At 37.9% G+C, this 121,896-nt stretch overlaps 2 protein-coding genes across 2 annotated transcripts in view; one reads left to right on the top strand and one right to left on the bottom strand.

Annotated features, from left to right (window-relative positions):
* Positions 1–316: 316 nt before the first annotated feature.
* LOC150077215 (tyrosyl-DNA phosphodiesterase 2-like) lies at positions 317–115,647 on the top strand. The gene is made up of 6 exons (XM_090386908.1): positions 317–557; positions 47,499–47,593; positions 59,910–60,161; positions 74,206–74,416; positions 82,204–82,374; positions 115,257–115,647. The coding sequence occupies exons 1-6, from the start codon at positions 420–422 to the stop codon at positions 115,539–115,541; spliced, it is 1,152 nt and encodes a 383-aa protein (XP_090243034.1). The 5' UTR covers positions 317–419; the 3' UTR covers positions 115,542–115,647.
* A 5,317-nt stretch (positions 115,648–120,964) lies between these two features.
* Positions 120,965–121,896, bottom strand: part of LOC150077214 (beta-alanine transporter-like) — a 94,973-nt gene continuing 94,041 nt past the window's right edge. Inside the window, exon 10 of the mRNA XM_090386274.1 lies at positions 120,965–121,285. Within this exon, the coding sequence (XP_090242400.1) occupies positions 121,162–121,285 (124 nt within the window). The 3' untranslated portion in view covers positions 120,965–121,161. The remainder of the gene's footprint in view (positions 121,286–121,896) is intronic.

Below are 121,896 nucleotides of genomic sequence, written 5' to 3'. Positions count from 1 at the left end.
TTATTTAATGATTCTAGTATTCATACTGGTTTCCTTTTTGTTGTGAAAGCTTCTTTCCCCGTCTGTGTAATCCTACATATGAAGCTGGGCTCTAATACTCTTAACATTTAGTTAAGTGGATTAGAGTTCAGTTCATTTGCTCTTGATGAGGTTTCTCATAATCTGGATTCTCAAAATACCATTCAGATCATTAAATGCGATATTCTTGCGATGAGCTGTCTATGAGGGAAGATTTTTTTTAAATAGTGTGAAATGCGCGGGAAAGATGGAGGGAATATTAATTTCACAGTACATGGGATGTAGGGATACTGTGCAGTTGTCAACATCATTGTCGAGTTTGTAAGAATAATCTGTGCAGTTGAGTGGTTAGTGACGATTAATGGTGAATTTACTTACAGTTGAATAAAGTGAGATAAAATATGAGCTGCTCTGATGAAGAGGACAATATTCCTAGCGCAGAAGTTTGTCAAAATTTGTGTGAATCATTTGCGAGTATTACTAGTACAGACACAGCTTGTGCGCAGTTTTATTTACAGGACAGAGAGTGGAACCTCGAGGTATTTTATATCACGTTTTATATTTAATGTTTGGATTTAACGATGCACGGGCAGGATGCTGACATTATTAATGTTGACATCCTGCTGATAGAAGAATCTCCAACCTACTTTGTATGGATAAATAATATCGTTATCAGGTCCGTGGTTCAGTGTGTAAGAAGTGTACACGTTATTGATACTTTAATCATTTCTGATAATATTAAAATGCGGATGATATTGTAAATTAGTGTGGACAGGATGATCTCTTCCTCCTATGTTTAAAAATATATTTTGTTTAGCCTATTTTGCACGAAATGTCAATGAGGGACGGATTTCAAATCCCAAAAACAGCAAACCAACTTTTAAAGAATATGCACTATTTACTGGCAAAAATCCCCATACGGGCCACGGTATTTTTTACCCCAGGGGCCACAGCTGCCAATGCGCCATAAAAAACCAAACCAAACAAACAAACAAACCCCAGGGGCTCACATCTGGTGAGTATAGAATTGGCACAACCAGGGTCCTGAGCTGGATATCATCATTCTTCTCTTTCTTGGTGATTCCATTCTACTTCTGACTCTTGTCCCTCTTTCTCTCTCAGGGTAACCCAAGATTTTTTTTTTTTTTTTGGCTCGGGCAGCAAAAGCCTCAGACTTCCTTGTATGGCTAAATATAATAATAATAATAATATATGTGGCACAATAAGCCATCTTTTGTGCAGAATTAATCAGCCAACCAACTACATAATTTATGCCAGAAATCTTGAACGCTGTAGCGAAATGGTAACTGCTTGAATGTTTTTGAAATCGCTGTACATTTAAAATTAATAAAATTAAACACTACATTTTCACTCTTTGACCATTAGGTTATATTTTATTAAAATATAAATTAATTATTAAATAAATTGTGGTTGAATTTTTCCACTCAAAATACTTAAAATACTCCTCACTTAGTTATAGATTATAACCCATTTTTTGCTTCACTCTTACAATCCCTCTCTAGACATTTTAATGTAGCATAATATCTGTTATAGGGTGTGTGTATATAATAACTGAATGGTAGGCTATTTTGCCAGAAAGTATTGAACTGAAAAGTCAGAATATTCCTTTGAACATATATACAACATTCTGGTGCAGCATATTTAACTCTGGGTTATATATTATTTACACTCTATTATATTCTCCTTTTTGTATTGTTTTTAAAATGAGCCCAAAGCAAAAGAAGTATTCATAGGAACCTCATGTAGAGTTTTGTTCTGCACATTCTTTGGTTTCATCCTTCAGCATATGCCACAAAAAACTGTAATAAGCATGCATATAACACATGTGGTGTGTGCACACAAGCTATTCATATAGTTGAAAAAGATATGCTAGCCCTAAAGATTACGTCCAGTACTTATGTTTTCTTGTTTATATGTTGGCATAAGAGGTTTTTACAATGTCATGAATACAATCATTAATCGTGTTTAGCAGTCACAGGCTTGAACCACAGTCCACTCAAACAGTGTGTGCTACTGCACTCTTACTCCTGGCCATGTCAGGCTTAAATCATGTAATATTTAAACATATATTTAGCACTTGCATATATTTAAGCCTGACATTGGCCATGTCAGGCTTAAATATATGCAAGTGTGCATGCGGCACATTGTATACCAGAGCACAGTGCCTTAGGCCTACAAAAAAGTTTTAGGCCCAAAAAATTTCAGATGACTCAAAAAATGAGAAATGAAGACAAGGAGAATGAAAAATCAAACTTAATAGCTTATTGTAATTGAATTATTTAAAAAAATACCCTTCTCTAATAATAATCCATCTGCTTGTTTGTTTGTTATTTGGAGGATTAGCAACTAAGGCCATATTGCTCCAGGATATACGGTGGTCATTCCCTGACCTTTCCGCATCCTCCATATTTGGTGGTGACGGGTTCGAACCCTAGTCTAATCAAGAAGCGTGTGCTACGCACTGGTGCTGCTCCTTCCCACCTGGCTACGGAGGCGCCTATTATAATCCATCTGCAAACATTGAATAATCATGTGACTATATTGTGGGACCTATACATTTTATATGGTTTTTTTATTCATCATACTATATATATATTTTTTTCCCTTTGCAGCTTGTAAAATTCTTGCACATTGACAAAACCCCATGAGTCTAATATTGAAGTTCTCTTAAATATGAAGGTGGGCTGCCAAGAATTTATATTTAACTACAAAATTACTCCCAGACCTTATAATATTCCATTACTCTGAGTGTAGTACCACACAGTTTGGTACATTAATCTGGGATATTACTGCTACCCATATGCAGTATCTTACATTTGTCAATGTTTAAATCTGCAAACTTAGACATTAATCCTGATATACTTTCAATATCATTAATAAATACAGAAAACAACAATGGGACCAGCACCAAACCCTGGGGAACTCCACCAATAACATTAGTCCAAGAAGAGCAGTGTTCATTGATAACCATCCTGTCTTTTCCCACTCACCTATCCCTTTATCCATTGTAGTAACATACCCTTAATGCTGCACTAATTTGAATGGCAGTCATTTTTATGTGCAAAAGAATTAAAGGATATCCAGAAATTCAAGTATATGATATCAAAATAATTTTGCATCACAGTATCCAATCAGATTGATCACACAAGATCACTCCAAGATCGAATGTAGTTATACTGTGAATGCAGTATAACTACATTCTTGTCTACATGATCCTGCATTACTTCTTTAACCAGTGACTCCATTATTTTCCCTAGAACAAGAGTTAAGCTAACAACAATGTAATTACTCGTGTTACCTTTTGATCCCTGCCTCCCCTTTTTTTGAATTGGGGATACTTTTTCATATATCCAGTCAGTCCATAGGGACCACCCCTGAATCTAGAGATGCTCTCATAATTATAGACAAAAGTTTGCTTACCTTCTTTGCTGCCACTCTTAATATAGTTCAATGAATCCCATTCACCTAAGGTGCCTTTTTTATGTTTAGCTTCAATTTGTCTTCCACTTTCCTCTCAGACATCCAACGCTATGATGGTCCTTTGTTTAGACAGGGTAGCTCGTGGTGCATGGTGTATCCAACACCAAATATGGTTTCAGCAAATGATGCCATGAGTGGCTCATCCAGGTGATCTACTCCAGGATTTAATCCCAAACTGTGACAGTGTCCACAATCAGAATTGGGTGAATATTAGAATTGGGTCTTCCAGTTAAGGTAGTTATTTAGACAGGAGTACTTAAGTTGGGACCCCTCCAAGGTCTCAGACTCTTTGGAACCCATTCATGTTTATTCAGTGAGTTGTGAATACACTTTGTGCATAAGTGCACATTATCAGCTGTACAGAAAGGATATAGTGTAATTTGACTAGTGGACAGAGTTGTGGTTCCCCGAACTCCGTCCTCTCGACGTGGGCACCTGTACGTGGTGAGGGGACCTCCCAGTGATGCTGCTGCTGGCTTTCCAGATTAGCATCACTGGGATCTAATGCCCGTACCTTGGTTCCAGGAGTAAATCATTGGAATCCAAAGTCTGCAGCCATGCGCTGCAACACGTGGAAATGCAGAAAGGGAGATCCTGGTGTGTCAGGTGGCCCTAATATACCACTTTGGCCACTGCTTTGACAAGACGGGTGGTTCTTACTGCCAGGGTCAACTGTGTTCCAATAAGTCTCCCTCCCTTTGGTCCTGGAACAGGATCAAGGCTTATTGGAAATGTGGGTATGAAGCTCCAAAGCGAAATTGGTGTCCCATTCGTGAACTAGCAGTATCTGCTATTTCACGAGTGGGGGTCCCCTTGTTGGGTGCCGACCGGGCTAGCCGAGCGGGTAAAGTACCTGCCCGGCAACCCAAAGGTCGCGGGTTTGATTCCCGCCTCGGGCTTGGATCAAAGTACTGAAAAAACCTTGGGAGGTGCAATATGGCCACAGAAGCCGATGCGCCAACAACTACCAAATCAAAAAAAAAAAAAAAAACCCTTGTTGGGCTCCGTGATGGTTATTTGTTATTTTGTTTTTAGGAGCATTAGCAACTAAGGCCATATTGCTCCGGGAATATGCGGTGGTCATTCCCTGACCTTTCCGCATCCTCCGTATTTGGTGGTGACGGGCTCGAACCCCGGTTTAACCAAGAAGCGTGTGCTACGCACTGCCGCTCCTTCCCACCTGGCTACGGAGGCGCCCTCCGTGATGGGTGAGGTACTTAGGGCATCAGAAACTTTCTCTTTACTCTTATGAGTAATTTAAATCTTTTAGACCCCTACCTAAAATTGATGAAGAGAATATAACATCAAAAAAGAAACACTGAACAGAAGCTGCACCACCTCCTGTATCTCAATTTCTTATCATACATTCTACTGGTGAAAAGGAAATAGGTAAAATGTCACCCTTCTTCATTCAGAAGGGTCTTGAAGGGCTGGCAGGGTTCCCGAAGTCGGTAAAACGACTTAGATCAGTGACCTTTTAGTAGAAACTTCCTCAGTGCGACATTCAGAATTGCTTCTGCAAGCAACATCTCTTGGGGCATTCCAATTAAGATATCACCACACAGGACATTGAATACATCGCTTGGTGTAATTGCTGAGTGGGATCTCCTTGAAACATCCGAAGAGGAGATATGCACCAAACTGAGAGATCAAGGAGTGACAGCCGTTAAGAAGATATTTATGTGTAAGGAGGGAAAACTAGTCCCAACTAGGGTTCTTATCCTTACATTTAACCGCCTATTTCCATCAAGGCTGTTTATCTGAACTGTCCTGTAAGGCTGTGCATTCCGAACCCGTTGCGATGTTGCAGATGTCAAAAATATGGCCACTCTCAGATGGCATGACGTGGATCACCTGCTTGTGCCCACTGTGGAGCTAAGGAACATGACAAAAAGGAATGTTCTACCTCGAAACCAGCATGCTTGAATTGTGGCGGTGAACACCCTGCATATTCAAGAGCATGCCAAAGATGGAAAGATGAAAAACAAATTAAAAGAATAAAGATGGAACAGAACATCCCATATGCGGAAGCAGAGGTAACATCAGTAATAAGTGGAAAATCTTATGCACAAGCGGTTTTGAGGAAGGTTTCTATGAGAGAGAGAGATAATCTTTATTGACCTTCATGGCCAAAAAGCCAGGGGTTTACAGCCTCCCAAAACTTCCGGGAAAATTGAACAATTATTTACAAAAAAAGGTAATTTTACAAATAAAAATATATTTTAATACAAAGGAGAGAACTCCTTATGAGAGTTAAGTCTGATTGAGCTGGCTTAACGTCGAGATAAGAGCACCAGCTCAATCAGATAGGAACAGATGCAAGGTACATATCAGTCATTGCTGATTACTCCTACTAGTCATAATTTTTTTCCGGTAAGTTCGATCAACAGCGAATTTGTTCAAGTCGGCGTCAAGTGCCTGGGTTTGCTTGAGCATCTGCTGAGGGAGGAACCTGTCCGAGAGATGGAGTCGTGCTGAATGCGAGTAGAGCTCGGGATTGGCCCTAAGGGTAGCAGGGGGAATCCTCCAGCCACAGGTATCCCAGAATGAAGGTGTTGCAATCATGCCTGTTATCATCTTGACTGTTGCTAGGAGGCGTTGGTTGTTGACTAAGGTGGGAAGCCGTGGAATCCTGATAGAGTCGGCAAGCTGCGTGGTGTGAATCAGAGCTGGAGCCAGAATTCTGTGGCAAAGAGTGGTTTCTTTATTGACGGTGCCGCTGACACCGAAATTTCGGCAGCATAGAGTAAAGGTGGAAAGACAACCGTGAGGTTCTTATGTACCTCACGGTTGTCTTTTTATCTGTGATATGAAGAAGATGCTGTTTTGCTATCCACCAGAGTCTTGAAGCATGTGTGAGTAGCATGTCTATGTGGGCGTTGAATCGAAGTTTGGAGTCGAATACAACGCCCAAATCACGATGGCTGGACACAATTGGGATGACGGTGTTGCTGACCGAAGGCCAGAGAGAAGGAGTTTGCTTCAATGAATACACCATGAATTCGGACTTACCAGGATTGATCTTGAGCCAAAACTGGCAGAGGTAAGATGTGACTGCAGTGAGAGTGTTGTTAATTTCTGCTTTTACGAGATCAAGGTCTTGACCAGGGATAATGGGAGTGAATATCTTGATATCATCCGCATAGCTCAGTAGACATCGAGAATGTGCAACCAGTGGGAAGATAACAGATGAAAACAGAAGGCCCGAAAGGACCCCTCCTTGTGGGTCTCCTGCGGTGACGGATCTAGTAAGGGTGCGATCTTCTGTATGAAGCATTATAACTCTGTTATGCAGAAGAGAGGAGAGAAAGCATAATATGTTCCCTGTGATCTGGAAGTGGCATTCCAGGAGAGTGAGTAGTTAGTTTACTTGGATGGCATCAAATGCAGCCTCAATGTCTAAGTAATTACATAACAGCTAGTTCGTGCCTTTTTCTCGAATGCTGACAAGATAGTATTCGTGGTCCCTAGCAGATTGGTGATCGTTGATCTGTTTGGAAGGGAGTAGTGAATTTGGGCTGAATTACTGGGCAAGATCTGCTTGGTGAGGATGGGGCCACAATTCAGGATCAAGCCACAATTCAGGATCAGGACGAAATCGAGCCACAATTCAGGATCAAGTTGCAAAGGAAAATGAAGGTTCACTTTCTTGTATGGAATTTTTCCTTTAGCCAGATCACGGTTAACGTATAATTTGATTGCCTCAGATTTCAGGCGATTAAATTGAGCCCGTGCCCTTGAATAAACGATGCGATCATTGCTATTTTGCGACTGTTTCCATGTGCAATGGAGCTGTTGCTTCAGCTGGAAACTCATTTTGAGTTGAGAATTCCACCAAAGTCTTATATATGGACTGGTTGTGATTTTTTTAGAGGCAGCATATTTGGCAACCGTGTTGATCCAGTTTTTGAGAATGTTCACAGCTAGTTCTGGGTCACAAGTCTCTAAGGCTACCCAGGGAATGAGAGACACAGCTTTGATGCACTTATCTACATCAAGTAAGTTGGGGCTAGTGGTGTCAACCTTTTTTGTTGTCCTTCTGGCTTCTAATTTGGGGGCTGGCAGATATGCAGTCACATGTATTGGGACATGATCAGAGTCAAATGATGTTTCTGCAATGTAATCAAGGGTGCAAGGGATAGAGGCTAGAACTAGATCTAAGAGGTTATTCCCCCTGGTTGGAGCTTCATTAATAAGTTGTAGGTCAGCACATCTCAAGTGTGCCAGAAGATCCTTTTTCAGATTAGATAGCTGAGGAGGTAAATTGAAATCACCACAAACTAAGTGAGAAGCTGTGGGATGCAGCTGATTGATTAACCAGTTGGAAATTTCAAGGATGATTTGCTGGGAAAGCGTTGGGGGTATATACACCACACAGACGTCAAACGTCACGAAGTTGTATCCTAACGTAACGAGGATTGCTTCATAATTAGGGGAGTTACTAAATTTATTATCGAATAGCTTGAAAGCGGATTTCTTGTAAAATATTGCGAAGCCTCCACCCTTGCATGCAATCCGAGATGTGAATACGACCCCATAATCAGCTGGGGCAGCTGCCGCTAGGAATTCTTGATCATCGAGCCAGGTTTTGGTGATGGCAAGCAGGTCAAAATATCCAGGGAGCAGAATTTGCACCATAGTGTCAAGCTCGTTCCTAAGACTACGCACATTCTGATAAAAGATGGTGCAGGCAGGTACTGTAGGTACTTTGATGCAGACGGGTGGTTCTGACATGGGACTACTCGATTCTGTGAGGTGTGTCTAGGACTGACGAGCACAGGGATCGGCATATTGGTGTTCTGTGTCTGTGGTTCTGGTTGCAGTAATGCTGTGTATGTGGTTCCGGTTGCTATTTCAACACAAACTGATATTTCAGTCTTGCCACGTGATAACTTAGAAACAGTAGCCATTCGCTTAGCAATGGGGTCTTTTCTCACAATATGTTCTATATATTTGCCCCCTGGGACACACATTTCCCAGGCAGATCTCGACGATCTTATTACGCAATTGCCCTCCCTTTTTTTTACTTCTTGGAGACTTTAATGGACATAGTACCCTGTGGGATAGTGCAGAAACTAATGAACAAGATCGTATTGTTGAACGTGTGCTTGACTATAACAGCCTTTCGTTACTAAATATGGGAATCAACACATTTCCATATGCCTACCCGTACTTTCTCTGCCAGCGATCTCTCCACCTGCTCACCTTCTCTACTACCGATGCTTTCCTGGGAAGTGGAACAGAATCCTTATGGAAGCGATCACTTTCCCGTAATATCTACCATAGTGGATGGACAACCTTGTCATCCATTTAGAATTCCACGGTGGAAGTATGATCAAGCAGACTGGAGTACATTTTCACGGCTTACGGAATTTGATCCTGTGCAAATTCAACAGAAATCAATTGATGAACCAGTGAAGTTTATCACAAAGTATGTTATCCATCTCTCTCCACCTGCTCACCTTCTCTACTACCGATGCTTTCCTGGGAAGTGGAACAGAATCCTTATGGAAGCGATCACTTTCCCGTAATATCTACCATAGTGGATGGACAACCTTGTCATCCATTTAGAATTCCACGGTGGAAGTATGATCAAGCAGACTGGAGTACATTTTCACGGCTTACGGAATTTGATCCTGTGCAAATTCAACAGAAATCAATTGATGAACCAGTGAAGTTTATCACAAAGTATGTTATCCATGCAGCAGCAATTGCAATTCCAAAAACATTCTCCTGATGTCCACGTTTTCCAAAGCCATGGTGGAACCAAGCATGTAAAGAAGCAAGAAAGTTACAAAATCGGGCATGGGAGAAAATTCCGACGTTACGCCACCACCGAAAATCTTATAGCCTTTAAACGTGTCCATGCCAAAGCACGATTTATATGCCGACAGAGCCAAAAGGAATGCTAGGTCAAGTTTACATCCTCATTTAACGAGATGACTAGTGCCAAAGTTGTCTCGGATAAAATTCGGAAAACGAAGGGTAAATACACATCAGTTCCCTCATCTATGTTACAACATAATGGTTGTACATTAGCAGACCGAACTGCTATTGCCAGTGCTCTAAGAGAAGTATTCTCCAGCATATCTGCTGAAACCTCATACTCTGCAGAGGTCCCAGTTTTAAAGAAGAAAGTCGAGTAACAAAAACAACTTCTCTTCAAGCAAAGCCAAGTCTTATAACCTGCCCTTTAGTCAAGTGGAATTAATCATTGCACTTGCTTCCTCAAAAGTGAGTGTCGTAGGACCAGATGATATTCAGTATGAGATGATAAAACACTTTCCATCTCACTCTCTAGAGCTGTTGCTATATCTCTACAACCGAATTTACTTAGAGGATCAGTTTCCCGATTCTTTGCATAGGGCAATCGTTCTCGCATTCCCAAAGCCAGGAAAGGACCCAAAATTCCCAACAACTATTGACCCATTGCTCTGACCAGTTGCTTGTGTAAGGTTTTGGAAAAAATGGTGAATGCTCGCCTTATATATTACCTTGAGGCAAATGACCATTTGAACAAGATTCAGTGTGGCGGCTTCTGAAGGAATCGGTCCACTCTGGACCATTTAATTCAATTGGAAACAGTGATTCGCGATGCGTTTATAAAGCGTGAGCACTTGGTATCAGTTTTCTTTGACATGGAAAAAGCTTGTGACACAACCTGTAAGTATGGTGTTTTAAAAGATCTTTATTCTTTTGGTGTTAGAGGTCACCTTTCTACTTTTGTTAGAAATTTTTTATCAAAACAACTCTTCCAGGTTCGTGTTAAATACAGTGTCTCCCACTTTTTCTGTCAAGAGGAAGGAGTTCCCCAAAGCTCTGTCCTCAGTGTTATGCTGTTTGCAGTCAAAGTTAACTCCATTACATTACAAAACAGCTTTCTCCTTTAGTAAATAGTGCCTTGTATGTAGATGATTTTAGTATTTTTTGTCACTCCTATAGCATGAGAGTTATTGAGTGACAATTGCAACAAGCAGTCAACCACCTTAGTTCCTGGGCTTTAGCCAATGGGTTTCGGTTTTCTGCTCAAAAAGACCGTTTGTTTGCATTTCTGCCACAAACGGAATCTGCTGCATCCTGACCCGGAACTCAGACTTGGACAGAATCCAGTTCCTGTGGTAGCAGAAACAAAATTTTTGGGACTCATCTCTGATCAAAAGCTGACATTCCTACACCATATCCGTCAGCCCAGAGCAAAATGCATGAGAGGTTTAAACATGCTCAGTGCGATCTCCTCCAACTTTTGTTGAGCAGATAGAAGCACGTTTTTGCGTCTATACCGAGCACTTGTTTACTCTAAACTTGACTATGGTTCCCAAGCTTATTCCTCTGCTACAAATTCTGTACTCCGATGGCTTTACCCAGATCCACCATAGAGCCATCCAGATTGCCACAGGGGCATTTTGTACTTCTCCTGTCCAAAGTCTATACGTTGAAGCCATTGAACCACCATTGATGTTTTGACATTAGCAATTGTCGTTACAATATGCCATAAAAATAAAATCCATCCTATGTGGGCATCTGTTTATATGCTACAGTGGAAAATCTATATAATACACACAAAAATGCCAGTTGGCCTTTTGGTATCAGGATTCAAGAGCTGGTTCATGATATTAACTTCACGTTGGATAATATATCCATGTCAGCCAAGCAAGTCCTTCCTCCTTGGAATATACACTCTCCATCTTGTGATTTCAATCTTAGGAGCTGGCTGAAAGCTAACACATCGGCATGTATATATTGGCAACTCTTTGCAGCACAGCATGCCAAATACCCCAACTTGCCTTTATACAGATGGCTCAAAGTCTGAAGAGTTCATGGGATCTGCTTGTGATTTTTCCAAGCAAAACAATCTGCAGTCGTATAATATGAATGTAGCACATACACTGCAGAGCTACAAGCAGTAGAACTAGCCTTGGATCATATAAAAACCCACCAGTACCAAAGGTGCATGTTATATGCTGACTCCCTAAGCGCATTACAGGCCTTATCCAACGTGAGAAGCACTCACCCAGTACTATGTCGGGTGCAGCAAATATACTCCCTTTCAGAGTTAAATTTTGATATTTGCTTTTGCTGGATCCCTAGCCATGTTGGTATCAGAGGGAATGACTTTGCAGATGCAGCAGCCAAATCAGCAGTGCCACAAAGTCTCATCAGGCCGCTTGTCAGGCCCTTATATAGATTGTAGGCAACTAATCCACAAAAAATTACGCGCACATTAGCAAGAATCTTGGAATGGGTGCCCTACCAGCAAACTAAACGAAATCAAGCCTGTAATAATGCATCAGTATTCCAGTCAGCGTTTGGGTCCCATGGATCCCTAGCCATGTTGGTATCAGAGGGAATGACTTTGCAGATGCAGCAGCCAAATCAGCAGCGCCACCAAGTCTCATCAGGCCGCTTGTCAGGCCCTCATACAGATTGTAGGCAACTAATCCACAAAAAATTATGCACACGTTAGCAAGAATCTTGGAATGGGTGTCCTACCAGCAAACTAAACGAAATCAAGCCTGTAATAATGCATCAGTATTCCAGTCAGCGTTGGATTTGCCAGGAGGAAGTAGTTCTTGCTCAGCTACGCATAGGACATTGTCACCTTATGCATTCCTATTTGCTGAGGGCTGATGATTGTCCTGTGTGTAGACATTGTAAAGCAAGTTTAACTATTCGTCATATTTTAGTAGAATGTACGTCTTGGTAATGAACGGCGTTTATGTTTTGCCCATCTGTCTGAGCCTTATATACTCAGGCAGATTTTATCGGACGATGACAATGTGTCAGATGTATTCAGGTTTTTACAACTGATTAATCTATATAGTGTTATTTAGACTACTTTAACATTTAATATGTTTTAATTGTTTTTATGTCATACATTTGTTTATAATATATTAATCAGATATATTATTTTTATATCTTTATATTTTATATATCTTTAGACTTTGCGCATAATAGCCTTAGATGCTGATGCACCATAAAACTCCTAACAACCAACCAACCCCAACTCTGTGACATGTACAGAACTCTGCAAAGGCCAGATGGTGTGAGTTAGTAAGTGTTTGTGAAGTGTTAATATAGAGCTGTGTTATGGTTTCATCCAATCTCTTAGCCTAGGAATCTGTGGAGGCCACAAACCTCTAGTTACCGTCCTTCACCATGGGGAGGCAGGCTGAGTCAGTAGGAAGAGTACTCTGGCAGGGCAAACCATGGGGTTGCTTGAGCTTCTCGGGGAGGGCCCAGAAAAAAAAAAAAAAGAGAAGAGGGATAAAAATGGAGGTGGAAAAGGGGTGATAGTTGGGGACCCCTGAAACTGGATGCCCATCCTTCTTAAGGGGAGTATTTGTCCATCAGATGAGAAGGGGGATGGGAGGGGAGGGTTCCAGCTATGGAGAGGAGGGGAGGAAAAGGGATCCCTAGAGTAGTGAAGGGGAGGGCAGAAGGAGGGAATAATAGGTGGTGGATGCAGTTGGAAACATCCACCCAGAGAGAAATGGGAGTAGAGTGGAGAGGGGGTGTACTTGGGAGGTTATCTTCCCCAGGGAAAGGGGAGTAAAAGGTCATGGGTAAAACCCACGAGGTTGCCACATGGACGCAGAGATCTCATGTCAAGGTGGAAGATGTTTACAGCATTCCAGACAGGGAAAACTAACATCCTGTTCATAGAAATGCATGGCCAACAGGGGGAGTGAAACTCCTAGCCATGTGTTGCAGAATATACTGCTGGACCCCCATCATCATTGATGTATATCCAGCATAGCCCTGGAGGCTATTAAGATTTACCCCAGGCTGATGCAAGCAGCTGATCTCCACTACTCCTCCCCCAGATAACCAGTGGGACTTGCTATTTGCAATTGTCAGGTGGGGGGCACAGTAACCTGAAACAGATGGCGTTGATTAGTCCTTTATTTATATAGGGTTCCTCTAGATATGACTTCCCCTGTAGTCACGCGCCGCTTAGGCGACAGTTTGGTGCCTGAGAGTCCAGGCAGTTATCCCACGCTGTGATAGCGTCAGCATCCCACACCTAATGGTGTCAGCAATTCATACCTTTAGAATTGAAGTCCTTTGTTGAAGTCAGGGTTGCTCTGGCAGCAAAGTTGCCCCGAATTCATCCCACACCATGCTAGGTGTTAAGCATTGTTGGCACACTGAGGCACCATCCAGGAGATCTACTCCAGGATCATCCCACACTGTAGCAGCGTCAGCATCCTGCACCATTAGGTGTTTTGCAGTCAAATCAGGTAGTGTCAGATCTGGTGGTCAAATTTGTATGTTTAGACAGGAGCATTTAAGTTGGGACCCCAGCAGAGCCTCAGACTCTGAGTCCCATTTATATTCAGTCGGTGAGTCATGAACGCTGCCTGTGCATACTCAGTCAGTGCTTTGTAGTAGTGCTCCTGTGTAACAAAGAGATGATTTTGACCATTTGGTAGGTTGTGGATTTTAGAAATTAGATGACACCTGTGATCCTCATAGTCTGGGTAGTGACACATGACGTCCTCCCACGTTTCAATTTTGCCATAGTTACAAATAGGATCATCAGTAATTCCCTGGGAGGTCAGTTTATCCTTGAAGGATCCATGCCCTGTAAGAAAGAGGGAAAGGATAGGAGGGGGAGAGGAGTTATGCTGTTAATTAGGAAGCATATTAAATCTAAGGCAGTGCATCCAGTAGACATGGGTGGCCTGTACAGTGTTGAGTCAGTTTGGTGTGACATAAGAACTGGGAAAACAAAAATGAGAGTAGGAGAAAGTTATGGGCCTAATAGCTGTGATGAGTATAACAAATAGAAACAGTGGGCCATTAAATCAGAATATCTAATAATTGGGGATTTTAACTTGCCACACATTCACTGAAACTTCTGTGTTGGTCACATACATTAGCAAGACATTTGTGTATTTATTGAATGAATGTTTTCTACTGAAGCATTTTAGAGAGGCAACAAGAGGAGGCAATACTCTTGATCTGGTTATCGGCAGTGATTCTTCATGCATTAAGAATCTGCAGGTAAAAGACACTGGATGGCATGGATCACAGTGTACTAATGTGGAATTAAATTAAAGACATAACTACTGTCAAGGATAAAGGGAAAGGCTTATGTTTTCACAAGGGTGACAACAGAGGTCTCAGACAGATTTTAAAGTATGCAGTGTGACCAACTGATGATGTTTACAACAGCAAATTCTAAATGGGAAACATTCAGGGAAGAAATTGTAGAAGCTGCTAGGCTTTTCACACCAAATAAGAAATACTGTTCAAGGTTTAATTCAAAATGGATGTCACATGTACTGATGATACTTGGGGAAGAGAAGAAAAATGCATGGAATGCATATAAATTGTCAGCTGATACAGAAGCCTATGGCAGATATAAACTAGTCTTCAATCAAGTTACAAAGAGAGTCAAGAAGGCTAAGACAGATTACAAGAAATCTCTAGCAAAGAATGCAAAGAAAAGCAGCAAAGACTTCTTTAGTTATTAAACGTTAGAAGGAAGGGGATGAATCACATTGGTCTATCAGCGGTTCCCAACCAGGGGGGTTCGCACTAAAAATTCTGTAATGACATCTGCTTAGGTTTACATAGGTATATTATTCTAAACTACAAAATGTAACTAATAATAAAGTAAAATAAAAGTAAAGAATTGCCAAAGAAAGAAACCACATCTCCCACAATTCTTTATAATTAGTTTACTATCTTACAGTATATCATGTTAAAGAAATCTGTTTTCCATACTAGATTTTTTTTTTTCATTCTCAAGGATCATTATTTTGTATAGGTACTTTTTTTTTTTTTTTTTTTAGAACCTGTAGTACTTAGTACTGTGCATGGGTTGAATGAAGATTGAAAAGATGAAAGAAGATACTTGTTGACATTGGACTTGAACTTCTGCAGATTGTAATTTTCAGGAAATACTTATGAAGGAAGGTTGTTCCAGAAAACTGAAGATAAATGAGGAAGAAGAAAATTGGTTCTGTGAGTTTGAACTTGGACAGTAAAAGGATGTGGACTGGTTGCGGCACATGTTCGGACTGCTTTGAAAGAAAGAGCAGGAATTATAGAAGCCAATTCAGAAGACCAGTGCCCATGCAAGTATCTATAGAAAAGGCATGCAACAGAAACAGAAAGTCTATGAATACAGAGAGTGGAGAGACTGTTAGAGACGAGACATTAATTGACCTAACTGCCCTCTTTTGAATGGAATCTAGAAGCCTGAAAGAGAGAGAGGGGGGGCACTGCCCCAGATGTGGGAACAATATTCCATGGTACAGCAGATTTGCAATTTATACAGAGTGAACAGCTGTTTGGAAGAAAAGTAATGCCGAGAGCGAAAGAGAAAACCCAGTTTTTAGATGCAGAGGAAGCAGTGTAATGTACTTTACGCCAAGAGAGATTGGGTCAGGGTATTCCCCAAGATCCTGCCTAAAAATCAGCGTGTCATTGAAGATAAGCACAAGAGCAGAAGAATCCTTTTTGCAATATACAAGACACGACTGAGTTTTAGAAGGATTAAAATTAAGTTATCTTTGCCCCACTGGAAAATTACCTGAAGGTCAGCATTTAAGGATTTCACAGTGGATACTCGAGAAGTTGAAGCTTTGAGCAAGGCAAAGTTTCTCAAACTGGAAGGTGGAATGCAATTGCAATGTGCTATCATCAGCAGAACTGTGGATAGAATTTGCAGTCAATGGAAGAAGGTCATTAATATACAAGAGGAAAAGAGTGGGAGAAAGAACTGAACCTTGGGGGGCACCAGCATTCATGAAGAAGTTAGAAGACAGAGAGCCGTCTACCATCACCTGCAGTGAGCGGTCAGAGAAAAAAACTGGATATTCAATTACAAAGAACAGCTAGCAAACTGTAGAATTGAAACTTTTTTAGAAGACTTAAATGCCAAGCACGATCAAAAGCCTTTGAAATGAAAAGAGCAATGGACTTGAGTTTCACCAAACTTTTCCATTGAATTTGTCCATGATGGGTAGCATAAGTCAGAATATCTCCAGTAGAACGACACTGACGGAATCCATACTGGCAATCATTGATCAGATGAAAGATTTCCAGATACTGTTTGAGTTGGCGATTAATTGATTTCTCCATTACTTTGGAAAGGGTAGAAGTAATTGCAATGGGACGATAATTGGATGGAAGGGATTTTTCACCCTGTTTAGGGACTGGCTGGATATGAGCAAATTTCCAAGCAGAAGGGGAAAAAACCTTTAGAATAAGAAAGTGAAAAAAAAATGACACAAAACAGGAGTAAGTTCAGGGGCACAGGTTTTGAGTACAAGTGGAGAAATACCACCAGGACTTGGAGCTTTCTTAGCATCAGATTTGTCAAAATCCTTGACACCTTCTTGACCAAAAACCACAGGAGGGATTGAATGGAGTGTACTGCGAATGGTTTGAGATGATTTACCAAGGTCATCAATACATGAGTTGGAATAAAAATAGAATGCTAGCAGGTCAGCTTTATCCTTGGTTGAAGTGGCAATAGAATCATCTGGATTAGGCAGAGATGGGCAAAAATTGCGGCCAAAGTGCTCAGTTACTATTTGGATAAGAAGCAAGTTTTTTACTCTTAGCCTGTTCGAAACCTGTTTGGACTGATTCATAACTACTTTACAAAGTATATAAATAATAATAATAATTTTTATTATTATGCAATTTCACTTATAAAAACATAGTACAGTAATACCCCGAAGTTACGTGATAGGTGGGTCCGACGAAAATCGCGTAAGTTGAATTCGCGTAAGTCGGGGTACAACTTTGCATATAAATACATATAAATTTTGCTTAATTGGGACCAAGGACTAACAAAAACACTAGTTTAGAAGAAAAATATTAATAAAATTGCAGTTCTTTATACATATTAATACAAAATATGTATTAAAAAACAAATGACTTACGTTAAAAAGTTATTTCGATGTCGATGGCTTCATAAAATCTAACAAATTCGTCTGACGACACAGCGCGTTCTTTTTTTCACGCAGAATTTCTTCGTAGCAAGCTAATAATTTTTTTTATTCCTTGCTTTGTAGCTATAACGCGTTCTTCATTGGAGTCTATGTTTTCTAAAATTTTTAAGCCCTTTTCAATTTTCAACCTGTCAAGTTTGCAATTGTCATGTGCTTTTCGCCGTTGCTTCATTTAGGCCTGTAGCACGTGCAATATCACATGGTCTTTCATTTCGCTCAAAGCGTTTCACAATTTCATATTTTTTCTCTATCGACAGAGGCGGACTGGCCATAAGCCTTACCGGGGAAACCCCGGTGGGCCAGTGTGATTTTGGCCATAAACCATAGTATGAGGCCACTATAAATTTTCCCGGGTAAGAATTTTTGACCCAGTCCGCCTCTGTTTATCGATAATTGCTTTTCTTTTTCTCTCTGAATCTGCAGTGTCTTCACCAGGACGCTTCCTTTTCACACCTTTTAATTAAGTATTTTACTCATTTTTAGGGAATAAAGCACAATTACAAAACGAGGAGGCATGCTTGATACGCATAAACAAAGCTGCGCGCATGTAGCAACTGAATAAACAACACCATAAAGGCAGAGATACGCTATTAACACCTCACATTTCTAGGGGTTACTACCATAAAACAATAAAAATCCAGTTGCGTTTCTGCTAGTGAAATCTGTTATAAACTGGTAGTAAACTCGATCTAATTGCATTTGCGATTATACCAATAGCTGGAATTGTGTTGGTTTTTACGTTATTATGGTGAAATGTGTTTCCCCTTCACTGATATAAAAAACATAAAAGCAGCAAAGTTGAATTTTGTTCATCTTTCGCTCTCATTCTCCGCCGTCGCACCGTATATCGATAACATATGAAAAATGACCTTGAAGATAGTGGGCGGCAGCGTTGCCAAACGAAAAAATCAAGAACCGCGTAACTCCGAGTTCGCGTAAGTCGGGGTATTACTGTAATAGAAATATTTTATAATAAAAATTCAGAAATATTATACGATTTCAGAGAATATAGGCTTAATGGTTCGCATTAAAAATATTACGTTGAAAGGGGTTCGCAATAAAAAATATTACGTTGAAATTGCTTCTCGAGTCAAAAAAGGTTGGAAACTTCATGATATGACTAGTTTAATTGTAGATGATCCTTCTCAGGTTGCTAACAAACTGAATAGCTATTCTGCAGCTACACTCACACATGAGGAATTCTTTAGGGAAGGAGATGCAAGAAGTGTATCAAACTCTAAAATTTTAATGATTTTGTGGTAAGCACTGATTTGATGGGAACACAGGAGGACTCAGAGATAGATGAATCCTGTATAAATAAAGGGCAGTAATGACTATTTCAGGAGGCAAACAACTCCCACTTGGCTGGCAAGAATGGTAAGTACCACTGGCCATCTAGAATGAATTGTTTAGTAATTCTAAGCATCTTACTGGCATGGCCCTGCCTTATTATCATATATGACAGTGGCGTCCAGCCTATGGCCTGCAAATAATTTTTATACAGTAGATGGACTAAAACAGCATTTTAGAGAGTTGCTCCACTGCATGTACATGCATGCAAGCGTTGAGCTCGACTGTATTAAACGTGCACCTGCAGCTCAGTGCAGTCATATCAGCATGTATGCTAAATGCAGTTATGTATGTATCAATCTTTTTTTATATCATGAAATTCTACTAACACAAAATCAAGGAAATTCATCTATTGGAAGCCACACTGGAAATAAAAAAAAATAAAAATAAACTGGTGTAAAACTGATAACACTACAATGCACATTTGTTTAAAAAAAAAGTTTGTTTATTGTAATTGTTTTTAGGAAACAATATCGGTACATCACATTTTCTGGGTGTATATTTGATCTTCTAACGAAATTTCAAGAAAATGTAATTATTAGTTCTGTTATAAACTTCGAAAAATGGCGTGCGAAAGAATAAAAAAATCATCCACTGTGAATAATGGATTATTTTTTGTAATGTATATTGTTACAAAATTACAATATTTTGTAACAATACAGAGAACACTATGACTAACGATTATTCACAAAATATTGTTATTATTTGTATTGTTACAAAATATTTCAGTATATCCTTGGAGTGCATTTGATGTTATCACAAAGGGAGAAATTCATTTTTAGTACAAGCCAAAAAATAATTCACCATCCAGGGTCACATACTGTTCGAAGTCTGCATTTTCTGTTTTGAGCTGCAATAAAAAGATGTATCCTATTGAAAAATTGATTTACATTCTCTCTCTCTCTCTCTCTCTCTCTCTCTCTCTCTCTCTCTCTCTCTCTCTCTCTCTCTCTCTCTCTCTCTCTCTTTTGGTTTTACTAACTTGAGAAGAGGTTGTTTCCCCACAATGAATACTGTCCAGATTGCAAGCCATTACTGCTCCACTCTGTCTTCTAAATTGCATTTTCTTGAGATTATCCCCTTTGGGAATATTGGAAAATACTTGAAGAAGGGGGATTATAATTTCACCAACATATTTATCAGATTTGACCAACTTCCATGCCACATAATTCTTCTCTCTCTCTCTCTCTCTCTCTCTCTCTCTCTCTCTCTCTCTCTCTCTCTCTCTCTCTCTCTCTCTCTAATATGTCTATTAGAAGCAGAAAACAGTTTGTTCCCCTACTATAACGAATTATCTTTGGTAACATAAAGGGTAACTTCCTGTTTGATTCTTAACTCCTGGGCCACGGCCAATGGTTTCAGGTTCTCACCGGAGAAGACCGTTTGCGTACATTTTTGTCGCAAACGTAACCTCCACCCTGAGCCTGAATTACGACTTGGACAAAGCACCATTCCAGTTGTATCAGAGGCGAAATTCCTGGGACTCATTTTTGACAAAAAGCTGACATTTGTCCAACATATTCGTCAGCTTCGCACAAAGTGCACGAGAGGGCTTAACATCCTCCGCTCTCTCTCTTCTACCTCTTGGAGTGCAGACCGATGCCCTCTCTTACGTCTATACCGTGCACTTGTACGCTCAAAATTAGATTATGGGTCTCAGGTATATGCATCTGCCAGAAATAGCGCTGTTCGTTGGCTTGACCCCATCCATCATCAAGCCATTCGTATTGCTACTGGTGCATTCAGAACATCACCTGTCCAAAGTCTGTATGTTGAAGCAAATGAACCATCCTTGTCGCTTCGACGAATGCAGTTGTCTCTACAATATGCCTTCAAGCTGAAGTCCCTGCCAGACCATCCCACGTGGACATCTGTTTTCGAGCCACGATGGGAAAATCTCTACAACACACGACGGACCGCCAATCGTCCATTTGGCATTCGTGTTCAAGAGCTATTCAATGAGCTTAACATCTCGGTAGACAAGGTCGCTCGATCACCAAAGGAGCCCCTTCCACCCTGGCATGCAGGGTGGAAGGGGTGGAGCGAGAAGTCGAATACTCCAATTTCTGTCTACCTTCAGCTCTATTCACAACACCGTGCAGAACATTCTGACTTCTTGCCAGTTTACACAGACGGTTCGAAGTCAGAATCGTATGTGGGATCTGCTGCTGTCTTTCCAGATAATACCATATCAGAGCAGATACCCCTTGACTGCAGCATTTACACTGCAGAGCTGCATGCCATAGAGTTAGCTCTAGATCACATAAGAAAACACCGTTACCAACGGTGTATTATATATGCCGACTCAATGAATGCACTACAGGCTTTATCAGCAATGTCACACACTAATCATCCAACCCTGTCCCGAATTCAGCAGATAATATACAGCCTCTATGTAAGTGGATTCGATATCCGCTTCTGCTGGATCCCCAGTCACATCGGGATTAGAGGAAATGATTTGGCTGACACTGCAGCCAAATCGGCAGCCCTGACGGATAATCTTGACCTGTTAGTCCCCTATACAGACTACAGGCAAGTGATCCGTAGTAACCTACTATCTCAGTGGCAAGATTCGTGGCATCGACTGATTACTACAAACAAACTATGTCAAATTAAGCCTGTGATCCATCCTTGGCGGTCCAGCTTACGCAAGGATCGCAAAGAGGAAGTTGTTCTTGCTCGGCTCCGCATTTTTTTTTTTTTTTTTTTTTTTGGTATTGTTGGTGCATCAGCTTCTGTGGCCATATTGCACCTCCCAAGGTTTTTGCAGTACTTTGATCCAAGCCCGAGGCGGGAATCGAACCCGCGACCTTTGGGTTGCCAGGCAGGCACTTTACCCACCTGGCTAGCCCGGTCGTCCACTCGGCTCCGCATAGGACACTGTCATGTTACACACTCCTTTTTGCTGAGGGCTGATGACCCTCCTATGTGCGAGCAGTGCGACACCATTTTATCCGTTAAACATATTTTATGTGACTGTACCAATTTTAGAAATGCTCGTTTTACCGCTTTTAACCATCTGACTGAGCCGTATACACTCAGTCAGATTTTATCCGACAATGACCATGTGTCTGCTATTTTTAATTTCCTAAAAACAGTGTAAACCTTTTTACTCATATTTAAAAAAAAAAAAAAATCTTATTTTTTTAAAGATTTATTATTGTTATTTGTTTACTGATATTTGTCTTTTACAGTTTATAGTTGTTTTTATACCCTGACTTAGTGACCTAATTCATTAGGTCACTGAAAGTTTTACCTTTTTATGACAAGGTTTTGGCTCATTATAGCCTTAGTTGCTGATGCGCCAATAAAACTCGACCAACCAACCAACCATCCTGTTTGATTTTACCGCAAGGGACTTCTCAGAATAAAACATCTATTGTTACTGTCTTCACTGCAGTTGATTTTATTTCCAGGTGGAATATTGACAAGTACTTGTCAATACTCCACCTGGAAATATTCCAAGTTGCTTCGACACCAGTTTTTGAAGTTTATTACACAGCTATCTATTGATAGCTACTTTATAAATTTTGCAGTCATGTTTGACTGTACCAAACATGTACCTGTAGCCCAGTGCAGCCATATGAGTATGTACGCTAAATGCAGTTATGTATGTATCAATATTTTCATGTTGTGAAATTCTATTGTTTTGATATTACTTGTTCATTTTATTGAATTATCTTTAATTTATGCTGAATTCAAAAATCCTCCTTAAAAATGTCCCGAAAGAGGAAAGTCGATTTGGAGTGTCGTGTTTTTAATCAAAGGTGGACCGAAGACTATTTCTTCATTGAGTACAACAAAAAAGCAGTGTATTTGGTGTGTAAGGAGACCATGTCAGTTTTTAAAGAACATAATTTAAAACGAAACTATGATTCCAAACATAAATCTTATGATAAATATAAAGGAGTTTTGCAAAAAGAAAAGTGTTCAAAGTTGCAAAACAAATTAAGAAAACAACAAAACACACTGAAAACGTATCAGTCAAAATATTTATCTGTTGTAAGTGCCAGTTATCAAGTTGCACATTTGATCCCTTTTGAAAGCAAACCGTTCAGTGATGGTGAATTTGTTAAACAGTGTTTGTTAAAAGTCATGGAAGAAATTTGTCTGGAAAAACGAACAGCAATACAAGACATTAGTTTGTCTCAGCAAACAATTATGCGAAGAGTAGAAGATATTGGAAAGAATTTGTTCGAACAACTTTTGGAAACCATAAAACAAATGAAATAGTTTAGTGTGGCACTGGATGACAGTACTGATGTAAATGACACAGCCCAACTCCTTATCGTTATACGTGGAATGAATGCTAATTTTGTAGCATTTGGCGATTTGGCTGAACTACAGAGTATGCACAGAACAACTACAGGTGAAAATATTTTTGAAAATTTTTGCCAATCTATTGAAAACTTAGAATTAAATATTAAAAATCTGGTAGGAGTTACAACTGATGGTGCAAAAAATATGACTGGTAAAAATATTGGGCTTATGGGTAGAATAACCAAGAAAATGATAGATATCAGAGCCGAACTTCCAATTGGAATTCATTGCGTTGTGCATTAAGAAGTTCTCTGTGGGAAAGTATTGGATCTCCAACATGTTATGTATGTGGTTATTTCAACTGTAAATTTTATGAGATCACATGGCTTTAATCACCATATGATTCAACAGTTTCTTTCAGAAATTGAAGCTGAATACGAAGTTGTAATTTTACATAGTTAAGTGAGATGGCTTAGTTGTGGCAAAGCATTATATCATTTCTTTAAACTGCACCATGAAATCGATATTTTTATGACAGAAAAAGGAAAACCAAGAAAACAACTATCAAATATGGATTTTGTTATTTGATTTTTTTTAGGAGCATTAGCAACTAAGGCCATATTGCTCTGGGGATATGCGGTGGTCATTCCCTGACCTTTCCGCACCCTCCGTATTTGGTGGTCACGGGCTCGAACCCCGGTCTAATCAAGAAGCGTGTGGTACTCACTGCTGCTCCTACCCACCTGGCTACGGAAGTGCCTTCAAGTATGGAGTGGCTATTTGATCTTGCAATTCTTACAGACATTTCAAGTCATTTAAATGCTCTTAATTTAAAACTACAAGGGAAAGGAAAATTGGTCTTTGATTTGTATGGTGACAAATAATTTCAGAATAAGTTATTATTTGAATCCCAAATTGAGCACGACAATTTAGTTCACTTTGAATGTTGTACCGAACTAAAAGAGAAACATACATTTCCAAAGAATCATTGCCTCTCATTATTAAAATTACTTTTTGATGAGTTTGAAAGTCGATTTGCTGATATAAGATCCCATGAAAAAGACATAAGCTTTTTTGAGAATCCATTTACTTCTGTGGCTGAAAACTACAATCCCAGCTTGCAGCTTGAAATTATCAATCTTCAAGCCAAAACATTGTTCAAAAATAAGTATATAGACTGCGAAAATAAACTACTTGAATTCTATAAAGCTCTCTTCCATCTGAAGATTTTCCACTAATTAAAGAAATTGCCATGAAAATGGCTACTTTGTTCGGATCAACGTATGTTTTTTTCACGTGAGCAGTTTTTTTCACACATGAAATCAAATAAATTTTTTAAAAGAAACAGAATAACAGATAAGCATCTTCATTCCATATTGAGAATTGGCATCACAAATTTTCAACCAAATTTTGAACAGTTATCTAAAAATATCCAGCCTCAATCATCTCATTAAACGTTAAGTTTTGTTCAGTAAATGTTCAATGTATTGTGTGTTGTACTTAATAAAATTTTCGAATATTTTCGATTTTAGGTATGTTGTTATATTTATTTATTCACCTTAATAAAGAAGAACAGTGATCCTTTTCAGTTTTCAAATTTTCTAAAGTAAGCATATACAGGAACACTCCAACTTAAGTAATACTTGGCGCCTCCATAGCCAGGTGGGAAGGAGCAGCAGTGCGTAGCACACGCTTCTTGATTAGACTGGGGTTCGAGCCCGTCACCACCAAATACAGAGGATGCGGAAAGGTCAGGGAATGACCACCGCATATTCCCGGAGCAATATGGCCTTAGTTGCTAATGCTCCTAAAAAAAAAAAAAACCAAATAACAACAAATACGTAATACTCGACTTACAGAAATTCGACTTTACATAAGTTTTTGCTACAGTGGAAACTTAAAAAAATTGTGGAAACGTATTTTGCATCCCGTAGGAATAAATGGAGGTATTGTGAAAATATCGTAATGTGAACCCAGTAACACATTGTTTTTTTTGTTTTTTTTTTTGTAATTCGTTTCAAATCGTTGTAAGTTGAAAATTTTGCTATACTACTAAGCTATTTATCTCTCTAAAAGGCCATATTTATAATGGAAATTGCACTACCCTTTCATTGTTATCATATGTTCCCGTTATAAGAATCAATTTTAAATGCCTTTGTGATATTTTCCTAAAGCACGTCTCTGGAGGTCAAGACCATAAAATAAAAACAATTTGCACTTTCCGGTTTATTGGGCTTTTCTGTTAGCACATCTAATTATAAACGGGTAGTAAACTCGATCTTATTGCATTTGCGATAATCCCGATAATTGCAATTGTGTAGGTTTTTACTTTATGATGGTGAAATGTATTCCCCTTTACTGAAATCTTCAATCATGTAAAAAACAAATTTTCAGAATCTTCTCTTCATTCCTATTTACTTATTACAATGGTGAAGGGAATGCGACCAACAGAAAGTGCAAGTGCTGGCACTACTAGTAAACAAAACAAAATTGATTTAGAAATGAAGATGATTAATTGAGAAGTACGAAGCAGGACAAAGTTTGTCATCTATTGAATGGAATTAGGTCTCGCTACTTCAACAGTGAATACTATTTTAAGGGACAGTGTGCGTATAAAAGAACATGTTCAAGGATTAAAGCACTTAAGATCAACAGTGATCACAAAACAGCATTCAGGTGCTATATTGAAGATGGAACAGCTGTTAATAATATGAATGGAAAATCAGATTCAGAAGCAAGTGCCCCTGAGCCCAATGGCCATTCAAGCAAAAGTAACAAGTATTTATAAAGATATTAAGGATAAGTACGGTGAACGCCAAGCCAATTTCGTGGCAAGCAATGGGTGGTTTAATAGGTTCAAGCATCACGCTGGTTTCCACAATGTTTTTTAAGTATGCGGTCAAGTCGCCAGCCCTGAATCTGCAGCCACAGAGAAATTTTGTGATGTGTTGGAAAAAATTATTCAATGCAGCAAATTTTTAACGTTTGACCAAACTGCTCTGTATTGGGAAAAAATGCCAGATCGAACATACATTGCCAAAGAGGAAAATACAATGCCAGGTTTCAAGGCATCAAAAGATAGGACCACGCTCTTGCTTGGGGCTAATGCAGAGGGAGATTACAGATTAAAACCACTGCTTGTGTACCATTCTGGAAATCCTTGTGCATTTAAGGGCATCAATAAAGCCACCCTGCCCGTGCACTTCCGATCATACCAGAGAGCATGGATAACAATATCTCTCTTTGAGGATTGGTTTAAATGCTGCTTCATTCCAGAGGTTGAAAAATATTGTAAAGACAATGACGTTCCTTTCAAGATTTTGCTTCTATTTTGCTTCATTGTCATCGTGACTCTCCTCACTTGCCTATTTCTTTCAAGGTACTTTTCTGGTCCACTCCATTTAAATTTAAGTTCAACCTCCACAAGGATAGATGAGAATTTATTCCAACAGTCAATTACTCGTAGACTAACAAAAAATTTTCAAACATGTATAATACGTTAACCCCTCTATGTTCTGGTGTTAACAAAAAATTTTCAAACATGTATGATACATTATCCCCTCTGTGTTCTGGTGTAAATATTAGAATTAATGGTGGAAAAATGATGCAAGGAAGCAAGCTTATACAGCATCATCAAAAAAACTACACACTTCATTTGCCTATCACTTCTAATAATTCATCCAGTTCTTCTTTAGTATTGGCAAAAAGATTCAAGTAAGCAAATTATTGAAGTTTAAATTTATTCAAACTATTCTTTGCATAACTCCAAGGGCGTCTCCATAGCCATGTGGGAAGGAGCAGCAGTGCATAACACACACTTCTTGATTAAACTGGGGTTCGATCCCGTCACCACCAGATACGGAGGATGTGGAAAGGTCAGGGAATGACCACCACATATTCCCTGAGCAATATGGCCTTAGTTGCTAATGCTCCTAAAAACAAAACAACAACAACAACAACATAACTCTAGGCAGAAGTTTATTCTAACAATTAGTTAATCTCTCTGGATGAAAGCATATTTCCACAGGCGCCTCCTTAGCCAGGTGGGAAGGAGCAGCAGTGTGTAGCACACGCTTCTTGATTGGACCAGGGTTTGAGCCCATCAGCACCAAATACGGAGGATGCAGAAAAGTCAGGGAATGACCACCGCATATCCCGGAGCAATATGGCCTTAGTTGCTAATGCTCCTAAAAACCAAAATAATAATAACAAGCATATTTCCACGTGTCACTTGACTAAGTGTAAAGATCCCTCAGTATTTTATTCAACCCTTTAAAACCTTAAATACCTTGATCACATCACCCAAGAGATCTGGTTTCCGAACAACTCACAGAACTTAGAGTAGCTTCTGTAACTTGCAAAACTTAAGTCCCTTAATTAATCTTGTTCTTCTCTATCCCTTTTCCAACAGGTCTACATCTTTTCTAAAATGGATTTTTCATGCCTCGCAATATTCAAGATGGTCTAACCATTGCTTTATATCATAAAAAAATTAACCTCCTCTGTATCTTTACTTGCAGAAGTTCTCTGCATCATTGACAAAACTCTGAACTGCTATAGCAGTTTGTCTTTATAGGTCAGAGAACTTTATATCAGACTATATAGTTATTCCCAAGTTCTTTTTATTATCAACTTTGTTGAGTTTAGTGCTGTCTAAGTTGTATTTTAATCTGTGATTCCTGATATTCAGATATAAGACTGCATTTTCCATTGTTACATCTCAGTTTCCATTTTTTTCAGCCCGTCCAAGTAATTTATTCAAAAGTCCTGTTGAAGTAGCATAGCCAAATCTTTGGCCTTCACTTCAGCTGGGTCAGATGGACAAGCAGGTTATCATATTATCTTTTTTGTGCAAAACGGAATGTGAAAAAGAGCTAAGGAATCATAGGTTGCTAACTGACTGTTTTCATTGTTTATCATGTTTTTAATTTTCTGGGTGTTTTTTTTTTTTTTTTGTGGTTTCTCACATAGTTGTGTAAAAATGTTAGCAAACTTACGTTAAACTTGAACTATATAATATTGGTGTAAATACACTATAGTTTACCTATAAGTTTAACTACATAAGTAGTGTGAAGGCATTGTTTGATTTTATCTCATATTGTGGCTACCTTCACAACGAGATACCAGGTATTGCACTACTTCGAATAAACAACACTTTTCTAATACAGTAAACCCCCGCTATTCGCAGTATCTGTATTCACGGTCGCTGATTTAACATAAATGCAATGTTAGGTGGGTCGGAAAACTGCTAGATTGGGGGGATACAAGGACTAATAGATTAACAGTAGCCACTGGCAGAGGTGAAAGTGATTCTTGCACTGCTTCTATTGGAATGAGCCGCAGCCTGGAAAATAAGATGCAGGATATTTCAGAGACTGCTGGGAATCATTGGGGTACAAGTAAACACATGGGTTGTGTTAGGGTAGCTAAGAAAAAGAACAGGTGCATGTATACTTGTGTGTACACCAATGCTAGGAGTTTAGTAAATAAATTTGATGAATTTGAGGTATTGCTCAAAACATCAAAGGCAGATATTGTGGGGATTTCAGAGACGTGGTGTCACACAGATATAAGAAATGCAGAACTGGAATTTGGGGAGTACAATGTCTACAGAAAGGATAGACAGGATAGGAAGGGAGGAGGGGTTATGCTATTAGTTAAAAAACACATAAAATCCAAGGAAGTGAAGCCAGTCGACATCGCTGGACAGTGCAGTGTCGAGTCAGTTTGGTGTGACATAAGCATTGGGAGATCAAAATTGAGAGTAGGAGTGTGCTATAGGCCTAATGACTCTGATGAGTATAATAAGAAACTGTTCGGAGAAATAGAGTGGGCCAGTAAATCAGAGAGTCTTATAATGGGGGATTTTAATTTCCCAGATATTGACTGGAATTTGGGGGCTGGTCACTCACACAGTAGCAAGGCTTTTGTGGATTTATTGGATGATTGTTTTCTACATCAGCATGTTCGGGAGGCAACTAGAGGGAGTAATACTCTTGATTTGATTATCAGTAGTGATTCTTCATGCATTAAGAATCTGCAGATAAATGAACCACTTGGTGGCAGTGATCACAGTGTGCTGAAGTGGGAGTTACTCAAAGAGGTAACTACCATTAGGGGTAAAGGGAAGGGGTATTGCTTTCGTAAAGGCGACTACAATGGACTGAGACAGTATTTAAATTCTATACAGTGGGATCAACTGATGATATTGCCAACAGCAAATTCAAAATGGGAAGCATTCAAAGAACTTATCGTGGAAGCTACTAGGCTTTACATACCAACTAAGAAATATTGTTCAAGGTTTAGGCCTAAATGGTTGTCAGATGAACTAATGAGGCATATGGCAGAGAAGAAAAATGCATGGGATACATACAAATTAACACGTGACACGGACGCCTATGATAGATACAAGTTGATCTGTAACCAAGTTACAAAGGAGGTTAGGCAGGCGAAGGCAGATTACGAGAGATCCTTGGCAAGGGATGCGAAGAAAAACAGCAAAGAGTTCTTTACTTATGTAAACTCTAGAAGGAAGGGGATGAATCAGATTGGTCCACTTGAGATCGATGGGTCAACTGTTGATGACCCTGCTCGGGTAGCTAACAAACTAAATGAATATTTTGCATCGACATTCACACATGAGGAGTTATTCAGCGAGGGGAATGCCAGAGGTGTATTCAACTCTAGCAGTAAGCTAGAGAATCTTGTAATAACTGAGAGCAAAGTGGAGGAGAAATTGTTGAAGATAAACACAAGAAAGGCACCTGGGGTGGATGGGATCTATCCAGTTATATTAAAGGAGGCAGCAAAGGAGGTAAGCAAACCCTTAGCCATAATTATGAGAGCTTCCTTGGACTCAGGGGAGGTACCCATTGACTGGAGATGTGCAAATGTGACCCCAATTCACAAAGGGGGATCAAAGGCTGACACAAGTAATTATAGACCTGTGAGTTTAACTTCTGTTCCCGGAAAATTAATGGAGGCACTGGTGAAAGAAGCACTGCAGGATCATCTAGACAAGACTTCAGTTATAGCTAGGACACAGCATGGTTTTGTTAAGGGGAAGTCTTGCCTGACCAATTTGATTGGATACTATGATGCAGTCACAAAAGAACTGGATGCAGGGAATAACTTTGATATTATATACTTGGATCTTAGAAAGGCTTTTGATACTGTTGCACATGGAAGACTGCTGCACAAATTGGAGCAGTGTGGCATTGGAGGCAAGTTGCTGCTATGGATAAAGGGGTGGTTGAGGGGGAGAAGACAGAGAGTGGTAATCAATGGACACTGCTCATCGTGGACTAATGTTATTAGTGGAGTCCCTCAGGGTTCAGTATTGGGGCCTTTATTGTTTTCTGTATTTATAAATGATATTGATGATGGTATATCAGGCTTAATGTCCAAGTTTGCAGACGATACGAAGGTTGGCAGGGTTGTCAAGGACACTACTGACACTATGCTGCTGCAACAGGATTTGGAAAGGTTGAGCAGATGGGCTTCGAGGTGGCAAATGAAGTTTAACATTGACAAATGTAAAGTACTACATATGGGAAACAGCAACCCCAGAGCAACGTATCAACTCTGTGGTACTACACTGACAGTGGTAGAGAATGAAAGGGACCTGGGGGTGGTGGTGCAGGCAGATATGAAGTTCTCTGAGCAGTGCAGACGAGCTGCAAGAGTAGCTCATGGTGTATTGTCAATGATATATAGGAATTTTTCTAGCAGGGATAAGGAGGTGATTATTCCCTTGTATAAGGCAATGGTCAGGCCACACCTAGAGTACTGTATACAGGCCTGGAGGCCTCATTTCAGGAAGGATGTAGAGCTGCTGGAACGAGTACAGAGAAGGGCAACTAGATTGGTGAATGGGACAAAGGGGTTCTCTTACGAAGAAAGGCTTAAGTTTTGCAAATTACAGTGTCTGGAAACTAGGCACCAGCGGGGTGATCTGATAGAGGTGTACAAAGCCTTGAATGGTTTGAGCATGCTCAATGCTGATGGGATTCTTCCTCTAGCTCAGAAAAATCACCTGAGAGGGCATAAATTCAAATTGAGGAAAGACAGATGTAGGATAGATGTGCGGAAATTTGCCTTTAGCCAGCGGGTGGTTGGTGGGTGGAACAGACTTCCATCCCTTGTCGTGGAAGTTGATAGCCTAAATAAGTTTAAGGCTCAGCTGGACAGGTATTTCGAACGAACAGAGGGGTGAAGTGGAAGTGGTTATTTTTATTTATTTATGTTACTTTTCTTTTTTTTTTTTTTTTTTTGGCTGATGCTGCATAAGCTTGCTTTCTTGCATCAAATGCCTCTACTAATGCTAATGCTAATGCTAATGCTAAAATGAAACCTAAAAAAATGTGAATTTTAAAGCACCGTGAACATTTTCCGCCATAAAAAAACATGGGCGTGGCTAAAATTATCTTTCCTGGTCGAAACAGCGCTGTGGGTGGGGAGAGAGGGGTGACAAAATTGCGAGCGTGAATGTTTCTCGTTAATCCTTGTTCAGTATGTGTTATGCGCTTGTCATGGAAGATTTCGTCGTTTGCTTTTAATTTATATGCTTATAAATTGATATGCTTACAAAAGCGATAAATCTACCGTTTTTCAGTGTAAAACAGTCTTTTTCGAGCGTGTTAACAGAAGAAAGTGACTTTATTACGGACAAGTTCTTTCTAACCCGTACAAAAATATGGCTACGAATAACAAGGGAAATGGGAAAAGATCAAAGAAGGTGATGACATTAGCGAATAAAATTGAGTTATTAGATAAAATTTCTAATGGTGAAAGTGTCTCCTCAGTGGCAAAACATTATAAAATCAATGAGTCAACGGTATGATCAATCAAGAAATCGGAAGAAAAAATCTGCCGTAATGTCCGTGAAAACGTGCTAATTGCTTCAAAAATTTGCTCTGTAACTCGTGATGTTAAATTAGAAAAAATGGAAAAAGCTTTAAATCTGTGGATAGAAGACCGAACTCAAAATAAAATTCCGTTAAGTTCACTCATCATTCGTGAAAAAGCAAAACTTCTTTATCAACACTTTAGCGAAACTGGCGATAGCACTGGCGGGATAAGTTTTTTAGCTAGCAAAGGCGCTGGTTTGAAAAATTTGTTTGAAATTTCTAATAAATATTACATTTAATATTAAATTGTTTCTTATTTTCATTTTGATGCCTTATGCTTGCATTTCACTATGTACTGTCTATGTAAATAGTCATATTATGAAGGTACATATAATACATACATAGACAAAATTTTAGACTAGTTTTTCTTATATATTTCATACTTTGGAACAGAACCCCTTTATTACTATGGGAACCATAACTCAGTATTCGCGGCATTTCTCAGGAACGTAACCCCTGCTATTCGCGGGGGTTTACTGTAGAGGAGACTACTGTTATTTATTCTCAGTGTACACCACCACCCAGATGGCACTGTTTCAGAGCTTATTGGCTCACTCATCGAACTAAAGTAGTGCAATACCTGGTATTTCGTTGTGAAGGTCGCCACAATATGAGATAAAATCAAACAATGCCTTCACACTACTTATATAGTTAAACTTATGGGTAAACTATGGTGTATTTACACCAATATTATACAGTTAATTTCAACCCATAACATGTTATGCCTTGCACATTTAGTCTTCAAAATATTATTATTACCTACACCATTTAGCATGTTTGTATTACCAGGTACCTGCCTGCCCACTGGTGAGTGAGCCAACAAGCTCCGAAACGGTGCCGTCTGGGTGGTGGTGCCCACTGAGATTAAATAACAGTAGTCTCCTCTATTAGAGATATATTATGGTGTATTTACACCAATATTATATACTGTAGTTAATTTCAACCCATAACATTTATGACTTGTGCATTTAGTCTTCAAAATATTAAACTTGAAATACCTGCACTAATATCATTTAGTAGATCTAGGAGACTATATCCCCTACTCAGTTTACTTACCAACTTCTATCTGTATGAAAGATTTATGGTAAATTTTGTATTCAGTAGAGCCCAAAAGATAAAAAGTAAAAATGTATGATAATGTTCCCTATTTCTAACTCTTTGGGTACAATGCTGAAAATTTTCTTTACACAACATTACAAATTTTATCGGTATCTGCAAGATGTTTGACAACTATAATGTGAAATTTTGTAGCCATAAGTCTAAGTTGAGACTGAACCATATACAGCTGACTGTGTCCAAAGACTAACACAATTTGAATGTTCCTCCTGGCATTTGTATTAGCAAACCAACCATAGGAGAAACTTTTCTATTGATAATTAAAAATAAATCTTGGCCATCCTTCGTATTTAGTATTAGATGGGGTAACAATTTGTTTGTTGACTTTCCAAACAATCAACTAGGTCCTGTTTCTGGACAATTCATCTGATATTAACCCTTGTTTATGATTAGCTGCCATAGAATTTCTAGTTTGTTCATCCAATATCACTTCTGTCAGCCATGAATAGTTTTTTTTTTTTTTTGTCCATTACAAATTTTTTACATAATGTGAGAAACCACAAAAAAAAAAAAAAAAAAAAAAGGCACGTGTGGTAGATGGTTTTATGTGAACCATCCTTGGCTTAGAAGAGGTTAGTAAAATCCAAGCCAATAGCCTAATTACTCATTTGATTGTAGCCATTTGTTGAATAGTATGATTGCAATAATACAAGGATTTGATTACAAATACTTGTGTTGTTGCAATGTTTGATTACAAATACTTGTGTTGTTGCAATGTCCTGGATTTAAGTGGCAGCTGCATTGCTGTGGACTATTATTAGTAGTAGTAGTGGCATATGATGCAAGGAAGCAAGCTTATGAAGCATCAGCCAGGAAGGATGGACCCTCCCACTTCACTTGTCCACCCCTCCAATAATATGCAATAATATTATTGGAGGGGTAAATAAATTCTTTCTTGAATTTATTCAAATTGCAAACTTCCTGATGGAAGTTTGTTCCAACAGTCAACCACCTGCTAGCCGAAGCCAAACAGTGTTTGCTTCGGCTAGCAGGTGGTTGACTGTTGCTTGACTACGCGCGCGCGCGTGCACGCACACACACACACGTTTGAACAAGAGGAAGAATGCCATCAGCATTGAGCTTGCTCAATCTGTTCAAAGCCTTAAACACCTTAATCAGCTCACCTTGCAGGTGTCTGGCCTCCAGATGCTGCAATTTGCAGAACTGAAGCCTATCTTGGTAAGACCACCCTTTCATTCACTTCAATCTCATTGCCCTTCTCTGCACCTATTCCAGCAGATCTACATCCTTCCTAAAATGAGGCCTCCAGACCTGCCTACAGTACTCAAAATGCAACGGGATGATCACTTCCCTGCTAGCAAAGTTCCTGTATATCATAGATAAAAAAAAACCCATGAGCTGTCCTGAGGGTTTGTCTCAGAGAACTTCCTGAATGTACAGTTACATCCAGGTCTTCTTCATTTTCCAACACCCTGAGTATCACATAATTGGTATGTTAATTTAGGAATACTGCTACCCATATGCAGTAGCTTGCATTTGCCAATATTAAACTTCAACTGCCATTTCTCGGCCCATCTTCCTAATTTGTTTAGATTTTGTTGCAGCAGCTTACTCCTGATTACAGTCATTAACCACCATGCCAACCTTTGTATCATCTGCAAACTTTAGACATTAAGCGTGATATACCTTCAGCAATATTGTTAATAAATATTGAAAACAACAATAGGCTTAGCGCTGAACCATGGGGGAATCCACTAATAACAGTTCACAAAGAGCAGTGCCCATTGGTAACCAGTCTCTGTCTTCTCCCACTCAACCATCCCTTTTATCCATAGAAGTAGATTTCCCTTAATGCCACATTGCTCCAGTTTGTACAGTGGTCTTTTATGTGCAATGGTATTAAAAGCCTATCCTGAAATCCAAGTACTGTATATAATATCAGAATTATTTTTTGCATCAAGTTCCTTTGTTTCTGCATTGTAATATCCAATCAGATAGGTCAGACAAGATCACTCTTTAACAAATCCATGCTGTGACGCCAGTATAAGTTAATTCCTGTCTAGAATGGTTGTATCTGATTGGGTGTCAGCTATAAATAAGTTTCCTGAGATATTATTAACTCATGTTGCTTAAACCATGCCCATACCTCAAGCACTAAGAAAATAATAATATAGAGATTAGAAACAGTAAGGGGACCAAGCACCAAATATTGTTACCCCACTTGACAAAACTATGAAGAACAGTGGCCATTTATAAATACTCTCTTTTACTCTTTACCCTTTATTCATGTTAATAATTTGTCCTTAATTAAGCAGTGTTTTCCAACTTGTGAGTCAACACCCAAACTCAGGTCACTGTGATACATTCATAGTGGATTTCTTTGAATTCTGTACAAAGTTAAAAACATAAAAATAATAATAATGAAATTGGATGCCTATTAAATGAAATAATTCAAAACTTATATGATAAATGAAGTCACAATGTTAGTTACAGAAGTCATAAAAGCATTTTTTTTTGATAAATATTTTAAGGATGTTGGTATTTCTGTAATGTTATGAGACATCATATTGAGTTGTGAAAAATGAATATGAGTTGTATCCTCAAAAAGGTTTGGGAATCTCACATGAATACAATAATCATTCATGTAAGACTGCATAAAAAGCTTTATTGAATTTGAAATGAATCACATAAAATTACCTTTGGCATTCATTTTTTTTTTTTATTGTGATAACATTATAGTAGCTACACTGCTTGACAAAATTAACAGAACACATAGAACACATGGTGTAACTTGTGCAGCTTACAATGATGCAGGACAAAATTTAATATGGTGGTGCACCATAGAATAACAATAAAGTAAGGAAACAGCGAGAAACTTCAGACAGGTATAAGGGACATTTATAGGTGTTGTATAAGAATTATCAAAAAGGTCACGTTATCGAAGTCGATACAAGATGCTTGAAAATATGGTCACATGACATCAATATGGCATAGATCCCCTCCAATGGTTAAGCACGCCTGATAGCAGTGAACCATGCTCGATATAAGTGTGCCAATAAATCCCATTCTTCCACCAGCAGACCTTAGCTCACTGAGTGACTGATTTGGCTGTCGGCATGCAATGCAATGCCCAAGGGAATCCCACATGTTTGTTTGGATTTAAGTCTGATTGTGCTGGCCAAGGCAGTTGTCGTTCATGAAAAAAAGAAAATCTGGGCCAACTGCACCCCTAAAATGTTGCACATAGAGTTTGAGGATCTGTTCTCAGTACGGTTACGGTACCCCTATTAAAAACACGAAGAGTGGTGCAGCCATTGATCATTATTCTGCCCCACTTGAGAACACTGTCTCCAATGTAAGTGTCCCTTTCACTGATGTTGGAGGGATGGTACTGCATTCTTCATTGTCTGCAGATGAAATAATGTCTAGAATCTGTTTTTAGGTTAAAATGATACTCAGAGAACAGAACTGTACCCCATTTGTCAGGGCTCCAAGCCATATGTTTATTGCGCCAGTTTTGATGAGTTCTGCGGTGTTTTGAGGTTAATGAGATACAAACCACTGGCTTCCTTGCATAGAATGCACTTAAATTGATCCTTTTTAACGTAGCCGTTTGGAAATTTTTTCACCTGTGGCTACAGCAACCTCAAGAGACAGCTGATGGCAGGACATCATGGGTTCTGTCTTGCTGTTAGAGCCAGATAGTGGTCTGTTCTGGTTGATGTAGCCCACAGGCAACCTTGGTAAGCCCTTCTTGTAATGGTTCATGTCTCCTGAAACTGCTTCCATAGTGCCAAGACGATACTGCATGACACTTTAAGCCAACATACCACCTCCACCTGCGATTGCCTCGGCTTCAAGTCGTCCAGTGGCTCACCATCTCAAAGAATCATCTAAACGACGATGACCTGCCATCCTCTGTACTGTATGTGGCTATCCCACTGAGCAAGCCAAAAAATGAGAATGAAGTGATGTCTTCACAACAATGCTTTTTAGGCATGAATAATGTGTGACTCTGTAAGGTGGCCTATTATATCAAATATTCGCCTTTGGCGACAACGTTCTCAATTAAATATTCATGAGAAACATTTTGTTCTGTTAATTTTACCAAGCAGTGTAATTAGATTAGTCAGACTTGATTTTATTTTGTATTTGTGTTCCTCTCCAGATGATCCTTTATTGCATAGTTAACTGAAGGTTCTGTAATCTTTTCTGGCATTAAAACAATTTTGTATTTTACTCACTTCATCTGTTCTGCCACCTTTGTGAATAAAAGACATTTTGTGTATCTCCAATTTGTAGTGACTTGGTCTGAATCCATGGATGCCCTCATTATAATAACTAAACATTTGTTGATCTGTTTGCTGTTACCTTCAGTATAATTGGATAAATTCCATCTCGTTCACTTATATTTGTAATAATTTATTTTTCATCTAAATTTCATTTTTTTTTTTTTTTTTTAATGAAAACACCAAACTCGAGCGGTATTAGAGCCTATAGCATTTAGTACTTTGCATGGGTTGGAGTTTTAAAAGACGAAAGAAGATATTTGTTGACATTAGACTTGAATTTCTGTAGACTATAATTTTCAGGAAATACATATGAATGAAGATTGTTCCAGAAAACGGCAGTTGAAAGAATAAACAGGGAAGATGAAAAGTTGGTTCTGTGAGTTTGAAATTAAACAGTATATGGATGTTGGCTGGTGGCGGCATGTGTTTGGACTGTTTTGAAAGAGAGAGCGGTAATTATAGAAGCCAATTTAGAAGAACAGTGCCCGTGGAAGTATATGTAAAAAAGGCATGCAGCAGAAACAGTACATCTATAAGACAGAGAATGGAAAGACTCTGTTAGAGATGAGCCATTAATTAACCTAACTGCTCTCTTCTGAATGGAATCTAGAAGCCGGAGGGAGGTTTTGGGAGCACCGCTCCAGATGTGGGAACAATATTCCATGGTAGGGTGGATTTACGATTTGTACAGAGTGAATGGCTGTTTGGAAGAAAAGTAATGCCGAAAGCAAAAGAGAAAACCAAGTTTTTTAGATGCAAAGGAAGCAATATTTGTAATGTGCTTGTGCTAAGAGAGATTAGAAGTCAGGGTAATCCCCAAAAGAGATATACCATCTTGCCTAGAAATCAGAGTGTCACCAAAGATAAGCATAGGAGCAGAAGAATCCTTTTTGTGAGATATAAGACAGGACTGAATTTTAGAAAGATTGAAATCAACTAAGTTGTCTTTGCCCCACTGGAGAATTACTTGGAGATGGGCATTTAAGGAATTGGTAGCAGATGTTTGGGAAGTTGAAGCTGATTGAGTAGGGCAAGGTTTCTCAAACCGGAAAGTGGAATGCAATGTGCTACCATCAGCAAAACTATGGATAGGTTTTCAGGTCAATGGAAGGAGGTCATTAATATACAAGAGGAAAAGAGTAGGGGAAAGAATTGAACCTTAGGGGACACCAGCATTAGTGGAGAGTTAGAAGACAGAGAGCCATCTACCATCACCCTCAGTGAGCGATCAGAGAAAAAACCTGGATAACCAATTGCAAAAAACAGTTGGCAAACCATAAGATGGAAGCTTGTTTAGAAGACCTTTATGCCAAACACAATCGAAATCCTTTGAGATGCTAAGAGCAACTGCTTGTGTTTCACTGAACTTTTCCATTGAATTTGTCCATAAATGGGCAAAACTGAATATTTTCATTAGATTCTTTTAATTGCGTTAATTTGATTTTTAATTGTTTTAAATTGATTTGAATTGTGTTAAATTGATTTGAATTGTGTTAAATTGATTATTTAATTATTTATATTTTACTCTAATGTACCGGTAAGTTATCGATTTTTTTCGTTTTTTCCGTTTTAATTTCTGGAGGGTATCATACGGAAGTGTTCTACGTACTATATTGAGGTAAACTCCTCTTATTATTTTACTAATATTATTATCAACGTAGAACATATTGAGTATTACAGCTCTGATTCATACTATAAATGGGTTACATAAGCTAAAATATCACCAGTGGATCGACATTGATGGAATCCATACTGCCGATCACTGATCAGACGGAATGTTTCTAGATAGTTTAAGAATTGGTGGTTAATTGATTTTTCCAGTACTTTAGAAAGAGTAGAAGTAATTGCAGTGGGAATTGCAGTGATAATTGGATGGGAGGGATTTGTCACCCTTTTCAGGAACTGGCTGGATATGAGCAAGTTTCCAAGCAGAAGGAAAAACACCTTTGGAATAACAAAGTGAAAAAAGGCAGCAGAGAACAGGAGTAAGTTCAGGAGCACAGGTTTTGAGAACAAGCAGAGAAATACCATCATGACCAGGAGCTTTCTTAGCATTGAATGGAGCGTGTTGGGAATGGTGGGAGGTGTTTTACCAAGATCATTAATACATGAGTTGGAAGAAAAATGGGATGCTAAGCCTTCACCCTGCAGTGGATTGATAATGGCTACAGATTTATTTATTTTTTAAATATGTATATATTAATAAGAGGTTGCATAACCTCAAACATTTGAGATACTATAACATATCTTGAAGTTAAGTTATTTAACTACATAATTAAACCAAGGAGGTTCTTAATTAGGGTTTCCTGCCTTCCACAGTGACAAAGCTGCCATGGAAAGCCCTCGGTGTGAACACTGGCAGGATAGTTTACCCGAGGGATAACTGAGAATAGTGATTTGTGGAAGTAGTTTAGTGAGTGATTTCAAAGTACTATCTGTTACCTGTACTTGACTTCCTAACATTCTCTAGTGGTGAATTCTCTCATTCTCTGGTGTCTGGCAGTGGTGCCATTTAGTGTCCAAGGTGAGTTATTTGATAAAATCTCCTTCATTATATACTTATAGAGAAATCTCATAGGGAAATTTTCTAATGTCAGTAAAATAATAGGTGATAATGAAGCATGACGATTATTTGTAACCATTATTTTCTTAGGGCAAGCAGATCATTTTCCTTAAATGGGAACATAAGACAGTTTATGTTAATTTAGCTTATTTTATGACATACAGGGGTTTGCTTATGTAGGTTCATATGCAGAGAGAGGTATTTTGTTGCACTACAACAGTAAACATTGTAAAGAACTCAGGGGCAGTCTTCAGACTCTAAATCAAATAGGTTACGCCTTTTATCTTGCTATTTTACTTGAAGGTCGGTCAAGTAACCTCGAATATTGTGATACTAACCAATAATATTTGTGGAAACATAATTTTTTAATTTTATGTTACTCATCTACTGATCTGTCTGTATTAAAATGTGAAGAGATAAAAGACTAAAGAAACAATAAAATTGAAATCTCCAAAAGAAAACTTATGGAAATGTTATTATCACCATGAAATAAAGTTATTAAAGGATACTGAGAAGATGAAATCAACTTTCAACCAAAGTTTTCTACTAAATGTTTTGGATTATTCATCACGATAATCACAGCACAATGATTATTCATGACTATCTACAATGTTGGGCAGTCCAAAAACTAGTAGAAAATTTTGGTTGAAACTTCACTTCAAGTTCCCACTGCTTTAATTATTTTATTTCATGATGAACCATAAAATCTGTGCATATTTCTTTTTGAGAATTTGTGTCTTGCTAATATTTTAATTCTTCATAAATTAACATATGCAGATCATCATGTTTGAATTTATGATACCACATTCCTTAGATTCCATGCAGCCATCCCAAAATATAAACACATAAAAGAAAAAAAAAAAAAATATATATATATATACAGTGAAACTTCCCTTTAACGGACAGCCATGGGGAACGAAAATGTGTCCGTTAGAGAGAAGTGTCCGCTAACAAGAAGTCTGAGGGAGAAAAAAAAAAAGAATGAAAGAAAAATCGTTAAACGTTTAATGTAAAATTAAATTAAATTATATACAGATTTTGCACAATATTTTTGTAAATAATATACATACAATTGTGCTATGCATATTATGACTTTATCTTAAGAAAAATACATACAGTAATCACTTATTTTCTTCTGCACCTTCTTCCAGCTGATAATTTTGTTTTCAACATTTGTTTAGAGTGAAGAAACCATCAAGATAACCATACTGAGAAGATGAAATCAACTTTCAACCAAAGTTTTCTACTAAATGTTTTGGATTATTCATCACGATAATCACAGCACAATGATTATTCATGACTATCTACAATGTTGGGCAGTCCAAAAACTAGTAGAAAATTTTGGTTGAAACTTCACTTCAAGTTCCCACTGCTTTAATTATTTTATTTCATGATGAACCATAAAATCTGTGCATATTTCTTTTTGAGAATTTGTGTCTTGCTAATATTTTAATTCTTCATAAATTAACATATGCAGATCATCATGTTTGAATTTATGATACCACATTCCTTAGATTCCATGCAGCCATCCCAAAATATAAACACATAAAAGAAAAAAAAAAAAATATATATATATATATACAGTGAAACTTCCCTTTAACGGACAGCCATGGGGAACGAAAATGTGTCCGTTAGAGAGAAGTGTCCGCTAACAAGAAGTCTGAGGGAGAAAAAAAAAAAAGAATGAAAGAAAAATCGTTAAACGTTTAATGTAAAATTAAATTAAATTATATACAGATTTTGCACAATATTTTTGTAAATAATATACATACAATTGTGCTATGCATATTATGACTTTATCTTAAGAAAAATACATACAGTAATCACTTATTTTCTTCTGCACCTTCTTCCAGCTGATAATTTTGTTTTCAACATTTGTTTAGAGTGAAGAAACCATCAAAAGTCCTTCAGTAAGATATTTCAGCGGCGAAAAACATTTTTAAACGATTGATTTGTATGAGCGCTTCTTCTATTTTCATCGGTGGTTCGTCGTTAATATGTTCTTCGACAGAATGACCTCCTTCCATTTCTTCATCCTCATGAGGAACTTCTTGAAAAATATTGATGATAATGTCGTTGATATCTAGAGCACCATCTTCTGTAGTGAGGTTTGAGTCTATATCTTTGTAGCCAGGGTTACTTGCAGCGGAAGTGTCGTACATTATCAATAGATGTTGAAGTTCTTGTTCTTCTTGGTGCTCCACATTGCTGTTCACAACTTCAATTTTTACGTTTGAGAAACCAGACTTTACAAAACAGTTCACGACAGTTTGTTTTCTAATTGCGTTTACTGAAGAGGAAATCCATTGAATCGCATCTAGGATGCTGATTTTCTTTGCAAGGTCACTCGCACATGTTACATCGTTCATGTTTGCAATGAGATGTCTTAAAACACGTTTTCTGTAGTGAAGTTTAAAATTTTTTATTATCCCTTGATCCAAGGGCTGCACTCTGCAGATGTGTTTGGTGGCAGAAAAATGATTTGAATATTGGACAATTCAATGTGCCGGTGAGATGCAGCATTATCCATGAAAAGAATAATTTCTCTGTTTTGACGAATCATGTTTTGGTTAAAGTGACTTATCCATTCGTTCATGATATCTCGTGTCATCCACGCTTTTTTATTAGACTTCCAGTCAACATCCAAAAGATTCAACTTTATGCCCTTGAAACAACGAGGATTTTGTGGTTTTCCTATAACAAGAGGTTGTTCAAAGTCTCCCAGCATATTTGTACACAATAGTACAGTCAAGCGTTCTTAGAAATTTTTCCGCCTTGGCACTTTTCGTTTTTAAGACTCATTGTTTTTTCAGGAAGAGCTTTAAAAAAACACCCTGTTTCGTCACAGTTGTAAATATCCTTAGCTTCAAAATCACGACATAAATCTTCCAATTTGACGGTCCACTCTGTTACAACCCCAGTATCAAACAGATTCACCTTCACTACTTACGGTTTTCCAAGAAATTTTATGCCGAGTTTTGAACTTGCCTAGCCATCCCACAGAAGCTTTGAACTCATTTACTCCCATAGATTTCGCAACCTCCAAAGCCTTTTCCCTAATAATAGGCCCATTAATGGGAATTTTTTTAGCATGTGCGCGAGAAATTTGAAGTCCAACAATTTTCAGGAATGATTTTTGAACCTGATCATTTCCATGTTGCCAAAATTGTTTGAGCAGTTCATTTTTTTTTTCTTTAGGATGTCGCTTACCTGCGTCTTCCCGATTTTGAATTTTGCAGCGAGAGTGCGAACACTATTTTTTTGCCGATCATACGCATTAATGAGTTCGACTTTATCTTTTAAAGTTAAATGTTTACGAGAAGACATTGTGCACTTCACACGACACTGAACAAAACTGAAAACTGAAACTGAAAAGACGAAAGGCCGAACATATCCCTCCCCCTGCACACACCGAATTCATCAGAAGTTTTACACGTGCCTTAAAATTCTTGAAAAAGGGTTTAGAACCGCGACGTAAACCTTGATAAAATTCAGAGAATCGGAAATAGAAAATAAACACACGATTGAGGCAATACGTGGAAGAAAAGTTCCTAGAAAAAGGGCCGTGAGCTCGCCCGCTGTCCGTTATGAGGAGATCAAATTAAGTGTTAATCTAAACGAAACAGTGCAGATTGCCTGTCCGCGTCCGTTACAGAGAATGTCCGCTAGACAGAAGCTGCAAACACGTTAAAACCAATGGAGGTGAGTTGGGGAATTTTAAAATGTCCGTTGTAGAGAGATGTCCGTTAACGAGAGGTGTCCGTTAGGAGAAGTTTCACTGTATATATATTTTTTAGCAAATAATGTGTGTGTGTGTGTGTGTGCGTGTATATATTTTTATATCTATATATACACACTAGTGTTCAAAGAAAGTGCCTCACCCCTTAAAATTGTAATTGTCATCCAAATAACATAAGTATATGGCAATATTTCTTACAGATTGCATCAGATAAGATTGACACGCATAAGTGATGATGTAATATTGCATCAGATGTTACTTTCAGCTATATAAGCATGCTCTGCAAGAGTTTCAGTCATTCTTTTCTTGTGTCAGGATGGCTAGTTACGTGCAGTTGACACAACGAAGAAAGAGTGCTATTGTTGCTTTACGCGAGGAAGGATGTTCCTCCCCGTCATATTGCTTATAGAGTGTCTTGTAATCAACTGACAGTAAGTAGATTTCTTTCCAAACTCAAGAATACTGGTTCTGCTGATAGGAAAAAAACGAACTGGACGCAAATGAGTCTACGCCAAAACAGGACCGTGTTTTGAAGTGCTTATGCCTTAAAAACCATAAAGCTTCTTCTTCTGAGTTGAAAAGAGAATATGAAGAACATAAAGGAGTGGTAGCAAATGCAGTAACAGTCAGAAGATGCCTAATCAAAAATGGACTTGTAGCCTATCATCCTAAGAAGAAGCCCCTCTTTGCACAAAAAATTAAAAAAAGGCCCGATTAATTTGGTGTAAGGAGCATGTCAAATGGACCCCCGAGCAGTGAAAGTCAGTTATTTTCTTGGATGAGAAGAAATTCAATCTTCATGGCTCTGATGGGAGACAAACAATTTGCAGTAGACGTGGTGAAGAATATCATGTAGATTGTATGGTGTCTACAGTGAAATTCCCTACCTAAGAGAATTCCCCCTAGGGGGGGGGTGCATTTCGTATTGTGGAGTAGGTCACCTGCAGTTTATAAAAGGTTCCGTCTGCTGCCAATGGATACCTGGCTATATTGGAAGGCAAATTGCTGTCAACCATTAGAGACCATTTCAACCTGCCAAGTAACTGCATCTTTCAGGACAGCTCTGCCCCTTGTCATTGGGCGAAAAGTGTAAGTAGGCACTTCTGTAATTACTTCAGCTTCATTTCTGCATTATAGGTTCGACAGTAATGTGTTTACATTTGTTACAGGTGAAAAAATGGTTGGAAGAATGGTTCATTACAACTGTTAGCTGGCCAGGAAACAGCCCAGAACTGAATCCTATAGAGCAGGGGTGGCCAACGAGTCGATCGCGGATTTAATTTCGGTCGTTCACGACGAATTTTAAATATACAGTCATCCCTCGATTTGTGCACCTTGTGCAATGAAGTTTTTTAGATGGTAGATCGCAGCACATTTTGAGGGAAAAAAGTAGATCGCATCACAAATTAAGTTGGCTGCTCCTGCTATAGAGAACTGTTGGTATTGTGTGGAATCTGCAGTTGCCAGAAAGAAACCAAAGACCATTCGTGAACTTCAGGAAGCCATAATTCATGTTTGGAAACTCGAACTGTCAGTTGATTATCTTCAGAAATTGATCTTGTCAATGCCTCGATGTTGTGATGCTGTCATCAGGACCAGAGGCAGTTCAACTAAATATTGGTTTGCACCTGGTGAACTTTTCATTTTGTTTTCCATTTGAAATGATAAAATTAATGCCTTATTGGCCTGACCATAAGGCAATGGTCAGGCCACACCTACAGTACTGTATACAGGTCTGGAGGCCTCATTTCAAGAATAATGTAGACCTGCTGGAACGAGTACAGAGAAGGGCAACAAGATTAGTGAATGGAACAAAGGGGTGCTCTTACGAAGAAAGGCTTAAGTTTTGCAAATTACAGTGTCTGGAGACTAGGCACCAGTGAGGTGATCTGATAGAGGTGTATAAAGCCTTGAATGGTTTGAGCATGCTCAATGCTGATGTGATTCTTCCTCTCACTCAGAATAATCACCTGAGAGGGCATAAATTCAAATTGAGGAAAGACAGATGTAGATAGACGTGCGGAAATTTGCCTTTAGCCAGCGGGTGGTTGGTTGGTGGAACAGACTTCCATCCCTTGCCGTGGAAGTTGATAGCTTAAATAAGTTTAAGGCTCAGCTGGACAGGTATTTTGAACGAACAGAGGGGTGAAGTGGAAGTGGTTTTTTTTTTTTTTTTTTTTGGCTGATGCTGCATAAGCTTGCTTTCTTGCATCAAATGCCTCTGCTAATGCTAATGCTAAATGCTAATTAAGCGAATTGAGGGCTTCCTGCCACAAGCAAGGAATGACTGAAACTCTTGCAGAACATGTTTCTATAGCTGAAAGTAACAGCTGGTGCAATATTACATCATCACCTATGCGTGTTAATCTTATCTGATGCAATCTGTAAGAAATATTGCCATGTACTTACATTATTTGAACAACGATTACAATTTTAAGGTGTGATACACTTTCTTTTGAACACCAGTGTATATACAAGGGATCCTCGTTATCAGAGGATAATTGGTTCCAGAAAACTCCCCTTAAAACGGGGACCAAATTTTCATGTGTATTATTTAAATAAAACTAAATGCAACTAGACGTAATATTTTAAGAGTTTAAGACTCTTATATTATATAGTGTATCTATATAATATCGGTGTAGATATACCATAGACAACTCTTAAAGAAAAACTACAGTAGAAGTGTGAAAGGCATCATTTCATCTGTATCTCATATTGTGCTCATCCTTCATAACGATTTTCCCGTGTATTGCACTACCTCGAATAAGTAATGCTTCACTAATAGGGTATATTATTGTTACTTATTCTCTTTGAAATGATGCCGTCTAGATGGTGGTGCCCACCGAGAATAATTAACAGTAATCTTCTCTATTAGTGAAGCGTTACTTATTCGAGGTAGTGCAATACATGGTAACTTGCTGTGAAGGATGGAGAAGTGTTGCCTATTCTGGGGGGGGGGGGGTTGTAAGTGGTTTAGTTCAGTGAGTGAGTGGGAGTAACTGTCCCTTTCTTCTTTTGATGGCATTTCTTCCTCTCTTACTATCAGTTTCTTACACCTTTTTGCTTTCCTAAGTCTAATTGGGATAGTATGTGGATAACACAGTTTCTTATCCCATACCATTTTGCAAGCTCTGCCATCTGAGTGGTTGTGCCCAATGAGAATAAGTAACAATAGTCTTCTCTATTAGTGAAGCAGTACTTATTCGAGATAGTGCAATACATGCTAACTCGTTGTGAAGGATGAGCACAATGAGATACAGATGAAATGATGCCTTTCACACTACTACTACCGTAGTTTTTCTTTAAGAGTTGTCTAAGGTGTATCTACACCGATATTATATAGTAATGTTTATTATGTACTTAAACATAATAAAATGGATGAAGGAACTGAAAAATGACAAAATTATTTTATTAGGCATTTTTTATCATAATATGTTGCATAATGTAAGGTTAAGTAAAGTTTATTGAAGTTACACTATTTTTCAGTTCTACGAATAAAGAATGAATCCAGAGTTGTTTTTTTTTTTTTTTTTTTTGATAAAATTGTGTTGTAGCATTTAGTTATGTCTTTAACTTCACGCTTAGCTTTTGTTGCATGATCATGAAGAAGATCATTCTCACAAAAAATATTCAAGCTTGGTCAATTTTCTCAAGAGAAAAAGCTTTAATTCTTTAATTTTCAAATCCTCGTAACTGCAGGGACTCGAATAATGAATGCTCGGATACCGGGGATCCCCAGTATATTATTTGCTAACACTTCTGTATCTTATATAAAAATGGCTTGATTTAACACTTAATCTGTTCATTTTATTATAGAGATCTCTCAATGCTTTTTTTGAGGATCGTTCCAACAAAGGTGCTGTGAGACTAACAGGAGATGGCTCTGAATCCGAAGTTGTTCTTGTTCTTGAGTAAGAGTACTTTTTCTCATATATTCTGTATTTTAAAATTATATTATACTATACAAATTTAAAAAATTTGTATAGATAATTGCACTTACTCATAGTAGAATTTTAACTATTATGAATGTAATCCTTTTTTGCACACTAGAAGATATTTTTTTCAGTTTTAATTTTCAGATCCAAGGTCTATGACTCCTGAAGTAGAGGAGAAGATTTTGGATGTTGTGCATGCCACTCCTAGAATCAGCACACACAGAATAGCAGCTCGACATTTGGAGAGTGTTGCAAGAACACGAACTGTATCCTTACCATCTGCAACGGGTACAAGCCTTGTCACCAGCAGATTACCCTGCACGAGTAATGTTCTGCCAGTGGTTCTTGCAACAGTGTGTACAACTCCTCACTTTCCTGCCTTAGTGATATTCACAGATGAAGCACAGTTCACGCGAGACGGAATCCAAAACTTTCACAATCAGCATGCATGGGCTGAGGAAAACCCACATGCAATTCTTCCATCACATCACCAACAGCGGTTCAGCCTCAACATCTGGCCGGACGTTTTTGGTGATAAATTATTTGGGCCCCATGTACTTCCAAACAAACTCACAGGGCAGGCATACAGAAACTTTCTGGGAAACAACATGCCTGATTTCTTGCACGACATGCCACTGATAATTTGTCAACAAGCACACTTCATGCACGATGGCATTCCTGCACATTTCAGCCACCTAGCCCGCAATTACCTGAATCGAAGGTTTCCTGGTCGGTGGATAGGTAGAGGTGGACTGACTGCCTGGCCTCCTCACTTACTAATTTAAACCCACTAGATTTCTTCTTGTGGGGCCATTTAAAGTCATTGGTGTATTCGACTCCGGTAGCTGATGTGGAAACTCTCCGCCATTGAATTGTGGCAGGTTGTGAGACAATACGAAACATGCCAGGAATTTGCCATCATCTTCGCGAGTCCTTGAGACATCGATATGAGGCCTGTATTCAGGCAGAAGGTGGACATTTTGAACAATTACTATAAGGTGATGTGAACAGTTAAGTGTCATAGACAGACCTTCAAAACTCGGAAACCAAGCATTTCCGGAACTATGTTGATATAAAATATTTTTATTGTCTATATATGAGGAACTCATTCCTGAAGTTATGCCATGTATTTTTGAGACACCCTGTATAATTGGTTAGTTCCCTCCATCCTGGGTGCTTTTTTATGTCCATCCTCAACAATTTCTTCTCCACTTTCCTTTTAGTTATCACAAAGTCATTTAGCTCCCCGTTAAGAGTTTGATAAACTTCTGGCATCTCCTTCCCTAAAGAATTTCTGATTTGTAGATGCAAAATACCTATTCAGTGTGTCCACAACCTGAGCTGGGTCATCAACAGTTAACTCATAGACATCAACTGGTCCAATGTGATTCAACCCCTTCCTTCTACTGTTAATATAAAACATAGAAGTCTTTGCTGTTTTTCTTTGCATTCTTTGCCAGAGACTTCCCATAATTGCCTTAGTTTGCCTAACCTCCTTTGTGATTTGATTACAGACTAATTTATATCTACCTTAGGCTTCTGTATCACCTGTTAATTTATATGCATCCCACACACTCTTCTCTGCCACGTGTCTCAGTAGTTCATCTGACATCCATTTATGTCTAAGCTTTGAACAGCATTTCTTTGTTTGTATGAAAAGCCTAGTAGCTTTGATTACCCCTAAATACTTACCATTTAGAATTTGCTATTGGTAACATCATCAGTTGGTTCCACTGCACACAATTTAAAAACTGTCTGAGATCTTTTCAGTCACCCATATAGAAGCAAAAGCCTTTCCCTTTACCCTTGACAATAGTTCTGTCTGTAATTAAATTCCACATTAGTACACTGTGATCACTGCCACCCAGTAGGTCTTTTACCTGCAGATTCTTAATGCACGAAGAATCACTACTGATAACTAGAGTATCGCTTTCTTTTGTTGCCTCTCTAAGGTGCTGCTCTAGAAATCATCCAGTAAAACCACAACAGTCTTGCTAACGCATAAGTGACCAACTCACTAATTCCAGTCAATGTTAGAAAGTTAAAATCCCCCATTATGAGGCATTCTGATTTGCTAGTGCAGTCTCTTTCCATTTATAGCTGGTTGGTATACTCGTCACAGTCATTAGGCATATAACACACTCCTACTCTCAATTTTGTTTTCCCAGTGCTTATATAACACCAAACTAAATCAACATTGCACTTGTCACCCAAGTCAACTGGATGTACTGCCTTAGATTTAATATTCTTCTTAACTAAGAGCATATCTCCTACACCTCTCCTGTCCTTCCTGTATACATTGTACTCCCCATATTCAAATTCATCATCACTTATGTCTGGACGACACTGTCTCCACTATTCCTACAATGTCTGCATTTGATGACTTAATCAGTACTTCAAATTCATCAAATTTATTTACAATGCTCCTAGCAGTGGTGTACATGCAATTGTTCTTACTCTTAGTTACCCTAACATAGCCTATGTATTAATTTGTGCCATGATGATTATCCACAGCAGAACCTGAAACCCCAGACACCTTGTATTCCAGCTGCTACATGTACCAAAAGTAGCAGTACAAGAATCACTTTCACCTCTGCCTGTGGCTCTAGTTAAACTATTAGTCTGTGTATTTCTCTAAGCTAGCAGTTTTCCAACCCATCTATCGTTATCTTGATGGCATCAGCAAATATTCTTGCGCCCCGTCTATTCGAGGGTATCCCATCCGTGTAAAAATAGTCTCTTCTGTTAAGAAGCACAGACCATGCTGAAAGAAATTCTACCATAAACCTTGCACATTCTCTCCAGGGCCGAATTGATTGACAAAGCTCTCGACATATACTCCCTCCTATCATGTCTAGCAACATTGCAAACCATTTCAAATTCAGTCGTAACTTGTGACTTTTTCCAACATTGCCTTGTACTTGTTAAGTAAGTCCTCAGATCTCATACTCTTAATATCATTAGTGCGAAAGTGTTCAACAGTATTACCTTTTGTGCCCTTAAAAGATGATATCTGATATACAACCACATATACTTTTACCCCTGACAGACATACCCTGGTCCTATTCCACCTATCCTTCTTGCACAACATATTTTCCATTCTATGATTTTTAGTGTTTCTCACCAACCATGGAATAAAACGGAAGACGAAAAACCCATTTTAAATTTTTAAAATATTTAATATTTAAAATAAATTTATTTTATTTTAAATATTAAATATTTTAAAAATTTGGATTTTTCGTCTTTTGTTTTATTCCATGGTTGGTGAGAAACACTAAAAATCATAGTATGAGTATACCCAACCCCAGAGGCCTATTTGAAGATATTTTCCATTTCCCTGATAGTCACCAACAATAACTAGCTCCTGTGGGACCAGCGTATTCTGCCTTGAAGATTGCCGCTGTGTTGTCTATTGCACAAGAGTGAGCTCTGGCATTAAGTTGGGCAAGCTGAGGGCTTGATGGGGGTGCCCCCATTTTAATTCCTTTGAGAGCATCTACCCTAGTCCTCAAACTCTCCTAAAAGTCCATCAGAACTCTGAGTTGGCACCTAATTTCTTCATATTCTCTGCACCTAGCATGCGCGCACGCACGCGCACACACACACACACACACACACACACACACACACACGCACGCACGCACGCACACACACACAAAGACATCTTCCTTGGTTGGATCATGTCCTATTTCAGAAAGTCTGCAAACGTTTCACAAGTTGCACATTTTTTTTAGGCTGTGATGCATTAGAGAATCGTTCCCTTTGGTTCTTGTCCACAGCACTCATGCTGCTTTGCACTCATTGCTTTGCTGCTCTAGTCCGGAGCATGATTTCCGTTTAAATAAAATTTAATTGATTAATTCACAGTACTACACTAAGCTAATAGATTCCTAAATGCAGTGATACATATTATGCTATCTAGTATTACATCTATACCTTACACTATCAAGTTCAAGATATACGTTACACTATCTGTAATGATTGCAATTTAAATTAGTTATATCCTTGCTAAAAAGTAAAAATTCCTTAGCTAAACACAAAGTTATATGCCTAACAAGTAATTAGTACCTTTGAGCTACTTATTTATCACAATTAAAACCCTACTATTCCTGTGCACTGCTCATTATGCTGTGATATTTGCACCAAAACACTGATACAATAGCTGTACGAATTGTAAGTCATTACATACAAAATCACTAGCTAAATTTAAAAATAAGCTAACAAATGTGACTAAACTATTTGTAAAAGACAATTTAATATTTTAATTAATCAAAAAGATGGTAAAAATTTCCAAAAAAACTTATCTGCTTCCACGGTGACAAAATTCTGCATCCTGGCACTTTTTTTAGGGGGTAGACCACTCAGCACTAGAACTGGTAGTCTGGAGGAGTGGCTCCTCAGTTGTGTGGAGGAAAATCCTACTGAAATGTGCTATCACCAAGACTGCTGTAACCAAAAGCTTACACATTTCCTTATCTTCCTATTGTTCATGTTGGGGAAAACTGCTCCTGACTTAATTTCTTGAGACCATATTGAGGTTCGTAAATTGGGAGATTACTGTACCACCTTTCAGAAAAAAATATTTCCTCCTGGGAGCAGGGAATATATATACAGGGTGTCCAAAAAAAAATGTATACACACTTTATCAGCCCATAACTCAATAACCTTTTTTCTTTTTCAGTTGAAAGTTGGTGGTAATAATGGAGAAGACCAGATTACATTTGAACAGTGTTAGTTGTCTGACGGCACCAGGGGTTCCCCCTATCTCTGCTTACATTTGAACAGTGGAAATTTGTGTCGAATTGGTATTGGAAGTCAGAAAATATCAACGAAGTCCAGAGACAGTTTAGGAGTGAACAATGCCACACTGAACCACCAACACGTCCCACAATTTCGTGAATTCGTGATAAGTTTGACGCAGATGGTGCAAAATCTACACAGACAACGATCAGGAAGACTTACACATCCACGAGATCACAAGAGGTGCTGGAACTTTTCTGAATCATATCAAGGAAATTTGTTTTACAAGCTGCTCATGAAACGGCAATCCCCAAATTCAGTGTGCATAACATTTTAAAGTGTGCAAAAAGGAAAAGGTACATTCCAAGGCCCTGAACGAAGATCATTGTGATGATAGGGTTGAATTTTCTGAGTGGTTTTAAGAAAATCTGCAGAGGATGCTCTTTTTGCCATTAAGATTGTTTGGAGTGATGAGGCAACATTCAGTTTGAATGGTACAATTCATCGCCACAATTGTTCATACTGGGCAACCAAGAATCCACACGTTAGTGAGAAACAACATTTGAATTTACCAGGCATTACAGTGTGGTGTGCATTATCATCCTCTGGTTTGATTGGACCATTCTTTTTTGATGCAACTATTACTGCTGCTGTTTACCTCAACTTGCTTCAGGAATCAAACATCCCACACATTCGTGAGCTATTTGAGGATGATGATGAATTTTATTTTCCACATGATGGGGCATCTCCCCATTTTCATCACGATGTTAGGGCTTATCTGGATGAAACTTTCCAAAAACAGATGGATTGGACAAAGACAGTGTTGAGTGCCCTCCACATTCTTCAGATCTAACGGCATTGGATTTTTATTTATAGGAATACCTCAAAGATAAAGTTTATGCCACAAAACCAGCAACAATCGCTGAATTATGGCAAGCTATTGTAGCAGAATGTGCAGCAATATCAAGAGATATCTTAGGTGATGTATGCAATTCAGTTTCTTGACAATGCTAACAATGCCTGGATGAGAATGGAGGACAATTTGAACATTTGCATTAATGCATATTTTTTTCACATTTTTTCTTCATTATGAAATTATGAAATTGAATTTATGAAAATAAACATAGAAGTTATTAACAATCAAAGTGTGTACACATTTTTTTCTGGACACCCCTATATACAGTGTGTCCAAAAAAAATGTCCCGACTGCCGCGTCGGCTGTATATGTGTGACATCATTAGGTTTTTCAGCCGCCGCTCGGATATATATTGCCGACACCCACTGTTTCTGTGGGAGCTGTATAGTACTGACGATTGTTGAAAATTTACATTATTTTTGAAAAGCATGGCCTCCGGTAATGCATGTGATGAAATTTTCATGGCACTATGAGAAAAAATAAGCGAGTAACTGGTCATTATTTAAAAATTCTTTATTATTACGAATTTTATAATTACAAAATTATGAAGATTTATGGTGTTGTCCAAAACACTCCAAACACATGAAAGGCTGACGAATACAGTCTGGGCAAAATGTCGAAACTCTTTTTCCCTTTCTGCTAGCAACTGATTTTCCTTCCGACTTTCAATTTTGCGTAACAAAATATACACATTCTTCTAACTTTTCTGTTGTCTGTGTTGAATTTTGTTGTTATTATATGAGCGTTACCAGATTTTGGCATTTCACTTTTCTCTTTCCGTTCTATATTTAGCAAATCCGTAACTACCTCTTCCCGAAAGCTTTTTATTTGTTTTCGCTTGGCACTCTTGTATACCCCGTAGGCATTGACAACTGATATACCAAGTATATATTCTATTACTAATTTCCAGTACCACTTTACCCCCTTTCTTAGCATTGTGGCATACGAACCCATTTGATCCAACAAATCAATGCCTGCTTTACCCTTGTTATACACTAGAATAGGAAGTGGTTTTTGTTTGGCTTCTTTTCATCTTCCTTTACTGGTGGAGGGTCCATCAACCATTTCTGGGGCATACTTTGTTGTTAGTAGTCTCACATCTTGAGCATCTCTCCACTTCAGAACAATAATTCCATTTTTTTTTTTTTTTTTTGTTCCTTGGCAATCATCTCCCCTTTATTTAGCTTTGAGTACATGACTTCTTTAGGCATAAATTTTTTACTAGCTTGTAACATACCAACAACGTGAGTTTTTTGATGAAGAAACTATAACTCCAGATGGTAGCGTGTATAAAAATTGTTTACATACAAGGTACAACCTTCATTTAGAAGTCCTTGCGATGATTCTTCACAGACCTTTGCAGCTAACCCTACAGATTTTATATAATTTTTAGATTTACCTGAATAGATCTTGCTCGACCAGGTATATCCTTCAGTGGAACATAACTTGAACATCTTGATTCCATATCTGTGCGCCTTATTTGGTATATGTTGTCAGAATATCAGCCTACCCCTCCAAGGAATAAGAGTTTCGTCAATGACGTAATCTTGGCTGGGGGAAAATATTTTCTGATATTTCAACTACAAAACATCTATCAGGTGTATCTTACTGAGCCTGTCCCCTGGTATAGCGGTTTCATTGTCTGAAAAGTGAATGGGGAGCGACAACAATTCAAATCTTTTGCAAGACAATTTTTGTTACTGAGTTATTTTTATAGATAAGTCTGGTTGACCAGTAAGATGTAATACTCCCCAATCTTACTAGTCCCATCCACATAAGAAGCCCGAAAAACTTTATCTCATGAGCAGTTGTTGTAACCTACTTTTTTAGACTACTCTGCTGCGAAGCTCGGGTACTATGAATTTTCTGTTTGACATATCTGTTTGTTTCTGTTACAATAAGATTTATTACTTCTTCATTAAAAAATAACGAAAATGCCTGAAGATGAGTAATGTTTCTTGATACTTCTATTTGTAGTCTCAATTTTGGCGTCCTTCGTATTCAGTCCATTCAATAACTTCATTTGTTTCAGTCGCTTCAATCTCAGGTTCTTCAGTCTTTTCAAATTGCTCTTCGGTGTTTTCTTTTGCCATCCAGCCTTGAAGCACTTCTTCAGTATTTTCCGGTTTTTCAGTATTTCCTTCTTCATTTGAACAGATAGACAGTATAACAGAAGAAAATTTAAAGAAGCCTTTCTTATCAAATTATTTGGATCCTCAGCAATTAATAGAAAATAGGGGGTTGATTTCAACCCACAATATATTCATCTCTTTAAAGAAAAAATAAGCGAAGAAATAAGGTTCCAGGAAAGAAAAAGAAACAAATCAACCAGAGGAGCACACAGCATACACCCTATTCCAGACCCCACAAATAGCCTACATATCTGATTAGCAAAGGTCACTGCACAAGCGCCCTGGATTCAGAATAGGCAACCGGCACTATTCTTATTGGCTAACTATATGAATACCTTACCTATAAAAATGTATTGCTGACTGTGCCTCTTGCCCATTTAAGTCTGAGTGTCCGGCAGGAGGAATCGGTCAGCCAGCAAGATGTTTATTTATTTATTTAATTAAAAATAGGTTAACTGTAATTGCAACTGAAAATAGCTCATTGTAACGTAACTGTAACATAGAATTGTTCTTTTAGATCGTAATCATAACACGTGTTCCTTGAGTGGACCGGGGTTCAAGCCCGTGTCTACTAAATACGATAAATATTTGTATTGACAATTTATTATAAACTCTACTGACTTGGTTGTCGTGCTGGAGTATAAACAGAAAATTTAAACTAGAACTTTTTATCTATTTTCTGTAAATTAGAAATGATCGTATGTAAATACACCTTATTTGATTGTTATTTAGATTTGCTCAATGTAAAATATAAGTTTTCTGTCTCCCGACAGCAAGGTCTGATGATGGGTATTGGCAAGATACTTGAAACATTACTCAATGTATATTAGTTTAGGTAACACCTAAATAAAATATATTAAAACCCCATGTGGTATAAGAGTGGTAATTTAGATATATTATAATTTAAACATTGCTTTTTAGATTTTTTTTTTTTTTTTTTTTAACAACACACTTGTACAAACTTGCGGAGAAACATAACACAAAAATAATGGGGATAATACAGTGCGCTAACGAACTTGTTTTCACAAAATCTCTAACAATACTGACAAACTTATTGCGAAGATTGAGAGTTTATTTTATCGCGATTAGTTTTATTGCAGCGTGTACAATAAACTACTCACAAACGACCTTCATATGTATGCCGTAATAGCGTCACACATGTGGCCGACACAGCTTCTCAAGAAATAAAGTAACCTGCTGGGCCACGTCAGCCACATATATGTGACATAAAAAATGGCTCTTTTTTTTGATATTTTAAGCGAAAAGATGACATAACACTGACATTACAATATTTATTTTAGAATTACTAATCAAATTATTTACTAAATATTTTTTGGCCCTTGGGGGATTTTTTCTTGAACTAGCTTGGCAGTCAACTTGTTAAAATTTATGCACACTGGATTTGAGGATTGCCATTTCACGAGCAGCTTGTTGGACAGATTTCCTTAGTGTCGGAAAAGTTCCAGCACCTCTTGTGATCTCGTGGATGTGCTAGGTCTTCCTGATCGTTGCCTGTGTACATTTTGCACAGTGCCATCCACTTCGAACTTATCACGAATACTTGAAATTGTGAGACGCATTGGTGGTTCACTGTGGTATTCGCTCCTAAACTGTCTCTGGACTTTGTTGATATTCTCTGACTTCCAATACCACTTCAACACAAATTTCTGCTGTTCAAATGTAAGTCTGGTCTTCTCTATTATTGCAACCAACTTGCAACTGAAAAATAAAAAAGGTTACTGAGTTATGGGCTGATAAAGCGTGTATACATATTTTTATATTAAATTTTATATATGTTGTCAATAGTTTGGAAAAATTCTTTTACTACAGGAAGTCACAAAATAGTTTTCAACATAATTTGCAAGGTGTCTGTAATGATAGTAATAGCCATATAGTGCAGGGAAGCCACAGGCCTTTGCTGTATTGGCCAATAAAAAAAAACTAGTAGATAAGAAAATACAAATTATTTGCTTCCCTCCTCACATAGGTAACTATCCATTGACCTTTGAATATACTCTAACTGCCAGCCTCAGCTACCTGCAAAGGCAACTTGTTCCAGCAATCAGCGACTCACTGGCTAAAAGAAAACTCCCTACAATCTAATCTAAACCTCTCCCCCTATAATTTGAATTTATGCCCCTGAGTTCTGGAATTCTCTATAACAGTGAAAAGTCTGCTTTCATGCATTATACTAACCCCTTTCAAAGCCATATAAACCTCAATCAGGTCACCTCTGAGATACCTGGTTGTCATGCTCTGATGATATCTCCCTTACAGGCTCATATACTTCGCACATCAAAAGTAACTGATTACTATGTTTGTACACTATGTGTACCTTTTCCAGTTCATTAAAATTTTTATAGAATAAATGTTAGTAATTATTACAGTAGAACCTCATAAATCCAATAAATTAGGACCGAGTCTTTGCTGAATTTTTGATGTCTAACACTGTACAGAATGCTGAACAGAACAGTTTGTTTGTATTGAGGTTTAATTAATGGCGTATGGACTATGTTGGTCATAATGCGCCAGTAACAGAACAGTAAAACAACATTACAACTGTGGCAATTTTATGGCATATATCTCACATCAGACTTTCTGCCACTGCAAAAACATTATAGCTACTCGTGTCATTCATACTCATATTGTGATTGGATGGTTTGCTTATAATGTCTCATTGATTGCTGATTACTACCATTATTCAACCTGCATGTCATGTAAATTTAAGTTTACAGACATGCAGACTCAGAATGTAAATGTAATGTCAGCAATTGCTTCAAAGTCATTTTCCATTGTGCTTTTCATTTCCACTGTATTCCACGTCAGTTTAGACCAGTGGTATTCTCTGAGTTTAAGATTGAAAATTAAAGGTTATTTATAGAAAGAAGAATGTTATGTGGTTATTCATTATGAATGACTTAAGTTGAAGAAAGGCTATTAAATCACATATAAATGTTGACTAATATTTTATTGAAATGGTTATTTGAGGAAATGGTATAGAAACACCCTGGTTTAGATATAGAGATGAAAACAAGAAATTGAACTAATTCTTGGATATTGTACATATAATTATGGACATTATTATTAAGCCTAATGCAGCACAGATATGCTAGTGAGCTAACTTTGTAAAAGAAGAATATAATTTTAATGATATCCAGGAATTTAATTTGGATGTCCAGCAGAATTAACATTATTATATTTATTTTTTTTTAAATGATGAGAATTTTGTTCTTTACATCTATATATATGGTTGGCATAATACACACATTATGAACACAATATAGAAGATTGCACATATGAATTATGAGATATTTTCTGCTATAGCTATATAGTATTGCAGTAGTTTGAGAAGTAAGTACTGAGAGAGAGAGAGAGAGAGAGAGAGAGAGAGAGAGAGAGAGAGAGAGAGAGAGAGAGAGAGAGAGAGAGAAGCAGGAGAAAACAAGGTAACAAGCTTTTACACTGTTAGTAATTAATATAGGTTCAATGAAAAAGTAAAATTAAAATCGTCAGTTGTTTTTAAGCTGTTTGCATTGCATCCTTGTTATTGTCATTCTAGTATTGATTGAAACATTGTTATGTAAAGAATAAAGTTGATAATAGATGTACTGTATAAAGCTACTATACAAAATAGACATATGTACCATAATTAATATTTAAAAACTTTTAGTGTTTTATGTTGCATACAGTTCTGATATTTTAAACATCACTGTAAGTGTAGCATGTTGGCATTCTTTCAAGTAGTGGCTAAAGTGAAACTAATGATAAGCTGATTATGAAGTAACGTGATTTTATCAGAAATTTTCTAAACTTATGTGTTAAAGTAATGATAGCCCCTTCCTTTTGGATTTGAAGATCAGTAATATATTAAGTGACCACCTTGGCTTTGAGATAACACAAACTTAGGACCTGACTGTTCTGAGATGAATCTCAACCACCTTAAGAGCCACTAGGAGGTAAGGTGATTGAGTAGAGAATGTATAGGAAGGTGACAAGTTCAGCATTAAGGTATTGGGGTGGAGCATCTTCTTTTTGATACATTTGCTCTAATATAGATTTTATTATGGGTATATAAACTGTGTTGTAAGAGACCAAAGGAGAGTGGTAGGAGAATTCTAGGGAAGAGACAGGTTAAATTTTCCCGTAATGACAATTTATTATGCATTTAAACATGATAGAATTGATCAGAATCAATCATAAAAGTTCATCATTGAACACTGGCACTTATTGCAGGTGGAAAATAAATGATTGCCTTTGGTTTCAGGTTAATACATATTGGTAAAAATTCTTATAACCATTAAGATTTAATTAATATTTAATATTAATATTTATTCACAAGTTTTATAGACTGGCGTGATAATTTTGATAGTGAATAGAATTTAATTAAAGTTAGTTTCACATTTCACTTGGTTATCATATCTCGGATTCCTGTTGTAATTTACTTGTTTTAACTTTTTATATTTAACTTTGATCTTAATATTTCATCCTGTTTCATTATTAATAGTGGAAGTCCAAAAGGATTAGCAGCTGCTGCAACTGCAGTATTGGCAGAGGCAGTTACTAGTAGAGGATTAACCAATAAACGTCACAGTAGAAATGCAACAAAACAAAATGATATAACACAGTTTTTCAAAAAACAAAAACTAGATGATGGACTTTTGAATTCAGACTTTAAATTTATCACTTGGAATATTGATGGACTAAGTGACAGTAACTTAAAAATAAGAACAAAAGCTGTATGCAGAATAATTAGAAGGTAAGAAAACTTTTTTATGCATTAAGAATTTCATAATAGATTTATATGTCAATGGCTTTGTTTTGCTCAGTTCTGTATATGTAAGCAAATGAGTGAAAGTAATGAAAGCTTTAATTCTTAGGTTGTAATTCACTTTAATTCTCTTGTTCTAATTCTATTTTTTTTGTACAGTTGAAGCTTTTAAATCCAGAAACATCAAGACCTGATCTTTGCTGAATCTTGGAACACTCTGGATTTCACTAGTCATATTATAGTCATAAAAAGGCAACCTATTGTATTTCTGTGCTGCAAAATTTTATACATTTGGTACTTTTCTTTTGGGAAAAAAAAAAAAAAAAAAAAATGTACAATAAATGGAAAGTGCAGTAAAAATAAAATTATTTCCTCTTCCAAAATGCACCATGGATAATACAGATTATTTCGGAAGGAGAAATAACTGTTTTTTCCTTCATCTACATGCTGTAATATTAACTGGGATTTTTGGTGCCTATGGCCAAATGTTAGAAATTCACCTTTGCTTTTCAATAGTATGATAAAGATTTTGACTTCACCGAAGCTCAAGCATCAAGCATATTTAATAAGATGTTTTCACTGTAGATAATAACCTACATAATGCATTTTGAACAGTCATGGTCCTCTGTGCAACTTTTTTTGCAGTGTTAGCACATGTATAATGCATCTATTGGTCTCACTATGTTTGTCCATTCATCTGACTGCATGTAATAATTTGACTCTTAATACCTGAATTTTCATAAAGTTTTATATTTGGTTCTTTTATAAAAATTGTCAAGCCATCCCAAATTTCATTAAAATCGGACTAATAGAGATCCTATAATTATTATTTCTTTGTCCATCTGAATGTAATAACTTGACTTCTAGTGAATACCTTTTTATGAAATTTTATACTTACCTGTTATAGAGATGTATAGAGTAATCCCAAATTTCTTTACATGCAGACCAGCAGAAATCTGGCAATTATTATTTATTTATTTTTTATTTATTTATTTTTTTTTTTCATATCATATAGGCTATCTGTATCCCACATATTGTAGCTGAAGCTCTGGATGTTATGATTGCCGTACACTGATTGGAGTACATCGATAGGGAATATGGTGGGTGCGCAGAAACAAAATAATTTTGGAAAACAGGCGTTGGGTTGCATTATATCATCAAAGTTTCTTGCGACGACCAACTAACTGGTTAAAATAAATTAATTAAAATAAAAATGATATATACATAAGATAAAACAGAAATAAAATAAGATAAAGGCGTTAAATACAACAAGATAAAAGAGTTAAAATATATATATTAAAATACATAGATAGCAGCTTTCGAAGCGAAGTGCCTCTTCATCAGCTAGTGTGTGAATGGTGTACTTCAGTATATATTGATAGTTACAATCAATCAAAATAATTTACAGTCAATCAAAATAATTTTGGTCCATACATTAAAAGTCATCAGGGGTTTTTTTTTTTTTTTTTGTAAATCATGAATTATCACTATTTGTTAATGTTCTTGAAATGTTAATGCACTGTATACCTTAACTGACTTATTTTTTAGCTGTCTTATAGATGAATAACAATAATATAAATACAATGAAACAGCGAATACAAATTGATGAAATTTCGTTTGTCAATGTTGTTTAGAAGCGAATCTGAAAAGTTCTTAAAAAACATTCAGTAAACACATTTAGTATTAGTAGAGGCATATGATGCAAAAAAGCAAGCTTATACAGCATCAAACCCTTCTCATTTCACCCATCCGGTCACTCCAAATGTTTCTCTAGTTCAGCCTTAAATTTATTTAACCTATTAACTTCCACAACAACAGATGGAAGTCTGTTCCAACAATCAACTACCTGCTGGCTAAAGGCAAACTTCCACACATCTATTCTACAACTGTCTTTTCTCAATTTGAATCTATGCCCCCTCAGGTTCTTAGTCTGAGCAAGCAGAAGAATCCCACCAGCATTGAGCTTGCTCAATCCATTCAAGGCCTTTTTTTTTTTTTTTTTTTACACACCTTATACACCCTCAGTCAGATCACCTCACAGGTGCCTAGTCTCCAGATTCTGCAATTTGCAGAACTTAATTAAACAATTTTATGACTTAACAAGTTTTTTGATAGTGCTGTTAACAATTTATGGCTCAGAGCTGAAATCTCTACCCTACACAATGAGCTCTAAAGCACTCTTTTAACAATTGGCTAATCCAAGAATTAAGAATGCTGACAGTATTGTGGTTTCACTATTTATCACTTGTTTAGAGAAGTTAGGGTTTGAATCCCATCAGTTATTGGAGCAATTTCCTAGACTTTCTCAGTCAGAACTGTGGCTAGCCAATCTCAGATAAAGTTAGCAGTTTTTTCCCTTTAAGTTTCTTGTTTTTTTTTTTTTTTCCATTACACACACACACACACACACACACACACACACACACACACACACACACACACACACACACACACACACTTTGTACAGACATAGTGCATATATGGCCTAAAATGCTGATTTGCTATAAAAGCAACTGAGAAGAACTAAATTTTCTATTTGTCAGATCTTTTGCTAAATTTGGATAGTATGACTATAAAATGAAATTATGATAGTAGAAGCATTTCCTTTTGTTCTTAGTAGCAAGTTGCTGATTATGGTTCAAAGTATATATGGAGAGTATTTTTGGGTATGCTTCCTTTTCAAGAAGTATATGATTTTGTGTTTGTTATGATTTTATTTACTCTACTTTTAGGCTAATTTTGTTTGATGTTATTCTCTGTGCCATTTGTTGTATTAATATGACTGTAGATATTAATTAAAAACTTTTAACCTATAAAATCTAAGCAGTGGAAATTTAATCACTATTTACTCTTTCTTTGCGCAAAATGGTGTAAAGGAGGGACTGATTTTGGTCTGCAATTCTCCAGTCATACCATGTTTGAAAAGTTGAAAACAAAGTGATTCTAACTGGAATGATTTGGTTGACAACTGCAGTGAGGTTGCAAAACCTCAATGCAATTTCTATTGATAGACCATGAATTTTTATGTTTCATACTGTAGTTTATACGGGAAATAAAATGAAACACAAAAAAAGTGATCTTATGTACTTGTACTATATGCTGGAAATGTCAGTGATTGATGAAGTTAGCATTATCATTAGCAGAGGCATATGATGCAAGAAAGAAAGCTTATAGTACAAGTACATAAGATCACTTATGTACTTGTACTATAAAAAGAAAAAAAAAAAGACATACCCATTTCACACATCCATATACTCTAAGAGTTTCTCCAGTTCTTCCCTGAATTTATTTAAGATATCAACTTATCAACTATCTGCTGGCTAAAGGCAAAATTTTGCGTGTATATTCTACACCTGTCTTTCCTCAATTTGAATTTGTGTCACCTCAGGTGACTAATCTGGGCAAGAGGAAGAATCCCATCAGCATTGAGCTTGCTCAAACAATTCAAGGCCTTATACACCTCAATCAGATCACCTTGCAGGTGCCTAGTCTCTAACACTGCAATTTGCAGAACTTGAGTCTTTCTTGGTAAGAGAAACCCTTTGTTCCATTCACCAATCTCGTTGCCGTTCTCTATACTCGTTCGAGCAGCTCTGCATTCTTCCTGAAATCAACTGCCTGACCATTGCCTTACACAAGGTCATAATTACTTCCTGTATATCATTGACAAGGCACCATGAGCTATTCTTGCAGACGGTCTGCACTGCTCAGAAAACTTCATATCTGACTGCACAATCACCCCAGGTCTTTTTCATTCTCTACCACCCTGAGTGTAGTATCACACTCTAGGATTAATACTACCAACATGCAGTACTTTACATTTGTCAATGTTAAACTTTAGTACCTCCACTCTCATCCCATCTGTTCAACCTTTCTGATCTTGTTGCAGTAGTGTACTGTCAATAACAACCCTGCCAACCTTCACATCGTCTGCAAACTTGGACATTAACCCTGATATACCTTCATCAATATCATTGATAAATATCGAAAGCAATGGGCCCAACACTGAACCCTTAGGGACTAATAATATTATTAGTCCCTCAGGGTTATACTAATAATATTAGTCCACAAAGAGCAGTGTCCATTGTTTACCACTCTCTGTCTTCTCCCACTCAACCATCCTTTTATCCATTGTAGCAGTTTATCCTTTAATCCCATTTTATCCTTTAATGCCATTTCAAACTTTTACAGTAGGTTTCCATGTGCAACAGTATCAAAAGCTTTTCTGAAATCCAAGTATATGATATCAATATTATTTTTTACATCCAGTTCCTTTGTGACCATTTTAGTATCCAATCAAATTGGTCAGATAAGACTTCCCCTTAACAAACCCATGCTGTGTCTGCACTATAACTACAGTTTTGACTAGATAATCCTGTAGTGTTTCTTTAACTAGTGCCTCCATTAATTTCCCCAGAATAGAAGTTAAACTAACATGTCTGTAATTACTTGTCACCCGTTGTGAATTGGAGTCACATTTGCACATCTCCAGTCCATGGGGAACTCCCCTGAGTCCAGGGAAGCTCTCATAATTATGGTTAATGGTTTGCTTACTTCCTTTGCTGCCTCCTTTAATATAACTGGATAGATCTCACCACCCCAGGTGCCTTTCTTGTGTGTAACTTCAACAATTTCTCCTCCACTTTGCTCTCAGTTATTACAAAATCATTTCCTCCCTGCCAGAGCTCGATAAACGTCTGGCATTTCCCTCCCTGAATTACTCCAGGTGTGAGTGTAGATGCAAAATGCTCATTGAAATTTTTTCAGCTACCTTAGCAGGGTCCTCAACTGTCAAACTATCGATATCAAGTGGATATCGATGGTTCTACATGTTAAGATCTACTTGTAGATCTCCTACTCTTAATGTTATTAGTGCCAATGTGTACAACAATATCACCCTTTGTGCCCTTAGGCGCCTCCGTAGCCAGGTGGGAAGGAGCAGCAGTGCATAGCACACGCTTCTTGATTAGACTGGGGTTCGAGCCCGTCACACCAAATACGGAGGATGCAGAAAGGTCAGGGAATGACCACCGCATATCCCCGAGCAATATGGCCTTAGTTGCTAATGCTCCTAAAAACCAAATAACAAAATAAATAAATAACTTTGTGCCCTTAGATGGTATCTGCTTTACAACGCATCAACTTTTGCCCCTGGCAGATGGAATAGGACAGGCATACCCTGGTCCTTTTCCATCTATCGTTTTAGCAAAATATTTTACCCATCTTCCTGACAATTGAGTCACCGACAATAACTGGTTCCTGTGGAACCAGCTCATTCTGCTTTGAAATTTGCTGCTATGTTTCCTGATACACAGGGGTGAGTTCCAGCATTGAGTTGGGCAGCTGAGAGCGTGATGGGTCCCCCACTTTAATACCTTCGAGGGCATCTACCTGATTCTTCAAACTCTCATAGATGCCCATCAGAATGCTGAGTTGCACCTAATTTCTTGGCATTCTCACACCTTGGCACTCGCACACACAAATACATCCTCCTTTGCTAGATCATTCCTGTTCCAGAAAGGTCCACAAACATTTTGCAAGTTGCACATTTTTTTAGGCTGTGATGCATTGGAGAATAGTCCTCTTCAGTTCTCTCCTGAGCCGCAGCAGTCCTGCTACTTTGTACCCGTTGCTTAGCTGCTCTAGTCTGGGGCATGATTTTCATTTGAATACAATTGGTTAACAATGAAAATTAATAAATTTAATTAATTAATTGCCAATACTACAGTAATCTAATAGATTCCTAAATGCAGTGATACGTATTACCCTATCTAGTTTTACGTTATGCCTTGCAGTAATAAGTTTGGAATATACATTATGATATACCTTAATGACAACAATGTTAAATTAGTTATATCCCTAGTTAAACACAAAGATATATGCCCAACAAGCAAATTGGAGTTAAGTTAATTATAATATATAACAAAATTATCCAACTAACACCAACCTAATTGATTCAAACTTCAGAGCTACCTGTTTACGACAATTAAAAATTTCAATTTCCCCACCACCACTTACGCTATACTATAACAATGGCGACAAGGTTTGAATGAAACAACGGTTCTGCATATATTAAGTGGTAACCTACAAATTTTATAGCTAAATTAAAAATAAAAACAATGACTAGGACAATAAAGCTACTTACAGAGTACAAAATAATATGATAGTTAAGTAAATAAAACAGCAAAAGTCTTAAAAAACCTTATGATTTCTTGGAGTAGGAAATTCACTGCTGTCCTACATAATCTCTTCCACCAACTTCCATGTTATTATTATACAGCCAGGTAGTGTAATCCAATAGCACCACAGAGACTGAAGTGGGGCAATTTATAGGATTTCTGGTTTCAGAGCCCTGCCATTGTATATAAAGTTATCATATGTTGTATATCTGCTTCTATTAATTATAAAATAACTTTTCAAGACCTCATTCTAACCAGATCATTTCCACTCTCCAAGAGCAACTGGAAAAGTTGCTCTTGCAGAATGGTGCTTATTTTGATGCTTAAGTAAACTTTATTTTGATTTTGATATTTTCAAATTTTAAAAAAAAAAATTTGATAACACAGGAGAAATGCTTCAATTATTTTTTCTCTAATGTAAGCTCTCTCTCTCTCTCTCTCTCTCTCTCTCTCTCTCTCTCTCTCTCTCTCTCTGTCACACACACACACACACACACACACAATTGTCTGCAGTCCAAATGGTAGGGTTATTTTGCAACAGATGCTATGAAGACTGTATATGTGAAGCCTTACTACAGTATATAAAAATTATATTGAAGATTCAAGATAGAACTATTCACCTGATTGGAAGTGAACAGGTACAGAAGATAATTCCAGTAATAATAAATAAATCCAGTGGTGACAGAGATGGTCCAATAGTGAAATCCAGCCGTAGCCGAGTGGTCAGGTGTGTGGGTGCATAAGTACATATGCCTTGAGAGACTGGGGTTTAAGCCCGTGACTGCTGAATACGGTGCTGTTTCTTGTATTCTGTCTATTTTGTGAACTCCTGTGACCGTTTGATTGTCCCAGAGTATAAACAGAAAATTTATTTATTTATAAAATATTGGGTAGTAGCAAGTCACTAACACCATGAAATTCTTAGGCTACAATGCTGGCAAGAGCAGACTGGTATTCAAAAGGAAGAGTAGTAAATGCTATGTAGGAGACAAAGATGAAAATATAAGCATAAGAGAAAAATAGATAGATTCAAGATGAAAAGGTGACAGTAGTAACTTTAGAGAAGTATGCAGTGGAATTCAGTATAAAAGTACTTGAAAATCCAAGATAGATACAAATTGTAAATAGCCAAATTATATTTGCATCAGTATCTGAAAACATAATATGAATTGTCAGTAACTCTCCAAAAGGACAGTAAATTATAATATGTGATTTCATGAAGGATTTTATTAATTATGTATGTGATTTTAAAAAGATCTTTTAAACATATAAAGTAAACATAAATGTTTATAAAAAGAGTGAGAAACTTAGTGAGTAAAGAAGCAGAGAGAGAGAGAGAGAGAGAGAGAGAGAGAGAGATCATTCCATAGGAAATCATGTGAAGTAGTGGATACCATATAATATTACATCTGTACAAATACTCATTAGAACTGACCTGATCAAAGTAAATTATAACCAAATATATGCTTGATAAAAAGAAACTAAACTGGAATTGTGAGAACCCATGGTTACTCCAATGGTCTGCTTATATGTACGTTTGCCATCGAAAATAAAATTATTAAGTAAATAGAGATTGACATAATTGTTCCATATATTTTCACTGATATTTAATTTGTCTTTGTATTTGTGATAAAGCTGCTTTAGCACAAATACAAGAAGTTGCCAGGTATTGAAGTGAAAATATTTGGGAAATTATAATTTTCTGTGCTGGATATGGTGATATCAGATCTGAAGGTGTTATTGACAGCTTGGTTATTGTTTATAATCCATGTGGATGAAAGATTATTGAAAATAGTGTTGAGTAATTTAAACAGTTGCTTACATGGGAGGTAACAGGAACTGTTTTTAGTACTGGTGATGAATCTCGAAAGCCAATGGGATGTTTATGAAATTTGGCTAAAGAGTAGAGTGGAGTTTTGTAATTTAGTATGCAGTTTTTTGTGCAGAGATATTTTCTATTTCATTTTTAAGTTTAGTGTACTAAAACTGTTTGCAAAAAATGGCAAAGTTGTTAGAAGCTTTATCCACTGGAGTTATGTTGAATTTTATCCTGTAATTCTCTGATGTATTTTTTAAGATTGAAATGATCATCAACAGTCGATGGTTCGACTGTTGATGATCCTGCTCAGATAGCTAACAAATTAAATGAATATTTTGCATCGACATTCACACATGAGGAGTTATTCAGGGAGGGGAATGCCAGAGGTGTAGTAGTAGTAGTAGTGCCATGTGATGCAAGAAAGCAAGTGTATGAGCTTATGCAGCATCAGCTAAAAAAAAAAAAAAAAAAAAACACACCATTCCCTCCAAATGCCTGTCCAGTGCCTCCTTAAATTTATTCAACCTATCAACTTCCACAATGACAGATGGAAGTTTGTTCCAGCAATAAACCACCCGCTGGCTAAAGGCAAATTTCTGCACATCTATTCTACAGCTGTCCTTTCTTAAATTGAATTTATGCCCCCTTAGGTTTGTAATCTGAACAAGTGGAAGGATCCCATCAGAATTCAGCGTGCTCAACCCATTCATGGCCTTATACACCTCAATCAGATCACCAAGCAGGTGCCTAGTCTCCAGCCACTGCAATTTGCAGAACTTAAGCCTCTCTTGGTAAGAGGATCCCTTCATTCCCCTCACCAATCTTGTTGCCCTTCTCTGTACACGCTCAAGTAAATCTACATCCTTCCTAAAATGAGGCCTCCAGACCTGTACGCAGTACTCAAGGCGTGGCCTGACCATTGCCTTATACAGTGGGACAATCACCTCCTTCTCCCTGCTAGCAAAATTCCTATATATCATTGACAAAATGCCATGACCTGCCCTGGCAGCCTGTCTGCATTGTTCAGAAAACTTCATATCTGACTGCACAATTACTCCCAGGTCTTTTTCATTTTCTACCACCTTAAGTGTAGTACCACACAGTTGGTACGTTTCTCTGGGGTTACTTCTACCCATATGCAGTACTTTGCATTTGTCAAGGTTAAACTTCAGTTGCCACTTCTTAGCCTATCTGCCCAAATTATCTAGATCCTGTTGCAGTAGCACACTGCCATTACTGTCATTAACAACCCTGCCAACCTTTGTATCATCTGCAAACTTCAACATTAAGCCTGATCAATATCATTGATAAATATACAAAACAACAATGGACCGAACGCCAAACCCTGTGGGACTCCACTAATAACATTAGTCCACGAAGAGTAGCACCCATTGATTACCACCCTCTGTCTTTTCCCACTTAACCATCCTTTTATTCATTGTAGCAACTTACCCTTAATACCATTCTGCTCCAATTTATACAATAGTCTTCCATGTGCAACAGTGTCAAAAACTTTCCTGAAATCCAAATATATGACATCAGAATTATTTTTTGCATCCAGTTCCTTTGTAACCACATCATTATATCCTATCAAATTTGTCAGACAAGACTTTCCTTTAACAAACCCATGCTGTGTCTGAATTATTGCTGCAGTCTTGTCTAGATGATCCTGCAATGCATCTTTAACCAGTGACTCTATTATTTTACCTGGAACAGAAGTTAAACTAACTGGTCTGTAATTACTCGTGTCACCCTTCGATCCCCCTTTGTGAATTGGGGATACATTTGCACATCTCCAGTCCGTGGGAACCTCCCCTGAGTCCAAGGATGCTCTCATAATTATGGCTAAGGGTTTGCTTAGTTGCTTTGCTGCCTCCTTTACTATAACTGGATAGATCCCTTCCACTCCAGGTGCGTGCTTTTCTTCAACAATTTGTTTAACTTCAACAATTTCTCCTCCACTTGGCTTTCAGTTATTACAAAATCATTAAGTATCCTGCTACAATTTGATAACCTTCTGCCATTTTCATGTGTGAATGTAGATGCAAAATACTCATTCAGTTTGTTTGCTACCTGAGCAGGATCATCAACAGTCGAACCATCGATGTCAAGTGGACCAATCAGATTCATCCCCTTCCTTTTAGAGTTTATATAAATAAAGAAATCCTTGCTGTTTTTCTTAGCATCTTTTGCCAAGGATTTCTCGTAATCTGCCTTCGCCTGCCTAACCTCCTTTGTGACCTGATTACAGACTAGCTTATATCTGCCATAGGCTACTGAGTCGCTTGAAAATTTATATGCATCCCATGCATTTTTCTTCCCTGTTACGAGTCTCATTAGTTCATTAGATAACCATTTAGGCCTAAACCTTGAACAATGTTTCTTAATAGGTATGAAACTTTTAGTAGCATCCACGATTAATTCCTTGAATGCTACCCACTTAGAATTTACTGTTGGTAACATCATCAGTTGATCTCATTGTACAGAATTTAAAAACTGTCGGAGACCACTGTATTCACCTTTACGGAAGCAAAAACCCTTTCCTTTACCCCTGATGGTAATTATATCTTTAAGTAAATCCCAAATCAGTACACTGTGATCACTGCCACCTAGTGGTTCCTTTATCTGCAAATTCTTAATACACGAATGATCACTGCTGATAACCAGATCAAGAGTATTACTTTCTCTGGTTGCCTCTCGAACATGCTGCTGCAGAAAACAATCATCCAGTAAATCCACAAAAGTCTGACTAGTGTGTGAGTGACCAACCCACAAGTTCCAGTCAATATCTGGGAAGTTAAAATCCCCCATTATAAGACATTCTGATTTACTAGCCTACTCTATTTCTCTGTACAATTGTTCATTGTACTCATTTCAGTCATTAGGCCTATAACATACTCCTACTCTTATTTTTGGTTTCGCAGTGCTTATGTCACACCAAACTGACTCAACAGTGCACTGTTCATCTATATCAACTGGATGCACTTCTTTTGATTTTATGTTTTTCTTAATTAACAGCATAACACCTCCTCCCTTTCTATCCTGTCTATCCTTTCTGTACACATTGTACTCCCCAAATTCCAGTTCAGCATTCTTGTGTATTCAACTCTGGCAGTAAGCTAGATAATCTTGTAATAACTGAGTCTGAGAGTAAAGTGGAGGAGAAATTGTTGAAGATAAACACAAGAAAGGCACCTGGGGTGGATGGAATCTATCCAGTTATATTAAAGGAGGCGGCAAAGGAAGTAAGCAAACCCTTAGCCATAATTATGAGAGCTTCCCTGTATGCAGGGGAGGTACCCGTGGACTGGAGATGTGCAAATGTGATCCCAATCCACAAAGGAGGATCAAAGGGAGACAGAGGTAATTACAGACCTGTTAGTTTAACTTCTGTTCCAGGGAAATTAATGGAGGCACTGGTTAAAGAAGCATTGCAGGATCATCTAGACAAGACTTCAGTTATAGCTCGGACACAGCATGGGTTTGTTAAGGGGGAGTCTTGTCTGACTAATTTAATTGGATACTATGATGTAGTCACAAAGGAACTGGATGCAAAGAATAACTATCATATATTTGGATCTTAGAAAGGCTTTTGATACTGTTGCGCAATGAAGACTGCTGCACAAATTGGCGCAGTGCGGCATTGGAGGCAAATTGCTGCTATGGATAAAGGGATGGTTGAGTGGGAGAAGGAAGACAGAGAGTGGTAATCAGTGGACACTGCTCTTCATGGACTAATGTTATTAGTGGAGTCCCTCAGGGTTCAGTGTTGGGTCCATTTTTGTTTTCTGTATTTATAAATGAAATTGATGATGGTATATCAGGCTTAATGTCCAGGTTCGCACACAATATTGGCAGGGTTGTTAATGGCACTAACGACAGTACACTGCTGCAACAGGATCTAGAAAAGTTGAGCAGATGGGCTGAGAGGTGGCAAATGAAGTTTAACATTTACAAATGTAAAGTACTACATATGGGAAGCAGTAATCGCAGAGTAACGTATCTACTCTGTGGTACCACACTGACAGTGGTAGAAAATGAAAAGGACCTGGGGTAATTGTGCAGGCTGATATGAAGTTTTCTGAGCAGTGCAGACAGTCTGCAAGAGTAGCTCATGGTGTCTTGTCAATGATATACAGGAATTTTTCTAGCAGGGATAAAGATGTGATTATCCTCTTGTATAAGGAAATGGTCAGGCCACACCTTGAGTTATTTATACAGGTCTGGAGGCCTCATTTTAAGAAGGATGTAGAGCTGTTGGAACGAGTACAGAGAAGGGCAACAAGATTAGTGAATGGAACAAAGGGGTGCTCTTACGAATAAAGGCTTAAGTTTTGCAAATTACAATTTCTGGAGACTAGGCACCTGTGAGGTGATCTGATTGAGGTGTATAAAGCCCTGAATGGTTTGATCATGCTCAGTGCTGATGGGATGCAGAAGTTTGTCTTTAGCCAGCCTGTGGTTGATTGGTGGAACAAACTTCCATCTGTCGTTTTAGAAGTTGATAGCTTAAATAGATTCAAGGGGAACTTGACAAACATTTGGATGTTGTTGTTATGTTGTTATTTGGTTTTTAGGAGCATTAGCAACTAAGGCCATATTGCTCCGGGATATGCGGTGATCATTCCCTGACCTTTCCGCATCCTCCGTATTTGGTGGTCACGGGCTGGAACCCCGGTCTAATCAAGAAGCGTGTGCTACGCACTGCTGCTCCTTCCCACCTGGCTACAGAGGTGCACAAACATTTGGAATGAGTGGATGGGTATAATAAGGGGTTTTTTTGGTTTTTTTTTGGCTGATGCTATATAAGCTTGCTTTCTTGCATCATGTGCCTTTGCTAATGCTAAAACGTTTGACTGTATTATGTACGTATTACCAATTTGGAAATTTTTTTTTTTTTTTTTTTTTTCCTTGCCTTTTCCCATTTTTATATACGAGATAAATGTTTTTAGTGTTTTGGCATGAAATTTTTATGGCCTGGTGCCCTTCCTGATGCCAATCCTCACCCTTTACCCGGTCTGGGGATATGCGGTGGTCATTCTCTGACCTTCCGCATCCCTCGTATTGGTGGTCACGGGCTCTAACCCCGGTCTAATCCAGAAGCACGTGCTACACACTGCTGTTTCTGGTTACGGAGGTGCCATTTCCAATTTGAAAATAAACATAATAATTCCAACATAGGTTTTGAATTCTGTATTGTCTTCAAACAACACAGTTTACTTATGCATCATGTTGCTCAAGGAATGTCTTATAAATTAACACTTGTTTGCTTATTTTTGCCAGTGAACAAAGATAATAAGTCACTATCTTATAAAGATTGGAGTTACAATACCCGTCTTTGTGGGGTACACAAGAGTGTTGTAACAGCTGCTTGAGTAATTTTTTAATTAATTTTTTTTATTTATATTTTTTGTTTTTAGTTACTTCAACTTTTATAGTCAGTACTGGATATACAGGGTTTATATATTACAATACTTTATAATATTATAAATATGATATTATATAATTATATTATAATATATATATATATATATGTCTGAAATTTAAAAAAAAAATCATATTTAAACATTGTTTGACTTGCACAGTTTTTAGTTTACATATTAACCTTCAAAACAAATTAACTATATAAGTTGAGAACTCACTGTATGTTGCTTAAAGGACATACAAGGGATTGTTAACATAATTGCCTTTTGGATTTTTTTAATCTATATTATGAAATAAATTTGGTATTTTGCTGTCACCAGCTGAAGACCACTTATGCTCCCACTACCACCACCAAACTTTAGACCTGAGAATAGGATTTGGCAGAATTCAGAAATGTAATTGCTATGCCAATCGTAGAGTTTTGAGCTAATGTTGTTGCACTTCAATAAGAAATAAACTAATATTATTTGAAACTTCATGGTATAGTATATTCTCTTGTTCACATATCATATAATCAAAGTTCATATACAATACAATAGATATATCATATACAAAACAGTTTTAGCTTGTAAAATTTTTACAGATATAAAGAAATTTTTCTCAATTCCAGTGAGCATGCAGATGTTGTTTTCCTTCAAGAAGTTGTTCCTTGGGCAGCTGAGTATATACAGGGAAAACTACCTGAATATGAAAGTATACATGGTAATACAGAAGAATACTTCACTTCAACACTTTTAAGAAAAGATACTGTGAAATATGAAGGGCACAGTATTATTCCATACCCTTGGACAAAAATGGGCAGAAATTTACTCAAAGTTGAGGCAAGTAATTTTTGTTGTTTCTCCTTATTTGAAAGATATGATTTATTTTCTTATATATAGCTTTGTTCTAATAAAACTATAAATTAAGAATGAGGCACTGATATGGTTTTCCTAGTTTTTTTATACAAACTATTATATAAAGAAAAAACATGTTTGAATACTTTATAAAAATAAAGATAATGCTTGTCATAAAATGTGCATGTGACATCCAGTTTGTAAACTATGAAAAACTTGTATATATAAAACTGAATTGCTGATCCTTTAAAATTCACAGATACAAATAAACAGATTACTGATGATTTCCTAATATGGAGACACATATTAGGAAACCTAATATCTCTCTCTCTCTCTCTCTCTCTCTCTCTCTCTCTCTCTCTCTCTCTCTCTCTCTCTCTCTCCCTCCCTCCCCCCTTATGGACTTTAGTAGGGTTCCATCAAAGGTGGGTGTTTCTGTAACCACATAATGTCTTTCCTCATGTGGTCATGCTTTTGCAGATTGCCCATCTTTCATCCTTTTCAAGAAGCTCAATGTCTATTTTTAGATGAAGTTTCTATAATTGGACACTGTATTCCAAATGTATTACTACATTTGGAATTGTGACAACCCATGTTTAGTCTCTGAGAGAATGTCTGTGACAACCTCAAGGTTGTCACAGACATTCTCTCAGATTTGCCATACAACCTGTACTTGCTACCTGGGAGTCTAAAACGCTGATGGAACTGATATTCAGGTGATACTCAAGTCAAGTGTACCCAATTTCAGCGAAGTCCAAACGGTCTGTGACAGCCAAATCCTTTGCTTGCACCTTCACGATGGTGGGACTGTAAGTAATCCTGGGTATAACCTCCATGCACAAGTACATGGTGGGTGACCACCCAGGTGTGAACCAATGTAAGCAGGGGTCGAGGTGTGGCGCCCACACCACATGGAGGAATGCCGCCCCTCTATGTTACCAGGCAGTATTAGGTGGTAGATGACTCTCATCAACCGGTACAAAACCACCACTTTGCTTATTGGAGGCTTGAAGTGGTGGAACCCATGTTTAGTCTCTAGAGCTAAGTTCCAGTCAACCCTTCCCTATCTCTTCCATCACGCAGTATGATTGATGACTTTTGAGGTTATGATGAACATCATGGCGAGATCCAATATTCCTTACATTTTGAGGATACAGCTCTAAAACGGTGTTCACAGGCCGGCCGCTAGTTAGTACACCGGACCGAACCTATTGTTAACTCTCTAGGAGGCTTCCGGATCAGCTAGTGTATAATCTTGCTACCTCTACTCTGCCAGATAGTGACTGGAGGGGGTCCGAGTAGTGCGTATGCAGGGAGCATTGTTGAGTCCACGTTATGTCAAGGATTTGAGTATATTCTTACCATGTGTACGCCATATCCAAAAATTTCATTACTTCATACAGCATGTGCCACCAACTTTTTCTTACTATTGAATACACCATGAATTGTCAAACTAATAGAGCAAGCTTATCTGCGAAAAGATATAAACCTCCCAAGCACTTCCTAATTCATTTCACAAATATACGTGGTCTCAATTCTAATCTTAGCGTTGTCCATTTCCACTTGCAGTCTGCCAAACCCCATTTACTTTTTCTGACAGAATCTCAGTTATCGGTTAATTCAACTACTGCTCATCTCAGATGCCCAAATTATTTGCTGTATGATTCCTTTCGCCTCAAAGGTGGTACTTGTGCATATGTCCGTTCTGATATTCCCTGTCAGAGACTTGGCAATTTGGAATCTCCTCTCTTTGATCTTCTCTGTCTTAAAATCTCTCTACCTCATTGTGTCAAATTCATCTGTTGTCTCTACCGTTCTCCCAACTCCACTAATCACTTGGAGCTCTTTGACTTCCTCTCTTTGCAACTTGACTTTCTCCAGTCCAACTCTCCTAACAGTGAGGTCATTTTCCTTGGTGATTTTAATGTTCACAACTCCAGCTGGCTTCCGTTTTCTAGTCACACTGACCCAGCTGGTCGAGATGCTGAGATTTTTGCAGTTACTAGTGACCTTGCACAGATTGTTCATTTACCTACAAGAATACCGGACAATCCTAATCATACAGCCAACACGCTTGATCTTTTTCTCACAAACAACCCTTCTAAGTACACGGTCAAAGTGAGAGGTCCTTTAGGCACTTCAGGCCACAACTTGGTGATTGTCTCTTCTCCAGTGAAGCCTTTATCTCATGGCTATTCCCAACCTCGTGTTGTTTGGCATTACAAGAATGCAAAATGGGATGACCTGCGAGATTTCTTTTCTTCTTTTCCTTGATCGGATTACTGTTTCAAAACTTCTGATGTCAACGTTTGCTCAGATCATGTCAGTGAAATTATTCTTGCAGGAATGGAATCCTTTATCCCACATTCCACTTTAAAATCTCGTCCTTTATCTAAACCTTGTTTTTCCAATAAATGTGCTAAGGCTGTTCAAGAGAAGAATGTTGCATATCGTAATTGGCTTATTTCTAATTCTTCAATTTCATTTTCTGCCTACACCAAAGCTTGCAACAATTGTCAAGCAGTTATTAATCAGTTCAAACTAGAGTCTGAACAGGCTAAGAGTACAAAACTTGCTTCTTGCCCTAATGGTAGCCGAGCATTCTGGTCTCTTGCCAAAGCTATTGGCCGCAACTTTTGCCCATCTCTGCTCCCACCTCTGTCCAAACCAGATGGTTCTGTTCTCACTTCAGCCAAGGATAAAGCTGACCTGCTAGCATCCCATTTTTCTTCCAACTCATGTATTAATGATCTTTGTAAAACACCTCCCACCATTCCCAACACGCTCCATTCAATGCCTCTTGTGGTCTTCCGTCAAAAGGATGTCAGAAGGATTTTGACGAATCTTGATGCTAAGAAAGCTCCAGGTTCCAATGGTATTTCTCCACTTGTTTTCAAACCTGTGCTCCCGAACTTACTCCTTCTGCTTGGAAATTGCTCATATCCATTCAGTTCCTAAAAGGGTGACAAATCCCTCCCATCCAATTATCGTTCCATTGCAATTACTTCTACTCTCTCTAAAGTAATGGACAAATCAATTAACCGCCAACTCTTAAACTACCTAGAAACCTTCCATCTGATCAACGATCGCCAGTATGGATTCCGTCAGTGTCGATCCACTGGTGATATTCTGGCTTACGTTACCCATTTATGGACTAATTCAATTTAAAGGTTTAGGTTTCATGAATCACGAGTATTTGCTATTGACATCTCAAAGGCTTTCGATCGTGTTTGGCATAAAGGTCTTCTAAACAAGCTTCCATTTTATGGTTTGCCAACTGTTTTTTGTAATTGGTTATCCAGTTTTCTCTCTGATCGCTCACTGGGGGTGATGGTAGATGGCTCTCTGTCTTCTAACTTCTCCACTAATGCCGATGTCCCCCAAGGTTCAGTTCTTTCCCCCACTCTTTTCCTCTTGTATATTAATGACCTTCCATTGACTGGAAATCCTATCCATAGTTTTGCCGATGATAGCACATTGCATTCCACTTTCCATTTTGAGAAATATTGCCCTGCTCAATGAGCTTCAACTTCTCGAAAATCTGCTACCAATTCCTTAAATGCTGATCTTCAGGTAATTCACCAGTGGGGCAAAGACAACTTAGTTGATTTCAACCCTTCTAAAACTCAGTCTTGTCTTATATCTCGCAAAAAAGGATTCTTCTGTTGCTATGCTTATCTTTAATGACACTCCGATTTCTAGGCAAAATGATATATCTCTTTTGGGGATTACCCTGACTTCTAATCTCTCTTGGCACAAGCACATTACAAATATTGCTTCCTCTGCATCTAAAAAACTTGGTTTTCTCTTTCGCTCTCGGCATTACTTTTCTTCCAAACAGCTGCTCACTCTGTATAAATCACAAATCTGCCCTGCCATGGAATATTGTTCCCACATCTGGGGTGGTGCCCCCAAAACCCCTCTCTCAGGCTTCTTGATTCCATTCAGAAGAGGGCAGTTAGGTTAATTAATGATTCATCTCTAACAGTGTCTCTCCACTCGCTGTCTCATAGACATACCGTTTCTGCTGCATGCTTCTTCTATAGATACTTCCATTGGCACTGTTCTTCTGAATTGGCTTCTATAATTCCCGCTCTCTCTTTCAAAATAGTCCGAACATATGCTGTCAACATCCATTTACTGTCCAAATTCAAACTCACAGAACCAACTTTTCATCTTCCTCGTTTATTCATTCAGTTGCCCTTTTCTGGAACAACCTTCCTTCATACGTATTTCCCGAAAATTACAGTCTACAGAAGTTCAAGTCCAATGTTCTTTTGTCTTCTCAACCTCCAACCCTCCTCAATACTTCTCAACCACCTACCCAAGTACTATAGGTTCTAATACCTCTCGTGTTTGGGGTTTACATTAAAAAAAAAAAAAAAAAAAAAAAATACAGTAGTTTTATACAGTATGTTAGTTGTCTGATGGCACCAGGGGTTTCCCCCATCTACGCAGTAGTTTTATACATTGGGATTATGACCTCCCTATCTCTGCAGGTTATTGTTCAATAAATTATTGATAGGATGATACCTTGAGCTTTGCCGCCCACCTGTCAACGCCACTCAGAGAACTTCATATCTATGAATTTCATAATTACCAGATCCCTTTCTTCTTCAACTGTTTATAATTCTCCTACCAAGTGTATAAGTTATTTTAGGTTTGCTCTTCCCGAATTGTATGACCTTGAATTTTGCTGTGTTAAAACAGCTGCCACTTTCTGACCTTTTCTGTCCAAGTCATCCTATTGCTTGACACTGATCATTAACTACTCTCCCAATTCTTACATCACATGTAAATTTTTGTGTCACACCCCTTTCCTTTCATCAATGTCATTTATCAGAGTCAGAAAGATTAGTAGTACAAGAACCAATCCTTGAGAATTTTATTTCTGATGTTACACCAATCTTGAGATTAACCATAATCACAGCTCTATGCCTCCTTCCCTGCAGCCATCATGCAATCCATCTGAGAATCTTCCCTGTGATCCCATCATATTCCAGCTTATACAGTAACCTCTCCTACAGATTGAGTCACATGCTTTGTTAAAATCCAAATAAATCTTGTCGAAATTGTTTCCTATATCCAGCTCATGAGTGACAGTCAAAATAGCTAGCCAGGTTGGTTAAACATAATTTTCCCTTTACAAAATAGTGATATGTTTCATTCAGTGAAAAGAAAAACAGCACTCTTTAAACTTCAGAATTCTATTTCTATATAAATGACTTCTGTATTGTAGTCTAGATAGAACAGAAAAAGATAGTATGGGATATTTACAGAGCGATGAAAAGTAATGAAGCCTACAACAGCTAAAAATTGATTTGTAATAGTACCACAGATAAAGTTAGAAAGGCCAAGGCTGCATATGAGAAAGCACTGGCTAAGAGAGCAAAGAATGGGGACAAGAAATTTTTCATGTATGTGAATACAAGGAAGAAAAAAAGCAAATTAAATCGGACCTTTGTGCACTTGGTGTGGGGAAGTCTTACTCAACCCAGCTGATGTTGCAGATAAATAGAACAGGTACTCTGTATCATCTTTCCTGAAGAAAGACTTGATGTTGAGAAGAGGCTATGCAAGTGAGGCTGAGTAATAAGAAATTAGTGATTTGGAAATTACGGATGGCTGTTTATTAGAAAAGCATTCAAGCATAAAGGCAAGTAAGGATCCTGGGGCTGATGGCATTTTGAGGGAGGTAGCTAGGGAGTGTATTGAACCATCGAAATTAATTATGAGGGCATCTTTGAACTCTGGAGAGATTCCTTTGGGTTGGAGAAGTGCCATCATATCACTAATACATAAAGGTGGTTCTAAGAAAGAAGTTGGTAACTACAGGCTGGTTAGTCTAACTTTAGTGGTAGGGAAGATCTTAGAGGTAGTGATTAAGAGTGCAATCCAGGGACATTAGATAGATATGGCATTTTGAATAACACACAACATGGTTTTGTTAAGGGAAAACCATGTTTAACTAACTTGGTAGGCTTTTAGGCAGAGTTACTCATGAGCTGGATTTAGCGAACAGTTTATTTGAATTTTAGCAAGGCATTTAACTCAGTCCCTCGTAAGAGGTTACTTTATAAGCTGGAACATGTTGTTAATTACTGGAATAATTCTAAGGTGGATTGCTGAGTAACTGCAGGGCAGAAGGTTGTGATTAATGGATATTCTTCAGATTGGTGTAAAATCAGAAGTAGACTCCCAAGGGCCACTGTCTTTCTGATTTTCATAAACTACAGAGATTGGTAGAGTAGTTAATGATCAGTACCAAGCAGGAGTGCAGTAGCACACACTCTTTGAGTAGACTCGGGTTCAATCCCCTGACTGCTAAATACGGTCAATCTACCAACCTGAACTGGACAGGCATGGCAGATTATGGTCCATTTTTCTCAAACATTGATTGTTGTGGAGGCTTTCATCCTGCAGTGGATTGATAATGGCTGCTGCTTACCCTTACTAGGCAACATTTCTTCAGGATGATTTGAACAGACTGCAAGAATGGTCAGAAAATTGGTGGCTATGTTTCATTGCAGCAAAATGCAAGGTCTTGGGAGTGGCAACCCCAAGTGTAAGACATACAATTCTTGGGGGGGGGGGGGAGTTGAATTAAAAGCAGTAGAGGAAGAAAGGGATCTGGGAGTTATAATACAGGCAGATATGAAGAATTTTGAGCAGTGTAAACAGGCAGCCAGGAAAGCCCATGGTGTCCTATCAATGATTTACCAAACATTATCCTGTAGATATGTGGAGGTCATAGTCCCACTGTATAGGGCAATTGTAAGACCACATTTATGGTCTACTACCCACATTTATGGTCTACTACCCACATTTATATAATCTACTAAATCTACTACCCACATTTATGTTCAAGTATGGAGGCCTCATCTGAAAAAAGACATTGAGCTTCTTAAAAGGGTCCAAAGATACGCAGCTTACATGGTGAGATTAAAAAAAGGTGACCCTACAAGGAAAGACTGATTATGTGGCTACAGTGCTTGGCAACCAGGCACCTCAGAGGTGACCTGATTAAGGTTTATAAGGCTCTGAGAGGGGTTATTAAAATGAATGAAGGCGGAATTTTCACTGTTATAGAGAAATCCAGAACTTGGAGCAAAAATTCAAATTACAGGGGAAAAGGTTTAGACTAGATTATAGGTAGTTTTCTTTTAGCCAGCGAATCATTGATTGCTGGAACAGGTTGTCTTTGCTGGTAGTTGAGGCTGACAGTTTGAATAAATTCAAAGGTCAACTGGATAGTTACCTATGTGAGGGGGGAAGCAAATAATTTGTGTTTTTTATTCCTGGTTTTTTTTTGTTTTTTTTTTTACCAGCTAGTGCAGAAAAAGCCTGTCACTTCCTCGCACTATATGGCTATTACTATTACAAAAAGTTTTATCCACTTCTCTTACAATGGAAGTTTCCAATAAAACTAAATCCTCTTAAACTAGACCAATACTATAATATAAATTTGCTGTCTAAATCCCATCAGCCTTTAGTGAATTGTTCACTTTTAAACATGATAATGACTCTTTCAGTTCCTTTTCAATGATTATAGTTAATTGGAAACACCTTGAATTTAAAGGCATTTGCATATATAAATGTCAATGCAAAAATATTTATAAGTAATAATTTTTTGTTACTGGAATCTTTTTATAACATCTTAAGTATAATTAAAAACAAACTGCTTGATTGTCCATGTTTTTTTTTTTTTTAAACCTTATTTTGAATAATTGGTAAAGTATGTTTCATTAATATCAAATGTTACTTATTAATAGGCTAGAATTGGTAATATTCCTGTATGTTTGCTAAATACTCACTTGGAAAGTACAGCTGATGCAAAAAAAGAAAGAATGCTTCAGTTAAAGAAAGGATTTCAGACAGTGCTTGATGCTCCACAAGATTACACAGTTATATTGGGAGGAGATTTGAATTTGAGAGATAAAGAGGTAAGTAAATTGTGCTGCAATTTTCTTAGCATCATGAAATTATATAAACAGGTTTTTCATGTCAATGAAAAACTTCTCATTTAATATCTAATCCAAACTGAAAATACCAAATGTTAAACATTTGTGTGTCTTAAGATTGTTTTACACGGATGTTTGCATTGTTCTTTATTATATTATTGTTCAGAAATGTTTATACAAAGTTTATTGACAAAGCTCAGTAGTCCTTCATTGTTGGTAAGTTGCTTATTATTTTTGCTTATGCAGCATAGCCTTTATTAAATATCATTATATTCGTTAATGTATATATATATATATATATGTGCACGTATAGTAGCTAGATTTTTTTTTTTTTTTTGCTTAACTTTGTACGTGTTTAATTATGCCATTTTATACACATGCAGGCGCGCGCATGCACACACCAACCAGGATAGCCAGGTGGGTAAAATGCCTGCCTGGCAACCCAAAGGTAAAGTGTAAAGTGTGTTTAGGGTCAAACGGCACAAGGGGTTCCCCCCATCTCCGCGTAGTTTACATTGTGGGTGAACCAGTTGACTGGAAAAGCCAGAGATTTAAAAGTGTATGGACTTTGTATATGTGTGATGCCTTGTACCATTGTTCATCAGGTCATTTAGCCGCTGGGCCCCTACTGAGGCCCAACGTTGCCCCACTTACGCCCCATGGAGGCAGACCAGGAACCCAGTAGTCTGTTTCACTCTGGCATGTCCTGCCACTTAATTTCCTGAGATTTCGGCGGCTAGGACCTAAAAAAAAAAAAAAAGAAAGAAAGAAAGAAGCGCGTCAACGTAGGGGTAGAATCGCTTAGTTTTGCTAGGCCAAGTTATGGGCGTAAGGTAATTTAGATATGTTAAGTTTTTGGTATGTAGGGCTTTCGCTAGCGTATAGATAGAGAGGGGGGGAGAAAGACAGAAATATGGGGCCAATAGAGTAGGTAGCCCCATTTTTCAGTGGGACATGCCCATGTCCCACCAGAGTAGAAGATATAGGGTGGAGAGGAGGGGAGGACGAAAATGTCCCCCCTCCCCCCAAGGAAGTAGGTATAAAGGTGAAGGGGGCTAGAGTGCCCTCTTCAGATCGCCATATGGCTATTGGCAGCTATTGTTTCAAGTTTCTTTACTCATGGGGCAAGCTCCGTCCTTGTGCTTGTGTCCCTCATCTTTAGTTGCAGCCTTTACATTGTGCTGGCTGGTGTCTCAATAGTGGTACTTGATGTCAGTCATTGTAGATGGTGATTAATGTCCTTCTCCTGATGAAGAGGTCTTGTGCGAACTGGGATAATGCTCTATATTCATCCTCAGTATCTATGAAATGGGATTCCAATCCTTTTGGTAGGTATCTTATTTTTGTTATAAGTACCCCTCTGAGGTCTTCATATTGTGGGCACTCGTACACTATGTGATTCCAGCTTTCTGTCTCCCCGCACGTACAGTTTGGGTCCTCAGTGAGTCCGAATCCGTGCAGCTTCTCATTGTAGGGTCCGTGTCCTGTTATTAGAGATGTCAAATGGTACCCAGGGAAGTACCAGGTCGGCTGTTTTGGGTAGATTTTCTGGAGGTCAGGTAGATATCTTCTGGTTATCTCACCCTTGGTGGTCTCCGTCCATCTTCTCTGCCATAATTTTAGCAGGTGGTTCTGTAATCTAGTTTTTTCCGATTTTAGGTTGTTCGCTGGGTCAGTTGTGTAGTCCAGATGTGTGGCCGCCACTCCCCTGGATAGCAAGTATAGCAGACCTGTGCAAACGACCTCCAGGTCCAAAGGAAGCGCTCCAGCGAGTACCTGTAGTGCTGGAGTACTCACTGTACTACACGCACGCGTCGTAGTTAAGAGTATGGTCCTTTGGATCATGTCCAGAATTCTACTATTCACTGCCAGTGCAGTTTTTGGGAACCAAATTGCTGAGGCGTAAGTAATTGCTGGGAGAAACGTTGTCCTGTAATATAGCGTCAGGGCTCTTTTTTTGAGTCCCCAATCTTTCCTAGTAACTCTGGCTACCAGTGCAGAATAGCTCCTGATTTTTTTTCTTATGTACTTTAGGTGCAGCTGGAACGAGAGGTTGTTGTTCCAGTACCACGCCTAGGTACTTAAGTTGGTTTACAAACTTAATGGTGACATTGTCAATTTTTATTTGCGGTGGTCGTCGCAATTGCAGGGTTCCTTTAAGCAGGATTGAAGAGGTCTTTATGGGTGAAATTGTTAGCTGGTGTTTTGCGGCCCATTGCTGGAGTTGCTGCAGTGCTTGGTTTGCTTGGGTTTCCAACTGGGCTCGGCAACCCAAAGGTCACGGGTTCGAATCCCGCCTCGGGCTTGGATCAGAGTAAAATGCAAAAACTTTGGGAGGTGCATTATGGCTACAGAAGCCGATGCGCCAACAACTAACACGTGGTGTATCATAACATGTGAAATCCACTTCAGGGATGGATTTAGGACTTAAAAATAATATAAAAGAAATAGTTTGTGTAAACATATGTCTGATTTCACCTTGTTTCCGAGTTACAGGCATTTTTGTGTTCCAGCAACTATCTGCTTACATTACGATGACCACCATGCGTCTAAATACGAGCCTGCAAAAGCCTCATTGTAGACCTCCTCACCAGCTCAAAAGTTACAGGTACCTCTCGGATTTGCTGTTCTCGTGCTGATGGTCTACTGCCATCTGAAACTCATTTTATAAATGAACCAGATTCTGTGAGGTGTTCATGTATTTGGTGAAGGATTTTCTTATTTGGCAAATGATGATTAGGAAAGTTTTCTGCATACAGACTCTGCTGCATTTTGGCTCTGCTGCATTACACATAAGTCCATATGTGAGATGCATGTCTGCCACTCTTGGTTTGAATAAGCCTCCGTTATCACAGCAAATGCACAGTACCTAAATGTTAATAGCAGCTCCAAATGCAGTGCCCTTGTCAGGAGAACTAACTGAAATTACTCAAAGAACAATATGGGATCTTGTTTACATAACTGTCATCAATGCCCCTCTATGAGATATTGAGCATTGTTTGTAAACAGTGGAATGGAGCCAGCTATGCTAAATCAGTTTGTGGAAAGAATTGCTGAAACACAAAAATGGCTGTAACTTGGAAACAAGGCGAAATCAGACTTATGTTTACATGAACTTTTTTTTTACTTTTTTTTTATTGTTTATAGGTCCCAAATCCATTCCTGAATTGAGTCCCACATGTTATGATACACTGTGTGTGTGTGTGTGTGTGTGTGTGTGTGTGTGTGTGTGTGTGTGTGTGTGTGTGTGTGTGTAAAGCCACTAATAGGTGTAGTGCAAAGGATCAGTAAAGGGAAATTAATTAAACTTTATATAAGGAAATGTAATGCAACTTACCTACATTTAATCAACAGATATATCTGTTCAGAAATCAGTTGCATTCAGTGGTAGTGTGCAGTAGGTTATATAATAATCAGGAAATTTTTTTCATAATGCCTGTTACATAGAGTAATGGGGATTCCCCTACTATTTCTGAAGCACTTTTTTTCAGTAGAATTGGAAATGAAAACCATGGAAATTAAAAAAGGAATATGTGCTGTTTGCCATTAGATTAGAGATTTTCTGTTTTGGAGTTGTAATGAGTTGGTGGGGGAGAATTCATTGAAAACATTAGCAAAATTTCAAAGTGAAAAGTTTACACTACTAAAAAATTTTTAAATTTGATAATCAGAAATTAATATTTATTAGTAGTGGCAAATGATGCTAGAAAGCAAGCTTTTAAAGCATCAGCCAAAAAAAAAAAAAAAAATCTCACATCATGTCTTCCCCCTCCCCTCCAATAATTTGTGTAGTTCTTCCTTGAATTTATTCAAACTACCCCCACTTCCACAACAATAGATTGAAATTTGTTTCAATAATCAACCAGCTGAAGGCAAACTTCTGCACATCTATCCTGCAGCCATAGTTACTTAATTTCATTTTATGTCCTCCCTCATGTGTTTAGTCTGAGCAAGAGGAAGCATGCCATCAGCATTGAGCTTGCTCAATCCATTCAAAGCTTTAAACACCTCAGTCAGATCACCTTGCACATGCCATCTCCAGATGCTGCAATTTGCAGAACAAGCCTTTCTTGGTAAGACCACCCTTTTGTTCCCTTCACCAATCTCATTGCTATTCTCTGCATCCATTCAAGCACGTCTACATCCTAAAATGAGGCCCCCAGACCTGTATGCAGTACTCAAGATGTGGCCTTGCCTTATGCAATGGGATAATCACCTCCTTATCATTGTTAACAAAGTTTCTGTATATCATAGATAAAACCTCATGAGCTGGCCTGGCAGTCTGTCTGCACTAATCAACTTCATATCTGACTACACAATTACACCCAGGTCTTCATTTTTCACTACTCTGAATATAGTACCACACATTTGGTACTTTTATGTAGGGGCCTGACATAGCCAAGTGGTCAGAGCAAGATTGCAGTAGCATGTGTTCTTTGAGCGGACCTGGGTTCAAGCCCATGACTGCTAAATACAATTAACATTTGTATTGATGATTTATTGTAAACTCTACTGACCTGGTGGTCATGTCAGAGTATAAACAAGAACATTTAATCTGGGATTACTACTACCCATATGCAGTATCTTGCATTTGTCAGTTTTAAAATTCAACCACCATTTCTGTATCAATCTGCTTAATTTTTCTAGATCTTGTTGCAGTAGCTCACCTTGATTATTGTCATTAACCACCCTGTCAACATTTGTATCATCTGAAAACTTAAGACATTAAGCCTAATGTACCTTCATCAATACCATTAATAAATAAAGAAAACAACAGTGGGCCAGGCACTGAACCATGGGGGAAGCTATTAATGAGATTTGCTTTAGCAGTGGCAAGAAAGCAAGCTTATACAACATCAACCAAAAAAAAAAAAAAAAAAAAACAACGACACCTCTCATTTCACCTATTCATTCCCTACAATGATTTTTCTAGCTCTTCCTTGAATTTGTTTAAACTGTCAACTTCCACAACACAGATGGAAGTTTGTTCCAGCAATCAACCATCCTATGGCTAAAGGCAAACTTCTGTACATCTATTCTGCAACCGTCCTTCCTCAATTTCAGTTTGTGTTCCCTCATGTATGGTTTGAGCAAGAGGAAGAATCCCATCAGCACTGAGCTTGCTCAATCCATTCAATACCTTAATCAGATCACCTCTCAGGTGCCTAGTCTCCAAACACTGCAATTTGCAGAACTGAAGCCTTTCTTGGTAAGAACACCCTTTTGTTCCGCACACCAGTCTTGTTGCCCTTCTCTGTACTTGTTCCAGCGGCTCCACATACTTCCTGAAATTAGGCCTCCAGACTTGTATGCAGTACAGCCACTCCGCAGCTAACGTAATACTCAACTTACAGAAATTGGACTTTATGTAAATTTATTCCAACTGGTGCAAACGTAAAAAAATTGTCGAAAGGTATTTTGTATCCCATAGGAATAAATGGAGGTATCGTGAAAATATCATAATGTGAACCCAATAACACATTGTTTTATTTTGGTAATTCATTCCAAGACTTCGGAAGTTGAAATTTTCACTATATAACTAAGCTATTTATCTCTCTAATAGGTCATTTTTATAGTGGAAAGTTCACTACACTTTCATCATTATCATATATTCCGTTTTAAGAATCAATTTTTGAACGCCTTTGTGATATTTTTCCAAAACACATTTCTGAAGGTTAACTACCATAAAACAATAAAAACAATTTGCGCTTTTCCGGTTTATTGGGCTTTTCTGTTAGCGCAATCTATTATAAATGGGTAGTAAATTTGATCTTATCGCATTTGTAGTAATACCAATAACTGGAATTCTGTGGGTTTTTATGTTACAGTATTATGGTGAAATGAGTTCCCCTTCACTGAAATCTTCAATCATACAAAAAACATAAATAAATTTTCAGAATCTCCTCTTCATTCATATTTACATATTTCAATGTTGAAGGGAAAGGGATCAACAGAAAGTGCAAGTGCTGGCAGTGCTAGGAAACGAAACAAAATTGATTTAGAAATGAAGATGATTAATTGAGAATTACGAAACAGGACAAAGTTTGTCATCTATTGCACAAAATTAGGTCTCGCTGCTTCAACAGTGAATACTATTTTAAGGGACAGTGAATATGTTTAACATGTTATAAAAGAACATGTTAAAGGATCAATGCATTTAATATCAACAGTGATCACAAAACCGCATTCAGGTGCTATATCAAAGATGGAAAAGCTATTAATAATATGGATGGAAAATCAGATTCAGAAGCAAGTGCCCCTAAGTACAATGGGCATTCAAGCAAAAGCAAGAAGTATTTATGAAGATATTAAGGATAAGTATGGCCAACCCCAAGCCAAGTTCGTGGCAAGCAATGGGTGGTTTACTAGATTCAAGCATCACACTGGTTTCCAAAACATTAAAGTATGCAGTGAAGTCACCAGTGCCAATTTTGCAGCTGCAGAGAAACATTGTGATTTGTTGGAAAAAACTCCTTCTAAATCTCCACAGCCCTCAACTTCTGCAGCTGCGTGCTTATCTGCTGGAGAGTTAATTCTGGCAATGATGCTTGAAAAGTAAAATTTGCTGACATTATGCCTGTCTCCTCTCTCTTTTTGTAATTTTAGAATTTTGAAATTTTTGTAATTTTGTACACTTGTAATTTTTCATGCGCATGAGATAAAAAAATTGAATAAATAATTCTATTTGCATGTTAGTTGAACATTTTCTTTTTGCTTCAATCAAATTCGATCACAATTGCGAGTACTGCATAAGCATTTAGGGAAATTCCGACTTACATAGAGTTCTGTGGAACGCAACCTTTACGTAAGTCAGGGAGTGGCTGTATTCAAGATATGGCTTGACCATTGCCTTATGCAATTGGATATTCACCTCTTTATCTCCTATTTAACTATGTGTACCACTCTGTGATAACAATATAGAAGAGAAAATCCTTCTCATCCACTGCTCTCCTCACAAAGAAAATTATAGGTCGTGTTGAAAAAATTTCTTTGCAATAAATTCAGTAATTCCGCACTGGAGAAGACATTCCAGTCGCAGAAGAGAACAGTCTGTGAATTATTTTTGGCTGCTGTAAAGGGATAAGTATTTTTAATTTTTACTGTATTCTTCGTTAATTAACATACTATTGTGTTTTACAGAGATATTAAATAGATTTAGTAGCATTCGTTAGCTTCTTATTTTGATTTTAACCAGCGATTTTTGGAAGTTATGACTCCCGGTGTTGGCGCCAATATTGTTGAACTAGCCTCCATATTGTAGTCAATAAGAAATAGCGTAACATATATATATATATCTCGAACTGATAGCGTAAGGTATAAAGTAAAACTAGATAGCATAATATGAAGCACTGTATTAGGAATCTGTTGGCTGCTTATAGTATTATCAGTTAATCAAAAATATTATTAATCATTAAATTTCGTTGTTAATTAAATTGTATTTAAACGGAAATCATGACTCAGACTAGAGCTGCAAAGCAAAGATCACAGACCAGAGAGAGAGAGTGCTGTGACTCGGGGAAGAAACAAAGGGGGCGATTCTCCAACGGATCACAGTCTCAAAAAATTTGCGAAATGTGAAATGTTTGATGAACTTTCTAAAATGGGACATGATGTAGCCAAAAAAGATGTCTTTGTGTGTGCTAAATGCCTAGTGTCAAGAAATTAGGCACCAACTTAGTGTTCTGATAGGCGTCTATTGGAGCTTGAGGTGTATAAATGCCCTCAAAGAAATTAATATGGGGCCCATCAAGCTCTCAGCTGCCCAGCTCAATGGCAGAGCTCACTCCTGTGCATCATGCAACATAGAGGCAATCTCCAAGGCCGAATGCACTGGTCCCAAAGGAACTAGTTATTGTTGGTGGCTCTATTGTCAGGGGGACAGGGAATATACTATGCAAGAAGGGTAGATGGACCAGGACCAGGGTGTGTCTGCCAGAGGCAAAAGTTTGATGATATTGTAGAACAGATATCATCTTTTAAGGGTACCAAACGTGATATTGTACACGTTGGAACTAATGACATTAAGAGATTTGCAGATTTACTCAACAAGTACAGGTCAGTGTTGAAAAAAAAAAAAGTCGTGAGTTATGGTTGAATGTGAAAGTGTCTGCAATTCTGCAGACACAATAGGAGGGAGTATATGATGAGAACCTTGTTGATAAGTTCAACAAGTTGAGATGGATGAGAGATAGACGACGGTATGCCGCCTCCGTAGCCAGGAGCAGCAGTGCGTAGCACACACTTCTTGATTAGACCGGGCTTTGAGCCCATGACCACCAAATATGGAGGATGCGGGAATGACCACCGCATATCCCTGGAGCAATATGGCCTTAGTTGCTAATGCTCCTAAAAAAACAAAAAAAAAAAAAAAAACAAATCAGTTCTGCCCTGGAGAGATTGTGCAAGGCTCAAGGAGTAGAATTTTTTTCAGACTGGTCTGTGCTTGTTGACAGGAGAGACTGCTTATACAGGGATGGCGTACACTTAAATAGAAAGAGTGCAAGAATATTTGCTGATATTATCGAGGCAGTGTTAGGATCGGAAAACTGCTAGCTAGGGGGGATACACAGACTAAAAGGTTAACAGTGGGCGCAGGCAGAGAAAAAAGTGATTCTTGCACTGCTTCTATTAGAATGAGCATCAGCCTGGAAAGCAAGGCAATGGAGATTTCCAGGACTGCTGGGAGTCATAGTGGGACAAATGTTAGGGTAAATAACATGGGCTATGTTAGGGTAAATAAGAGTAAAAACAGGTACATGTATACTTGCATGTATGCCAATGCTAGGAGTATAGTTAATAAATTTGAAGAGCTTGAAGTGCTAGTCAAGATATCAAAGGCAGATATTGTTGGGTTATCAGAGATGTGGTGTCACACAGACATAAGCAGTGCAGAATTGGAATTTGGGGAGTACAATGTGTATAGAAAGGATAGACAGGACATGAAGGGGGGGTTATGCTGTTAGTTAAGAAACACATAAAATCTAAGTGCATCCAATTGATGTTGGTGAAAAATGCAATGTTGAGTGTGTTTGGGGTGACATAAGCTCTGGGAAAGGAAAAATGAGAGTGGGTGTGTTATAGGCCTAATGAATCTGATTTAGTATAATGAGCATTTGTGCAAAGAAATAGTGGGCCAGTAAATCAGAATGTCTTATAATGTGGGATTTTAACTTTACAGATATTGACTGGAATTTGTGGGTTGGTCACACACACAAACACACTAGCAAGACGTTTGTGGATTTATTGGATGACTGTTTTCTACAGCAACGGTGAGAAATCCTTGGCAAAGGATTTCTCGGAATGTAGATTTCTCGCAAAGAAAAACAGCAAAGAGTTCTTTACTTATGTAAACTCTAGAAGGAAAGAGATTAATCAGATTGGACCACAACGTAGATGGGTTGACTATTGATGATCATGCTCAGGCAGCTGATAAATTGAATGAGTATTTTGCATCAACATTCACACGAGGAGTTATTCAATGAGAGGAGTGCCAGAAGTTTATCAAACTCTAACAGGAAGCTAAGTGATTTCGTAATAACTGAGAGCAAAGTGGAGGAGAAATTGTGGAAGTTAAACATAAAAAAAGGCACCTGGGGTGGGCAGGATCTATCCAGTTATATTAAAGGAAGTAAGCAAACCCTTAATCATTATTAAGAGAGCTTCTTTGGGCTCAGAGGTCCCCATGGAATGGAGGTGTGTAAATGTATCACCAATTCACAAAGGAGGTTCAAAAGGTGACAGGTAACTATAGACCTATTAGTTTAACTTGTGTTCATCGAAAAATAATGGAATCGCTGGTTAAAGAAGCATTGCAGACTCATCTAAACAATTCTGCAGTAATAGTTAAGACACATGGATTTTTTAAGCATGGTTTTTTTAAGGGAGGTCTTGTCTGACCAATTTGATTGAATACTATGATGTGGTCACAAAGGAACTCAATGCCAAAAATAATTTTGATATCATATACTTGGACTTCAGAAAAGCTTTTAATACTCTTGCACATGGAAGACTGCTGTAAAAATTGGAGAGGTATGGCATTAACGGTAAGTTGCTACAGTGGATAAAGGGATGGTTGAGAGATAGATGACAGAGAGTAGTAATCAGTGGACACCGCTCTTCGTGGACAAATGTTATGAGTGGAATTCTCCAGGGTTCGGAGTTGGGCCCATTGTTATTTTGTATATTTATCAATGATATTGATGAAAGTTTATCAGGTTTAATGTCCAAGTTTGCAGATAGTAATAGTAATCGTGGCATGTGATGCAAGAAAACAAGGGTATGAGCTTATGTAGCATCAGCCAAAAAAAAAAAAAAAAAACACAACCATTCCCTCTAAATGTTTGTCCAGTTCCTCCTTAAATTTATTTAACCTATCAACTTCCACAATGACAGATGGAAGTTTTTTCCAGCAATTAACCACCCACTGGCTAAAAGCAAATTTCTGCACATCTATTCTACAGCTGTGTTTCCTCAATTTGAATTTATGCCCCCTTAGGCTTGTAATCTAAACAAGTGGGAGAATCCCATCAGAATTCAGTGTGCTCAACCCATTCAAGGCCTTATATACCTCAATCAGATCACCTCCCAAGTGCCTCGTCTCCAGCCGCTGCAATTTACAGAACTTAAGCCTCTCTTGTTGCCCTTCTCTGTACATGCTCAAGCAAATCTAAATCCTTCCTAAAATGAGGCCTCCAGATCTGTATGCGGTACTCATGGCATGGCCTGATCATTGCCTTATACAGAGGGACAATCACCCCCTTTTTCCCTGCTAGCAAAATTCTTCTATGTCATTGACAAAACCCCATGACCCTCTCTGGCAAGCCTGTCTGCATTTCTCAGAAACCTTCATATCTGACTGCACAATTACTCCCAGGTCTTTTTCATTTTCTACCACCCTAAGTGTAGTACCACACAGTTGGTACATTCCTCATATACCTTCATCAATATCATTGATAAATATACAAAACAACAGTGGACCCAACACCGAACCCTGTAGGACTCCACTTATAACATTAGTCCACAAAGAGCAGCACCCATTGATTACCACCCTCTGTCTTCTCCCACTTAACCATCCTTTTATCCGTTGTAGCAACTTACCCTTAATACCATTCTGCTCCAATTTGTACAATAGTCTTCCATGCGCAACAGTGTCAAAAGCTTTCCTGAAATCCAAGTATATGATATCAAAATTATTTTTTGCAACCAGTTCCTTTGTAACCACGTCATAATATACAATCAAATTTGTCAGACAAGACTTTCCCTTAACAAACTCATGCTGTGTCTGAATTATTGCTGCAGTCTTGTCTAGATGATTCTGCAATGCATCTTTAACCAGTGACTCCATTATTTTACCCGGAACAGAAGCTAAACTATGTGGTCTGTAATTACTCGTTTCACCCTTCAATTTCCCTTTGTGAATTGGGGATACATTTGCACATCTCCAGTCCGTGGGGACCTCACCTGAGTCCAAGGATGCTGTCATAATTAGGGCTAAGCATTTGCTTACTTCCTTTGATGCCTCCTTTAATATAACTGGATAGATTCCATCCACCCCCAGATGCCTTTCTTATGTTTAACTTCAACAATTTCTCCTCCACTTTGCTCTCAGTTATTACAAAATCATTAAGCACCCTGCTACAATTTGATAACCTTCTGGCATTTTCAATCCTTAATAACTCCTCATGTGTGAATGTAGATGTAAAATACTCATTCCGTTTGTTTGCTATCTGAGCAGGATCATCAATAGTTGAACCATTGATATCAAGTGGACCAATCTGATTCATCCCTTTTACTTCTAGAGTTTATATAAGTAAAGAAATCCTTGCTGTTTTTCTTAGCATTCTTTGCCAAATATTTCTCGTAATCTGCCTTCACCCCCTAACCTCCTTTGTGGCTTGATTACAGACTAGCTTATATTTGCCATAGGCTTCTGTGTCACCTGAAAATTTATATGTATCCCATGCATTTTTCTTTTCTGCCACGAGTCTCATTAGTTCATTTGATAACCATTTAGGCCTAAACCTTGAACAATATTTCTTAATAGGTTTCTATATAGATGATACAAAGGTTGGCAGGGTTGTTAACGACAGTAAAGACAGTATGCTACTTCAAGTGGATCTAGATAATTTGGGCAAATGTACTGAAAAGTGGCAGCTGAAGTTTAACATTGACAAATGCAAAGTACTGCATATGGTTAGCGATAACCAAAGAGAAACATACTAACTGTGTATTTTTACACTCAGGGAAGTGGAAAGTGAAAAAGACCTGGGAGTAATTGTGCAGTCAAATATGAAGTTCACTAAATTGTGCAGAGGGACTCCCAGGGCAGGTCATTGAGTCTTGTCAATGATATATAGGAATTTTGCTAGCAGGGACAGGGTGGTGATTATCCCATTATACAAGGAAATGGTTAGGCCACACCTAGAATACTGTGTACAGGTCTGGAGGCCTCATTTTAGGAAGGATGTAAAGTTGCTAGAATGAATACAAAGGAGGGCAACAAGATCGGTGAGGGGAACAAAGGAGTGCTCTTACCAAGAACAGCCTAAGTTCTGCAAATTGCAGTGCCAGGAGAGTACGCACCTGCAAGGTGATCTGATTCAGGTGTATAAATCCTGGAATGGATTGAGTAAGCTGAATGCTGATGGGATTCTTGCTCAGATTAAGAACCTGAGGGGGCTCAGGTTCAAATTGAGGAAAGACAGCTGTAGAATAGATGTGTGGTAATTTGCCTTTAGCCATCGGGTAGTTGTTTGGTGGAACAGACGTCCATCTCTTGTTGTGGAAGTTGATAGCCTAAATAAATTTAAGGCTGAGCTGGACAGATTTGGAATGAGAATTAGTGAAATGAGAGGGTTTTTTTTTTTTTTTTTTTTGACTGTTGCTTCATAAGCTTGCTTCCTTGCATCGTATGCCTCTACTAATGCTAATTCAATATATACAAGAAATTTGTAATTTCTTGTATGTATATATGTGGGCTCATTTTTATACAATAGAAGTGCTTAATTTGAAATTTGACCACCGGGGGTGCACAAAGTGTTTAATTTAGAAAAATACCATGGGTTAATTTTTTGCCAATCTTTATTGACAGTGAGATCCCTATATATCCAGTATTCTTTCTTAATAAGCAATTGAGACAGTGCATTGCATTGTATCCTTCAAATCTGAAAGCACCGAAGGGAAAGGTTTCAGATATCCCCACAACAAAGTCTGCTGGAGTCAGGTCGAACAACCTTGGCAAGGGATGTGGAAAATGGCAACTGATAATTCACTCTTCTATGATGGTTTCTCATATTAGCTGTTTGACATTATTTGTTATTAAAGGTCACATTAAGTTGTTACATTATTGTGGCATTAGAGGTTACCACATTAACTTTTAATTGCTGGAGTGATCCTTAATGTGTACCATCCTGCATAAAAATTATTCTTCCATTTATCATTAATATTAGTAGAGGCACATGGTGCAAGAAAGCAATCTTATACAGCATCAGCCAAAAAAAAACAAAAAACATTCCCATTTCACTGATCCATTCATTCCAAATGTTTGCCTAGTTCTGCCTTAAATTTATTTAAGTTATCAACCTCCACAACAATAACAGATGGAAGTCTGTTCCAGCAATCAACTACCCGCTGGCTAAAGGGAAACTTCTGCACATCTATTCTACAATTGTCTTTCCTCAATTTGAATCTATGCCCCTCAGGTTCTTAATCTCAGCAAGTGGAAGAATCCCATCAGTATTGAGCCTGCTCAAACCATTCAAGGCCTTATACACCTCAAGAATATTTGCTGATGCTATCGAGGCACTGTTAGGTGGGTCGGAAAACTGCTAGCTTGGGGGAAGACAAAGACCAATAGATTGACAGTAGCCACTGGCAGAGGTGAAAGAGATTCTTGCACTGCTTCTATTAGAATGAACAGAAGCCTGAAAAACAAGATGCATGATATTTCAGAGACTGCTGGGAGCCATTGCGGTACAAGTAAACACATGGGTTGTGTTAGGGTAGCTAAGAATAGAAACAGGTGCAGGTATACTTGCTTGTACACCAATGCTAGGAGTTTAGTAAGTAAATTTGATGAATTTGAGGTATTGCTCAAAACATCAAAGGCAGATATTGTTGGGATATCAGAGACGTGGTGTCACACAGATATAAGGGATGCAGAACTGGAATTTGGGGAGTACAATGTCTACAGAAAGGATAGACAGGATAGGAAGGGTGAGGGGTTATGCTATTAGTTAAGAAACACATAAAAACCAAGGAAGTGAAGCCAGTCGACATCGCTAGACAGTGCAGTGTTGAGTCAGTTTGGTGTGACATAAGCATTGGGAGATCAAAATTGAGAGTAGGAGTGTGCTATAGGCCTAATGACTCTGATGAGTATAATAAGAAACTGTACAGGGAAATAGAGTGGGCCAGTAAATCAGAGAGTCTTATAATGGGAGATTTTAATTTCCCAGATATTGACTTGAATTTGGGGGCTGGTCACTCACACACTAGCAGGGCTTTTGTCGATTTATTGGATGATTGTTTTCTACATCAGCATGTTTGGGAGGCAACTAGAGGGAGTAATACTCTTGATTTGATTATCAGCAGTGATTCTTCATGCATTAAGAATCTGCAGATAAATGAACCACTAGGTGGCAGCGATCACAGTGTGCTGAAGTGGGATTTACTCAAAGAGGTAACTACCATTAGGGGTAAAGGGAAGGGTTATTGCTTCCGTAAAGGCGACTACGATGGACTGAGACAGTATTTAAATTCTATACAGTGGGACCAACTGATGATGTTACCAACAGCAAATTCAAAATGGGAAGCATTCAAAGAATTAATCTTGGAAGCTACTAGGCTTTACATACCAACTAAGAAATATTGTTCAAGGTTTAGGCCAAAATGGATGTCAGATGAACTAATGAGGCATATGGCAGAGAAGAAAAATGCATGGGATACTTACAAATTAACACATGACACAGAAGCCTATGATAGATACAAGTTGATATGCAACCAAGTTACAAAGGAGGTTAGGCAGGCGAAGGCAGATTACGAGAAATCCTTGGCAAGGGATGCAAAGAAAAACAGCAAAGAGTTCTTTACTTATGTAAACTCTAGAAGGAAGGGGATGAATCAGATTGGTCCACTTGATATTGATGGGTCAACTGTTGATGACCCTGCTCAGGTAACTAACAAACTAAATGAATATTTTGCATCGACTTTCACACATGAGGAGTTATTCAGCAAGGGGAATGCCAGAGGTCTATTCAACTCTAGCAGTAAGCTACAGAATCTTGAAATAACTGGGACTAAAGTGGAGGAGAAACTGTTGAAGAATAAACACAAGAAAGGCACCTGGGGTGGATGGGATCTATCCAGTTATATTAAAGGAGGCAGCAAAGGAAGTAAGCAAACCCTTAGCCATAATTATGAGGGCTTCCTTGGACTCAGGGGAGGTACCCATAGACTGGAAATGTGCAAATGTGACCCCAATTCACAAAGGAGGATCAAAGGCTGACACAAGTAATTATAGACCTGTGAGCTTAACTTCTGTTCCAGGAAAATTAATGGAGGCACTGGTTAAAGAAGCGCTGCAAGATCATTTAGACAAGACTTCAGTTATAGCTCGGACACAGCATGGTTTTGTTAAGGGGAAGTCTTGCCTGACCAATTTGATTGGATATTATGATGCAGTCACAAAAGAACTGGATGCAGGGAATAGCTTTGATATTATATACAGTCGGTCCTCGTATAACACGTGTTTGCATTACACGAATTCGATCATACACGATTTATAAATAGGGGAACGTTATCTTATATAACACGAACCGAATTCGCTTATACACGATTCGCCTTCATGTTTACAAGAAATGGCAGTCGAACGCGGAATCACCCCAACTGAACGCAACACGATAGGACTGAAGAAGATTCTGAAAATGTATTTATGTGTTTTATATCAGTGAAGGGGAAACACATTTCACCATAATAACGTAAAAACCAACACAATTCCAGCTATCGATATAATCGCAAATGCAATTAGATGGAGTTTACTACCAGTTTATAACATGTTCCACTAGCAGAAACGCAACTGGAAATTGTTTTTATTGTTTTATGGTAGTAACCTCCAAAAATGTGCTTTAGTAAAATGCGAGGTGTTAATTAATAGTGTATCTCGGCCTTTACGGTGTTATTTATTCAGTTGCTACACGCGCGCAGCTTTGTTTATGTGTATCAAGCTTGCCTCCTCGTTTTGTAATTGTGCTTTATTCCCTAAAAATTAGTAAAATACTTAAAAGGTGTGAAAAGGAAGCGTCCTGGCTAAGACACTGCAGATTCAGAGAGAAAAAAAAAAAAAGCAATATCGATAAACAGAGGCGGACTGGGTCAAAAATTCTTACCCGGGAAAATTTATAGTGGCCTCATACTACGATTTATGGCCAAAATCACACCGGCCTCCGGCCCACCGTGGTTTCCCACCTAAGGCTTATGGCCAGTCCACTTCTGTCGACAGAGAAAAAATATGAAATTGTGAAACGCTTTGAGCGAAATGAAAGACCATGTGATATTGCACGTGCTACAGACCTAAATGAGGCAACGCCGAGAATTACAAAGAATGCGGAGAAAATAAAAACAACTTTCATAGCGGGAACAACTCAAAGTGTAATTAAAATCCATTAGATTAAGACACAAAGAATTGGAAGAGATGGAACGGCTGTCATCTCTTTGGATAGAAAATCAAACAAAAAGCAAGTTTGCTTACGATAGAAGCAAAAGCATTAGCAGTATTTTATTACGACTTACGTATTATAATTTATACTTACGTATTATAAAATACGTAAGTATTTTATTACGACTATTTTATTTAATATAATAAATTTTTTACGAATAAAATACGTATTTTATTCGTAAAAAATACTTTTTTAGTATTAAAAAATACTAAAAATACTTGATTATAATATAATATTATTTTTATTACGTATTTTAATCGTTATAAAATACGTAAGTATTTTATAACGATTAAAATTACCCGATTATTTATTGTGTTTGGTAATGTTTTGGTTCCAAATGTGTGTTCAATCTTGGGTGGTCGGCACCTAACCCCACTTTTCCCATAGGGCCTGTTGTTTATATTGCACGATTTTGCATTGCACGAGGATTTCTAGGAACGCAACTATCGTGCTATACGAGGACAGACTGTACTTGGATCTTAGAAAGGCTTTTGATACTGTTGCACATGGAAGACTGCTACACAAATTGGAGGCAAATTGCTGCTATGGATAAAGGGGTGGTTGAGAGGGAGAAGACAGAGTGGTAATCAATGGACACTGCTCATCGTGGACTAATGTTGTGATTGGAGTCCCTCAGGGTTCAGTGTTGGGTCCATTGTTTTTTCTGTATTTATAAATGATATTGATGATGGTATATCAAGCTTAATGTCCAAGTTTGCAGACAATACGAAGGTTGGCAGGGTTGTTCAGGACACTAATGACAGTACGCTGCTGCAACAGGATCTAGAAAAGTTGGGCAGATGGGCTAAGAGGTGGCAAATAAAGTTTAACATTGACGAATGTAAAGTACTACATATGGGAAGCAGTAACCCCAGAGTGATATTAACTCTGTGGTACTACACTGACAGTGGAAGAGAACGAAAAGGACCTGGGGGTAATTGTGCAGGCAGATATGAAGTTTTCTGAGCAGTGCAAATGGTCTGCAAGAGTAGTAGCTCATAGTGTCTTGTCAATGATATACAGGAATTTTTCTAGCAGGGATAAGGAGGTGATTATCCCCTTGTATAAGGCAATGGTCACGCCACACCTTGAGTATTGTATACAGGTCTGGAGGCCACATTTTAAGAAGAATGTAGAGCTGTTGGAACGAGTACAGAGAAGGGCAACAAGATTAGTGAATGGAACAAAGGGTTGCTCTTACAAAGAAAGGCTTAAATTTTGCAAATATCTGGAGACAAGGCACCAGCGAGGTGATCTGATTGAGGTGTATAAAGTCTTGAATAGTTTGAGCACGCTCAATGCTGATGGGATTCTTCCAGGATAGATGTGCGGAAGTTTGCCTTTAGCCAGCGGGTAGTTGGTTGGTGGAACAGACTTCCATCCTTTGTTGTGGAAGTTGATAGCCTAAATAAATTTAAGGCTGAGCTGGACAGGTATTTGGAACAAATGGAGGGGTGAAATGGGAGCGGTTTTTTTTTTTTTTTTTTTTTTTGGCTGATGCTGCATAAGCTTGCTTTCTTGCATCATATGCCTCTACTAATGCTAAAATCCTTCTTCAGGATTAATGGCAATCTACTAGCTTTTTTTCACTGCTTTATTGAGGAATAGAAGCATCTATCTCACAATGAACAAGTCTCACTTTACCTGGAAGATCACTGCAGGAGTTCAACAAGATGAGTCCTTCCTGGGCTCCTATTCTCAGCCATTCTTATTCCTTTTACGTGCCCTGTCACAATTCTTTAATATATGCAGATGATATGAAGTTGCTTGCCTTAATTCCACCATCAGCAAACCAAACTTCTTCAATCACAGAGAGCTTGACTGCTCTTTCAACTTATTTGCAAATTTTTGACCTTCAAAATCTGTAATAATGATTTATCCATTCAAACAGTGACTAACAGTAATTCAACCATCAGTTTGTGGCACTCTCATCCTAGTCGATACCAACCATAAGGACCTGTATCTATTTTGATCAGAAGCTGGGATTTGATGCACACACAGAACACCTCCAGAAGTAATTTATCACTTTACGCTGGAGAGGCAAAACAACACTTACTCCATGCCAATGATACTGCAACCACTACCAGATATCTAAAAACCACTGATTATCGGTTATTTTATATGCTACTGAAATTTGGGTATATGCCACACTCCTCATTTCAAAAACTGGTGTTTGCATATGAATACCATACTGGACTCTGAAATGAGCCAAAAATACATTGGCGGCCCCTCAATGGGAATGTAGCCAGGCTTCCAAAGTTAACTGCCATCAGATTAGCATTAGCAGAGGTATATGATGCAAGAAAGCAAGCTTATACAGCATAAGCAAAAAAAAAAAAAAAAAAATCCCATTTCACACATCCATTTGCTCTAAACGTTTGTCCAGTTCTTCCTTGAATTTATCTAAGCTATCAACTTTAAGACAGAGAGTGGGGAGAAGACAGAGAGTGGTAATCAATGGACACTGTTCGTCGTGGACTAATGTTATTAGTGGAGTCCCTCAGGGCTCAGTGTTGGGTCCATTATTGTTTTCTGTATTTATAAATGATATTGATGATGGTATATCAAGCTTAATGTCCAAGTTTGCAGACGATACAAAGGTTGGCAGGGTTGTCAAGGACACTACTGACACTATGCTGCTGCAACAGGATCTGGAAAGGTTGAGCAGATGGGCTGAGAGGTGGCAAATGAAGTTTAACATTGACAAATATAAAGTACTACACATGGGAAACAGGAACCCCAGAGCAACGAATCAACTCTGTGGTATTACACTGACAGTGGTAGAGAATGAAAGGGACTTGGGGGTGGTTGTGCAGGCAGATATGAAGTTCTCTGAGCAGTGCAGACGGGCTGCAAGAGTAGCTCATGGAGTATTGTCAATGATATACAGGAATTTTTCCAGCAGGGATAAGGAGGTGATTATTCCCTTGTATAAGGCAATGGTCAGGCCACACCTAGAGTACTGTATACAGGTCTGGAGGCCTCATTTCAAGAAGGATGTAGAGCTGCTGGAACGAGTACAGAGAAGGGCAACAAGATTAGTGAATGGAACAAAGGGGTGCTCTTACGACGAAAGGCTTAAGTTTTGCAAATTACAGTGTCTGGAGACTAGGCACCAGCGAGGTGATCTGATAGAGGTGTATAAAGCCTTGAATGGTTTGAGCATGCTCAATGCTGATGGGATTCTTCCTCTAGCTCAGAATAATCACCTGAGAGGGCATAAATTCAAATTGAGGAAAGACAGATGTAGGATAGACGTGCGGAAATTTGCCTTTAGCCAGCGGGTGGTTGGTTGGTGGAACAGACTTCCATCCCTTGTAGTGGAGGTTGATAGCTTAAATAAGTTTAAGGCTCAGCTGGACAGGTATTTTGAACAAACAGAGGGGTGAAGTGGAAGTGGGTTTTTTTTTTTTTTTTTGGCTGATGCTGCATAAGCTTGCTTTCTTGCATCAAATGCCTCTACTAATGTTAATGCTAATTGATCGCCTCACAGGTGCCTAGTCTCCAGAAGCTGCAATTTGCAGAACTGAAGCCTTTCTTCATAAGACCACCCTTTGTCTCTGTACTCGTTCTAGCAACTCTGCATCCTTCCTAAAATGAGGCTTACAGACCTGTACGCACTACTCAAGGTGTGGCCTGACCATTGCCCTATACAAGAGGATAATCACCTCCTTATCCCTGCTCGAAAAATTTCTGTATATCATTGACAAGACCCCTTGATATACTCTGGCAGCCTGTCTGCACTGCTGAGAAAACTTCATATCTGACTGCACAATTTCTCCCAGTTCTCTTTCATTCTCCACTACCCTGAGTGTAACACCACATAGTTAGTACATTTCTCTGAGGTTACTTCTACCCATATGCAATACTTTGCATTTGTCAATGTTAAACTTCCGCTGCCACTTCTCAGCCCATCTTCCCAACTTTTCCAGATCCTGTTGTAGCAGCATACTGTCATTACTGTTATTAACAACCCTGCTGACCTTTGTATCATCTGCAGACTTTGATATTAAGCTTGATATACCTTCATCAATGTCATTGATATATACAAAACAATGGGCCCAACACCGAAACCTGAGGGACACCACTAATGACATTAGTCCACGTAGAGCAGTACCCACTGGACACCACTCTGTCTTCTCCCACTCCACCATCCTTTTATCCATTGTAGCAACTTGCCCTTAATGCCATACTGCTCCAATTTGAACAGTAGTCTTCCACATGCAACAGTATCAAAAGCTTTTTTGAAATCCAAGTATATGATATCAAAATTATTTTTTGCATCCAGTTCGTTTGTGAACACATTATAGTATCCAATCAAATTGGTCAGACAAGACAAACACATGCTCTGTCTGAATTCTTACTGCTGTCTTGTCTAGATGATCCTTCAATGCTTCTTTAATCAGTGACTCCATTATTTTCCCTGAAACAGAAATCAAACTAACAAACAGGTCTGAGTAAAATTTCTCGTGTCACCCTTTGAAATCCCCCCTTTGTGAATTGTAAATACATTTGCACATCTCCAGTCTGTGAGAACTTCCCCCAAGTCCAAAGATGCTCTCATAATTATAGCTAAGGGTTTGCTTACTTCCTTTGTTGCCTCCTTTAATATAACTGGATAGATCCCATCCACCCGAGGTGCCTTTCTTATGTTTAATTTCAACAATTTCTCCTCCACTTTGCTCTCAGTTATTACAAAATCATTTAACTCCCTGTTAGAGTTTGATGAACATCTTTTCCTCTCCTCCTTGAATAACTCCTCGTGTGAATGTAGATGCAAAATGGTCATTTAGTTCAGCAGCTATCTGAGAATGATCATCTACAGTCAAACCATTGATATCAAGTGGACCAATCGGTTCATCCCCTTCCTTTCAGAGTTTATATAAGTAAAGAAGTCTTTGCATCCTTTGCCAAAGATTTTTCATAATCTGCCTTTGCTTGCCTAACCTCCTTCGTGACTTGATTACTGACTAGTTTGTATCTACCATAGGCTTCTGTGTCACCTGATAATTTGTGTAGCCTGTGCATTTTCTTCTCTACGACGAGTCTCATTAGTTCATCTGACATCCATTTGGGCCTGAACCTAGAGCAGTATTTCTTAGTTGGAACAAAAAGCCTAGTAACTTCCAAAATTACTTCCTTGAATGCTTCCCATTTAGAATTTGCTGTTGATAACATCATTAGTTGGTTCCACTGTACAGAACCTAAAAAATCTCTGAGACCACTGTAGTCAGTCGCCTTTACGAAAGCAAAAACCCTTCTCTTTACCCCTGATGGTACTTACATCTTTAAGTAAATCCCACATCAGTACACTGTAATCACTGCCACGTAGTGGTTCCTTTATCTGTAAATTCTTAATTTACAGATAAAGGAACCCTCTTTTAGCCTCCATAACATGCTGCTGTAGAAAACAATCATCCAATAAATCCACAAAAGCCTTGCTAAAGTGCAAGTGAGCAATTTACAAGTTCCAGATTATATCTGGGAAGTTAAAATTCCCCATTATAAGACACTGATTTACTGGCCCACTCTATTTCTCTGTATAATTGTTCATTGTGCTCGTCAGAGTCTTAGGCCTATAACACACACCTACCCTCATTTTTGCTTTCCCAGTGCTTATGTCACTCCAAGCTGACTCAACATTGCACTGTCCATCTATGTCAACTGGATGCACTTCCTTAGATTTTGTGTGTTTCTTAACTAACAGCATAACCCCTCCTCCCTTCCTATTCTGTCTGTCCTTTCTGTACACATTGTACTAAAAAAAAATTTAAACCATCTTTATTGACCTCTGTGATAATTTTGGTCCACAGCTAAGGTAATTGTATGCTAATAATCATGCATATCTCAAAATACCTTCAGTTGTTAATGGCTTCAGAGAAAATGGTACGTGTAATATTGTGTACTGTAAATCCACACCATACAGTAATCTTTAATAGCCAGAGTGAATCTCAACATGCACAAGTTTTTTTAACTCAAATTCATCAATTTGTGCTTGTCGCAGATACATCAAGATGAAAGTGCACTTATTTGTCCGTTGGATATTAAATCATCCACTGGGCAAAATCTATAACTCTGATAGTCTTGTAATTACAATCAGTGCCTATTGATTTTATGGAAACTGGTCTTTATGTCTTTAAGGCTTTACGTACTGAGCTCTAGGAAATGCCAGTCACAGGATCACATCAGTTCATTGCAAGACAATTCTTTATATGATAGTTCAGTACATGGCAGTTTGGTGTCTGAGACAATTTGGTGAATTACATTTCACTGTTTGTGACAATTTTGTGAAAGACAATTGACGATTAAGGCTATGACAATTCATTGAGTAAAATGATTCTGTGACTTCTTTGGGAGAATTCAGTGTATGACTAAGCAAGACCGAAAATTAAACTTTTAACATGCTGCTCTGTAAATGGTGAATTTAGTGATACCATTCTTGATATTTTCTATTTTTGTTGGAGCACACTATCCACTTTTGTTTTTTAATGCACATTCTACTTTTTTTAGATCTTATTTAAAAAAAGTGCCATGGACAGGTTACAGATTGAGATAAAAGGGAACCTTGTTCATACTTTGCTTTCACTAAAAAAATGGTTTACTTTTTTAGGAAATAAAGTATTGTGGATAAAATAATTTGCAGTAAAATAATTTATTGTGGGAAGAGTTGATCCAGAAACCAAAAGTAGAGATCATTAATCGATGCTGGCTGTGTAATACGCATCTTCTGGCATTCGGTTTGCAACTTCCGCTATAGTTTTTATTGAAGGAGTTAGTAGTCCAATACTGTAGATGAGTTAATGGTAGGCATGTAAGCTACCCTGGAGATTGTGTAGAGCTCTGAATCCCATATATGGAAAACTGCTCTGGCCCAGTGAGCATTTTTCACCAAGGCCCATGGTGGTTCTCGATACTTCTAACTAAGGCAGGGGTTCTTAACCTTTTTACGATTACAGACCCCTAATGTCCCCATACCCCCTTCGCCAGATTGTCGAAATCATCACCACCAGTCCAATGAGGTACCAGTATGACTTCAAAAGATGTCAATAGCTTCGTTTTACTTTACATATGGATAGCTAGGAACATAACAGCTGAAAGAAAATTATAAGGATTTTATCATATTTATTTATATAAAAATGGCAAATCACAAATACACAAGCTAGCTACAACTAGTGAGTTTTTGTGCAATTGAAACATGGAATTGAGGTACAGTTACCGACAATGTTACTCGCATGTTATCTAACACATCAAGTCAGTTTCTCCACTTTGATTTCAGGTTCAGTAATGCAGAGAATCCTGTTTCACAGAGATAAGTAGCCGTGAAGGGAACCAAAACATTCATTGCCCTCATCGGCATGCTAGGGTAAGCTGCGATCTGCTCGCATCAAAACTTCTTGATTAGACCTGGATTCGAGCCCGTGACCACCAAATATAGAGGATGCGGAAAGGTCAGGGAATGACCACTGCCTATCCTCGGAGCAATATGGCCTTAGTTGCTAATGCTCCTAAAAACCAAATAACAACAACAACAAAACTGCTTCATGTCCAGCCCAGCCATTTCGAAATTAGCTTTCCTTCTTGGGTCTTCTTGGAAATCAATGAGATCATCCTTTGCTGAATCATTGTCACTCATCGTAGATACATCAAACGAAAAAGGGTTCATGATCCAAACAGATTCCATGCTAAGATCATTAATATCTGAGAAGTAACCCTCAAATTTTGTACTTAGGACTTCCAAATGGTGGTGCCTCCGTAGCCAGGTGAGAAGGAGCAGTAGTGATTAGACACACTTCTTGATTAGACCGAGGTTCGAGCCCGTCACCACCAAATATGGAGGATGTGGAAAGGTCAGGGAATGACCACTGCATATTCCCGGAGCAATATGGCCTTAGTTGCTAATGCTCCTAAAAACCAAATAATAACAACAACAACAATTCCAAATGGTACTTGACTTCTTGAAATATTTTCGCAGGCAGTGTTTTACCATCTCCACTAAGGATATCATCAAGGATTGGAAAGTTTACCAGGTTTCTGCTTTCAACATGGCAACTACAAATAGTTAATTTCCTTGTAAATGCCACAAGCATTCCCCTGGCTTGAATAATATCCGCATAACCCCTTTAAATCCCTTCCCTGCATCGACATGTTCAAATCAATGAGACTGAAAATATCAGCCGAATATCCCAGGCTAGCAATAAAATGTTCATCTTCAAAATGATTTGCAAGAGAGGATTGTTGATGCTTGAGGAATTTAAAATTTTCATTCCGAAGTTCCATTACACGTGCGAAAACAGTCACAGCTTAACCAACATACCTTTGTGTGATACAGTAAAACACTATGTTGTGCGCCAGTCTCATCACAGAATGTTTGAAATAACCAATGATTTAATGCACGTCCACGAATAAAGTTGACTGTTTACACAACTATTCCCATCATTTCTTTAAGTTTCTTTGGAAATGTTTCGGACTCCAAAACTTGGCGATGTAGAACACAGTGTGTGATCAACACATGTGGAGCCTTTTCCTTGACCAGAGTTCTTACCAATCATGGCAGGAGCTCCATCCGTACAAATAGACACAATCAAATCTCATGCTAACTCGTGGCAATTATAGAACAATTGAATCAACTTGAAGACATCAGCTGCTTTGGTTGTTGTTTCTAGTCGATCATACAATAAAAACTCTTCCTTGATATTCTTTACATGAACATAGCATACAAATACAAGCAATTGACTGTGGTTCGAAATGTCAGTTGATTCATCAAGCTGCATGCTGATTTTCGCAGGACTGTTTTTAATCTCACTGACAACTTGGGTTATTATGTCCTCACTCATGTCTTTAATTCTTTGGCATACAGTGTCATTGGACAAGGACAGCTGACCCAATCGCTTCAGGCCCCAGGTGCCAAGCGTATTTCGAGGCCAAGCGATATTTGTGAGATTCATAAAGTGCTCTTCAAAGGCAATTAAAGTTGTTTTTTAGTTCGTACATTTCTCTAAAGCCTTATTTTTTAAAACCGTTCTACACTTGAAAAGCCACAAGTTAGAACACAGAAAGAAAAGCCACCTTTCTTTTTTATCCATATTTCTAGATCACTAACCAACTAACACTTTAACCGCTTGGCCTCCTAGCGGCACTGCTCCTGCCTCCCCGTGGCGGGGCCGGAAATCTTGGCAAGTAAGTCCACTTGCCAAGGGCTAAAAGGAGCAAACATGGCTAACACAGACCATCAGGATATTGAGAACGATAATCCAAAGAGACAAAAGACTGATCGGGTGGAGCAACCTTGCCCATCGTTCTTAATCATCCACTCTCTTACTAGTCAGCCCATGAATAAACTGTCTCCGTTTGTCATACAAAAACATCTGGAGGGTATTGCAGGATCTCCCAAGACGGTGAAGAGACTGCAATCAGGAGACTTACTTGTAGAAACCACCAACCACAGATAGCTATTACAACTTACAAGCTTTGCTGGCATTCCAGTTAAAATATCTCCACACACAACCCTAAATTCATCTAAGGGTGTGATATCCAGTTGGGACTTATTGAATGTCACCGAGGAAGAAATAACCCAAGAGCTGCAGGGACAACATGTAATTGAAGCAAGACGAATAATGGTTAAAAAAGATAATCAACTTACCCCTACAAGAAATATTATTCTCACCTTCGATACACCCAACTTACCCTCCTCTGTAAAAGCAGGTTATTTACTTTGCCGCATCCGCCCTTACATACCAAACCCTTTAAGGTGTTACAAATGCCAAAAAGTATGGCCACTCACAAACTGTATGCAGAGGAGTTCCTGTCTGCCCTAATTGTGGATCCTCAGATCATATACAAAGTAACTGTACAGAAACAAAAATGACCTGCCCAAATTGCAAAGGTGACCATCCTGCATATTCAAAGACATGTGAAAAGTGGAAAACCGAGAAAAAAATAGTAAAATACAAGGTTGAGAACAAAGTAAGTTACCCAGAAGCGAAAAAATTAGTTGCTCCTTCTATAACCAAAAATATGACCTATGCCAATGCTGTAAAAAAATATCAAACAGTCTGCACTCAAACTGATGTAACAGTTCCCACTAACAAATAAATTTCTGATTGGGCTAGAAATGTTCTTTCTAAGCAACAATCCAAGTTCTCTGACCAGGCAAATAATACTCCTCTGACAATACCAGCGTCATCTCCTACTCCAGTCATAGATACCATATCTCATAGTTCAAACGCAAATGTAGTAAAAAATATTCAGGACCTCACCATGGACACAGATGGCACATCCATACAGGAAGATCTCCTTCTAGAAATCCATGCAGAAGAAGAAATGGACACAGGTCGGCCAGTTTTCTCCAAAAAAGATAAATCTAAATTAGAACGTCATAAGCCAGTAACCTTCAAAAAGCAGTCAGATACATCTCCATCAATTAAACACAAATAATGCCTTGTATTTTACAATGGAATTGCAGAGGCTTTCGTTGCAACACAGATGATATCCATGATCTAATTAACCGATATTCTCCAGTTGCCCTTTGTCTTCAGGAAACTTACCTAACCTCGCAAGTTTCTCCTTCAGTAAAGAACTATTGTCTTTATCGAAGAGATCGTAATACAGCAAATGCTGCCCATGGTGGTGTAGCAATCTTGATAAATTCAAAGATCCCAACTAAACATATTCCACTTCAAGCTGAAATAGAAGCTGTTGCTGTTCATATAACTCTCCATATTTCAATAACACTTGTCTCAATATATCTACCACCAAGCCATACTTACTGTTTAAAAGATCTTGAAGATCTCTTCATACAGAAACCTCCACCTCTCTGTATATTAGGGGATTTTAATGGGCACCACCCCTTATGGGGCGATCCTAAACTAGACACACGTGGTCGACTCATTGAAAGCTTTCTAGAGTCACAAAACCTCACCTTACTCAATACTGGTGCGCACACTCACATACAACTCCCAACTGGACACACCTCAGCAATAGCTCTCTCAATTTGTTCTCCAATTCTCTTTCCAACCATAGAGTGGTACATTTTAAATGATCCTATGGGCAGTGACCACCTTCCAATCATATGCAACTTTTTAATATCACAGACTCCTTCAAACAAACTCCGCAGGAAATGGAAATTTGTTTGTGCAAACTGGGAAAAATTTCGGTCATCAATCTCTTTTGATAGGGAAAAAATCCAGCTCCAGAATATTGATAATGTAACAGATTACATCATGTCACATCTCCTAAAAGTTGCCAAGACACAAATACCATTATCAAATCCCCCTGGTCGCAAACACTATAATTACTCGTGGAATGAGGAATGCACAAGAGCAAAGAAAGCAAAAATTAAAGCCTGGAATTTATTTAGGCGATATCCAATCACAACCAATCTCATTAATTATAAGAAGCTAAGAGCAAAAGCACGATTTCTGTACAAAGGCAAGCCAAGAAAGAATCCTGGACCCGTTTTGCATCGACCTTTAACAGAAACACTGATCCGAAAACTATATGGAAAAAAATTAGACAGTTATCTGGTAAGTTTCCTACTATACCTTCTCCAATCCTCTCCTGGAAAGGGCAAGATCTATCCAGTCCCTTAGATATTGCTAATGCTTTGGGCAATACGTTTGCTGAAATCTCAGCAGCATCAGCCTATTCTACATCTTTCAAACGAATTAAAACCACCAAAGAAAAGCATGCTATTAACTTTCAAACTGCCCGCCTTCTTTCATATAACAAACCTCTGCAATACTCTGAACTTTTGCATGCTATTAGAACAGCCCACAATGGTGCTGCTGGGCCAGATGGGATTTATTATGTGATGCTACAACATCTTGATGACAAAGCTTTGCGCTTGCTGCTGGTTTTTTACAATCGTATTTTTTTAGAAAATGTTTTTCCAGCTTCCTGGCATCACTCTACTGTTTTGGCATTTCTAAAGCCTGGGAAAGATCCAACCAACCCCTATAGCTGTAGACCGATATCTCTCTCAAGCTGCCTCAGCAAAATCCTAGAAAAGATTGTCCACAGAAGACTCGTCAGGATCATTGAGTCAGAACATCTAATGAGCCATAGTCAATATGGCTTTCGTAAAAATAGGTCGTGCTTAGACCTTATGGTCAAGGCTGAATTCGCCATTCGAAATGCCTTTGTTAAACGTGAACATCTTGTAATGATTTCAATAGACATAGAGAAGGCTTTTGACACCACCTGGCGGCATGGCATACTTAGTGATCTTTACTCCCTTGGACTGCGGGGAAACCTTCCTATATTTGTTCAAAATTTCCTACATACTAGATCGTTTCAAGTTCAGTACCAACATGCCCTTTCTGCAACGTTCATGCAGGAAGAAGATGTTCCACAAGGTTCTGTACTGAGTGCCACTCTGTTTGCTCTTAGAATAGATTCCATTACAAGACAGCTTCCAAATACAGTCGAGACTTATCTTTATGCAGATGACCTTTCCATCTCCTGCCATTCCCAAAATATGATGTCTATTGAACGGCAGCTGCAGATATCACTTAATAAAATACAACAGTGGTCTAGCCTCAATGGCTATCGGCTCTCGCAGCAGAAAACAGTTGCTATCCATTTTTGTAGGCAGCGCAAACTTCATCCGGATCCCGAACTTCAAATTTATAATGTCTCCATCCCGATCACTAATAACATCAGATTTCTAGGATTAATCCTTGACAACAAGTTAAATTTTATAGACCATATTAAAAATGTACTTACTTCCTGTCTAAAAAAGTTAAACATACTGAAAGCTTTATCCGCCCAAACATGGGGTGCAGATCGTATTTCTCTGCTTCAGTTATACAGGCCATTAATCAGATCCCGCCTTGGTTATGGAGCTCCCATCTATGATTCTGCCAGATTGAGCGCATTACACTGGCTTGATCCCATTCAACACAGTGCTTTGAGGATTGCACTCGGTGCTTTTAGAACGTCGCCCACACATAGTCTCTATATTGATGCTCACGAGCCCCCACTATCGTTACGCAGAAAAACACTGTTACTAAAGTATGCAGTTAAGATACAGAGTTGTGCCTTGCATCCCATTCAGTCATACTTGTTCAATCCACCATTAGAAAACCTCTTCAGAAATAAACCTAGCATAATAAAGCCAGCTGGTCTTCGCCTGCTTGAACTGATGGAAGTTTGGAATCTTTCCGTTCATTCCGTACAACAGGTAGCAACCTGCTGTCAGCCACCATGGGCTTCTCTTCCTCTGGTGACTTGTGACACTTATCTCTGCCAATGGGGGAAAGGGCATTCTACAAACATCTAATATCATACAACTTCATGCAGTTCACACTCAAAGATATAGATTTTACCCCAATTTATACAGATGGCTCTAAATCTAATTCAAACGTTGGAGCAGCGGCAGTGTTTCCAAATACCGTTATTTCAGTATCCCTTCCATCTGAATTCAGTATCTTTTCAGCTGAAATATATGCAATTAAACTGGCCTTACAAAATCTCTGCGCTGATCAATCTTTAAAATCTGTTATTTACACCGATTCGCTTAGTTCAATCATGGCTTTATGTAATTTCTCAGATAAAGTTCACCCTGTTATAGACGAAATATGAAGCATGTTACTAAAAATTGAAGAACGCCATCAACAGGTCATCTTCTGTTGGATTCCTGCACATTCTGGTATTTTGGGCAATGAACTGGCTGATAAAGCTGCAAAAAATCCAACTAGCTTAGACTTAACTAATATCCCTGTTCCGCCATCAGACTTCGCACTAACTATTCAAGCTGCCTGTTTGTCAGAACGGACAACAATCTGGCACTCTCAAACAAATAATAAACTTTCAATTTAAACATGATCCGAAAATTTGGCGCTCCAGTATCCGTACATCAAGACGAGAAGAAGTAGTCCTATCAAGGGCAAGAATAGGTCATACTTCTAACCCATCTTTATTTACTTAGAGGAGAAGATCCACCACAGTGTCCGCATTGTTCTGTAAATCTGACTGTTAAACACATACTCATTGACTGCACCTACTATAGACAAGACAACATCAACCCTGCTATCACTGGTAAATCTTGATAAACCAATAACTTGAGAGAATCTCACTGGTGACAAGGCAAATATTTATGAATTTTTCAGCTTTCTGAAGCAGATTGGACTTTTTAATCTTTTCTGAATTTATGAATTTTTTTCATTTTCCTATATAAAAAAAATGAATAGGCGCATTATAGCCATAGTAGCTTATGTGCCTTTAAACTCCCATAACAACAACAACAACAACAACAACCAATCGCTTCACAGCATCCTCTCTCAGCACAATTTTAGCCATCTCCAGCACACAGGGCTTCTTTTCTTTGGAAATCATGTAGAAAACTTTGTAGGAGGCTTCCAGAAGAGGTTTCCGAAAGGAGCAAACCCATGATGAAAGTGTTCCTTTCTGATCATAATGAATTCTTTTCAACTTAAAAGTATCAGTCAAGGTTCCAACATGATTACTGTGCTTGGTTTTGAGATGTTCTCTCAATCCTGATGGCTTCAAATTTCCATTGCTCATTACCAAATTGCAAACCATACATTGGGATCTTTCAGTTCCATTTTGTTCTGTCACACAGGTGAAGCCAAAACCAACATATTCACATTCCACTTCCATTTTTTGACAGACGACATTTCGCAACATTCTGCAAAAAAACAATAAAAAAAATTAAAATGCAAATTTAAATTTCAAATGAAAAAAAAAGTGTGAAGTAACAGTATCAGAAAAATGTTATTTCGAAATAGACACCCACTTGTAACAAAAATAAAGGTGTATGTAAGGGCTGAAGAGAGGGAGCAATCTAACTCAGACCACACCAACATATCAACTGGCATACTGGGAAGTGGGAAGATGTCCATGCTGAGTGATCTGATCGCTGATTGGTTAGCGGCCAATTGCATATATTGTATCATTTGTTTGCTTTCTTTTTGCTTCATAAAAAACCCGAGTTACCAGGTGGGTAATGGAACCAAGCATCCACCCATAAAAGTTCCTCCAACTCTCACAAATCTATGCTGCTAGAATAGAGCAGGCTTCAGAGTTCTATGTAAAAAGAAAAAGGAAGCTACCTTCATTAACTTTCGTCTTCTATGTAAATGAGTTTCTTCTGGCTTTGCAACCGTCGTCCAGTCTATGTTACTAAAATAGTATGTCTTCAACAACTTTTACAGTGATAATCTTCATTTCTAATTCTTTCACGTGGTTTTTGCACCCATAATTTTATTCTAGCTTCCCAACTCTCAACCAATTCATGCTCTTGGGAACGCATAGGATTCAACTGTAAGTAGGGTTTTTTAAAAAAATGAATAAATAATCTCATCTGGATTAAAGGTGTTACAATATGCTGAAATAGCATATACTTACTATCCAGCCTGCTTGTGAAGAAGAAGAGCAGAACGATTCCTTTAATACAAAATAAATGGATAAAAAATAATTTTCTTTTTTTCTTTTTTATAAATTTCTGCATTCCTCCTTTTTAAGTTGCCAAAATTTCTCTTGTTTCCCTTGTTTTGCATCACCAAAGCAAAAAAAAACCTTTTGCTTTGTTGATTTTCTACATTTCTTATTTCTGTGTGATACACCAAATTGTCTTGTGTATTGAACTATCATGCAACGAATTGATGTAGACCCACCAGTCACACAAAATGTATGCCAAGCATTAGGTAATCTCAACAAATACACATTGAGTAAACCCTTAATTCGAGAGTTATCCTTTTTATAATGAAGGCAAAAGTCAATTTTGTTACTGGATTGAATAAATTGCTTAACCCTGGTACTCAAATTTTGAACTAATTTTTTATTGTTTAAAAAAATCCCTTATATACTTACATATAATTATGTAATATAATTATATGTAAGTATATAATTACCTTATATAATTACAATACAAAAAAAAAGCAAAAAAAACCAGTTATATTCATCACGTGTTATTAATTTGTAGGCCTTATATTTTCAATATAAAATAACTGTTTTTATTTATGTCAGCTGAAAAGGAAAAAGTAGCATGTAAACATTTTGTTTGTTCATTAAAATTTTCAAAAAAATGTTTCACTAAATGTAATGGAAGGACAAAATGTTCATTATAAGTGCTTTTTTTTTTCCCCCAGTTAACTTAGTTATTTTTTTTTCCTTTTCTGCCTTCAATAGCTTCAATCACTTGGTCTGCCAAATAGAATTGAAGACATGTGGCAAGTATGTGGTAGCCGCAAAGAATGTGCCTATACCTGGGATATGACACGCAATGATAATTTATTGTGGAATCAACAGTTCAAACCACGTTGTCGATTTGATCGTGTATATTGCCGTAGTTCATCACCTTCAAAAGTGATACCAGAATATTTTGGATTGATTGGATTAGAAAGACTTATTCCACATCGATGTTTCCCAAGTGATCACTGGGGTATATTGTGCTCTTTTAAGCTGAATGTCTAGATTTTCTTTAAATTTCCTGTTAACTTCTTATTATTGAATATTTGACCATTCAGATGTAGATTCCAAGTTGGTTTCTTCCGCAGACAAAAATTCTGTTTTATTCAATGCCCACAGTAAAGGTATACAAAATATAAATATGTAAATGTGAATAAAATTGAGTAAAGAATTTCTTGTTCATATATTGTAATATTGCCTTAAATTTATTTGAAGAAAATTTTTTACCATAAACATAATTTACATTTATTTATATTTCACTTTTCTTTCAAACAAACCAAAACCACCAATATAATGTAAATACGAGGCATAGCAATAAAGTTCCCACACTGGTGCTGTTAGTCATGTTCGATGAGTTTGAAAATAAACGGAAGTGGAATATTGTAGTTTAAACTTCCTCCAACAGATAGAGGTATGGAGATTGTCCAGTAGTGTGACGGGTAACAAGTAACAACCAGTTTTATTGGTAGCATTAATGGTCCATGTCACAATTTTGCAATGGAGCAACAAACGAATATCAAATTTTGCTTTAAACTGAGAAAATCAGCCACAGAAAAATGAAATGTTAAACTGTATGGTGATGATTGCAAACATCCTCACATCAGTCAAAGATGGATGTGAGGACGTTTGCAATGACCCAAGAAGTGGTCATCTATCAACTTCTCAAAATGAGGACAACATTACAAAAGTTTGGAAAATTGTGACAAGGGATTGTCATTTGACCCTCAGAATGATGGCTGATGAGTTAGATATGAATAAGGAGGCAATTAGTCAAATTCTGTATGAAGATTCAAGGAAAAGGAAAGTCTGTGCAAAATATGTGCTGCACAGCCTCGTGGAGGAGCAGAAGCAATGAAGAGTGTCATGATGTGAAAACTTCATCCAGACTTGTTGTGACAATCCTAATTTCCTTGACTGTATTGTTACTGGAGATAAGTGCTGGATGTTTCAGTATGACCAAGAGATGCAGCATCAGAGCATGCAATGGACTTAAATCATCACAGTCTCAAAAAGTTTCATTTAGAGAAGTCCAGGATCAAGATGATGTTGATCATGTTTTTTGACAGACTGTGTGATTCTTAAGGAATTTGTACCTGAATTGGAGAGAGTCAATACTGCATTCTATATACAGATGCTTCAAAGACTATTGAAGTGTATTTCTCGAGTGAGGCCGCAATTTCAAGAGAAAGGCAACTGGTTCTTGTTTTGCACAACAGAGCCCCTGCCCATTCTGCACTTGTTATGAAGAAAACATGGCATTATATAGATCATCCACCTACTCTAGCAGCAGATTTCTTCCTCTTTTCCAAGGTGAAAACTGCCCTTCTTGTTTTGCACAACAGTACCCCTGCCCATTTCACACTTGTTGTGAAGACATTTCTGACAAAACATGGCATTGTATAGATCAACCATCCAACCTACTCTCCTGATCTAGAACCAGCAAATTTCTTTTCATCTTTACCGCCGACCGGGCTAGCCGAGTGGGTAAAGTACCTGCCCGGCAACCCAAAGGTCGCGGGTTCGATTCCCGCCTCGGGCTTATCAAAGTACTGCAAAAACCTTGGGAGGTGCAATATGGCCACAGAAGCCGATGCGCCAACAACTACCAAATCAAAAAAAAAAAAAAAAAAATCATCTTTACCAAGATGAAAACTGCCCTCAAAGGAAAGAGATTTCAGGTCATTGAAGACAAAGAAAACATAACCACCGAACTTAACTTCATCTTCTTGGACGCTTCGCTGACTCTTTTCTGAAACTTTTAGAATGGTGTAATAAGTGCATTCAATCAGGTGGTGGTGATTACTTTGAAAAAAAAGTAAAACCATTTTTGAGCTTCTTCACTTTGTGTTCATTTAATTACACCAGTCAGAGAACTTTATTGTATATATCCTGGTTTCTTATTTAACTAGTTTTTTTTTTTTTGCAGTTAGCTTTGCATTGTTAGTACTCTTAGCTGCTATATTTTAATTTATCATTACATAAGGGCAACCATTATGTGAATTTATTTCATTAGTGTGCCAATCAGTTTGTTCACGCATTGATTTGTTCAACATTTGAAGTGCAGTGATGCTGTAACCTTTGTCTTGTCTTGTGGCCTTCTGACAAGATGGGGCTCAGTTTTCAGTCTGTTTTATTGATACTAAAAACAAACTACAATATATTATATATTTCTCTGCTTCTTTTTTTTTTTTTCAAATTAAGTTCAATTAATGTGTAACTAGAAAACTGAGTCTACCATGCAGACAGACTTGGCAATTGTAAGCATAGCTATGGGGGGAAGGTAGAGTTCAAAGAACTCATGGCACAGGTTTATTACTTCAACATTACACAAACAATTAACTGAAAGGCAAGTCATGTCAAAGTGGCTAGTGAGCAAATATCGGAAAAGATACCGCGTTGAAAAGCTCAGCTAAGGAACCAAAACCATCTTTTTTTTACCAACACATTACTTGTAAATTGTGAATAAATTTGATAACTTTCTTAAATTAACACCGAAACTGGCAAACAAGATATTTGGATAGATTCAGAAGATACAAGTAAAAATAAAAATAACCTGTTTACCAACAAATAAAATATAGTGAAATAATGTGCATGTTTTTATCTCTTGCTTAATTTAGTGTACATTAAACAGTGTCCACATTGACAGGTGTGGTTTTCTATCTTAAGAGAAATATAGTGTGTATGTGCATGCCCATATCTTGGAAACAAACCTATTTTAAACCCAAAAGATTTCCAGGTGCTGTCTTTTTCAGGAGGTAACTAATCACCTAAGTGATCAGAGATTACTAAGCCACTTGTTACTGACTGTTGGATTGCATTAAGACAAAGAAATCAAATAGTAATGGAAAGGTGAAGATTGTGTATTTTGTCATAATATATTGAGAACATGCACAAGTTCTTTATATACAGGTAGTTCCTGACTTTACGAGTTAATTCGTTCCTAGCGCTCGCTTGTAAAACGGGAATTTATATCCCATAGACATAATGTTAAAAATAGGAGTTACGTTCTCAACAATGAAATTAGTTAGCTTTATGGTTAAACAATGATTGATTTATCCAAAGAAATTAAAATGTAGCCTGTAAAATCAAGCAAATTATCATAATAAAGAAATTATTTATGACTTACAAATTTTAAAGAATGTTTATTCTTCATCATCATGCACACTAAATGACTAAATGCACACTCGTTGATCACTCATTATTGGCTCGGCACTCATTGGTTTGTTGCACAAGGAGTCGTCTTCTTCAGAAATGGTTCAGGAGGCGCTTGTTTCGAAGATAATCTTCTCTTTTCTTTTTAAATTTCAATAGCATGCATAAGCATTTTTTTTAATGGAACACACAAATTGCAACTAACACGATTTGCATGGAGTAACAAGTTTACGAAGCTTTAAAAAAAAGGAATAAAGAGAAGATTCTGAAAATTTTGTTTTTTATACGATTGAAGATTTCAGTAAAGGGGAAACACATTTTACTATAATAACGTATAAAACCACACAATTCCAGCTATCGGTATTTTCGCAAATGCAATAACATCGAGTTTACTACCTGTTTATAATTGCTTGCACTAACAGAAAAGCCCAATAAACCAGAAAGTGCAAATTGTTTTATGGTAGTGATCTCCAGAAATGTGCTTTAGAAAAATGTCACAAAGCCGTTCAAAATTGGTTCTTATAACAGAACATATGAAAGTGTAGTGCATTTTAATGATTTGAATTAGTAACTAATACAATTTGCACTATAAAAACGATCTTTTAGAGTTAGAGAAAATTTCAACTTCTGAGGTCGTGGAATGAATTACCAAAAAAATAACGTGTTATTGGGTTCACATTACGATATTTTCATGATACGATGGTGTCTCTGGAATGGATTAGTATCGTAAAGCAGAGTACACTGTATTGTATAGCTGTGCGTGTGGTTTGAAATGCGGTATTTATGAATGTTTAACATTCATTTTTTGCAATTAATGTTCATATTTTTTATTTTGTTGATACTTTGAAAAAAAAACAAAAAAAAACTTGTAAAGCGAAAACTCTTAAAGTGGGAACTGTCTATATTATTTGTACAGGTGTCCCCTATGGTTTGAGTAATTATTGCACAGGTAGGGTTATAGCTTCATTTTGTATGCAGGAGTGAGAAACCAAGTTTGCTCCTTAATGCATGAATTATCCATGTTCTTGTAGGAAAGTGATTATTTATGTAAAGGATTCCAACACCACATATCCTGTGTTCTTTAAAATTGGCAAAAGGGTACCCATTTGAGCAAATACTTGGAATATTGTGGCTTCAGAGTCTGGTAACTAGGTTCTTTAGAATTCTAATTAAGGTCTGTAAGCTTTGAAAGGATATAGTTATAAATGATAATAGTGCCCAGGGTCCATAAATTCAATTAAAGTAGCAACCATGGGTAATTGAGGCCAGCTGTGTGTAATTTAGAGATCAGCTAGATCAGTATCTACAAGAAGAAGAGAATACTTTTTTTCCTTTTTTTTTTTTTTTTTCTGTTGCAGAATTTTAATTAAAATAACATGTAACAATTTTCTCCCTTTAGTGTTGAACTCTATTAAAAGTATACTCACCTTGCAGAGGTGAAGCCACAAATTCTGGTTCCCCTTCCATGCTCTTTAAAAACCATACAGAATCAACCATTGACATGCCCTTCCCAGCAGATTTGGGAGTATGGTAATTTTGCACCTGAAACCTAAATTGCCTTAGAAATGGCAATAATGGAGGTTTCACTCACTTAAAAATTATTCATTTTAGTATTTGTTATTCATAGCAAATCACAGGAGTGAATTTACATCTGGTCACTTTTGGAGAATTATGCCCAGACTTAAATTAACAGCAGTGTTAATTGAAGTTTGCACATAATTTTTAAACATTGTAATTAAATTAAGTAATGGAGCATTAAATGAGTCCTCTTTGCATATATGGTATATAGTATTAAGTATCTTATGTCTTTTCGTAGTTTTACCTATAATGGATTCTTATTTTTGCATAGTAGGAAAAAAAAAAAAAAAAAGTAAACTGCCTCTAATCCATAGGACAATTTCAATTATTAAGAAATCTTACAAATGAATACACAGAATTATTTGCCTTATCCATCATTGTTAGGAATGAAGAATTAATAATTAACTGGGGAGGGGGGAAACAATTCCAGCATACTTTAACATTTATAGAGAGTTGGTCCATTGACTGGAAATTAGATGAGTCTACATTAACAAGCATTTGAAGTTTTGTTTTTATTGTTATTATGCTACAGTATACCTATATTAGGAAGCAAATGAGACATTTCTGTGTACATGTATTCCTTCCTTTTAAGTCAGATTTAAAATGAATAAACTCATCATTAAAAATTTTTAATAAAATTTAAAAAGTAATTAGTAAACACAATACTGCAAAAATCAACTGGATATTTGTTTGGGAAGTCAGTGGTTTGTACTTAGATATGATCAGCAAAAGCTGTCTGACAATACTTCATATTTGATAGCACCTAAAATTAAGTGCATGCAACAATTTCATTCTTTTGTAGTAGATACATCACAAGAATTCCAAAAATTCAGTCCCACCCAATCTGATTCACTGTAACTGACTGAGAACAGAATAAAATAAGGCAAGATTGACGTTACTTCACTTTTTCTTGTAATTGTCCATTACATTCTATGAATGAGGTAGTAACAATGCTGATGTCAACTTTTGGTGACTTGGCTTCTTTTAATTGGCAGATTTTATCTTTCTGTGACTTAGATCTGAAAATGGAGTAATTTCTGTCATTTAATTTGAGCATATTTTAGAAAATATTTTTGTAAGTATTGCAGATGTTGCTTATAGCCATAACAGTAAAATAGTTACATAATTAAACTATAAAATACAACTTTTTTTGTAAATTTAAAAAAATTATTTTCACTGAATATGGTAAAGCATAGCAATTCATATGAGTACAAAATGTTGATTTGAATGCATTTAAAGAATTACCACTACCTTTCCTAATAATTATATGAGGTGTGAGCCAGAAGTTTCCAGAATGGAGCAATTTATGTTAGTTACATGTTGGCACTGGCCCCTTCAAAGTAGTCCCCTCCAGAGTTTATACATTGATTCCAGCAACTCTTCCACTGCAGGATTTGTCTGGGTATCTTATCCTGCTCTCCCTTGAATGCCTTAGGACCCCAATGTAGAACTGGTGACTTATAGTTTGCCCTGGAAGAAGGAACTCCTGTTAAACAGTTCCCTCATTGTTGAAGAAAACAGTCAGCCTACTCCTCTTGACAATCTGATCTAAACTGTTTTGAATGTGGAGATGATAGACTTTTTTGCTTGGAGAACTGCTGCTTTGTATCTGATTCATAACCCAGCTTTC

The sequence above is a fragment of the Mastigoproctus giganteus genome, chromosome 12, assembly GCF_048544385.1.
Source record: "Mastigoproctus giganteus isolate SK-2022 chromosome 12, ASM4854438v1, whole genome shotgun sequence".
Classification (NCBI taxonomy): Eukaryota; Metazoa; Arthropoda; class Arachnida; order Uropygi; family Thelyphonidae; genus Mastigoproctus; species Mastigoproctus giganteus.
Note: the sequence above shows the minus strand (reverse complement) of the source record. Positions and strands in the feature narration are given on the sequence as shown.

Bases quoted from the DNA above. Each gene is read 5' to 3' on its own strand.
- LOC150077215 (XM_090386908.1), top strand. From the start codon at position 420: ATGAGCTGCTCTGATGAAGAGGACAATATTCCTAGCGCAGAAGTTTGT. The intron at 47,594-59,909 runs GTAAGAGTACTT...CATTATTAATAG, and splicing joins GAAGTTGTTCTTGTTCTTGA to TGGAAGTCCAAAAGGATTAG. The intron at 60,162-74,205 runs GTAAGAAAACTT...TCTCAATTCCAG, and splicing joins GTATGCAGAATAATTAGAAG to TGAGCATGCAGATGTTGTTT.